Raw genomic sequence first — 121,896 nt, 5'->3', positions numbered from 1 at the left:
TTTTAAACAACTTGGGGGGTAGCGCCCACTTCTGGGGCACTGGTCCATGTCTCCGCTGCTGCTGCAGCTCTGCATCTGCCTGGGGCCTCGGTGCTCTCCCTCGCAGCCTCCCTCCATCCAGAGCCCCAGCTGAGCTGTGCAGCATCGCTGGCTTTTCCAGCTCGCTGATGGCAGAGCCCAACACCATTCACCTGGTGAATGGTGTCCCTGTCCCTCCGGGAGGAACATACGGTCCAATAGTATGGTGCAATATCAGGGTTTTCCTGCCTCATTTTGGAGGAGTTTATTACTCAGCAGTTAATCCAAAAGTCCCTTGCAGACCCATCTATTCCACAATATTTAGAGCTAAACAAAATTACGGCAGTCAGGATCAGGAAACAAACTGTTTGCAATGAAGGAAAAAGATGCATTTTTTGGATAATGCTTTAACCACTGGCTGGTTCAGCCAGCTCTAACCACCATTGCACCTTTCCACATCTATTTTCTGACTCTCATTTTTTTAATATAGAATAAATGTTCTCAATCTGCTATTACATTTAAGTTATTCTGTCTGAATATAATATTCTGCTTTTCTATCTGAGCAGGAACTGTGCCATCTGAATGGCAAAATGGACAGAGGATCATAGCAGTTAGAGAGGGAAGAGCCATATTAGATTGGAGTCCATCATCCTGCAAGAGCAGGATATAATATCGTGATGGAGGCCATATCAGATATTAAATTGCTATAACACACAAGTAGTTTATATTATCTGAAATGATAATGAGCGTGAGCAGTCCTGGAGTGGATCTTTCATTGGTACAATAGCTGGGTAATCCTAGGAGCAAGAGGTAATGCCCAGACTATTGCAAGAAGCAGACTGCCAGGTAAAGTTTAAGCATTCAAGTCTTATCCCGTGCTGGCCCCGCGTGCTTTGGGTTGCAAGCTCCCAAGCGGCATGCTCTTGCACAGCCGTATGCTGTGCTCCTGCCCACTCTCGCTAGCCAAGGGGCAAGGGGGCAGTCAGTCCTTAGGGCTTGATCTGAAAGCCATCGAAGTCAAATTTTACTTTGATTTTGGGGCAAGTTGATTCAAGCCTTGGAGCTCGCCGCCTCAGCAGGTGGCACTCTTGTCCCGGAGTCAGCCCTGGCTCCCTCCCCAGTGCCTGAGCAGGAGCGGGGAGGCTTTGCTTGGCACTTAAAGGCAACCCTGATGGCAGAATGAAAAAAAAATAAAAATCCCATGCCATGTTTGCAGAAGAAGGGATAGAAACCTTTTGCCATCCTGGCTGGATCCAAAATCAGATGGATATATTCTACTTAATTCGGATTGCACCTGCAGTTTTAACTGATGCCTTGCTTCTTCCAGGCTGAAGCAGGCTTTGAAACAGCCATTTAACTGTCTGCTGCCATTTGCAGGTCAGATAAAACATTGCATTTAACAGTGCTTGTTAAATTTGTACCACACATTAATGCTGTTGTGAAACCTGGCACTATAGAAATATCCACTTTCATAACTATTTTCTGTAGATTTTTTTCAGCAGCCTATAAAACTATGAAAAATAAATGCTTTTACACTTTTCCGCTGCTGAAGATGGAATTATGGGAAAAGGAGTATCTTTAGTGCACTGCTTTAGATGTTCACAACAGTTTATCTGCTCAAAATACTTGTAACATACATTACACCAGGTGGCCTGGTTTCATTTCTGCATGCTCTTTTCTCAGAGGTTTCACATAGATCAGAAATGGAAAGTCAGACTACACAGCATGTATTTGCAGCTGATGGGCATATATACAGGGGTAGACTAATAAAGATACCATATTTCTTCTTAGTATAGTGTACATTTTCATTGCTGAGTAAATACTAAACAGAATAGCTGAAATGTGTGATCACTAAGGCAACCAACCCCCATGTTATCTTTAAAGATATATATATATTTATATATATACACACACAAACGTATATTCCCAATGCTATTAAAAAAAAAGGGGCTAGGGACTCAGGCCTGGAAGTCCCTGTCAGGATTTTGTGGGCTGAGTTGTTGATGAAGTCTATGTTATAAAAGGCTAAAATGTTGTGGGCACATCAGACTGAACAGAGGAGGAACAGAAGCAATTGGAAGGGGTATAGGCTTTCAAGTTGCAGAGTACTGGCCAACTTGCACAAAACAGGTGTCAGGACAAAACTTTTCTAGGGACTACGTATTCAGTAAGTACCTTCACAGAATTCATACGATCTGTAAGTGCACTTCATAGTGCCTCCTTCTGAGACAGCTCTTCTTGCCCACTACATTAGATAGACCAATGAATTTCTCTAGTATGCTAATTCTTGTTACTGATGAGCACAAGCAAGGGAATCCCCAGCAGCCTGGAATATGATATGTAGTCTCTAACCTTGCTGTTAATACTTATTTCCATATACATATTTTCAATATTAGAATATATCATATAACATTTGAGTGTGTATAACTCAGTTCAGCTCTGAAAGAGTGGCGAATATAATTAAGACACAACTTACACATGAGTTCTCTTCTAGCTGTCTTGGCTATAACCCATTTTTTGTTATAAATGCTTATTTTGAGGGCCACTCAACTGTACTTTATACCCAATGAAAAAAGTAGAGTACTCTCAGTAGGAGTTTATTGTAGTCATACTTATGCTGGTGCAGAGTCACTTTAATTCAGGGTTGAAAATTAACTCAACTACAACATCCCAGCAGGGAGGACTTTTAAAAGCACAGTACTTCATGAGTTGATCTAAATCATCCCTGGAGGCAGTCTTTGATTTCATGGGAGATGTTCTGGGCACTGCGTACTCTAAGTGAATCTTCAACTGGACAAATCTGCTACTGCTTGTAATGCGCCATGCTTTCAGTTAAGTGCTACAGGTAATAAAAAGGGCCGCATTCAGGTTTTTAGGAGTAGCTTTTTTTCTAAAGAATACTTAAATAACTCCAGCTCAGTGCCTTAACCCAGCAGCTTGGGACACTAAATGAAGTTATCCCATAGGGTGTTATGCAGCTGTGCATATTTATTGGTAGAGCATGTCTCTGAAGAGCCCTTTACTGGCAGGCTTAAAAGGGGTCACAGAATAAGCTTAAGAAACAGTATAACACTATTAGGTCAGACTTCTTTCTCTGGGGGAAGTTTTAGTCCCAGTCCTTCTCTCATGGCCATGACTACTGAGGCAATTAGCAAATACTTTCTCCATCTCATCTGTTCTGCCTCACACCTAATTTATCCTCCAGAATTGGGGAAGTTCATCTGTGGGACAGAACTATCTCTCACTACCCTTTTTTTTCCTCCCATGAGAAGTGCCTATCCCTTCTCTCAGATCACCTAATGATGCTCGTTCTTATTTAGGGAGGTTCTTCCCCGTGTCCCTCAGCTAGGTTGCTCTGTCCCCATGGCTTGAGTCCAGGTAGTTTCAGGTCTTCTTGACATCTCAAAGGTGAAACCATTCTGTCCCCATTTATAGAAAATGCCAGTTTTATGCAGAGACTGCAAAAAATTCTGGCTCCTGAAGAAGCTGTTCTAGAAGAAACTTTTCTTGTCTCCGTCCTGTTCTTCTGGCTTTTTTCAGGGGCTTCCCTTCTGTGGTTGTAACATGCTTGTAATTAGAGTAACTCTTCATTCCAAGTACAATTGATACAGTCCTTTTGTCAATTATCCCTCAACAGGGATAATAGTATTTTATTACCCTTAAATCCAAAGGTTAAATGTGTTTTAACCAAAGTGCCCCAAAACGATACATAACTGCAATGTAAATGAGGTCTGGCCCATACAGTCATTCTCCTTGCTCACCAGCAGATGCTTGAAAAATGCACCCTCCCATTTGAGGCCTCCGTGTCTGTCTGGAGCTTCCAAGCAGCCCTAGGCTGCGCTTCTCCCTTTTCATCAAAAATAAGCTCCTTGCTCTCAAAACCTTCAGGGAATGTGTATTACACATGCATGGAAATAGGATTTTTAGTAACAAGTGGCCAAATCCTCAGGCATCTCCTCTAAAGACATTTGTGCTTCTAGTGAGAAAAAAAAAATGCCTGGTCCTGATAAGATATCTATTTCTAAATTAACAATCATTTAAAAAACCCTCAAGTCTGAGATACATTAAAAGACAAGGTGACATTTGAATATGTACTGTGGGTCAGAATCTGATGCTTTAAGGCACATTGAGTACTGTTTTACTTGCAAGTAGTTTCATTAGTTTCAGTGACCCAGTTATGGAGTAAGACACCACTCAGCAAGAGAAAATATGTTAAAAATCTGCCCACTGTATTTGATCATAATTTGATTTCTGTACTGTCTCCCAGACTCAGTCACCCCTCTCTGCTTTCACCACAGTGCAGCTTCTCTTTCACAGATGCTGACATCTCTAGACGGCTGTCAGCATTTGTGATGAGGATGTTAGAATAATGTTGTAGCTGTGTCAATAAAGCAGATGTGCATCCATTCATGAGGAAGATATTCTTTCAGTGATCCTTGCAAAATTCCCTGGATTTCTTTTTAAATTTGATACTCAGGTTTCTGTGACTATGGTAACTTGTGTGCATTTGCATACTGTAGGCTGTGCAGCCACAAAACTGCATTGGAGATAATTGATTTTCTCCCTGAAGTAATTTGGTGCTCTTCACTTCAGAGATCATCCTTTGGATTATCGACTCCTTATTATTAGTCATTTGCAAAATTATTGCTACGGCTATGAGGTTCACAGCTCTGTCAGACTTTTGGCTTCTTTTTCTCAGGGTTTGGTTCTTGACCAGGAAGGTTTTAATCCTCTTTCGCTTGTTAATAAAAAAGAAAAAAAGAAAAAGCTAGCTAGCTCTCCTGGCACCTTGTCCCATAAGGCTGATATTTCAAATCAGTTCTTTATCAACACATACCTCTTGCTTGCCATTACGTTTCCCTCAAAAAATGTTGCAGAGAGTTTGGTCAGTGACGATAACCTCTGCAGCGCACTGACCTACAGCAAGGAGAGGAGTGTTTCCAAATGACTACAGTATATTAGCAAATAAGTAGTTTGTGCTTGCACTTGACTACTCTGTCACCATTTCCAGTGCTTCACAGTTGGGTTAATACTTGGTTTATAATAGCTCCACCCCGGTTTTTTTTCTCTTTCAAATGAATTTATAGCTTCATCATAAAACCTTGCTCTAGGCTAGATGGTATATAAACTGTCTGCCTGAAATTAATTGTATTATTTAGTCCAAATTTCAAAATGATCAAAGTAACTTTCAAAGGTCTGGAGTGGGCTGGGTGTGTGAGGCTTTTGGGTTTGGGTTGGATGGTCTTTTATTGACAAAAGATGAAATTTATGTTTTAGAAAATTTTCACTAAACATACTGATAGCTGTTTAACTCCTCAAGCACATCTGTTGCTTTCTATGTTGATTTTTAAAGTGTTTAGGACTGCACAGAAGTGGTAGTGATAATACAAATATAACTGAGTATTTGACTTTAAGATACTCTGTTTTCATGCTTGCCAAGCAATAATGCTCAGGAGGGGGAAAAAACTCTTGTATAGCAGTGCAGATTACAGACAGTAGGAGGAGTGACCCAATGCTTCCACTAGCATCCGCACAGTCTACCCACTTCTGCCTTTGATGACTTCTGGCTTGCAGTTAAGGTAACATTTTGAGTAGAAAGGATCTCATTTTAGTTGTGTAGCTGCATCTGAACAAGGCAGAGGGGTGAATGTGATGGAGCTATTGTAGTATTGGTACCTTCCATGGTACCTTCCGTGTCACATGCTCTTTTGTTTGTAAATCAAGCTCTGTGAGCTTCATATTGAAGTTATCATCCTGTGATAAAATGAGGGCAGAATTGGGACACAAAAATTTGTATACAGTTTTATTGGTGTCCCTGTCATGGTCTCTATAGTGCTGATATGGAGACATGCTCTTTTGGGAGAAAACACAGGGATAACAGTAAGGACTGTGACTATAGAGAACCTTTCTTTCACTATATACTGTTACTTTCAGCAGTATTTATATACGTGTACACGCATATGCATATACACAAACCCCTCATTTTTCTCTGAATTAATGAGTTTCTGTTTATCATGAGTCATTGTCATCTGTCTATGAGGGGCTCAAGAACATCCCCATGCACTGGAGAAGGGTTTTGAACTTCATCACTCTTAAGCTAGCCCTGACAGATGAGTGCCTAATTTCAATCATATACTTCTCTGGTAATGGCAATTCTGCAGTCATCTCTGTAAACTTGTTCCATTGCCTAACTTTTCAAATAGTTATAACATTTTCCTAATACTAAATGTAAATTCCCCCTTGCTGCATCTTAAACCCATTTCTTCTTGTTCTGTCCTTGTTCTCTAATGAGAATAATTGGTCTATGTCCTTTCCATAACAACCCTTTATATATTTGTAGACAGTAATGCTTCCCCTCAGTCCTCTTTCCTCTAGACTGAGCAGGCCCTGTTCTCTTAACCTTTTCTCGGAGGTCTTATTTACTAACTCTTCAATCATTTTTGTTGCTCTCGTATGAACTATCTCCAATTTCTGTGTCTGTTTTAAAATGTGGTGCCTCCAAATGAAGGCCATTCTCCAAATGAGGCCTAGCCAATTCTAAGTAGAGCAGAATAATTATCTTGCTTGTTTAACATGAGATATTCCTCAACGTGCCACTCACCTCTTCTGCGAGAGCTCAGTGCTCCGGACTCTTCTTCTACTTATTACCTTTTACAACCCCACAGAAGACAGGACTTTTCTAATGTAACATTTTTAGTGCAAAGAAAAATAAGTCCCAACTTGTTCATGATCCCCCTTTCCAAAGGAGAGGCACCTCCCTCCCTCTTTGCTTATAACATTGACCAGCATACAGCAGCCCAGCTGTATGGTCTCCTAGAGATCTAAAAGGCTTTGAGGTCTCTTAGCCCGCAACACAGATGCTCCTCACCACAGGACTTCATGCTCCTGCCTCGCGCTCCTCCTCCCCACGATCACAAATCCTTGCTTGTTCCTGGGGCACCCATCCCTTGTGTGCAGCGCATGGCCTCGCTCAGCCGGCGCTTGCTGTTCACGGCAGCACCTGTAGGCAGGACACCTTTCCCATGTGCTGGTAACGGAGACCAGCTCCCCTCAACAGCGCAGCAGTGACCCAGGGCTGCAAGAGCTGCCAGGCCCCCATCGAGTCTTGCTTGGAGAGAGTTCAGCTTGACTTTCGGTCTCGTGTAATCACGAAGTTGGCAATTTCACCGTTGTCTCCCCACATCAGCACACCGTTCACCATTTCTGCTCAAGCAAAACCGAGTGTTGAGCCAAGGACAGCCGCTGCAAGCCCAAGTCACAGAGGCAGTACTGCTGAGGGCCCACTTTCAGGTGAGATAGGCCCCTACAATTTTAGGGAGGGTTCATCAGTATGTTCTGGCTGTTCTGTGCTCCATCAGGAATACAAAGCTGTCATAAATCCCATTTAGCTGGCTAGGAAATACCAGTGAATCAGGAGTGCTGTATTTAAAACAAGAAAACACATAAAAAAGTAAAAGAAAATAGCTTCAATAGTTCACGATGGTTTTGCTCTTTTTCTGACTGCAAGGTGGATTTGCACAGTAGTATATCTTAACACACACCTTTCATGTCCCTAACACTACAATATCATAATTAATATAGTTTTCACAGAATCATAGAATGGTTGAGGTTGGAAGGGACCTCTGAAGATCATCGAGTCCAACCCCCCTGCTCAAGCAGGGTCAAATCTTGCACTACATTTCCATATGTAGTGCAAGTTTTCAGCTGGGAAATCCCAGGTGCATGCCTTTGTGCTGTTGCCAGGCTTTTTTTCTGTGTTTTCTTTTGGGTTGTTTTGAGGTTTGATTTTTAAAAGGGTTCTGGTTTAGCTGTTCAAGGCTGTGAATGTGCTGCCTTTTGGCCTGCCAGAAGTCGAGCATTGCATCTGGGCCATCTATTTTCCCAAGTCTACTGCATCTGTGGAAACCTGCAAAGGGAGTCTAGAACAGAGGAGAAAGGTCTGCAGAGAGCTGCATAGCTGCAAACAGTATGCTAGTGACAGAAATAACAGAGTCAGAAGAGGAAGAACAGACTATTTTTTTCAGTCACACCCAATGAGCGGAAGACGTATTCATCTTAATTCAGAACCTGCTCTTAAGGCAAGAGATTTGTTGTGTTTTCCTATCTGCACCATGAATGCTTTGCTTGAGCATCACTCCTGATGTTTGACTGCATACTTAGTATGAAAAATTGGATGTGCGATGCTGTTTTGCAAGAGCTGCCTCGCAGAATTGGGACTGCTCTGGGCAGTGGGGCATCAGAGCTGGTGCATTCATTGCCGAGGGCAGGTGCCATTGCAAAGCTCCCCCAAGGAAAGCAGCAGCAAACAGGTTAATTCCAAATTGTGTCCTGGCTCACACCAGTGAAAGCTGAGGTGCTAATGCTCTCGAAGGTAAATGATCCAAGGACAATAAAAGGAAACCGGGACTGATTCTAATACCAGCCTTTGCCATTTTGCTTAGCAGCCTTTAGCAAAACTTGGTCTCCTTACATTACAATTTATGCACATAATACAGGGATAGTGATACTTTCCAAGGAGTGCCATGTGACAAACTTAAAATGTCTAACAGACTTTGGAGCTGGATCCAGAGCCCTCTCTTTCAAACATCCCCTTTGACTTTGTGAGCTTCGAATCAGACCTTGAGTTTCTGTGATTGAAAGCACTGCTGAAGATTACTTCTTTCAAAGAGCAAGACAATACATGCTGACACACCATTTTGCTTGCAAAGAATTAAAAACTCAGCGAATGAATTCTGCATAAATATTTCCAGTTTCAGACTTTGAGGGAGAATGCAAGCTGTAAAAATATACCCGCGTCCAGGGCTCCATATTCAGCAAAGGCGCTGGGCCAGAGCCTCAGCTCTGCTGAGTCTGTGTTTGTTGAAGCAGGACGAGGAACTGGTTATGGCTCCCTAACTCTTTACCTGGCTCCCAGCCCAAGTCCGCGTTAGAGCAGCCAGGGAGCTGCTCTGATGTGTAGCATTTAGCAATGTCTCCCAGACTTAGCCACAATGAATACAGACAGAAAATGATGAAATCTGGGTGCTTTCCCAATTCCCTTCTTTCTCCTCATCTCTGCCCCCACTGCTGATGTGCCCCCTAAAGCCAGGGTGGCAAGGAGCCAGCAGCTACCCTACTGAGGGTACCCTTCAGGGCTGATCAGTCATGCTCACACCTAACACAGCTTCTCCCTTTTACCTCGGCACCTCTCAAGCGATGCTAAGAGCATGCCCCACAATTTACAAGGCTCATGCTGAATGTAGCCAGCATCATTGACTGTTACATTTTTCCAGATCGGTGCACCAGTATGCTGCTTAATAGACCTTTAGCATAATGTGCGGCAGTACAGAGCTCTGTACCTTGGAGCTAAAACTGAGGAGACAGGAAGAGATGAACAGCACAGTTGTTTTTCATGCTGCACAAAGTGAAATTACACAGGAAGTAAGTCACCTCCTGAAAAGACTAGACACAGGAGGAGTTATCTTTCTCAGTTAAATTAAAAAAAGTGATTAAATGCCACGTTGTTAATTCATGTACAGCAGATGCTGCGCAAATGCTTTTCTTGTTAAGAAACTGACCACGTAAGTTACCTACTGACTTTAAAATGACTGAGAAAGTGAGTTATAAAGAATTTTAAGTTATAAAAATCCCTACTGCTAGCTTACTTTCTGACAGGAGCAGAAGGAACCAGCTTTGGCTGGGCATGTTACTTCATACAGGATTAAAATACTGTGGCTCATAACTAACGCCTGAACGTGTCCTGAGGACATGGTGTGTGAGTCACTCCAGGCTTGGCTGATGAACTTACATGACATATCTTGCCCTACCAAAGGCCTCGTGTTGAGCAAAGAACTGCAAAACACAAATGCAGCTGATTGCAGAGTCTGCTGTCTCCTTTGGCTTTGTAATTCTGTGCCATGGTTTGGGAAACTGGAGTCCCAGGGCCTGACCTAAACCAGGGGCAGACTGAGCAAGGTCTCCTCAAACCAGGCATCTCTTTGTCAATTCTTGTTAGCCAGGGTCAATACACCTGTCAGAGGAAATCCGTTTTTTCCAGAGAATTTCTCTTGCCATTCAAACACTAACCCAGTTCTGCATCAATTACGACAGAGAAACTAGACCAGAATATCTGATCCCTCTAAAGTGTCAAGGGTTTTCAGTGCTGCCTACACAGCAAATATCTCTAATCACATCTTGTACCCAGTGAAAGGTTTTCTTCATCTTTCTGATTTCTTCCCTTTTACTTCTTGCCAGATAGGAAGTGGCAAATTACTCATTTTTAAAGAATAAGTATAATTCACTTTAAAGATCATCCCACTCTTTATCAAAAACTTTCCATTCCTCTTGGCAGATGTAATCCTAAATTACTAAGAGACAGCCCTATGGAGAGATGGACTTGTGCTGTACACGTTCGTCCCATCTCCAAGCTCTCCTATTCTGGAGTTAAGCAATTTCCTCTTTGAGAAGACTTGCCCCCTCCAAAAATGCATGCGTGAATATTTTAATAGCTTGGGTCTTAATCAATACTAATCTACCCTACGTTAACTCCCTGTGCAACCCTGTTTTCTTAATAAGAGGCAAAAACTGGTGTATTATTAGCAGAATAAAATTGTCTGCACACAGATCTGGTGCAGCATTACTGCCCCTCATGAGCTATTATTTTGTGTAATCAAGCCCTAAGTTAGGACCCAACGCCCACCAGCCTTTCAGCTCCGCGTTCAGCAGGAAGTCTGGGGGAATTTCTTTGCAGGCTTTTGCTTTCCAGCTCCTCGAGTTATCACATTTCAAATTCTCTGACTCAGTGGAATAGTAGTTAAAAATAAAGCGTGTGTGTGCGTGTGTGTGTGAACTCATCTGGTGTTCTAGGCCAGAGAGGGAAATGGGGAAAACTTTAATGTCCAAATCAGTAGCATGTAAACTCAATTCTTCTGTTTATCTTGACGACAGTTCTTCTCTGACTGCTGTCTGAATCCAGCAGGGGAAGAAGAAACACCACAGCCTAGCATTTTTAGTTCATATCAAAAACTAACAAAGCCAGCTCAGCCTATCTCCCCCACCCCTGTAAATGATAGAGATGATCTTTATAAAATAGGAAGGGATCAAACAATTGCTCCTTTGAAATACATACTTTCAGTTGGTCATTTCTGCTTGATACTCAGGTCGTAACAACTTTATAGCTCTACATAACCTATTTTTAAAACCATTTTTAAAGCCTGAGTGGGACAGGAAGCACCTCTATCTTCTAGAGACCAGCCCCAAAAGCTACAGATTCCTCCTAAATCCAGCTATTCCAGTTAATAGGATTTGGCACAGGCACTATGTCTACTGTCCCAGACCTTAAAAGGTAATTTATAACAGAACTTTGAATGTTTCCTGGCTCACTGCATTTTGTAATATACTGGATCATTTGCATCAGTGTCTCTGTTCACCTTATATTTCATGAGTAAGTAAATTGTGGAAGGTTAACCTTTTCTGTAAAAAAATAGGACTTTATGTGGAACTCAGTATTGGCACAGCCTGTAGAAGAACTGTGTCTCAGCTGTCTGGGTGAATGTTTTATCTGGCCTTCCTTGCAATTTTTTTATTGTATTCGGCATTTCTTTTTTTTTCATCCTAAAGCTGAAAACAGAAATTTCATGAACTAACATTAGTATCAAATTCTCTAAATTGTCAAGTCATAATCTGGCTAGCTTTTCCCCTTCTATAGTGCTTTGCACCGTAGTGAACATTTATGCTTACGGCACCTCCGTCGTGGATAATTCATAGCATTTAAAAGCTCAGATGATCTTGTGGGCTTCTTGGTTCCTCCGTGCTTAAGTGGACTCTTGGCTCTGTAACAGCGATTCCAGATCGAGGAGGCAGCAGTGTGCCACTGCAGTGTGTGACTGCTCCCATACTCGTCCAAGGATGTAACTAGCAGTATGAAAGATTTCTCCAAAGACTGATGCGTGCAATTAACTGAATTACTTCAACAGGGTGTAGATAGGATAGATTTAAAATGGAACCTGTTACTGTGCCAGTGGCTGCATGACGATCCTGCTGTGCCAGTCGAGGGAGAAGAAAATCCTTCTCTGCCAGTTCTCATTGAAGAAGTTCCTGCTGTGACAGCAGATCTAGCTCGCACGCTTGATTTAGTGCCCTCAATTACCATATCTTTGTAATTATCGTCCACGTCTGATGAGTCTTGTGGAAACTATCTGGTCTTGAGGAGAGGATCAAGGAGGCTTGTAAGAATATAATGTCTGGAATTGATCTTTCTGTTTAATGTTTCATCACTCTGCAACCGATTGATCATTCTTTGAATAAAATGATAGCATAACTGTATGCCAGCACTTGTGATTCATTTTCACTTAGCTAATCAAAATGTTGTTTCACAAGACCCTGATGATGTTCAGGATGCCTTGTAGGAGGTATTACCTTACTCCAAGCTGGCTGACTCAGGTGGTCTATTTCTTATAACATTATCAGATCCCAAACCATGATTTATGAGGCGTGCTTGCCTCTGTCAAATACTTCTGATGGCAGGGGGGAGTACAGCACCGTTTCATTGCAAAGGTTTTCAACTAGTGAGAAAGGATAGCGAGTATTTTTCTGTTGAAGGAACCACAGCATCTCAGCATATCCTGGATCAATAACAGTACATTTTCTCTTTGTACATTAAACTAAGGCATTAGCAGAAGATTTCTAGCCTGGTCCATACAGAACAACCATTCAAAGTTAGCTAGCCAACCCAAGCATCTGTTTTCTCTCTATTGATGCTAAAACCATAAGGCCAAGATTCAAACATTGATTTTTTTTCTTTATATTATTTAGGAGGGCTTCTTTTAGCAATGTCAAAAAAATTTTTTTTTAATTTTACTCCTCCAGTAGTCATGAACTATATTGACATTTGTAGCTGAATTTTGAAAGCACATATCCATCAGCCAGGGATGTGACTCTAACTTTTTTATGAAGACTAGTTGCTCTTTTTTACTGATTTAATCGCAATAAGTAACAAAGTGTAATGGAGTCTGATGTTTGCTATAGCAATGAATAGTAAGTAAAGATCATCTTCTGGAAGGTTTAAGCAACCAAGTAGACAGGAGCAATGAGTCAGGATACTTTAATTTAGTTAAAAGACCTTGTATTTCTCAGACTGCAATAGTAACTGTTTCATAGGCCTCATGGATCTGGGTAAATTTTACCTAGATAACTAGGCATTTTGTTACAGTTTTATGTCTGGTATAATTATATTTTCAAGTTTTAGCATTTTTTTTGACATCCCATGAGACTCAGCAGCAGTAGCATCAGGAAAAATTGCATTGTAGTAACAAGTGCTGCCTCCCTACAGCAAAGCCAAAGTTCATGAAGGCACAGAGCCCTGTTAACCTTATGTGAATGAAGTTTTTTTGGTCCACTCTGTGAAAGCAATGGTTTTCCCCCTAGGTGTTTATACAATCGTATAAGTTTTCTTTTCTAAAGAGATAAGACACCTCTGTAGTCATTTTATTGGTATCATCAGCATCAGAAAGACTCTAGAGCAAGAAGCATCTGGTAAGGCCTGAATTGTGGTTCATGATGTCAGCCAACCTCTTTCACTTATCTTTTTTAAGAAGTGAGTTAAACTACGAGTCAAATGCTTACAGGTTGGACATAAACCTGACCCAGTGGTTGATGTGGTCAGTGACTTGAATGGCCGCTGGATCACGTTCTGGATCATGCAAAATGATCAAAATGATCAGTAATGGATATTGTGTTTTTTTTTTTTTTTTTTAATGAGCAATGTAATTATTTATCTGAGAAAATAGGATTTCCTCTTTAAGTCCACCAATGCAGCTTACAGTCACCTGTATTTCCTTGAGTGCAATTACAAATATTCTCATTTAAAGTGTTGCACATATGCGTTTTTCAGAGACTAATGTGTTGGACTTTTAACCACTTGCCTTTGCTCCTATTCTTTCAACAACATTGATGGTCCTTTCAGTTAGTGATGCTTGTATAATTCCAGATGAGAGCTTCCAGTAGTCACACGGTACCATTTCTTCCTGATTAAGCAGAACAAGTGAGCACCTGATTGACTTTTACCATAAATGCTGACATTCTGCAGCCAAAGGGGAAAGGGTGAAAAAAACCCTCTTTGATAGTGTTTAAGGCATGCAGCCATTTTCAGTAAGGATTTCCATTTCAAGAGATTCGTTAGTAAAGGCTTGGATTAATATATGTATCTAAAGCTTTACTAGGAAGATTTTCATCCTTTGAGGCACACACATGCTACAGCTCTTTGTTGTTCTGAATCTATACGATTATATGCTGAATAATGAATATTTTTCTAAATGCTTTATGCAGCCGCACTTTAAGTGATACCTAACCAATTTCAGCCAATCTCTCTCTCTCTCTCTCTCTCTCTTTTTTTTTTTGACATTCTTTTGTATAAAACTTTTAGCAAAGACCCCCAATTTAGAAATTCTTCAATCCCAGGCAACTGAATTGCTGAGATGCTGATTAAAAGAAAAAAAAAAAAGGTATCTTATGCTGATTTTGTTTTAAAACAAGCTGACTAACTGCAATTGAGGTTAATTGACCTTTATAATGGATACGCAGGACAGTACTAAAGCTATATACATAAACTGCAAGTTTATTTGAAAGCAAATTGTGTTAATTGACATTCATTGTGCATCTTTCTGTTGTTTATTGCTAGTTGCTCATGTGAATAGTCTGTTGATATTATAGATAGGACAAACATTTGTTTCAGATAAATAGGATTTTCAGTTGAATAGGTTTTAATTAGATGATCCCCTGTACTCAATTTTGAAATTGTGAAGCACTGTACAGTATGTAGCTAATCCTGTTATCTAGGCTTTTAAATTGTTGAATCACGTCTTGCACAAATTTGTTTGCTTTTTGGCAAATCATGTCTAAATTCTCTGCCAGTTGTGCAAGATTTAGGTATTTCTCCAGAGGATAGCATGGAATTACGGTGCTGTAAAGACTGAATTTATGCAAAAAATATAGGTGGTTTGTCTGTCACACAGGACAAAGCAGTTCTATATTAAACACATGTAGTCAGTGTTATATTAAAAGCACAAGTCACAGTAAATATGGCTTCTCTCACACGTGTGTCCTGTTCTTTTACACTCAGCCATTGTCCTTCTTTTCATAAGCCTCGCTAACCACCTGTAGGCCCTCACCAATATAGCCATAGTCTTTTAACACTTTTGACAACATAGTGTTTTGTGTTCCTTTGAGTAAATTCTGCATATGCCCACAAATTCACACAAAACCAGTTGATTTCCCCCCCTTTTTTTTTTCTCCTAATGAAGGGAAGCCATAGCCAGCAAAGGTAATCACAGAACTACTTCCATTAATAACAGTTTTCCCTTTGCTTGAAAACAAAATGAAAAAGCACCCCCTCCAAAGACCCAGGTAGAAGCCTTTTCTAGGTTACACAGCACATTTTGCTTAACAAAGTTAAAATGAGCAAAGATTTTTAATACAGTTTGTCTAAAAATAAAACAGAACTGTCCTGTAGGCATGTTCATAGCATTAATTCACTGGTGTGCAGCTATCAGTTACACTAATAATCTTCTAGCTCCTTCCGATGCTTCATCACTATCTTTAAATAGCTAGGTAGCTAGACAGACAGTAAAGGAAGTAAAATAAGTATTTATTGTATATTTTTGCCACAAAAGTATTTTAAGAGAAATCACCATTTGTCTGGTAAGTTACGTTTTGTTTTAACTTGCTGGTGCAAAGAGTGATGCTAGCTGTTCCTCTTATATTAGAGATATGAGCAAACTTAGGAGGAGGTAAAGTAGTGAGGTAATATGCAGAGAGATTTCTCTGAAAGCAGGCAAGCTCTTCTGTATTGTTGCATTAATTTTTCTGTAAAGCATATTTTCCCCACGAGTGGCTTGCTTTTACCATTTCTTTTACATTTGCACTCTGTAAAATATAAGGTTATTGCTGATAGTATTTTAGGAAGTGCTTCTCCTGCAAAATGTTTTTTTATAGCCAGCAAGGGACTGCTCTCAAATATGATGGCGAACATTTTAGAGAGCTTTGCAATACAATGTGTGTCACAAACACACCTGGGTGGTACCTCATTTCTTTTTACAGAAAAGTGGCAAAAGGCTGGGGGGCTGATTTTCAAGGCTGACTGAGATCCTGGCTAACCAACCGCAGAAGCAGTTGCTGAGAGACACGCTGAGTACCAGGCATCCAAGCAAGCAGGTCACTAGCATCTAGAGGAGGGTATTCAGAAAACCGAGACAGTAGGAGCAGCAGAGGATGTTTGTCACAACAGCTGAGTATATACTGCTGGGTCTCCAGTTCACACTCAAGCCCAAGTCCCTCAGTAACTCGTAACACTTGTGTGCGATTCACGCAGTTTGGCTCCTTTCGCAGAAAAGCTAGGGATTGGGGATGATTCACGTCGAAGTCTTCCCACTCCTTCCCTAGGCAATATGGACATGACTAGTAGCCAAACAGTGTCAGCCAGCTTACCCATGGTCTGCCAAAACTAACTATCCCATGCACCTTCCTGACCTGTCCCCATGACCTAATACCAAATTGTGCCACATGCTAGTTCTTTGGTGTTCCACCCAAAAAAGTCATGTATGGCACACAATAAGAGAGTTCTTTCATATATGAACACCTCTAGATACCATTGACTGAGGAAGAGGGACAGGTATTCTGGAAAAAAAGAGTTAGCCAGTGGATGCATAACTTCTCTGATGGGAAAATAATGAGACAGTATTAAGGGTTCATCTTACTATGAGCATGGAGGAGCCATAGAGGATCAGATTTTGAAATCTGAGATCTCTGAATGTGGACTGTCTGAGAAAACCCAAGGTTTCCCACAGCCCTGCATCAGAGCACCTGTGAACATGGGGCATTAGTGTAGCTGGCTGACATGGGACATGGGCCTTCAGAGGTGAGGACACATGGGGTCTGCCTGGGGAACACATGCATTATGGGACACTGGCCAGGTTCAAATCAGACAGCCAAGGTATGACAGCCAGTAAAACACACCACTTGCCCTCCACCCCTCTGGTCCCTCATTTGGACATGACTTTCTGGCCTAGGCAGATTTGCTGTACTCTTACTGTCACCAGGTAGCAGCGATAGCTAGACATGCCAGACCAAATTCTGCCTAGCTACAAAAGATGAAATGACCATCTAGGATCCCCTCAGCATATCATTGACCACCTCCCCCACTCAATTCCTCATTCTAGAGTATATGCATTTCCCAAGAAATTCATGCTCATTGCCATGACTACTGTTGATTATACCTACAAGACATGACCCTGTAGATTTACCGCTTGTGCTTCTATCCCCAATACCAGTTGTATTACTACCCCCATCCCTTTTGCCACTTCTCAGAATGAAATTTCTTGGCCTTTCCTACCCAGGAGGAAATGGAAGTTTTGATACCACTTTTGGTCTTCCAGTGAATAGACAATCCCTTCTCCTAGGGCTGGGTAAAATATAGAGCTTGACAGGATCACTGGCTGGCCATCAGTCCATGGCAAGGATGCCAGCTAGTGTCCCCCCTTTGGCCAGCCCTCAGGACTCCAGGATCAGACATGGAGCTCTAGGTTAATGGGTTCATCACATAAGATAAGCATGGGAGACAGGTGCAAATAAATGCACTACACAAAGGGCAGGCGCTGAAGGGGACACAACCTTCCACAACCCCTTCCATGTGTCCCCCCGCATTGTAGGGAACAGTTTGCTCATCACCTACCAGGCACCAAAGAGCAGGGACGTAAACAAACACCTTATGCAATAGGAACTCTTAGACCAAAAGAAGCAGCTTATAGTATCCTAAGGAACATATTCCCGGAACTGATCAAAGAGCATCATTGCACAAAGCAGTTGTACAACATACACGGCTGGCAGAGGTCAGAGCCTGACGCACAGACAGCTTCAGTAGCTAATATAACCCAAAATCTCAGCTTCAGGCTGTGAAAAGAGAGCAGAGCATTTTTTTTGCCATGCTGTTACTAAGTCTGATGGAACTATTTCTCACTAATGTTAAAGAAGGCTCAGCCATCCATGATGACATATGAACCAGTTGGGAAACTGCCATCGAATCCATTTTAGCACAGACACCATGCTGCTAACATGACCCAAGGCACTGAAACAGTCTATGGCACCTCTTCCATTGCATGTACACCTCACTGAGCTCTGTGTGTGTGTGTGTGTGTTTCTGTGGGCAGAAAGAGCTATACAACCTTGATCTAATGGATCGAGGATCTAATGGATATGCCCTTGTGGCAAAGAAGGCCAACAGCATCCTAGGCTGCATTAGGAAGAGTGCAGCCAGGAGGTCAAGGAGGGTGATGGGGGGTGGTCAAGAAAGGGCACATGTTGACCAGAGATGTTGTGGAATTTCTGTCCTTGGGGGAGATCAAGACTCGACTGGACACGGCCTTGAGCAATCACATCTAATTAGACCTGCTTTGAGCAGGTCTGGGGTTTGACTAGAGACCTCCAGAGGTCCCTTCCACCTTTAGTGATACTGTGATTCTGCGATGTGAATGAAGATATAGGCAATCTCTGTAGAGGAGCATTTGTGGCAGTAGTTAATCTCAAAGGTACATTAGAGACTGAGGGGTCACATTCATCTCTGTCCCCCAGTGCAAATTCCTTTTTGTCACGGGGGACCTTGTACAGCCCCATAGCAGCTGTAACAAGCAACATGCTGTTGGACAGCAAGACACTGTGTGCACAGCTACTTGTACAGGAAGTCCTGGAGGACCACAGGGCAAGTGATGCATGGAGGAGGAGTAGAAAATATGGGCTTATTGCAGCGGAGTGCAAGCATGCAGAGGATAGTTGGTTAGAGCAAGTTTTCTTCTAACAAAAACACAGTGGGAGCCAAGATGTAGTGTATATGCTTCTTGACACTGAAAACCTGGTTCAGGTTTCCATATGAACAACAAAGACAGTATTAGAAAAATGATTTGCTCAACATCACAAAGCGTGTCAGAGCAAGCTCTGGAAACAAAATCGGCCTTTAAGTCCAGTGCTCTGACAATACAGCAATGGCATCTGCCAATACACTCACTTTCTCTGCAGCCAGAAACTTTCTCAGCAGCTAGAAAAAGCAGGTGATGAACACAGAGCTTGGGCCAAACATGAATGACATTAATACAAGAGTACAGAATTGTTCTTACATTTGACCCAAGAGTTCAACTACAATAAAGCAGTCATCAACATTTATATGCATTTGTTTTCATGAATAATTACACTAAAGAAAGTCTTCTGTCATTTGTTTTTAAAATCAGTCTCCCCCCAGTCTTGAGCACCAACAAAATACAAACATTTATTCTGTATTTTATACATGGGGAGAGGAAGGTGCTGAATTGCAATCCAGTATGATTTATACAAGTGCATCATCTTATATTTCACCTAATTTCAAGTGCATTTCACTTAATTTCAAGCCTGAGAATAGCCTTAATCATTTCACAGTTCTTGGCCTTCCTTACTCCACCTTAGGAGTGAGCAGAAATATATCCATGAAGCTTCAAGTTTTCCTCTTCATCCTTTCTTTTTTTGTAGCTTATTTTCCTTTATGTGCTGCTGGCAGTGTTAAAAAGAAAAAAGGATAAAGGCAAAAAAAATCTCCTCCAGCTTTCCCACAGACATACCCATGTTCTGCCTTATACTTCCTGCACTCATTCATACCAAAGCAAAAGGAATGCTAAACCCTCCTGTTTCTAACCTCTATACCAATGCATTTATACCCACTGAATTTCAGAAGCTTTAAGACAAAACCTGGAGAACAGGATGCAGATTCCTGGTGTTTGCAGGCTAGTCCACATGGATCACAGACCCTCAGTCTGACATACTGCTCCCCACTTGCTGCTACCCTTTTACCAGAGGAGCCCTCTGCTAAAGTGATTCCAGCTGTGAGCGGCAGCCCACTGGGGCTGAGCATGAGGAGATGCTGCTAAAAGCAACACTAACTGCCCCCAGAGGTGGTTCTTCAAGGTGGACAAGGGGGCCTCTGCCACCATGTGAGCTTTACTGAGGGTCACTTTGGGTAAGCCTTTCTCAGTTACTAGCTTTCTGCTAAGCACTGCTGGCAGCACGCATGCCGGCAGTGAGCCCAGCACCCCAGGTGTGGAGGGGGAAGTATGCTGCACCTGCACTGCAGCCTTCAGTGGTGGAGGGAAATCCCCATTGACCAAAGCCCAGCAGAGCCACCGCTAGCTTCAGCAAGATTACTCATGTTAGTTTAGCCTCTACTGGGTGGTTTTGTGCCTTTTTATATACTTTATAACCATGGAGAATGGTGGACTTGCAGCTATCTCCCAGTCAGAGAATTACAAACCTTATGGCTCACCACCACCCTTATAGAGGAAGGTGATTAAAAATGAGAAGGGACATGACAGCATGGAACAAGTAGTAGAGAGGACCAAAACCTCTGCTGCTTGCTTCTCTTCCTTGCCTCTGGGACCTTTTGAGCTTCCTTACAGGCAGCTCGGTCCCCACCAGACTTTCTCTAAATTTCTAATAATTGCTATAAAAATTGCTTAAAAAGAGGAAAAAACAGTTACACCTCTTATTCAGATTAGCCAGCACTAAAGCCAGTCAGAGAACTGTTTATGCAGAGACAAACAGTTTGATCCATGAGCAGCGGGGTTAGCAAGACCACTGTGAGACGAAAGACAGTTGGGCATGCTTCTTGTAGGAAACCTGCATTTTTTACTCTTTGTGGTGTGAAATTTCCTCATTCTTTTCTCAGAATAGCTTGAGAGAACGGAAGTTTCTCAGTTTGAGATCTAATCTATGCTGCCTTCACAGGAAGTTACAAATGTCTTGAAGAAGCTTTCAGTTGACACATTTTTCTAAACAAGAAACCCTTTGGACAAAGCCTTACTGATTACAGGCAGAAGTGGGTAAACCACAGCTCACGGCCATAGTTACCAATTAGTTAATCTTACATGTTTATGCTCTTGCCATCTATCTAAGTTTGTGGGGGGGTTGATTCTTGTAAAATAGTAATAGCAGCTAGGTATTTTAGTCCACTGAAAGTCAGCCTTGACTGCCTGACTGTAACTAGTTAAGGAGACATATTTTCATTTCTAAATCTATGCAAATAAACATTTCTTAGTGTGTTTGTATCACGGCATATCTCTGGTCTTTGCGGTTGTTAGCCCTTGACACAGTTTCTTGACAGTCATAATCATATTTAAACTCACCTCAACATATTTTTCCATGTTCAGCATTTGCACAGATAGAAGTAACCCAAAGAGTAAGCACCTCTATTGCAAAAGCCAAAAAATAACCCACTCTTAGAGGAATTCAAGCAGACTTTAGTCATTCTCTAGAATGAGGAGATGATACATGCCAATCCAAGAGCATTACTTCAGAAAAGTTTACTAGAGTCAGTACTATGTGTGAGGACACATTACTGGTTAGGAATTCATTAAGAAACAAACATAGCTGCTTGGTACAAGTTTGCGTGTACTTCATCCCTTCAAGGGATTAAATTCTGGCGCTGCATCACCAGCACACCTGGCAATATGGGGTCATTGCTGTTAAATGATGATGATTGCTGCCAGCTGAAGCTTACAATGTAAGAAGTTAAAAAAACAGAAACAAATCTCAGCATCTCCCATGGTTATTTTCTAACCTGAGTATATTAATTTTTAATCAAGAACTTTGAAATTTAGTGTATGTAATTTTTTATAATTGTCACTTTCATACTATAACTTTCAAAGCAGATCTGTGAATTAGGAATCTGACAACAGCAGCCGTGTGAGGTGCCATGAAAACTACAGAAAGCATTTCCATCCAAAAGAAAAAAAAAAGAGAGAGAAGTTTTCCACTTGTTTATAGCTTCTTCAGAAATACATTTTTGGGTGAAACTTTCCGTGTTTGGGCCGTTCTGAAAGTGATTTTAAGTTAGCAATCTGTGGAAATTATTTAACATAAATACAAAATGCCTTAAATTATGAAAACTGTGTGACTAATTAGTGAACAGAAAGTTTCTATATTGATTTGATACACAGATGGTTATGCATGATAAAAATGTTCAGTGCATTTGCCATTTATTGTGTTAATGTTTGAACAGAGCGGTCTTTGAAATATAATGACCACATTAAAAATCAACTAGTTTTTAAAGGGCTCAAACACATGATTCTGTTTATTTTCAAAGGAAGTACTTTAAAAGAAGACAGGCAGATACAATGTGTATTCCAGTGCAAAATATGCTGAGAAATGACAATTAAATCTCATATGAAAGACAATAATGTACAATAACCTTATTAGCTTCTGAGATTTGTTCACAAACAAATATTTCTATTAACAAATTTCACATGACACGCGAAGGGCAAGAGCTTCACAAAAAATATCCTAAAAGCATAGCATTAATACTGGTCTTCTGCTCCAAGCTTGCATTATTTTTACAATGTTTGGAAAGTATGAGAAGTTGTGAAAATAACAGTACAGAAATTGCCAGAGTATAAGAAATTTGGATGGCTACGTACTCCTAAAAGATACTGAACACGTAGAGTTTGATTCAGATTCATGCTAAAGTTCTTTTGTACCTTTAGGACAAAGTGTAGAAGATTGTCTGCTTTAGAGCCCATTTTGGAGAAGAACAGTATGAAACAGCTTTAATATTAATGAGAATTAGCTTGGTACTTTTCAAAGTAGGACATGAATGTATCCATATTTTTATTATGATATTAATGAAAATATGTTCTGTACAAATAGCAGTGAAACATGTCTGAAAATAACGACAGTATGGTTTATCTTTATCTTTTTAAAATAATGAAGATGTACAATATTTACAACATTTTGGACTGGTTCAGAAATAAACATGTCCTGATTCTATACCACTACCTAAAACAATTCCCCATTATTATAAAAAATGCATTTGCTGTACAAATATAAATATATAGATAAAAAATGTTTGCAGTCAAACATCTGTGGATTCATTAAAAAGAAAAGCATGAGATATTCTTATTATCAACTAAGATTTAGCTATCTAATGTCCACATTTTAAACAGTCTAGAGCATCATACTTCAGAGGGAAGCAGTTTTCTGGTGTTGAGAATACTTTGTGCTCTGCTTCTGTGTTGTCATACCAGCACATTAACTTATCTGATCGTCCTTTCTGAAAATCTGCAGAAAAGCACCAGGATGGGATCAGTTTGACTCAGTGATCACTATTGACTGTACCATGTCAGACAGGGTTTCTGGATCTACTTCTTCTTTACCATTATCTGAATTTTCTGATGAGATGTAACAGCCAGAATCTCTTGGACAGTCATTTAACTGTGATTTGTCAAAACTGTGGTGAGGGCTTAAGCTCTGGGACTCTTGACCACCTTCACTTTCATGCTGTTGTTCAGCTATAAAGAACAAAAAGAGAAAGAAGTGTCAAAACAAGTACTCTGGGAAAGAGTTTGAGATAGCAGTGTAGCAGATCTTGAAGAACTGTAGAAACAAAGTTGGTAGTATACACATGACTAGATCATTAACTTTTGTCTATCAGAAACAGAAACCTCAGCATCGAAGAACTAAAAATATCATTACATGAGTATAATGACATCTAAGTTCCTGTTCAGACTGGCTTTGGTCCCGTGCTATGTTGTTCAGAGATGAATGCCTAAGACTTTGGCCTCATCCAGTGAAGTCCTTTAGACTGCGCATAAGTGCAACAGTTTGCATGGTCACAACGCCCAGAAACAACAGATTTAGGCAGCAGTCTTCCCCCTCCTACGCACATATATCCCAAGGACTTGTAAGACACCCTCAATGCTCATTCAGCATTGTAATTAATGATGTAGCCTTCTGTGCCTTCTTCATCCTATATTCGAGATGTTGTGTCTTTTGAATGTATCCCCCGCTATTTTATCTAATTCCTGCACTGCATAGCAACGTTTAGTTGGCTGATCCTCAGAAGTGCTCAGCATCAAAATGAAGTAATTAGATTTCCTAAAGCACTTGACTTTTCAGTGGGAGTTGCTGGCTGAATGAAACTTCCTAAACTTAGCTTGATACCCAAAAAGGAGATTTTCCAAAATGCCAAGGCCTCAGAGAGCTAGATGCCTAACTCCTGCTATACCTTTGAAAACCCCTCCACAATTACGTAGAAGCAAATTCTCTTGCTAATAATTTGTCCTTGTTTTGCTGTTATGTGACCAGTCTGTTCAAACTCAAAAATCTGCAGCTCAGAAAGAGTATCAACAGACCTCTCAAAAACATTAAACAGCCTGGTGTCTTGTAGATGGGACATACCTGTGTATCATGAATCTGATATATCTTGTAGATAAAATTCGTGTTTCTATTTTTTGGCCATGAAATACATGATTTTTACTCACAATAACTTTCTTCAGAAAACAAGCTATAAAATATAAAATCTTTCTCATTCATTTGTTCCTTTTTTCTTACTGCCTTCTTGTAACTGTATTTTTACTTCAAACTTTGGCTTGCTTTCCAAACAAAGCATGAGGAACAGGTCTCACAGAAAACAGATGCTTCTACCCCAGATTTTAATCCTTCAGAAAAATGGTGCCTTTCTTTTAGAGTGAATGTTCCATTATTTCACTTGTTTACTCCATTATTACTCCATAATTCACAGAATCACAGAATCGCTGAGGTTGGAAGGGACCTCTGGAGATCATCTAGTCCAACCCCCCTGATCAAGCAGGGTCACCTAGAGCACATTGCACAGGATTGCATCCAGGCGTGTTTTGAATATCTCCAGAGAAGGAGACTCCACCACCTCTCGGGGCAACCTGTTCCAGTGCTCTGTCACCCTCACAGTGAAAAAGTTTTTCCTCATGTTCAGATGGAAGCGTCTGTGTTTCAGTTTGTGCCCGTTGCCTCGCGTCCTGTCACTGGGCACCACTGAAAAGAGTCTGGTCCCATCCTCTCGACACCCTCCCTTCAGATACTTGTACACATTGATAAGATCTCCTCTCAGCCTTCTCTTCTCCAGGCTAAACAAAATTACGCTTATTGTTACTCCATTGTAAAATAGTGAGATTCAGATCTTCACTGTTGACTCTGATTTATATTGTCCCAACTCAAGTAAGGCAGAAGGGAAGTCCTAGTTCACAAAGAATTTTATTTTGAAATCTAGCTTAGTTCCAGGTGGAACCCCAAAATTATAAAATTTTCACAAGGAAATTTCCTACCAAAATTTTTTTCAGCTGTAAGCTTTGGCAACATGGGAAATATTTTCAATTTGGATTTGTTTCTACTCATGTAATGTTGTACAACTAAAAAGAATTTAGAAATGAAAAACTGAAATGTTTTACTCTGAAAATATTGAACTGGAAAAGTGTGATACTCAGGACCTTTTTCATTTTATAAATGGGATTTCAATACACTTATTTCACAGAGCATTTTGATAAATTTAGAAACATTTTTAGATTAGAAACAACCTTTTAGATTAGAAACAACCTAAACATTTTTAGGTCCTCATGGAAGTCTTGTAGATTTGCTTGGACTGATTAGTACTGTTTAATATTTTTGAACTTTTAATTAAGTTAATAAAATAATCTGATTTTTGAAGAAAAGAATCCAGGGTCTCAACTCAATGATTTCTGCATAAAGCCTGATGTTATAGGCATAACCTTCTGTATTTAGCAGGAGATCTAGGATTACTTTAAACATTCTTTTCTAAACTTCTATTCCAAGGAATAGAAGTCCCACCTTGTTCCTAGATAAATTAATGGTTAATTGCACTTGCATGAAAAAGTACACCTTTCAGCAGATTTAATTGATTCCTATAACTGTTTGATCTCCTTCTCACTTTACAGAACATAGTTTGCCATGTCAAATGTTATCTCTCCTTGCAGGGAAAATATTTGATCAGGAAGGGTCAAACTGATTTCTGATTTAAGTCAGAAAGGAATTACTGAAGGAATTACACCCAGTGAAGGTATTACTGCTGCTATCAGTAGCAGCAGAAGCAGTTTAGCACAAATAACAGCAGATGCCCAAGTAAAGCCTTGCCTAAACTGTCTCATTAGCTCATTGCGCCCATCCCGGCAGCGCCAGGACGCCCAGCGTCTGCCCAGTCACTGCGAGCCAACCAAGCTCAGCCTGCACCCGTACAAACACCTCCTTCTCTGCAGCATGCAGGTCTCCCACTTCCTCCCCCCTAATCCTCTGATCAGCCATAATACTGCTTGCTAGTACTTTTATCAGCTTCTGTGCAATCATCTGCTGTCCTGTCAAGCAATGACCTAAAAAGTGTTAATCCTGTTTACGTTTTCAAAGTCAGAGAGGAATCTCCATCCACTTTGTTTCTTTTACAGTGGGAAAGAAGACCAAGTAACTAGTGGATTTAAAAAAAAAGTCCAATTTTGGTCAATATATTAGAGCCCTAAAACTAGTTGCGATAATCCAGGTAGTTCCTATGTGACAAACATAGCTTATGTTCTTTCAGAGCAATGCCTTCCCACTGTGTGTTTCACTGTCAGAGATGCAAAAAAGCCAGGAACTGGGATTTTTTTTTAAAATCTGAATTTAGCTTTCAAATAGATCAGCTATTTTTAAATAGCTATAAACTCTGATATTCAGTAGCTATAGGCAAAACTATCTGTAACCTTCTGGAAGGAGGGTATCTTTGTGCAGATCTTTGTAACAAAGCTACCATATGTCCCTGCTAATTTAACTTGTAAGTGATATACAGCAAGGCTTTGAGCTCATGCAGCAAGTGACTTCACATAGTAACAGAAATATTTCAGATCCAGTAGAAAAATAACAAATTTTTATAATGAAAACATATATGGAAATGTAAAACTTCTACCTTCTCCCATAACATTAGGAGAATTTTTTACATGAAAATCTGAAAACCAAAAATGTTCAGATATTTGAGAAAATAAAAAATAGAAAATATAACATTTTCACTGTGAACAGAAAAAGTTGAGGAAAAAACATGTTTAAGAAGAAAAGATGGAAAGCAAACTTTTTTTTTTAAGGCATCCTTAAGTATTATGCAGTAACTACTAAACCACTTGAACAGGATACTGAGTATTAAAAATGTGTAGCATACAGCTTTGGCTGTTGCTTCACAGAAAAAGAAACTGCTTTTTTTTAGCTTTTGGTTTTTACATTCAGTTGTTGTTAATTCCTTCATCTAAAAAATACATGTTCAAGTTCTACGTTAGTAAAGGTAAATTTGCTGGTGTAATCTTTCAGCTTGAGCAGAAGAAAGATACAATTCACAGGAAACAGGAATTGATAAAATTAAACTGCCGTTAGATGTTGCAGAATCATCAGAAATCACTATCTTATCAACAAATGGAAGCCCTATCATTTTTCTATGGTAAAGCAGTTTCATATAAGATAAATAGCTTTCAGTCACTGTTGTCTACGATATAGCCAGAAGAGTCCAAGATATGCATTATTTTGACACGTATATTCTAATACTACTTTACACTGTAGGATTATATTCAGAGTACTGAAAAAAACGTTAGGCTTTTAGCCTTGGCAATAGCTGTGTGATACATATGCATTTTCCTCGTTATTTAGATCTTGGAAATGAACTTTTTTGATGCAGTGGCATAGATGTGCTCTGGCACATAAAGGGAGGGATCTCTTTTTTCTTCTCCAGTTTTCTTCTTCTTTTTCTTCTTCTTTAATCAGTTCAAAGTCCTCATTAGGAGAACACTTTAAGCTTAGGTTTAAAGCAATTCTGCTTGAGAACATACTGAGGTCACAGTGACACTGGTGCACTTATGGCAGTTTAAACCAGATGAGTGGTAGAAGGCTTAGTTATTGTCTTGAAAAAAAAAAAAAAATACCCAGCATTGAGCCATACTTCTTGAATGTGTTCTCTGAGTTTTGCCAGATCCCAGAAGGCAAAAGGGGCTGGGAGGTTATCTGTTACCGATCCTTTAGCTGAGCCACTTCTGTGCCTTCCTGAGAGGTGCTTTGGTATCATACTGATCAGCGTAATAGAGGGCCCAAATAGAACAAAATGCATCTTCAAGGCTGATGTTAGAGCTCCTAAGTAGATATGAAAGCTGCGTATCAACCTGTAGTGCTGGTACCAGTCAGACTTTCTAACCATTAAAATGAAACAAAACCTCATAAAGAATCATTTTAAAGCAGTAAATGGTGACACTCCTTGAAAAAGAAGCAGAGAAACCTGAAGTGGGTCTGTAGACGCATGCAATACTTTAGGGAATCAAAGGAGTAAGTCTTCTATGCATATTTACAGACATGCAAAATAAAAAAAAATTGCACTTGCTGAAGTCAGCTGCACAGCTTCTTATGATTTCAGTAGCAGAGGTTGCATTGACTTCAGTGGGGCCATCTCATCCCAATGGCAAAGATTCTCCAGCTCTCAGAGCAGATTACAAATGGTGGGATACTGAACTGATATGAGAGGAGCTCTATGGTGAAAATAGAGAGGTGAGAAGCTCCTTTTTTCTAAAACCAGGAAGCAAACAGATATACCTGAGAAAAGGTGAAAAATACTAATACTCAAGCAAGGAAGATTTGTTCATTAGCAGCACTCTTTTCCACTAGATGCATATCCCTCAGAAAAGTAACTTTTGGTGTAGGTTCCTGGGGAAATCTGAAAATATTACTTACAGATCAATGAATTGCAACTACCATAGTTCAGGAAGGGAGTGCTACTTTAAGTGCTATTTGATTTTGACATGATGTCTGTGTAATTCCACTTATTTAAAAGGATTGAACAGTGTAAATTGGTATGTTAATTTACACTTGGTGCTAGGTCCTTACATAAGGAATGCAACTAAAACTCAAAGCCATGTCCTTACAGCTATCTACTATCCTGCTGTCCAAGTGCAGTAAATAAAAAAACAACTTTCTGTGCTACCAGCAGTGGGGATTTAGGATCTGGCTCTTACTCAGATATGAAAAGTATGCTAAGGAAGGAATGGATTTGGGGGATATGGATAGAATGATTATCTCAAAGATTACACCAATGCACCTTTTTTTCTGTATAATTAACTATATGCACGTACTCAGTAAAGTCTAATTCTTCTTTCACTGTTTTTTCAGAAGCTTCAGAATAACGTAACCCATTAGACTTCAGGAATTAACCTCTTGACTTGCAGCATGTAAGTGAGAAGAGAATCAAGCCTATTTTATACATGTGCGCACACACACACACACGTATGTCCCAGGTAGCGGTCTGGAAAGAACTTACAAACTTCTTTTATTACTTTATTCATTAACCATCCAGCAACAGCTTCACTTTAAAAATAGCATCCTAGAAAGCACAGACATCCATCTCCTGTCTAGAAGCCATCTGGGAGAAGAATGGAAGGCTATTAAGAAATACTTTCTGAAAAGAGCTTTTTTTTTTTTTCCTCCCCAGCCATGAATTCATGGAACCCACTCATTCTGTGCCAAATATGTAGGTCTGATCAACTTATAGCAACTAAACCTCTAAAACAAAAGAGGTTTGTGGGGAAGGTTGTGAGAAGTTTACAAGACCTTCTCATTCTAGGATAATCTTGCTCCTCAAGTACTTTCACGTGGTGAATTTGAGCCTTCTCAGCTCCCAAAGGTAAAAGTGCAGTGCAGTTCCAGGAAGCAAAATTTGCTTAAAAAACACTTTGTGGTAGTATTTCCTAAGTAAAACTTAGTTTTTAATACCTGGCATGAGCTTTAAGGAACATATCATTTGGAGATGATTGCTGCAGGTCTTTTGGTGAGAAAACTCAATAACAGTTTTTTTCTGCAACATGAATTATATAGTCTCAAGTATACAGTATAGAGAAATCACTCAGCATAACATATAATATATGTCAAAAAAAATCCAAGAAAAGAGAAGAAAAGCCCAGTAAAAACATCTGGACATTTCACAGTGGCAGATTTCACATTAAAGAAATATTAAATCGTAAAATCAACTAAATAGAAGCTATGCTCCAGGATACTTGGCTATTATGAATAATATTAGAGTCACAAAAATTCAGAAGCTCCTGCTTTTTAACTCTGGACAGTACCTTAGACTCCATCCATGAATCAAACACATGCTTCACGGAAATATGAATATAATGCAAAAATGTGGAACTGTGCCAAGTTCTGTGAGAAAGATGGACTTAGAACAGTAAATGTGACCTATGGCATTAGTATTTTTTTTCTACGAATCTTATAAAAAGAATGAACTTTTAACTGGAAGAACGCTGACTTACATCTGGAATATGTCAGTGTATTCTTGGTCAGTAAACAGATTACCTTGTAGCTCTGGGTAATTTTGCTGCTCACTTCTAAGCAATGCAAAAAATCAATTTTAATTAAGAAATCATTTATGCTGGACTGAGTCATGCGTACTCAGGCGTGTGTGTGGGGGGGAATATTGACCTAGGAAAGTTCAGTTCAGATGCAGAATTCACTTATACAGTGGCACCCAATTCTTTCAACCCAATTTTCCAATTGGATTGACAGAAGCACATGGAGGTCAAATGATTGGGGCAAGGTCAGGCAAATGCTGAGCTTATCCCCAAGATCATCTTGACTCCCCATCTTTCATTATAACTGCTTAACAGATGGCTTCTATCAGTTTTAGTCTTTAATATCTTCCTTTTCAGAGCAGGTTGGTAAATCCTGTTCTTGCACTACCAGTCATGTGACAAACATGAACCTTTGGCAACTAGATAAGGCAAGGACTTAATTCAGCCCTGAATCAAGAGAGCATCCCAAACAAAGAAATTATTTGTGTGGCTTGCCTTAAGATATACATGAGTATTTTGAAACTCAATTACACTTAAATGACCGTGTATAGCTAGGACTGTATCTAAAGAGCTGTCTTAGATACTGGTCCCTGTGAGTATTCATCATTTCTAGGAACATTATTTTATTGAATTCAGATACTAGAAAAGTTGGCTATACCTATCTAAGTTGGATGTGAAGCAAATATTCATTACATTTCTTGATCTCAGAATGCAATATTGCTGGGTTTGATGCATGGACCACTTTATAGGATTTAATATTATTATTTCCAGAACTGTTAGAAGAATTTAAACTGTTAAACTACCATACAGATATCATTAGGAATACCGTTCTGCCTGGAGAAAAGTGGCTTGCCCGATGCTGCCAATCAGGAAAAACCCTATTTGGATAATTAGGATAAACTTGTTAATGTTCAGTATACAGGTCATGTATACTTCTCAGGTTTGCTCCTTGCACAGGAATATGTAGAGTATTAAGTGATTAAGACACCTTGAAAAAAAAATTCTTTGTGGTGTCATCTTAAATGGTTAAGAGTCTAAGGCTTCTTGCTATGCTTTTGATTACACAAGGAGCATAAATAGTAAACCATAGCTATACTATCTCAGAATAGTCTGACGCTTGCATGGCCTGTTAAAAACCACTATATTTTGGTCTTGTTCTTCACATTGATGCAAAACTCTGCAAGAACTATAATGTAGCATTTTCCATTAAAGTTTTTTCATGTTAAATATTGATATAGAAAAACAAATGCCATAAAATGTCCAGGAAATACAACAAGGCTAGTTACCAAGATATAGACACACAGATACTCAATTCAAGGGCAAAGCAAGGAAGCGAGCATATTTTCATGTGACTCCCAGCTAGATCTCTGCAGCACAATTCTTGGAGAATCTAACTCTTTCTTACCCATATTAACTCTTTCAATCACTACCTCTGTATAGAGTCCTTCAACAGTTCTCTTCTAGCCCTTCGCCTCACAAAGCTATAGACCAAAAAGAAGTAGTGATCCTGGTAGGCAAAGAAAATGATTTAAATGCTTCTCCAACATGTTTGCAAGGACCTTACCTTCTTTCTGGTATCTATTTAAGAGAACAGGAAAGACTGCATGTATAAATGCGGTCCAGAATCTGCAGCAAAAATTGAATGGATGAGGTAGCCAAAGATATGCTTATAAACTCAGAGAAATTTATGTACTGAAAGCCTATGTGTACAAGCAGGTATGTCTGTATGTATGTACATGTGTTGGAATAAGGAATAGAAATTCACCTATGTATTGAGGAGAGAAAAACTGGACAGCTGAAGATCAACTGATATTAAAATATCCCAGGAAGGCATTGCTTTTCTAAGTCTCTTTTTATATTTCAGATGCTTCACAATGGAGATACTTTTGATCAAGCAGCTACTCAGGATAGGGATGACTGTGCATGAATAGTAATGAAGAGGAAAATCTCTCCTGTTTAGATTGAATATCTAATTATATAGATGCTTAACTGAAGTTTCTAGGAACTTGACACAAATTGTTTCAAACTAGAAGCTAAGCTGGAAATATCATGAAAATATCAAGAGGACAGCATTTCCTGTTCTGTATTCTGGCACCCCCATTCCCAATAAAAGGGACAAGTGAAGAAAACATAATAGCAACCAATACACATCCATGTACACACACACACACAGAGTAAAATCAGTTTTCTGAAGCTCACAGGAAGCTTGAGTCTGTTTTTTCTGTTTGTTTGGTTTTTTTCCAACCCTTCCTACAAGTGACACTGATTGGGCTAGGGATTTAAGTGGGGGGGGTGATGCGCGAGAAGGAAGACTATTCTTCTGCAGACATAACTGCACAAAAATAAAGAAAAATCTTCACTGTACTTTTTGAAAATGGCTCTATTTTGGTTAAGATGCTAGCCCAGAGTTTGGGGCGTTTGAATATCTGCTCTGCCACAGACCTTGTGACTTTTGGCAAGTCACTCAACCTCTCTGGGTGTTGGTTACCCAACCATAAATAGGAGATAATGATGCTTAGTTGCTATTTGCCTGTAGTTTAGGATCTATAAATGAGAAATTTTAAAGCATTCAGGTGTAACTAGCACAGTAATCATGTACATAGCTAGAAGAGATGTATAGTTAGTCATCTAAAAAAATAAGAACACCACCTAACTCCCCATTTTGTATTTAAAAGAAGAATCATTTAATAAATCAATGTAGGAATCACTATTTCTTTAAACATGTTTCTTCAATTAAAATGTGCTCTTAAAGCTTAAACACTTACTGTCATAGTCCTGTAGATTTTCAATTGCTGATAATAATCTTGCCCTGTCTTCTGGGTCTGAAATATTTAATTCAATCAAATGGCTCTCTTGTAGATCCTTTAAGTCTTCTAGAGTTTCGTAGCCATTTAGCAAGAGAGTTGAGGCATAATCCTACAAAAAGAAGCAAGTAAATCCTCTTATAAACAAGCACTATGTTTAGTAAAGGAATAAACACAAATTCTATTTCTTTTTTTTTGTCAGATTAAGAAAGATGGGTTCCATTCTCCAGTCCAATTGATCTGCCTTTGGCATAAAACCAGAGACTGCAAGCATGAGGGGACAGAGGCAGAGATGCCCTGGAGTCTGTTTGGCCATCCCAGAGTCTGTGGCCCAGTTTTCAACCTAGAGTCTGGCAGCAAATTGGATCAGGACAGAGCTCTGCTGTAAATGATATAATCTGCCCAGCTTCTGAATGTTCTTGGGGTCATCTCATAGACTACTTTCCATGCTGGGTCCAGGAGGGCCTCTGAAACAAGGTCTGTTCTGCCTTTGCAAAGAAGGAGCCCTTTGATATATGAGGGAGTGAGAAGCTAGAGAGCCCTCAGCTGTGCTTCATTGCACACGGTCCTCCTTCAGCTGTGTATCGATGTGGTATGAAACTCTGTGTACTCCAGGAAAAGGAGTGTTCACCTCAGCACAAAAGCAATAACCATTATTAGGAATGTTGCTTGTAAATCATGATGTAAGAATGCTTTGAACACCAGTCAAGAACTAGGGTTCCAGAGAGGGAGAGAGGCACAACACAACCATAGTGCAGAAAGAATATTTCTCCCTAAAGATCATAAAAATTAGAAAAAAAAGAATTACAATGTTGGCAATGGAGTCAGACTGCAGTTCTGCCCCCAAGATTTCCATGTATTCACACACCTCCTACCCTTAGGCAGACAGTCACGTTCGAGTTATGGTGACTTGACAAGTCACCACTCCTCAGCTGAGTGCCTCTTTGCATGGACTCTTTTAGCTTAACCAGATCATGTGGTAAAATCCAGTTATACAGACCACTCACATAAGACAAAAGACAGAAATGAAGCTTCTTTACTTTACTGACTTCAAAACTGCTGAAACCTGCCTTTCTAGTTCTGTCTGTAAATTACATCCAAGCCCAAGTGCACTCAAATCAAATATTTCAAATATGACAGGGAAACATGTTTGCTGACCTGCAGATGGACACATTCCAAGAGTTCTTGCAAAGTTTTAGGCTTGGTCCTTTTGCTTCCTCTGTGCAGCTTTATCTTTCTGGGTGCGGTTTCCTCTTCCAAAATAATATCCACGTAAATGAACTTAAAGTTTCCTACTTTGTTGTTCAGCATGCCTGTCCAGATGCCCATGGGGGTTTTACAGATGATGTCTATAATATCTCCTTTCTAGAACAATAAAAAAGAACACCACTGCTTACACATCTGGTTTGTGATATGTGACTTTTCCTTTATGGAGCAAAAATAGCACAGACAGCACAGAATCATAACTAGCCAGAGCAAAGTAACTTTTTAAAATAACCCAGATCAAGGTCCTCTGCTTTTATAAAATCCCAGCAAACAGAATTACAGATAATGGTGTTAGTTCTTATCTCCAAACTTTGCAAAGGAGAGGTGAGGATGAACAGCACCTTCCACTGCTTGTATGCCCTACTTGGTCCTTGAAAGGGGGTAGGGTTACATCCAGCAAGCAACTATTGCCATGGATAGTAGGAATAGCTTTGCCAAAAAAGCAAGAGAGCACTGGGTATTTTCCAAATACATGCTTTATACAGGTTCTCAGCTGGCTCCTTCACCTGAAACCATTTACACAACAATCTTATGATCCAGCATCTCAAGGGTCTCCAAAGACTGATACTGAGCTATGTGAAAAGTGGAGTTTACCCATTTTACAGGAAGAAACACTGTTCTATATTTCTGAAAGGCACTAAAGGACATTTAACTCCCTTAATACCTTTCTGCTATCCCCTTCCCAAAGGGCTGACGAATAATAACTAATAATAGTTATTAACCCAAATGGCTGGGAAAATAGTGTCAGGCACCTCAGCAGAGAGAACTGAAGGCTATAGCTCCACACTTGTGCATGCACTCAAAGATGAGTGCCAAAAAAAGTGAGAACACAGCAACTTCAAGAAGGCTTTTTGGTAAAAATGTTCACAGCCAAGCTGTGGGAATCAAGGTCTTAGATCAGCACAACAGTCATTCTGAGTAATTCTGGTAGCAAAAAGACTCTTAAAATCACACCTCCTACACAATTTGCTCCCATGACAGTAGACTATTCAGCCCTTTTTTCTGGGCAGGAACTACATATATAATCTACACCTTAATGTTATGATAAAGTTATGATAAAGTTATGATATCTTTTTCTTTCCTAAAAGCAAAAAATTATACATTAAAAAAAGATTAAAGTCTTCTCTGAGTTATATAACAAATCCCCATGTACACATTTCATTTGGCATTCTGTTACAAACTTAAAATTCAGACTCATTTTTGTTAAAATATCTGTTATCAACTCAAAACTTTCAAATGTTTTCTGGCCAAGAAATTGCAAGTAAGTAAAGCCACCGCCCTACTTTGGTGCAAATCCAAGTATGAAATTCAGTGTTCAAGTTGCTTGATTTTGTTAGAATATGAAGCTTAAAGCTATGAAAATGTTTGAAATGGAAACTAAAACATTTTTTAAAGTTCTATAAGCACACATATTCTACGCACTTATGGTGAGCTCAAGACATTTAGATGTGGATGAAAATCAGGATTAGGCAATGGCTCCAAGCCAAGTTACAAATGCAGTTTGAATTCAGATTTGGGGTATTGAAATTTTGTGAGATATTCTTAGGGGATTTCAGTCCTAAGTATATTATCTTATAATTTTAAAAGACACCACCTATATGATCCAGCAGAAGTTTGCCATTTCTGGACTAGTTAAACGTTTTTGAAAGAAATGGCCCGTGTGTGGAAGTGGAGTGCAAGTGGTGAAGACTGCAAGTACTGGCAGAGCAATAGCTGTTATCCAGGCCAGAGAGGAGAGAGAGACTGCAATGAGATGTGGCTAAGGATTTTGACAAGAAAAGGCTATGAAGAAGAAAAGATGCTGAAGTATGGCTATAATCTGGATATGAAAGTGTTTAAAAAGAGGGAGGAGAATGAAGTTCAGCTTACAGATGTGACTGATCTGAAGGGCAGTGATATCACCAGTACCTGTGCAAGGAGGGAGAAGAAAAGGACTGGGCCTTTTTAGCACTGTTTAATTGGGCACCTCAGGAGTTCCTTTTTCTCACTGACACAGCCCAGACATCCCTGCCAAGATATCAGGGCCAGGGAATAATTCAAAAGTATGCTTACAGAGAGGCTTAAAGGAATGGCAAGCTTTTCCTTTAAGGACAATGAGTGCCACTGAGTTTCTGATATTCCCCACCTGAGACTGAAAAACTAGGGGGGTGACTTGCATGTCTCATGAGACTCACGTTATTCTTATTCCAGACCTCGCAGTGCGTAGGAAGCATCTTGTGTTTTACTCTGAAGAAAGCTGCATGATACACTGTGACGAGATACCTACTACACGGAGTCCATGACCTAAGAGCCTTTTGCAGCTGTTGGGTTAGTGGCACTGTCTGAACTAAGTCCTTACAGAAACATTGCTGAAACAGATCTGTGTTGCTTTTAAAGTGCACATCCTTAACACTTAAAAATGCTGTAAACATATTCTTCACATGCAAAAATACCCCTCCGGTATGCTTACTGGAAAAGATATCCTGATGGTTGTCTTACCTTAATTTTCAGAGAGTCGGTGTCATAGGGACTTGGTGTGAAGTCGGTGTGTACTTTGGCTCGGCCACAGAACGGCCCACTGTAAGGGACTTCGTCATCAAACCTCAGGCTATCCCTGTTGCTGGTTCCATCAGAGCAGCTGGTGACCCCACCTGACAGAGATTCAAGTGAAAATTTAGATCTCCTGCACTAGATGCCCAGATATCCAATTCTGCACAGCAGCAAAGAGAAAATGTACAAAAGCATAGAATTAAGAAAGAAAGAGTGTGTTCTATATGGTTTTGACATATCCCAGGAAAAATACATTCCACAAAAAACATACTACAAGAGACTGAGCAAAATAGGTTGGAGATCTTTCATTAACATCTTCCCTACAATAATCTTTTTCTGGTGGTGATACTAATAGACTACATATTTTACTTACAGACTTTTTGAAATATTACCTCTGCAGATTAATAATATGTACTCTAAAAGTGCAATTTAGGGAATTAATTCTGCTGAACTTCTCCTGTTTATTCAGAGAAATGAAAACAAGTACTGTAGAAATTGTTTTATTTCATTACAGAGCTAGCTAAAACATCAAAGGAACCTGCATTGCAGAGGGAGATTTTAATCTTATCAACATTTCTGCCTGTCATTTTATCCAAGTCGAGCAATAAAATATCGGCACAGTACTTCAAGCAAATTTGAGCAAGCTCTGCAATATCCCATCCAAATATGTTTTTAGATAACAGAAGCAGTGTGTTGGAAGTAAACTCCCATACACAATTTTCACAAATCACATCGTAGAAAATGATCATAAAAATGGTTTTGTTTGAGGTGATTGCTTAAGTGCACAGCTCCGTCTGAGGGCCAGATTAACGGCTACCTGCAAATGGCCTGCGCTGCAACTTGAGTCCCCAATTACGGCGCATGTGATGCCTGCAGTGACGGCACAGCAACGTCATCATGGACAGCTGTGACCTGCTGCCACAGCAGAGCAACTGATAGATATGTGAATACGAATGCCACTTCTCATCAGAGATTCATCTGCACTCCAAAGGAGACTACCTTGTTGGGTGAGGCTTTTTGGTGGGTTTACAGAGCTCCCCAGCCACCCAGCATTTCAGACAGGCTTCTCACATTGCCTGTCTGCAGAGTGAAGAACAAGCTCACGGCCACCATCCCCAGCTTGTGCAGCTGGACCCAGTAACCACAACTCCACAGGTGCCAGTGCCACAGCAGTGCTAGCCACAAAACACATGTATGGCATATATAGCAGCTACATTCCCCACAGTCCTTGGGGGGTTTGTTTGTTTTTAACTGCTGTTGATATCTCCACTCTTAAAAACACTCAGCTTATTTCTAGAGAGAGAGAAATCTAGTCTAGCTGCCACCCATTTGATCAAATTACACTTTTTTTCTGCCAGACTGCAGATCTCTCTACTATCACATTTTGGATCACCAGCTCTGACACCTCAGACTTAAACAAAAATAATATTGAACCAGTGACTGAATAGAAGTATGGATATCTTATACTTACTAGATGAGCTTTGGCCACTGTTCAGACTGTAGAGACTGTCCATAGAGTCACTGTTTTTTAGGGAGACCTTCTCTGTGTGTATTCCACCACCAGGATCACCGTCATCTTTTCCTTCTTCATTCTTTAATGCAAAATTCAGATGTTAACCACCATGAGATGTATATTATACAAACATTTGTGTGTGTGGGGGGGGTTATTATCATTGCCCTTGCAGTTTAAGTTGGGTTCCTTTATTAAGAACCAGTCTGAGACAGAAAGCATTTTAGAAGTTGATGCATGGCATTAAGGCTGCCCAACACCACCATTAACACACTGATCTTGGAGAAATCACTTGTCTCCTCTCTGCCCCACTCATTTCATTCTATTCTTGTTCAAGTAGCTAAACTGATTCTCCATCTTAAAAGATTGCAATAGTAAATATACCACAGCAGCAACAAAGGCTTAAAATGAGAATTTCAGAGGTAACCAGATAAGATGTTTTTTCTGGTTATCTCTGAGGAGGAAGCACAAAGTTTAATTCTCAAAGCACATGGTGAAGTACAAGCTGACACAGCTATGTTTTGCATTGAACTTCTGAAAAACATGGGCACTTAGAGGCACACTGGATCCCAAGTGAGAGCATTCCAGAGACAGCGTGCACACGTGAACAGCATCAATGCATTTTAGCACCATGCTCAGTAAGTTGCCCAACCCACAGAACATTAGCTTCAAAACCCAGTGCATTTCAGAATTAACAGAAGCCTGTCTCTCACAAAATCTAATGGTGTGGTGTATCGAATCAACCCACTGAGGTTATAACATTAAATCACACCACAGAAATCAAAGCTTATGACATAATAAATTCAAAACAATAAGATCCATACTTCAGTCACAGCTAAGTTAGAGATGATGTAATAGCTAAATGAATTACAATGAGCTTTCAAAGGAAGCAATTTCTTCAGCAAATTGCATCACATTGTCAATGTGCGTGATATCCTGATGCAATTGAGACGTCCTCTAGTACTTAGGATGTTACATTGGAACATCCGGTTCTATTCGGAACACGGTTACTATTCGGAAAAATGTTAATCATTCACCAGTCAAGTGATGAAGTCAAGCAAAGGTGACAGTGCATATATGAAGTCAAGACCCGTACAGGTACATATAAGGCATATCACCAAAATGAAAGATTAGATTGGTTTTCAACAAGGACAGTGCTAGTTACACCCATCAGGAGCACGACCCATTGATTAATCAGTGGACCAGTACTGATTGTCATCAGCTACTGCAGGAATGAAGATTGCACCATATGTGTGCCCAGCCAGATACTTCATTGAATTCCTGTCACGTGAATGGTTGCAGTAAATGTGCAGAATGTAAATGCTGAACTTTTGATTTTTCTCTCCAAAAATCATGGATTGCATCCTCCTGAATTTTAGCACAAAGTACAAACTAAGCTACTAACAGGGAAATATGGTAGCCTGTAAAACACTATATTACGGTTGCAAAGTTTCTTCTTCATTTTTCCTAATTATTTGATATTGACCCATGTATGAGATAGGATGCAGGCCTAGGTAATTTTTAGGCTAAGTCAGGATGACCAGTCCTTTTTCTTTATGTGTTTTAAAATTTGGAACTCATTGACCCAAGCCTTTGAGAAAACAGGGCTTGCAGGGTGTATAAAGGATTGGATGTTTTTATGTTTAATAAAGATAATACCTTGAAGATCACTTTGATTAGATAAGGTAAAAGCAGATAAGGCACAGGAGTTGTCATGCTCTAGGCTGCTGGCTACCCTCTACAGAATGGGCTTCGGAAAAAATTCATGTATTCAAAACATTTGATAAATTCTCCTAATAAAGCTTTTTGTATAGGTTGAGTATCAGACTAGACTGGCCCCTGGGTTCATCCAGCACTCCCGAGTGTTCACATCAAGAGGTTTTCTTGTAATGTTTGTACAGATGTGTAATTACTGATTTTGTAAGACACGCTTCCACTTATTGATGACAAAGCAAAATCTTCAATGATATAAAACTCTTATGTCTATCTTGGGCCTTTATGGTGTGATGTTGTAAGTGTATATGTGCATGTGCATATACACACAGGAAAGAAAGAGTGCATATTAAAAACCGTTTTAATTCAGTATATGTAACCATGTTTTTATGGATTCTCACAACTCATAGCTGCTTGAAACATGAAAAAGGAAAAAGCACATAACATTTTCACTTCACATGCATTATCATCAAATACGATATTCTTGAGCTGTATTTACCATCTCCTCAGAGAGTGCCTTGATGTACTTTTTACCCATCTTTTTCTTCATGGTTAGGGAAATGGCTCTCATCTTCTTACCCAAGCTTCCTCCACTACTTGCTGCTTTACTTTGTACTGTTTCTCCAGCATCACTTATAGTCTCCAGTTCAGATATCTGGTTTGAAATAGAAAAGTAAGCAACAGCTCGCCATGAAAATAAAATCTGGTGTCCTGTAGTAAGAATTACAGAAAAATACTTAGGACACCAATGCCATTAGGATGACTAAAGTCATAGCCATTTTTCTGGGGAATTGTGTACCTAAACAGTTTTGCAACAAACCACTGTGTGTGTGAATGAGAGAAAGAAAATAGGTATTATGCTAGAAAAAGTTGTTTCCCTTTGTCTATGGTCCTTAACCCAAACAAGAGTTGAGGGAATTTATGTAAGGTACTTGAAAACAAACAAGAAACATCTCTGGATTGCGTAAATATATAAGTTACTTTGGGAACATGCCAACCTGAGGTGTACTTTTGTCTTTTTGAAAAATTGTTTCTAATCTTCACATCAAAGTAACAAAATTTACATGCAGTTCTCTTGTTCATTTTCACAAGGACTCAATCACCCAAATAAGAGCCAGGTACATCACTGAAGTTTTCACCAGTGTAAAATTTACCCACAGGTTCTCTCATGTTTTTGCATAACTGTCATGGGAAAGAACTGAACAAAGTGAAGAAGTGGTGGTACAGACCTCAGCTGAATCATCTGCCTTTGATATCGAGTGATGTCTGAAACGGTCAAAGCTTCCAAAACTGCTTGTGCGCTGCAAAGAAACAAAAGACAAAACTTAACTTAGTGACGGTATTTTGTTACATTATGAAGACTTAAATACAACTGAAAGTCACCTGTTTCTGTTAAAAATTCCTTGCAGATTAGTAGACCATGAACAACTACAGTTAACTGGAAAAAAGCTAGGAGGTGACTAGAGGGACAGATTATGCCTGTACAGCTGGAAACACGAAAATGAGTAAGAGAAATAACACTGCTTCATATACGAATTAGATAATGGCTATGATCTGAGTTCTTCTGCATCAGCTCCACAGCAGTTACACACTGACATCAGTGAGTTACTTCTAGGTTACATTGCTCTCTGGGAGGGCAGGATAAAACTATTTGCGTAAGCAACAAGCGAGCTAGAGAGCTGGCTATGGCGCTGTAAACTGCTGCAATTCAGTTTTATACAGTTTTCTTTCTCAGCTGGGGACAGCTGCTGGAGACTGTTGAAGGTCTCTGTCAGCAGGAATTGGCTGGGACCTTTGAGAATTCTGAATATATTTTGTCTGAAATACCTAATTTGGGGAGGGAACTTTGGGTTATTATGTGAAATAAGCTATGTAACAGAATAATCCGGCAGGGCCTATGCTTTTTATCCAATCCTCCAATTTGAAAATCTGGGTACATAAAGGGTACAATTCTTTCCCCTGTGCCGCAGCTGTGCTTAACATAAGAAAGGCTGTACTACCTGAGCTGTGCATTAAGACCGTGAATGGATTGCTCTTATTTCCTTCTGATCTGGGCTCTTTCCGACGTGGACAATCGGCACGGTAAGGATGGCACAGCACATTTTTGCAACAGGGAGAGTTGTTTCTCACACAGAGCTACCTGCTGGGCATCCCCAGGCAGAATCCCCTGGCACTGCCCCCTGCCGGGTGGGCAAGCTGCACAAAGCTGGCATCGACGACGAGTCAGAAGTCCCTGGTGAACGTCTGGAACTAAACCACAGCCAAAATTCTGACGTTTATCAACAATACAGTATCTTTTAAGGGCTTGTTTTACATTTTCACTAGTACTCAATACTAAGTCAAGACCAACTCCTTCCTTTAATTTTCAGTCTTGTATAGTAAATGGAAGTCTTTTAATACAGTATCAGATTCCTTGAACGGGATTTATTATCTTATACTATGCAATATCATCTCAGTATATATCTCAGTATCCAAAATCCTCTCTGGAGGAAAGAACACTAAACTAAATGCATCTTGAATGATTTAATAAGCAATGATTCAAAACTACCTGGTTACAAGATTTCCCTGTATGGATTCTTCCATTTATCTCACCCATGTGATTTCAGCCAAAGTGCTTCCTTGCTCCATTGCTCTCTTCCCACCCAGCCGTACAAGCACTTTCCTCATCTGCCCCAGGTTTCTACAGTGTCCGGCATGCCCCTTTCCCCTGGCATCTCCGCTAACTCCTTCAGCTTTCCACCTGGGAATTAACTGCACAAGACTGAGAAGGGCCTGCTAGCTCTTTGGCCTGGTCACCTGTTTCAAGAAGCTTTTGAGTCTTCTCTGTCAGGTCAGAGCCTGAATATCTGACAGTTTTCATGAGTTAGTCCCAGATGTGACCGAGGTAGATCATCCTTTGGGAGACAGATGAGGAGGAGGAAAGGACTGGTTTCATAGCTGGTGCATTGCCCGAGTTCATGTCGTCAGATGTGTTTAACACTGGCATGAACCAGCTTCCAGTGACGCTAATGAGAAATCGCTCTGTGAACTCTAATTACACGAACACTGAGTGCTCCTGAAGACATCCCTTGCCACATCCATCCTCAGTTCCCCATTCAGTGACGGGGCATGCTGTGGAGCTGCCATGCTCTGAAAAGCTGCAAAACCAAATCCCTTCTAGAGCTGAGAGCTAAGTAACAATTTCAGCCTCTGGCAAATTTCTGATTGCTAATACGGTACCGCACCTGTTCTGCCCACGGTTACCTAGCTGTTCTTTCCTTACACTCTCCTTTTCTGGCTACAGTTAGTCCTCTGAGGGACTCATCAGTAAAACCGTTGTACTCCTGATGGTGCACAGGGTGAGAAGTTGGCATTCGGGCTTAGCACTTGTGGTGTTAAGGAAGGAGCTCATCAGAGTGATCCCAACTATGCAGAGTACACACACACCTCCCCCGGGTATTTCCGTCCCTGAAGGACCCCATCTTATTCTGTCCCTGCTCATAAATCACAGGGTTACTATACGTACTAGTTCCTTTAGCTCTTACATACAGTTGTCGTTAAACTAAAAATAGTTGGCAGAGAGGGCAAAAAATAAGACAAAGAAAAGCTGTGGGAAACCATATGAAAACATTTGGTCTTAAAGTCTCCATTTGAAAAGAAAAAAAATCAGCATCCCCTGAACAAAACTGAAAAGAAAAGCTCCCTGCTGTTTCTTTTCCCTGTTTTCCCCACACTTGTTTACTAACTAGCCCCACCCCCCCCCAAAAAAAATAATGTGGACACAGCAGTGGGAGAGACCTGAAATCAGAAAGAAAAGGAAGGTGTATCCACATTTGGGGTCCATGTTCTAACCATTGTAACTTAAGAGAGACTGAGATTACATTTTTTCCACTAACATTTCTGTGCATATCCAACCTGAAAAAATCTTTCCAGCCAAAGGTTATTTGGAGAAGCTGACCCAGATTTGTGAATATTTTTGGGCAAGTAAAATGACGTATACTATTCACTAGGGAGAAAAGAAAAAAGAAAAAAAAAAAAATCACACAGCTCTCCTCTTAATTGATTGTAATCTCTCAGAAAATCTCTGTTGGCTAAACACTGTGGTTTATTTGTTTGTTTTTTCATTATGAAATTGAAAAAGGACAATTTAGCCTGTACACTTTAATTTTATCTTAAATTCCCAGAAAGACCTTTGCTATTAACTAGCTGAACAATATCCTGTGACAGGGGGTTAGCTCAATAGTATGATATAAAAACATAGCCCTGAGGATTATGGTTCTATTAGACAGGATTAACACCTTTCCCTGGTTTGTCAACCCAGCCAAATGTGCCCTGAAGCACGGAGCAGGAGGGACAGACAGAGGGAGGCTGGGCTGGGATTCACAACAACATCGGGAAAGTATAAAATAGTTTCACGCAGCAATCTCTAAACATACACTGACCTTTCTATTTCATTGAATCATTTCAAGATGTCTAGTGGGAATAATTGTATATTAAAGTGCAGATATGCTGCAAATACTTTAGAAGGAATAAGAGGAAAAACACTGTTTATTGTTGGTCTTGCTCATGAACAGCTTGAGCACGGGGAAATCAGTTATTCTTTTTCAACCCTTGAAACAACCTTATATCCTGCATGGGCAGAAGCCTTGGGCTATTTTGTAGTGTACCTCAGTGTTGCTTCATACCTATTAAATATTGATAAGGGTTACAGGATGATTTCCACTATTCTAGATAATGGTCTTCTTGCACTAGAGAGCACTAAATAGGGCTGCTTCAGCAATTCCTTATACGAACTTTTTCCATTAAATAATCAATAGCTACCACCTTTTAAAAATGTATTCAACCCCATTATACTGATAACGAAAAGTAGATTTAGAAGCCATGGGCTACAAAGGGAACAGGACTATTACTTTCAGCAGTGTCAGTCACTGCATTAGTGTCAGGGAACACCTATTTTGTGAAGATAAGGCAGGCCTTACTCCCAGGTGAAGGGAAGCTTTTAAAGTAAATGCAAAACTACTAGGAGAAAATAATGCTATTGATTTTTGATACCAGTGTTCTATAAAATTAAGTGATTTTGCTAGCTAAATTCATGCAAGACCTACTGATGGACACATTAAGCAAATATGAATTTGCTCAGTAAAATCTAATGCAGGCATGGGAAAAAAAAACAAATCAAAAAACCACACATTTTTCAACAAAAGAACTGATCAAATGATGCCTACAAATCAATGCATTAACTTTCATCCTTTCCTTTCTGGTATTCCAAATTAGCATAATGGAAAATATCAAAGACATTTCAGTATTTTAACTCCTTCTTCCATCTTTTCTTGTATCTACAATTCCCTGAAAACCAGGAACTCTAAATAATCATTTTAAGGAGGTAAATGGCATGTAATTGTTGTTTATTTTAATTTGGATATTCTACCGTTTGTGATCTGGCTTGTCTGCAAATAGCCTATCATTTTCCTCAGAAAATGGCATAGTATACAAACAGAAAAGCAGCAACAACAAAAGGCTCTGCAATCCTTGCCTTGCTATTATAAAATATGCTTCCCTTGTAGAGCAAATCATAGGATAGTTCTTATGATAAACTAGTCAGAGCTTCTCCAGGTCTTTTAGCCAAAACTGACAGCAGTCATCCTGCTAAATAATCATATTTGGATAATTTACACTACTCACAAATCTGTTTCCCTGCTGTGAGAAATGCTGGCCCATTACATTTTGCTTCAGTCCTATTCAAAATAGTGTTTAAGTCCAGTGTGACACAATGGCTTCATACTGACCCTCTCACACTAGCGAATCTCCTGAAATTCCTCCATACATTTTTCATTTTTAGCTTCCATTCATCCCTCGACTGCCCAGACCATGTAAACTGTACAGGGGCAAATGCAAGAGCAATAATAAGGGAGCTCAGCAGGCTGCCCAGCTTCCTCGCCTGCCACAGACACTTTTACTCGTTCCTCTCTGCACAGAAGAAGCCCCAGCAGCTCCCAAGAGGACAAAGTGTGCCCACTACTCTGATCTACGGAGATAAGGGGAGGTAGGAAAGGCTCAGTATTTGATTCATTTCATCTATTCTCCGATATTTCTAGTCCCTTCAAAATGAGGGGACCATTCTGGGAATGAAATTAAGAGTTACCAAAGTATGCATGAATATTGTGACTCTGCTAGCTTATTTTACCTTTTGCATCAAAGAAAATTGTCTCCTACTTTCCCAGAAGGAAAGATAGCAAATTTTAAGTTTTGGGATGTACTGTGGGGAGAAAAAAAAAACCCTCACTTATGTATAAAGATTACTATTTGCATACACGATTCAGTAACTCTCAAAAGTGTAATGAAGAAGTGAGAAAAAAAAAAAGACATCATGACCCCCCTACCTTAGAGATTTTTCCTATTTACACATTAGTTACACATATAGACATCTGACCACTAAACAAGCTATTAATATTACTTTATAGCCCACACAAAATGTGGCCTAAACCTTGTACTTCACCAGTCAAAAGCAATAAAAAAGATACACCTTGTTCTTGCTAACTCAAATAGGGCAATCTACTGAAATGGCATTTTTAACTGGCTTAAAAATGACTCTATAAAAGACTCCAGTTGTTAACGTGGCCTGGTATTCAGTAACTGTATGGAGGTGGGGAGACAGAAGCAGAGAGGTCTTGGAACAAAACTGCCACCATGAAGCATCAGAGCAAATACCCTGATTTTAATGATGGAGAATGACAGGAAAATAGAAAGGTGAATAAAAAAAATGAGTTAATCATAGTTAACACTCCTCCAGGTCAACAAACACCACGCTTTGAAGTAAACACTGAGCAGCTGATTTATCAGACTCTCTATCTGTTACCAGCCGCAGCCTCCTCTCAAGCCATAACCGATGCTTGCATAAAACTCGTGGCTCCTGATAACTCACTCTGCATGTCACCATTTCCCCTAGAAATTCGGTTTCTCCAGCACTTTTGAAACTGTGGCCCCATCCTGAAGATGCTTTGTACAGGGGACTGGCTCAGCCGAGAGCGAGAGAGAAGCTGGAGTTTATAAAGGCAGACAGGGACACGACGGCTTGCAGGTGCTGAGCCTGTTTCTGTACATCACCCTCTTGAAGGCGCGAAGCCCATAGGAAGCTTGAGCAAAAACGGCAATTTCACCCAGCAAAAAATGCTTGTATTGGTTTAACGTAGTGGTGAGAAACTAAAAGAGGTAATTTAAAAAACAGTGATCTTACCACTAAGAATGGTTTTTACAACTGCATTTTACAAAATGTGGAAGCGGGGAGGGATTTGACTCCTCATTCTTTAAATGCACATTGACCCTGGATTTTAAACACCTGGCTGGTTACTGCAGAGCACTCGCAGCTCCCTGTGAGAAAAGGCACTGCAAGTGCTCTTTTGGCAATCTGTCCAATTCTGGGAGTGTGCACACAGGTATTTGCAATAATTATGTAATTAAGACTTTATTTATATGACATTTAATTAAAAGTGACTTTCAGTAGCACACAAAACCATGAAAAGAAAATGACTTTAAAAGAAGGTTAAGGATGTGTGACAAACTCCGAGGAGCTATGAAAGTGACAGTTAAGGACTTGGCATGATGTGCACTTCTACTGCACTGTTATCCTTTTTTACCCTTCATTTACACGTGGGCAGAAACAGCTAGGGACAAACCTTGAAATCCACCCTCCACAAAACCATGACTCAGTAAAGGGGAATGTTGTCTGAGTAAGGACTGATTAAACACTACATAAGAATTGCAGGCTTTGATCTTTAACCCCTTAAATACCAACATCTTTTCTCTCCTGAAATGTCCCCCTCCCTGAACCAGAGTAATTCACATGCAAATTCCCATATTTTAAATGAATCACCTTGTTTTAATTAAAGTCCTTCCACTACTTACTTATACAGCATGATTTTGTTAGTGCTGTGTGTTATCTAGGCCCTGATCTTGCAGAGTGCAATTGGATTTCTCATGTGAGAAAAATCGCTCACGTGCACGTTTGCGGGACAGGCTTCACAAAAAGAAGATGTGTATACCCAAGAGAAGCCAAGAAGATTGCACTCCCAAAGTACTCCATTTTAAAGGGAACCCAGGGCCTGTCCAGCACACACAGAGCAGGACAGGGTTTGTGCCCAATGCACTCTCCTAGCCAAGGCAGAAATCACTTATATGTGTTTGTTACTGAATACTCCCACACTAGAATAGAAGCAGCGATAAGGAACCTACCACCTTGTTGTGCTATAGCTAGACCGTACACAGAATAGTCCAGGGAAACACAGCATGTCAGAGGGCTTTGCTGTTCCCTTCTGCAAGGCTGAAAAGTGGCCGCAGCTGCCAATTGCGGTGTACTTGCCTGCCAACCCCGGAGCAAAGCAGCAAGGGATAGGCAGAAAATCCTCCTGCCTGGTATGACAGTGTTTTGATCAGCAGCTCTGAGGCTGTTTTACCACAGCCATACAAGACCCTTCACAGAGGTTATTTACATGGCAGGGTGAGCCTCCTTGCATATCTCATGCTCCATTCACACACAACATGGGAGCTGGTCCTGCTCCCAGGGAGGTCACTGAGAATGAAATGCAGCTTCTACATTCCTTGGTAGGGAGAGGCCCAGATACTCCTTTGAATGACCTTGCAAAGGGAACCAAGATTAAAAGGTAACCTCTAAGTCACCGTTAAAGCTGACCGTCCTGAAAGCTCGTTTGGTTTTTGAAGAGTAAGCAAACTTTGGAAAACCCTTACACAAGTTTTACTGCAGTCCTACAGACTTATCCTTGACAACAGGTAATGACCAACAATAAGCTAATTTTAAGAAAATTGGGGAGAGGGAGAGTTAGTTTTTATTACTTTTAAATGAGTATTTGATACATCATGTTGGTTCCCCTGATTAATGCTCACAGCAAACTCAGCCATTGGAGTTGTGATGTTTCTGCAAGCTTCCCTACACCAAAGCTTAGCCATTAATTCAGTGGCATATGTCAGCTCAGCAGAGCAAGGTCACTCTTCTCTTTCAAGGAGAACCTTTTTAGAAATAATAAAACTGACAGAAAGTTCTTTTTTGCATGCTTTATGTCACCTGAGGTCGAGTGCTGCAGTTAATATCGCAGAGCTTATAAACACTCCCATCTGCAGCAGTCTCCAACCCCACTGAGCTTTTGGAACCTAAATTCTTTTTTTTTTTTTTTTTTTTTTGGGGGGGGGGTAATATAATGACAGTTTTATCTGGGACAGATATACTGTATGTAATCCTAAATGAGTAAAAACAAAAGAACAAATCTTTTCTTAGGCTCTTTAGAGGAGAAATTTTGGAAGCCATTAAGATACTGCTGATACTGTAGTTTGCATTTAAGATGTTAGTGCTTAGGGAAGAAGATGTAGGATTAAGGACTTTGTCTCCATGCGTTTCCACCTTTGGCTAAAAGCTGTGAAAATTTACTTAAAATATTACTGGTTCATCTTGTTTTCGTTTTATTGTCAACTGATACTGGAGGCTGGAAATATGTATAAGCACATAATGTAAACAAGAACACAAAGTTAATTGAGGTATTTATAGAATCATTTTAAAATGTAAGTAAATAAAGATGTGTTAGTCATCTGTTATGATGGCTAATTGCAACTGGAACTTATTTATTGGAATACAAATATTGCAGAGCATGATAAACAAGAACTAACTGAAGAATAAGATCTAAACAATAGGCCAATTTTTCCCCCTCATTATCTCCCTTCAGACATCCTGACTACCTTTGATTAATGAATCTGTAGCGAGATTAGCTGAAATTGCCTTAATGGAGATGCACTATAGTGGAGAAGCAAAATTCAGAACACTATCTGCCATTAGTCACTGTGAATTTTAGCGTTTCATCAAATTTATATTGCCATTTATTTACATTATTTTTATCTTGGAGAACAATTAAAAAAAAACAAAAACAAAAGACTACTCTTATTACAGTGGGTTAATCCTTGACTCCTTTACAGTGATGACCAATGTCACTGTCTTTTTTTTTTCCTTCATCTATGCTCCCCTGTCAGAAAGGCTGACTTCCTGTGTTTGCTTATTGCCATCAATAGACCAAAGTTGTCCTCACCATCCCGTTGAAGGTACTGGCACACTTGTCACTTCATTGCAGCCTCCCAACTGCACATACATGCACAACATATGCCTGAGAATCTAAAACATGCTCACTGGAAATTTGAATTCATAAAATAAATTTGATAAGCTTTTGGCATTGGGACCACTAAGCTGAAAGAAGGCTTCCAGCTCAGACTTTCTTAGTGATTTAACAATGCCTAAAAATACTTCTTAGTACAGGAGATATGACAAGTTAAATTCTGGGTTTATTGCTTTTCTAACATAAGTTCCATAACTTCAGTTCCAGGAGAAAAAAATCTAGTCTTCTGAAGACAAGATAGCATCCTAATTCTGTTCAGGACATTTTTATACCAGAAATGAATGAATACAAGCAACAGCTCCCCAGGGGTGCTGGATACAGCAAATGGTATAAGTCTAGTACTGGCGCATCAGCTCCCCTCTCGCCATTCAATTATCTCTGTGGCAGTGGGGTTATTGTGATTGCAGCTCAGTGGAAAACTACAGTTTCATTTCATGGAAGACAAAAGAACCAGACACTTGAACTGCATTTTCATTGTGATGCAGGACAAAACTGAAACTAAGCTTTTCTTTCCCTCCTGCTCCTCCAGCCTCCATGAAAAACATGCGTAACTGAGAGAGCCACACAAATGAGATGATTCTACCAAGGCACAGACACCAGTAAGCACTTTTAGCTGATATGTGAAGTCCACACTCAAGGCCATACTCCAAACCCTACAGGGATTCAGATCAGGTCTGGGATTGCGAAGGTAGTTACACCAGCGACAAGGTTTTAAGCCTTTATAACCAGATAGGAACCTTTCCATTCTTCTCATACCCTCAGATGCTAACCAATATCCCATACACATGGTTTTCACATACTTTACCCACATAGACAAAAATATCCTCCAGCGCTACAAAAGGACATTCATCAAGCAAATGTAAGAGCCACTACAGAGAAGGGAAGAAAACCATGGAAATATCCCACCAGACAGTATCAAAACAGCCTTGCTTCATACTTATGATTACAACTGACTGCCTGCTCAACTGTCAACAGTCATTTTACACACCCACTTCACAGGCTCTGAGCTGTTCATCCATCAGTGAACCATATGCCCTCTTTGACTCTACAAAGCGCTTTCTGGGCTTCACATCTGACCTTGAAAAGGAGACAGACAGACAGAATAATGAGAGAAAAACAGCTCAGCTGTGGAGAGTGAAAGCAATTCATGAGTGGTAAAGCTCAACATCCGCTTTGCACAGGTGAAGACAGCAGAGAATTGAGCTTCGTGAGTTCTTTCAGCTGTCTCGGCCACCTCGTCATCTCATCTTCGCACATCTGCTTTTGGCTGTGCTGTTGCTAAGCAAAGCCGATTCCTTTATCTCACTGCTGCAGGCTATCTGCGATAAAGCTCGATCTCAGTCTCAAACATAATGAAAGAGGGAAAACAAGGGAAAACAAGACAATGCACCATCGTTTTTCCTTGCTTTCTGGTTGAACAACACTCCTGTGGTAATTCTTCTGCCTGAAGATGCCATGAGAAACCCTACAGAAAAACCCCAAACCAAGTACTCAGGTATTTCAGTAGCCCCAGATCTCACTTACCTTTCAACATACTAGAAGAGCAATCCCACAACACCCTTTGAATGAAGTCAGTATAACCAAGTAGAGGAACTTACTACTTTCTACAGTTCTCAAGCAAATAACTATTCAGCATCCAATGGAAATTGAGGTCAGGAGAGTGAGATTACATTGATTTTCTTGTGAAGAGATGATAAAAGAGATGAAGGCATAAAAGGGTAGAAAAGGGACTAAGAATTCATAAAGAAGACATAATGGTGCAGAACATCAGTTGCATCTCCAGATCTTTTTCCCAGAGGAGGGCTTTCTTGTCAGCCTCAATGCTGGATGATGGTTAAAGATGGCAAACTCTTCACTGTTGACATTCACCTTACCAAAAAGATGTCAGTGCTTGTTAGGACTGGCAACCAAGCACCCTAAAGACTGTGTATGGGTGAAGTCGTTATCCATCTTTCTGTATATCCATGGAATAAACCAAAGAGATACAAGGAAAAAAATGGCAGTATGGTGTGTATATGTATAGTCAAAGAAGAAGCTTGCTGAAGCAGTTCAAAATCTCCAGACTTTTCCCTAGGCTGGAATTTCAGCCTCAGATTTGGGAAGAGGAAAAAAAGTAAGAATACGCTCTTGGGCACACTGTAAGTGGAGGAAGATATAAAACCCTAGAAAGGTAACAGTAGGTGGATATACATGAGAGATTTCACTTGGAAAAAGTTTGTTGATGACTCATCTTTCTTTAGAATACCAACACACATGCACACCATCTCCTTCATCTGATGTGTGAAACACAGCTTTCCATTATAATTATTTAAATGGCACATGACTAAATATTCAGAGAGTATGTAATCTGCAGCCTCGTGCAAAGCAGCAAAATATCCAGAGCAAAAACACTGACATTGCTAATTTGTGGAAAACAGTGCAACTGTTCCTAATATCGAAAGTAACTCTGATGTCTCTGCTGCAAGCTTTCAGAAGATAAAGGTCAAGGGATATTGTGAGGACAGAGGCCCAGAATACTTTTGTTTTCTTTTCCCAGAATAGTTAACACCTGTGATTCCAGCCCACATCAAATGGGTGATTCTTCTGGCTAAAGTGTTTGCAGCCATCCACAAATTGCTTATACCTGCTGGACAACAATTACCTTATAATGACTTAAAGATGGATTTACACTCTGACATAGATTACTAGAAGAATGTTTAAAACCTACCAAGAACTGTAGGCCACATCCTCTGCCTTTCCTGTCCCTATACAGCTACTGCTGTTTTTCAAGCAATGATGGGTCTCCTGGCCAGTGTTTGATTTGGGGTCTTTCTGGTTTCCTAGAAAGATGATACTGAAGCAAGTCAAATGCTCTATAAAACTACTTAAAGAATTAGGAGATAAATAGGTTTCAGTGGATGCATGCTGATTTATTTCACCTTATTATGTGTTGCAGTATTTATCAGAGAGTGCAGTTACACGCTGGTGTGGTCGATAGTCCAGTTTTCAAAAATGGCCCTAGAAGGGAGTTCAGGCATGCTCCTTGAAATGCTTTTGCTTGCTTAGAGAAACAAACAACAAACTTAACTGGGATTGTTACTGTAAGCAAAAGTTATATTTCTGTGAAAATATTTCCTCCAGGAAATTTGCTTTCACTTGTTTTAAAATACTCAAATATCTAAGGATTTAAGCCTGGCTAGTGACGCAGAATCAAGGCAAGGAATTATTTTTTCCATAAAGTTGGTCAACATTTGGAAGGTGCTATAATCAAGGGAATTCTCTGCCACAAAAGAGGCAAGGACTGGACCAGGCCACAGGCTTTTTCCTCTGACAGGTGAGGTAGTCAATAGTTGTGTGGGCCCTCAATGTACCTACGTATCAATCTGAACACTAAAATGGGGAGTCTGGACATCCTCATCCACCTACTGGCAAGGGGCAGAAGACTGTTCTTTCCCCCCAAGACCACAAAAAACCTGGAATTTTAGAACCTTTTATAAGATATACATTAACATATATATTGAGACACAAATAGCCTGAAAAAGAAACTTTCTGAGCCTGCTGTTGACGAAAAAAACAAAAATTAATATATTTTGGCTGATGATCAATAGTTAGAAACAACATCCTAATACAAATGAAAAAAGAGATGTAAGAGGAGCAGTAGTATGATGTGAAGCCTTCCACTCACACAAGAAAAATAATCCAAGGTTAACTCTAACCTTGTTCTAGTTTTTTATGAAGCCTGAGGGAGACAGGAAACAGCTTCTGAAGAGTCACCTGCAATCCCTTTTTTCCCCATCTACACATACATGGTTATTTCTAGTATCACTTTTTTTCTTTCTCCAAATCTTTTCAGATAAAGGCCCACAGGTATTTCCACTATAAACCAGATTCTTAAAACTACTTCCCAGATGTTGTCATCTGTGTCTGGTTATTTTAACAGAGTTCAAATGTATTTTGACAAACAGTCTTTCTTCAAGAGGCAATGCAGTAAAGACCTTTGACAGAACTATGTGTGATCTTTGCCTATGAGCATAAATTTGCACAGCGGGCAGTACGGTGAAAACAGCTTATCATCAACTCATCACCTCTCATCATTGTTAGAATGAAATGCAAATGGAAGTGAACATCACTTCAGTCATGGTTGTGAAAATTAGCATCTGTGACATTAACAGTGGCTCATTTATTATGCACTCAAAATTTCAGGGGGAAAGAAAAGAATATAAAACTTGCTATTTTCAGAACTGTACCAGTCTATAACTTTGAAATAAAATTAAAACCTCAGCTTTCCCCACTCAAGGATAAATCCTATTTAATATTCATTAACACTGAGCAATCTCTTCAGTGCAGATCTTGTCCTACAGAAGATCTAATTATGTCATGAATTATTTTTGGTGTTTAGGTTTGCTGTACCTATTTTCTAGTTTCTTTTCTTTAATATGTATTCCCCATTAGAGAATGCTGCACAAACCACAATCTGAGAAAAAAGCAGCACCAGAAAACTTGCTTATAGAATCTGTCTGTGCTACAGGCTCCAAGCACTTAGGCAAGTGATAAACTTTACTCAGATGACAAATCCCATTGAAATCAATGGGATCACAGCTAATTTATTCATTTAAGTGTCTTCAGGATCAGGCCTTCTGTGAAGAATATATGCAAAGGGGAAATCCTGGCCTTATTACATCTATGGCAAAATGTGCAATGATTTCTATGGAGGCAGGTTTAATTTAAAGCTTATAAAAAGTAAAATTATTGGTATAAAATAGTACTAGGGAATAAAGCTGCACAGTAAAATATTTTCTTGCATCAGAATTGCCTCTTTATTCTCATAACCCTGAAAATAAACAATAGTTTAATACCTAAATAAACTAACATGGATGTAACTAGAAGCTTGAACATATTTTTGCCTCAACAAAATGCATTGACACTGACCCTGAATTGTTGAACACCCAAACTAAGCTGAGTGTCAAGCACTAAGCATATCTGGAAGCAGATTAAGAGAACCAAAACATCTCAAACCTTTAACATAAACATAGCTCAGCTGTCACGTAAAATAATGACACAAGACTTTCTTCAATCGAGCCGGGAAAAAATGGCATAAAGTTGTCTTTGCTTCAGCTTGAACTAAAGTTGAGAATCATCACGCAGTTCTCAAGTTTCAGAGAGAGAAAGAAAGGAATAGGTCCTGTTCAGCACATTACATTGTGTGAAGTGTGCAAGACCAATGCAGCGAATGTTTTACAGATTATTTGCACCTCCCACTGTCATTTACACCTGGTCAAAGGTGTAAAACAGTGCAAAGTGGAATGCAGAGTAGCTGCAAAGTGCTTTAACAAGAGGACTAACCTTTTTTGTTCTTGTGGTGCCAAGGTATGGTGCTACCCAAAGGATATAAAAGAGAGGACCTGATCCTGTACTGTTTCTTAGAATGGTTTTCTTACCGCCTTTCTAAATCCGCTTCATGCTGCTCCCCAGATAGATACATGGAAATCTGTAATGTCATAAGGACCAAAGGCTAAAATTCAGGTGATTTCAGAGGATGTTGTTTCCTTCTCTCAATCAACTGCTCTTCTCCTCCTCTACTCTCTAAGAAGCAGTGGGACAGACTGCACAAACCCATAGCTGAAATACATCTAGAAAAAGCATCCATCCCCCCACTTGCTATAACCATCTCCTACTCTGCAACTAAAGCTCCACATTTACAGGAGCCACAGGCTCTCTCTGCAGCGAGCTGCCGGGTCTGAAGCTGACTCGGGGAGATCGGTGTGACCACGAACCGTAGGGCTAGGTGCAAGACCTAGTTTGTTTGACCTCACCAACCCACAAATAATAGCACAGCTCAGAAGAACTACGCCAAGTAAACCAAGTCCTGTCCCATCTGACTGCAAAGAAAGGGGGGCCGGAGAGGAAGGAAAGGAAGTGCTGAAAGAGCTGCCTCTTGCTGGATGCATTGATGGGAGGTGCTCAGGCTCCATCAGGATAGAAAAGTCACTTATGGACCTGGACAGAGAGAGAGGTTAGATTAGAAAGAGGGCAGCCTTGAAAGAGACAGCTGAACCCTACAGTCAAATTGCATTTCTCCAATAACATGCATGGTATTTTTAAGCCTTAGGACTTTTCCTTTACATTTCAACTGTCTGGGTCCTCAGCTGATGTGTAAGGTACAAATGGATAATTCCACAGCAGGAAGTGCAGCTACAATGTTAAACATTAGCAAAAGGTCAGAATCCCTCCAGAACCTCTTTTGAAAACACATCTCGCACAACCTGGTAGTCAATTTAACCAGATGGATTAAAAAATAAAAAATTGTCACAACCCTCTCCCTGCAAACACACAATTTTTCTTTACATTTTATGAGACAGTATGCTTTTGGGATGACGCCATGTGTAGAAAATTTTTGCTCAAAAATGATTTTTTTTTAAATTTAGTTTTTATATAAAACATATACTAGTTCTATAATATATATCCCTGCATATGCATAAGCTGCCATAAATGTGAAATGGTTATTACTGAGGTACTATAGAAATACTCTATAAGGAATAATTACTCTATCAGTAATAACTATGAACATTGATATTTTATAGCAGTGGACAAGTATCAACCTTTCAATAGCAGAAACTGAGTTGCAAGATGCTACTTTTTATCTAACCAGCATCTAACACATCTGCAGAAGTCCCTTAAGCACTACAGAAATAAACAAGGTAAAGTAAATGCATTTCACACTGAGAACTGGCACCTAGATACTGAAAATCTATACTACTCCTGCACTGCCCATTGACTTGCCCACCACTACGAAAAACTTTATACAGACAAGGACAGCAGATTGCCTAAAGAGGGGTTTTGACACCAGCCTTGCATGGTTTTCCTTCATCCCCATCAAAGGGCATAACTGGATGCCAGACACTCTTCATGGACATCAGGTACATACACGGGACATCTAAATTTCACATTAGAAAGTAACACAAAAATAAAGGCTTAAAAAGAAAAACCTGGTGAAACACTTAAATTAATTCACAGAAGTTCATGCAATTATGGTAAACACAGCTGGTCACTGTGGGTAAGATTCAGTTGCCTAAAAAGATAGTTTGGGGGTCATCTTAGAGGGCCTAAGGTAGCAAACCTGACTTTCATCCAACACTCCAGACCATGGCTCTCCCACAGGTCTTCTGTCCTATCTGCCAGCCCCCTGTGGATGTCTTGGATACACTAGGGCGCCTAAGACGGCCACCTAAAGGCAAGGCAAGGCAAGATATCCCAAGGCCCCCACTGTGACAACAACATCCTGCCCTGGGAGTATAAGGAGATACCTGATTTTGCCTATGTAAAGGCAGGGTAGCCAGGAAATTACCTAAGGAAGTCACTTGTGAAATTCTGTAACTTCTGCCATGAGGTAAAGACCTGCACCCCATGTTACCCAATTCTACATTGAGTAAGTTAGGTATTTGCCTTGCTTAAATGATGCATGTTTCAAAACATGCTTCAATGAACTAAGATAACATATTTTATGCGATGGCGGGGGCTCCCTCCTCCCACACCTTTTTTGTGAATAGCACCTTCAGCAAAACATTCTCATTGTGGAAAGTTCACACAATTCTGTGCAAAAGTGGGCATACAGGAGGTGAAGTGTTTCAATCCTGAGCCACTTCACCGGGACCTTTCATGTTTTGTAAACATTTACAATAAGACAAAGTCAGCACAGCAAAGTCAGCAGGTTTGACAATCCAGCATTCTGTTTAGACACGTTTTATCCCTGCTTTACACATATGGTGAATCAAATCTGTGAACCTGATATATATATTTTTTGAGAAGCCACAATGCCAGCATTTTAATAGCATGGCATGCATTCATGAATGAATAACCAGCCGTGGGAAAAAAAATATCGGCTGTTTGTTAAGGAAAGTATTACTCTGGAATACGAGAATGACCAAATCTGGATTTTGCAAATATTTAACAGAAAAGAAAATAAAGCCCATCCACACAGTGTCTCATGCTCATTTCTTGCTTAACCTATAGTTTCATTAGCTAGTACTTATACTGCTTCCCCACTTATAAAATATAGCATGATAATTGAACAGAAGAAAATACATACCATATAAACAATTTAAATGCTTAAAAAACATACAAGAGAATAATCTAGAGCTGTTTCAAATCCATGGAAAAAAACATTAATTGTAATCATTAATGAATCATAGTCTAAAACTGCAAGTGTGATACATAAAAGCCAATGCTGGCTAAAATCAGAAAAGATTCTTGATGAAATAGTCTGCAGTAATCTTTCAGTACCCAGAAGTCAAAAAGTGAGGTGTATTCCCAGACAAGGAGAAGATAGGTCTATAAACTAGGCAACACTGAGTTACTAAAAGCAGAGAGATGCTGAAAGGGGCTTTCTAATCTTAGTTAAATTTTCAGCACTGGCAAATCAAAATAGAAATGAAAACTGAAGGGTTTGGATCTAGCAGTAGTCATTTCTCTCCATGCTCACAATACACTTTTAAAGGCCATTCTGCACCTAGTCCCAGGGATTTTGATAAATTCCCAAGGCAGGACACATCCTCATGCATCTTGGAAAACCCTTACTTTCTGTCTTGCAACCTTGGATTGTAGAAAGTGCCCACTGTAGCACATTATCAATTTATTCAGAGTATTTCTTTCAGGCTGAAAGTAGAAGCATTTCCAGAAAAGTGAAGATGACGAACACTGATTGCCAAGGGCCCTCTCCTCTTTTTGTTATGATGATGAAAAAGCAAATTTATTAAAATAAGGTACAAACTTAATAGTGTCTCTTATCCTTCACTAATTCTCACAAGCTTTCTTGGGACATCCTCAGTTTATCACAGGTGAAAAGGGAGATAGGGGATTTCTGTGAGCCTCTCTGTTAAAACACTGACGCAGAGCATATCGCAATGGACAAAGACCACTACCAGGACTCTTTAATACAACAATAGCAGCTTCATAAAAATAATTCCTTGAATTGGATCATTACATTTCTAAACAGAGTATATACAAATAGATTCTTGATATTATACCAGTGAGGCACTGTCCAGCATATCAGGAAATCCTGAAGTACTCATGGTCATACTTTCCAGCTCCACATTTCTGTAGAGGCTGCAAAATCTTCAGAGCTACTCCACTGCATTAAGACCAGTCTTGGACCCTTTCAAACACCTTTTAAACACTCCTCTTAATAACTGTGAAGAATTCCCTTTATTGTTAATATAACTCAAACGTTCCTACCTTTGGCTTTTGACTCTTCTCCTTATCAGACACGTTGGATGGTTTTCTTTTCAACATGTTTAATTCAGGTTTATCCAACTGATGGGCAACTGCCTCTAGATTGTAACCAAACTGAGTACGACAACACGTACTGCACAAGTGTACATCAGTTGCGGCAGTTCCTTATTCTGTCAGGATGTGACTTCACCAGCTGCTTTGCAGAACTGGTGAGCAAGCTGAAATGTTTGTTCGGGGAGGGAGTTAGGAAGGAAGTGACGAGGAAAAAGAAAAGTGCACTAAGGAGATTCGTTGAAAATGGAGACAGGGTTCAGAGTGAGAAATGCTCTAAGGGTATTCCCTTCTGTGTCACCAACAGGCCTCACTCAGACTTTGCACAATCTCAAGAAAATCCACCTTTTCTCCTCTCTCATTTTTTCCCCTCAGTGCCCTAACTGCAAAGAGATTAAAGGACACTATCTGGGAGAGAAAGGATGCTTTCTAAAGCCATCTTTTTTTTTTTTTTTTTCCCACAGTGGAATAATTTTTGGCCTTTTATCACAAAATTTGGACACCCTGAAATGGCACTTCTCAGTCCTCCACTGTCATCGATTTGATGGCAAAGTTAGAGGGAGAAGCAGGCAGTATTACAGAGCACTTACAACAAAGAGTCAGAGGAGAACAACAAATTTAAGTCCTTTATACTGCCTTTAAACACAGCCAAGAGGCTAAACAAAAAGTGGAGGTATTAAGATTTACTTAGCTTTGAATTCCTGCTTCATTTTGTTTGATATTATTTGCCAAAATCAAACAAACAAAAAAAGTCTTGAATATCCTAAATATAACTTATCTGATTGTGAACTGTTGCCCACAAAACCTGAAACCATCCAAAATTCCCTACATTTTGCTGAAAGAGGGAGATGAATTCTCAATTTCAAACCCAAAACTTTTGAGTCACACATACAGCTTCAGTTAAATATTAGTTAATGTTCTACAAATGGACGAAGAAAGTGATTTCAAAGTAAGCTGTAGAAAGAGCTACTGAAAAAAATAAAAGAAAATCTTTGGTAAACTTTCTTTTTTTTTTTCAAAATTCTGGTAACATTTTTCCAAAATGAAAATACATATTTTTTTCGACTAAATCTACTTTAAGCATCTTTTACTCATAAATTTCAGACAGGTAAAAACTCTTTATAAAAAGTCACGGTGGAGGTCTCTTGCACCGAATGAAGACTCACGAGCTGTTCTGAGTCCAAATACTCAGTGCACGTATCTTAGTAAAACTCATCTGCATGTCATCCTTTTAATATTAGATCTGGGTGAGATCAAACTTCAAGGGAAGCTAAAACAAAAAACCATATGAACTGAAAACCAAAAGAATTGATAGTTGAAAGATGGTGAGAAATGCACAGATCTTATTTCTTAAAGTTGCCTTTCTCAGTCCCATAAACACTTTTAACTTTTTGAAACATGAATGAAGGTGACAATGCTAGATAGGCAGATAGTCCCTCTGCTGAAAAGTTCTCTTCCTCTGCCATATGAATAGTCTAGGGAAAAGACACTACTCATCAGATGAATTCCCATACCAATTTGCTATTTGGACTACTATTTATATGTTTAAGCAAAGTTTTGGAGGCCTTCTTAGATTCTGATGGATGGGCAACTGAATGGACTGAGACCGACTAATGAAAAAATAATTATTATGAGGTTTTCTTTCCCAGACCTTCTAAGAACTGCGTGGGTAGTAAGGGGAGGAGAAACTGGGGTTAAGGAAAAAGACTGCCAAATATAATGCAAGATTATTCTTTGGGTTAGCTGGATTGCAATGGAGTGCATGTTGAAGCTTAACCCTTCAACCAAGACGTTTCATTTCACATTTTAATCAGAGCTATAGTCATTTAAAACAGAGTTGGTTTATTATTATTATTATTACTAATAATAAATTATTACTAATAATAATAATAATAAAAATCAGCTCTGTTAATAATAATAATAATAATAATAAAACTGTGAGGGGTATGTTTCTTTCATGTATCTGATAATAACATTTGAAAAGTCCATTTAAATTTCATACCATAAGGAGGTTTTACCATGGATATTTAATCAACCTTGGTAATTCAGCAGGGCCATATGTTGTTGTAAAAGCTGTATGTATGTTTATAGTAATTAAACCTGATTATTTATCTACATAGATGTACAATGCAGTATATTGCTTTTCTTTATAATCTGATCCAAACATCGGGATTATATCAGACTGTGCTGATCATTAGACTGTGATTTCCTGTCTCAGGCCACTGTTAAAATCTTCATGGTTAATAAAATGGGAACTCATCTGAAGAGTAATATATGAGCTTCCTTTCTGTAGAATATTTATTGTTAAACAGGAGGAAAGAGGCCATTTCAAGAGATATAGTACCCACCCATATCTATTTCCTTTCCTCATCCACATATCAGAAAAATTATAGCAGCTTGAAAGCTGACCTGATTATGTTCTTGCCCTTGAAAAGCTGACCCACACACTAGTTTTAAAAAGTAACAAAGTGAAGAAAAATCAAACATATATAACACTAAGTTCACTTAATTTAGTTAACCAACACATTTCAAAGATGGCTCTTCTGAATTAAAAATTAATAATAAGCTTGGTGCTTATATCCTCTGTATTTCAAGCTGATTTTCAAAGAAGAATGAATGTCTGTGTAAAATTAAAATAAAAATTCTCATATTCTGTTTTCTGTTGAACATGATTACATGGAACTTGCTCCTTTTCCTTGCTGCTCTTTGAGCCTGATCCAAATCCCAGTGAAATCAACAGAAGCTTTTCAGCTGAATTTGATGGGGCTTGAATTCCATCCTAAAATACCCAGACAATGCTACTCTTCACTCGGGAAAGTCTTATGGGGAAAAAGGTTTTCCACTTAAAAATAATTAAGAAGAACCCATGAGAATTATTCTCACTGTCAATAGATTTATAAGAGGCAACATATATTATAATTTATTATCATGTATTCTGTTTTAAAAGATGGTGCATGGATGGCCCTGGACACTTGAGTGCTTTATGTGTCTCCCACATAATATCAAATGCAGCAACAGTGTCATATCGCCTCAGTGGCTCCATCCAGTTACCTTGCCTTGAATGGAGAGGCCACTTCCAGGAATGAAAGTGTAAACTTATCAACTTGTAAACTTATATACTCAAAAGGATATTCTGATAAAACTAAAAGTAGAATGCAAAGTAAAAGGAATGATTTAGCACAGTGCTCACCTGTCAAAAAGCAAATGAAATGAGACTCTTTTCATATTAGCAACTCATTTTTTTCATAGCCCATCACACAAATCTGGCCCATAGTTTAAACAGATACTCAGAGATACCTTGGGGCTGCACATTGCTTTCCTTTATGTTAGGCAGTCCCAAACTGTGTTGCTCTATTTTTTTCTTTAGCTAAGTAAGAATTGCATTTTGTAGTGGAGAAGGAATCACTACTTTTACAGCCATGCCTCTCACTGTGTGATCTAGCTTGCTTAGATATTGCAGAAGTCTCAGAACAGCAAGTACAGCTAAGTGAATAATTTGCAGTGAATAATTTACTCAACAAATTCAGTCCTTATTTCCTCAAGGAATGATCATGAGCAGAACACAATTTTCTCAAATGTATTAATTATGGGTCAGAACATAGCTAGATACTTCCCTCTCCTGGTCTAATCTGTGCAAGGGTCAGCCACAGTTACAGTCGCTGTTACTTGCCAGCACAGATTCTGTTCTCTCCACAAATGACCATTGCAAAGACACTGCAGAAACTAAAAGGAACAAGTGTGAAAAAGTGAAGTTAAGCCCTTCCTCCCCTGCAGCAGCCCATGAAAGAAGCAGATATTGCAGGCTGGGCTGTCCTTATAACTACTTAGACTAAACATTGACTCTTCTCTTTCAACTCCAGAGACTGAGGCTGTGATTTTCCATGAAGCTTCTGGGGAACAGAGCTGGATGCTTAAGGTCCCATCTTTCAAACTCACTGCAAACGGTAAGCATTCAGTACTTAGCACTTCAGATTGGTCTGTAATGCTTAGGGGCTTTTTTTCATGCACCAAAGTGTGTAATTTCCTATTGAATAGGCACCCATATACTTTTTATCAGAAGAAAAAATGAAGAAGCTACAGAAACTCAGAATCTTTGAGAGGCAAGACTGGATTAAAGAATATTTTAAGCCTACACCCTTGATTTAGTTGAGAGTTGAAAATCATCTTTGTCTGCACCCTATATCAAGAAGACTCCTTTCTTGTACAAAGTATAATTCTTACAAAGCCTGCAGAAACCGGCTATTCAGCAAAGCTAATAACTAAATATCTCAAGTTTGCATCAAAAATTTGACCTTCTCTAAATAATTTAAAATCATGTCATACATTCACTGAAACATCATCAGGGAACAACAACAGAGTAGAGTCTAAGCTTGTTTAGGCCACAGTCAGGGCACAGAGTGGCAGGAATACCCTCATTGTGCAGAGTCCCTGGAATTCTGGATTCAGCCTCTCAGAGACTCTCAGTCTTCCTTCTCTTCCTGAAAAAATAATTTTGTGTTTCTTTCTTCTTTTATGCTAATCCTTTGCCACTAAGGTCAACGGAATTGCAGTGAAATATAGCAGGGACAGGCTACTGAGCAGTACTACCAAAGCTCCCACTGAATTAAAAGGCATGTCTGGTACAAACAGCAGTTGCTACTGGGTGAGTAAGAAAAAGTGTCTCTTTGCCAGGCCCTCAGAATATGTCCTTGGCATGCTTCCAACATCTCCTGGCCTAAAGGGGAAATGAAGTACCAAAAAGTTATCTCAAACTTTGATCCCAACTCATTCTCTTGTATTAACTTTAGATGAACAGATCAGTCATGCCTACACTATGTCAGGTTAGCACTAACACTAATAAAAATCTATATTATTGTGACAGAAGGATTCTCAAGGAGATTGGCTTTCACCTATTGAACAAATCCCTTTCTTATTACCTTGAAGAGTAAGAGCCAAAGTTGTATTTATATCTTCTAGATATTCCTGTTGGGAAAACTCAAAGTCAGCAAGGTTGGTGTCCTGTAAAACACAGCCACAGGCTTATCCAGCATCTGTGTTATAATTTCCAACAGATATACGTGCGTCACTGGTGGTTTTCCTGTACAATTTATTGTAAGCAGAACACATTTTACTGTCTGTGACGAATAACAGAAAGTAACTGGCAGGATGAATCTGCTGTGGGTTCAGGTATGTATGTGAACAGCACTCTTTCTCTGACTGAATGTTAAAACGTAGTTAAAAGCTGCATTGCAATGTTCATGCCTAGAACATCTCACTGGATTCTGTTAGTGAGCACTGGGATTACTAATCAGCAACAAGAGCATTTTATCCATTTAATTTGCAGGTTTATACAGCTGCAGCTCAGCCTCCCTGAAATGCATTTACAAATAAAGAGTGATTGCTGCCTTGCACATCTATTCAGAAAGCCCAAATATGAGATTTTCAATAAAGGGAACTCATATAAAAACATATTTAGGCTCTCTGTGTTAATCTTACATGCAAAACATGACATGCTTCATTTGACATTTTGAAGATCGCACAAGCACTGGCAACACAGCAAGGGATTTTTTTCTACATGATGTCTGCCTGCCTATCTCTGATTAGAATCAAGATCAACATAACTAAATTTTGATTAACTCTAATGCACAGCCTGCTGTCAGGAAACTCTTTTTAGTTTGAGCCATCTTTTACCAGTAAACATCTCCTGCTGAATTTCTTCATTGATGTCAGAATGTCAAGTTGCTGCACCACTGTAGCATTAGAACTGCTGTTTAAAGGCTAACTTGAAAAGGAATAAAGGGTAGTACACTCTGTATTCACTTGCAGGGCTCCAAAATTTCATTTTGCGTATAGTGGAAAAGGCTATTCTTCCTTTCTCCTTCAACATGGTTTCAAGTGGGTAAAAATCAAAATTGGGAAGTGACAGAGGGGGGACAGGATGCCTTTATTTGTAGTTGTTTATTTTCTTTCTACCCATCTAGTTGATGTGATTGTCGATTGATAGCCAGCAGAAACACAAAAATGCTTCATTGACAAACACACGTGATTAGCTTCAATCTTACATTTGATTTTCTTTTTCTTGAAATGCTCTGTATAGAAGCTTTGGGCTCACCAGCTGCAACACTTGATTCAGGTACTAACATTAATGACAGTATCTTCAAAATCAAGCAATAATGTGAATCAAACTAGTTCCATCAACAGACCTGCCAAATTGCACACACTGAGAACGGGACTCACGCATTTGAACTGCATCTCACACTTGCGCATTTCTAGGCCTGAATCTCACTGTATGAAGGTCTCTCTCCTGAGCTGAGTCCGCTTGGCACATGTAGCTGGTTGGCCCAACCTGTGATCTGCCGGGGAATGAGGCCGCAGAGGATGGACAGACTGCAGGTGGTGCTGAGCTCCCTCATGTAGAAGGGGAGGCGCATTGCCCACCAGAGTGCAGCACCCAGTCCTCCCCTGACTCTGCTCCCCGCACGTGACGTGCCAGGAGGGGGGACGCCTGCCCAGCCTGCAGGAAGGCAGCGTTGGGGCCCTGATGTTTGGGTTTGGATCTGGCTGCCTGGGCTCAGGGTGGTGCAGGCATCTGGATGCAAGAGAGCTCAGCAGCAGCCTGCCCCTCCTTCACTCAGGAGCTGTTTTTAAGCTCAGGCTCTCACCCTTGGCCTTTGCCTGAGCTACTTGGCAGCTCTACCTGTGCTAGTCTTGCACCTTGCTGGTCCTGGTCCTCTGACTTGACTTCTCAGTTTGATCATGCAGCAGCCTAGCTGTCATGGGCTGGCCCGGCAGTCACTGCACCCATCGCTGATCATGGGTCCTGCCCCTGTTCGTGCCCTGCTCGGTGAGGATGCTGCCCTGCTGGCCTCGCTATCACTTTTTTCTCCCAGCTGGCCTCCCCTTTTGGGGCAGCCTGTCTTTGCTGCTCCCCGACATGGAAGCTAGCTGGGAGCAGCTCTTTGGTTCAGGGGATTTGGAAGAATCAAGATAGATCCAGGCCTGAAAAAAAAGCCCTTAGGGTTAGCTATGCTCAAAGGAAGCATTTACCTTGACGGTAACAGGCTCCTTGGGCTTCACTGGGATGCTTCAGGCTCAGGCTGACTAATCAGAATTGAATAAATTGCCTCAAGTCAGCTGTGCCTCACTAACTGACTGGGAACATGCCCTTAGTCCATCACAAAGATGAAGTAAAACACATTCAAATAAATTTATTTCATTAAGGATTTAAGATAACGTGTTTTATCTCAGGCTCACTGTGGGCTAAAAGCACTCACAGGGACAGTCACAGTACTTAATAGGTTTAAGATAATTAACCATGTTTCAGTAACCTGTCTTGGGGGGCAGAGAGGGTAGAATGGGAAGGGCCTCCCCTATATCCAAAATCTGCATTGTGTGGAAGGACAGATGCATGCTTTGCCTCTTCACAAACACTCTACTTTTGTCTTAAATCCCCTCTGCCAATCTTGATTACTTGCAATGTATTATCTAACTCTTTTCCCTTTCTTTTCCCCACAAAGTATATGAGCGTTTTGGCTCAGTCCTTGCATACCACTTCTCTAGAGAATTTTTTATTACCTTACTCTTACGTATCTAATCCTTGTTACTTCTTTCGCACACATTATCTTGTGTTTCTTCTAGGTCCTTGCCTTGCTGCTGCCAAGGAAAGCAGAGGTAGATGAAAAAGCTGCAAAGCTTTTCCCTCCAACTGCTCCATGATCTTCTACTGAGCTACAGACTGGAAGAGCAAACTGGAGAACACAGTCTCACATCAAGGAGTAGCAAAACTCTGAAAGTTAGCTTTAGATCTGTTAGTTTACAGCAAATAAAAATGTTTATATGCATAAAAACAAGTAAAGACTGGTAAATCTGTGAGGTAGCTCCTCTAGTTTGTGAGGTCAAGGTTCACAAAAATCTTTGAACCATCTTTGGGATCAAACACCCCTGTAAACTCAAATGATAAAATAAAATCACTCTCAGGCAGCATACACACACAAACTCATTAGATTAAAAAAAAAAAAAGTTTTAAAACCAAGGATCGAGGACTTAGGGAAAGCAGAATTAATGTTATCTATCTGTGCAACCTGAATCTCACCCCTTTGCATGTATGTTTTATGATGCAGTTTTAATTATGTGATTATTTACTACATTTTATCCACTGAATCTCTGATTCATTCAATGTGAAGGATGAATCTGAATGGAGGCATCAGAGCCTGCAAATAAGCTGTTTGAACTCCTGCTCTCCTGTGGCACAAACGGGAACGTGTGTTCTTGTTCTTGCAACAACCATCTGATGTGCAAAATAACACACTATCCCCATCTTGCAAATGGGGCCTGAGGCAGACAAGTTAAGTGATTTGTCTAGTATCACATAGGAGGTCTACAAAAGTGTAGGGAATTGAATCTGCATTATCTACATCCTTAATCACTGGTTCATGATTCGCAGTGTTAAGATAGCAGATTGCTGCTACGGAGTATGGGAATAAGGATGTATTTCTTCGTTATGGTCAATGCACACTAAGAAAGTGTGTTTAAACATATTTGCTTTGCAGCTGACCACTGACTGCAGGTATTCCTCAGTTTTTGACCCCATGGTTAGATGTGCAGAAAATTTGAGTGCATGTAGCTGCAAGTGAAGTTTGGGGAGCTGGACTCTAAACATTTTCAAGGCTTTCAGACTAAAAAAGAACATCCTGCCTACTTTAAAATGGTCATCCAAAATGAATTGATTTTGACCTTTTCCACTTGTACATTTCCAGCTGTAGGACATAAGCTGTATGTATCTGGGGACAAGAACTGTCACAGCTGGCATAGCAGCTAATGCCCTAGTCTCCTGTCATAACTGAGGGCACATGTACTGCTGCATTGCTATGCTGATTAATTTTTAGGTGGGTCATGTGAAAGCAAGGATGATCTGTGAGAAAGGAAATCCATGTATTATTAAAACACCTACACAATCCAGAACTAAATATAGAAGACACAAAAATATCCGCAATAAAGTCTGTCTCATGATCTTAAACTATCTGAACTTTCGATTTTCCCACTTCCCACGCACTGTTTGTCGTCATTTCTTGTAGTATACTTTTAACTGCAAGTTGTAAGTGGAAGTGAACAAGAAGTTTCATGTCATTTAACCTAATTAATTTGGTTCCTTCATGAAAAATATTCAGCCAGACTTCTTCAAATGGATTACAGTGTAAGCACTTCCAACAAGAATTACATTCAGGTTTCCAATTTGCTTTGATCATGTATTAGGGAAGGTGAATTTTTTCAATCAGTTAAATGTCTACAGAAAGTCAGTCCAGAAATTTCATTACCATAGGTGAATTTTTTTCAAAACAAAAGGGAATAAGGCACAAGTCATTGCCCAGTTCTTACTGAAAAGCCCTGGTCTCTGACTTCTAATGATCTGTTCATGTACTTGAAAGTATTTAACTAGCAGAATTAGGGTGTGCGTCCATTGTTTCACTTATAACCTTATTTTTCAAGCACTATTCTTGTTCATTTTGTCTACAATTCTTCTTTCAAAGCTGGATGAAAACCCACTATTCAAATTAAATTTCCAATTTCTAAAAACAAGTTTGAAATTATGCAAAACATGCCCACCCACTTCTAGCTTAAAATATATTTGCCCTGTTTTTGGAGAATGTCATAACAGAAGTACTTCTTTTACTGGACTTTAAAACACATTGATTATAATAATGTTCCAGCGCTGAAAATCTTAATGTCTTTCTGGCACTGAAAATCCACACTCTTCCATTTATGTCATTGCTGAGCACTGATACGATGTGACTTTTCCTACATTTCTATGTGAGGGAGAGGAAAACAACACTACTTTAATTTCTTCTGATTTATGAAAGACTTAGTTCACGAACAGGCTTTACAGGAAAACTTTAAAGCATACAGAAATGACTTACCAGAGAGAATAGTTAGCCCAATCTACACTCACAAAACAAGCAAGCACACACGGCTCCTGAGCCAACTCAGAAGCTCAAGAAAATGAATGTTCCTTCAATGAAAAGTAATTTAAATTACTTGGAGAAGACAAGGAATATAAGGCTTCGATGTATGCCCTGCTACCTACCACCTATATATTCCTGTAAATTAAGAGGGTTGGCAATAAGGATCCTTGAGTCATTTTAGGCTGTGGCTTCCTTAACCCTACATTCAATCAAATCCTTACTGAATTAGTAATGTAGGTAGCACTTCAATTTCAGCATCATCAGGGACACTGAAGAAATCTGAAGCTGGGCTTAATTATATTCCTGAATAAAGATGAGCACGCATAAAAGGTATACTGAGCTAACGCAAGCGAAATGAAGATTAAACATTTTGACTATAAATGGAAAGCTTGTCACCGACTCAACAAGCATAAGATGAGGCCAAAATTTAAGTTTCAAAAGTGAATCTATAGAGAAGAAAAACTGCATTACTCTGTGTACAGAGATAAATTGCACTTAAAATGTTGCAGTCCCAGATAGGCAGATCTCAAGCCATTGATGATGGCTTAATTGGTCAAAACTTTCCTGGCAGCACCAGGAGCTAACATGCTAGTGCCACACAGCATCAAAACACAGCTGTGTTACAGTTGAATCATTCATTGGGATCACTGCTCAACCAAAGTTACAGATACTTCATGTTGCTTTCCATGATGTATGGGAAGAAACAATATATATTTATAAATTTTATAAATTTGTTAATATTAAAAACAAAGAAGAAAAATGTCAATTATAAAATACTGGACTGACAACAGATTCCCCTGAAGGGTAGCATTTTCAAAGCATTAGGTATCTAAAGTAGCAGACAGACAATACAATTTAATATTCTTTTGGTATGCAAAAGTGCATCATCTTGGCAATTCTAAAGGATGCTAACAGGAAGTCATCCTTCCATTAGACAGCTTGTTATCAACAACTGCACTTAGTTTAATTATATTTTGACTCTTAGTCAAGTTTTGTGAAGCAGGTAGATTCCTTTTTTCTATTACAAATTCACATGCCATTTACAAAGAGTAAGTATATGAAATGCACAGTTCTCTCTGTGCTTTCAACAGTTGCATCCCTTCATACTGCATTCACAACAGCAATGCAAAATAACCATTCATTTCTCTTTCCATCTGTAGCTCAGCAGTACCAAACAACTATGTCAGAAACAAAACCATGAAATCTTCTTAGAGGAACTGAAATGTCCTTCTACAGCTATCTGAAATCATATTAATGCTGCTGCTGCATTTTAAAATATCTTGTACTGTAAATAAATTCCCTTAAATATTGTTCTTCCTTATATATACTAGCAAATACTAGCAATCCAACTGTATAGAACAGTCCTGCAATGTTTGGAAGGAAAAGTTTGGAATTGTTAAGCTGTTTAGTAGAGTTCAGTATGTGTGCCACTAAGATTAACAGAAAATGTGATACCACTCCCTAGACAGCTATAAAAATTCCAATGAGGTGTTAAAATACACTATAGGGCAAGAGTTAGCATGGTGAAGAATAGCGGCATCACATAAATTTTTGTGGAGATATGTAAACCCAGCCCACAAGATGCCAGAAGGCAGCTAAAATCATTGCATGATACAGAAGGGCAGTGGTGGGAATTCCGTATCAACACAGTTCAACAGTGCAACAACAGCGAGGTTGGAAGAGTGGAGATTGAATCAGACCCTCCCAGGTGCCTCTCTTCCAAGCATTAAACTTGAGGGATGAGGGCTTGTGCTTTAAGAGGTGGTTTTTACTCGTTTCATGTACTCAACTGCAGCAAGCCACACAACAGTCAGCAACTTCCTTCTATAATAGTTTCTTAAATAAAGGTCCCAGTGACAGGAGACAAAGTAAGACTCTACAGACACTGAAGCATCAGGAAAATGAGAGCTCTGTAGCTTAAGTTCACTAGTTTTCATATGTGTCTGGCTGAGTTCATACCTTGCTTGGTATTTCAAGGGAGAGTAAACTCTGAACGTTCAGTCATGGCTCTTGGCTTTTCACCCGTTTGAGAACCAAAGCCATTCAAATTTCAACAGCATTTGTCTGCAACAGACAATGCTTATGAATTTATCTCAATCCCCATCCCCTCACAGGGCTTAAAATTCTTAATAAGCTTTCACAAGATCTAGGACAGGGTTTGAACTGGGAAATAGTGAGTGCCTTTGAATTTAACTTTATGTTAGATTTAACTACACTGCTGATCCTTCTTGCCTATCCATCCATGTAGCTTCACACTCTGCAGTCTGGGGAACAATCAAGGGGTTTATAGTGATCTCCTTGCACTCAGGAGAGGTGGTCAGTCTGCAAGGTGAAAGACTGAGCTGGTGGACTCATGGGGAGATCCAACCAACAGGTGAACTTAGCTAGAATATTATAAAAAGCAACAGGAAACCCTTTTGGGGCTTGTAAATCAAGATATGATGAGACAGAGGGGCAGCTGGGGATGCTTTCATTTCTTAGAAAACAAATCCTGTCTTCATGTCTCAGCCACAGCTTATCACCTGAATACCCATCATCATGGTCCTGACTACTTTGTTTACTGCCATCCTTTCAGCTGCTCTTCCCCTCACATCGGATGTTTTTCAGACTTTTGCTTCTGTGGGGAAAGACTTTGGGCCTCAGCTTGGGTATGGGTGAGCAGGGCTTCCTTAACACCAGTAGAACAAGAGTTTTATACAAGGTGAGGATCCAGCTCCCTATCCTGTCACTGAAATAGGAATAACTAACAGCTACAGCTTTGAAAAGCACCACTTATTACTGAAACTCTGCTAGAGTGATTAGAGCATTTGAAAATTGGTGTTTCAGAAAACCAATCTGGGGATTTCCAAACTTTCTTATTAGTGCTATATTTGTGCCAAATAAGAATTCTACATATAATTGGCAAAGCTCTTTTAAAGCATGTGCATGGTTCTCTCAACAGAAAGACATAGGCTGAGGAAAGAAAAAAAATGCAGAAAACAGTCAAACAGCTTAAGAAAACTGAGCAGCCAGAAAGCCCATTAAACCCCACAGTGTATTCTAGTGTGCACGAGCAACTGCCATCTGAAATGATGTAGAAATCTTCCCTTAACCATTCTCTGGGCTGAGCAAAAAGCAGAACTGGACAAATGCAGCTTTCAGTTTTGCAGTACCTTTTGCTGAAGAAGAGCATTCTCCATCCTGTTTGTTCATTACAGGCTTCCATCCCCACTCCGCTAACCTAGAGAACAGTGACTGATCACTGGTGCCACAATAGCTTCAATAACCCACACAAACCTCTAGGCGATATACAGCACTTAAACTGAGAACCAAGATGATCAGGAACAGCAAGTGGCAATATAGAGTGTAGGATATAAGCAATCATAGCAATCAAACAAGACTGTTGTGGGGCAGCTGGGAAGCAGAACCTATTATATAGAGTATGTCTGGAAAAGCTGGGACAAAAAAATGTCCATAAAAAGAGCTGAGGGGAAGAGCATTTTGACAAAGAACTAAGTGTCAAACTACATGCATCTACTAAGCGGTCAAAGGCAGACACTGAGAGATGGCTTGTCCAGCAAGAAAGTAAGTGAGTCCAGGAGGAGAGCAAAATGTCCCATGGTCACTGAAACTGCAGAGAACCATAGCCATAATAGCAGGGCTCATGTAACCATCAGAGGACCATAATATATTCTTTACAGGAACATAGGGCAAATGAACACAGGCTTTGGCATAGATAGTCACCTGCAATTTTCTCAACTTTTTGTCCATTCCACTACTATGTAATTCATTCATATAGGATTCAGATCAATCTTTTGAAGCTTTCTACTCTCCTCTTACCTGCAAATGGGAGAAAAAAGGTACCTTGATCTGCAGCACCCTAAGACCTTTCTTCCTCCTCATCAAAATCCCAAATCTCCTCTAATTCTGGGAAATGACACTCAGCTTTTCATTCTCACTGAATACCAAACACAGGCTGCAACAGCTAGACATTCTTATGGTATTAATGACTAAATCCTTCTTCTGTTAAACCTAACCATGCTTCTAAGATACTGTGAGAAGAGAGAAACCTACTTCCTATAGATCTCTGCCTATCTGTCTCCAACAGGAAAGTGTTTCCCAAGTCCTCTCTTCCTCCCTCCCTTTAAAGGATGATTGTGGCATCCTACAATCACAACTTCCATATTACACAGTTATAGGGAGAGTGGATGGATCAGCTAGTGAAGTAACATGTTCCTAAATGTTTAAAATATTAAGGGAGAGGAGTAAGGGCTAATTAGCTTCGTCTCAAGCCTGTCCAAGATAGTGTGGAAATCCTTTCTTTGAGGAGAAACCCTCAGCTGGGACCCCCACTGTGTGCTCCACTGTGTGCCTCTTTCAGGGTCAGGCAAGCCCAGTCAAGCTCCTGTACTTTCCAAGTGTCCAACCCTAGATTTCAATGCCTTACATAAGGATGCAAAAGTCTTATTCATCGCAGAGACTGAGAAAAGCAACAGAAGGCTGAAATGGCTTGTATAAAAGTCAAATGGATGTGGCATTTCTAAGTATACTACTTTGTTAGAGTAGTGATGCTCTTAGCATACGATTAACAAAACAGCAGCTTCTAGTAACCACAATTAAAAAAAAAAAAGGAAATCTGAGACATAGACAACTGACCTATTTTCTGCAGGGCATAGCTTGAGGAATAAAAGAAGTATAAAAACCAATAACCTTTCACATTATAGTCAAGTGCTTGTCAAAGCGGTGTCTGGACAGTTTTTTCATGCATCCCCTGCCCGACTTTCAGCTGATTCATAACATTACAAACACCTGGATCACTCATTTCTCTCCCCAGTGTTCTTTGTGGTAATATGCAGCTATATGCATCAGAGTAGTTTCTTTATCCAGGAGCAATTGTTTTGGGTTTTTTTTTGCTAAAGTAGTCAGTATTTCCTTACACATATTATTCCATTTTCTAAGGAAAAACTATCTACAAATTACATCTCCTTAGGAAGAATATCAGTAACAATAATTTCACATGGCAATCTTGACGGACCAAAAAAAAAAAAAGCAATGCTTTGTGTTGCCCCTAGCAAAGCTTTGGCCAACCACTAATCATATTGTAAACAGCTGAGCAATGCAGAAAAGTATGACCTATGTCTAAGTTAACTTTGCACAGAGCTGCTAACAGTGGCACAGTGGCTATAAAATGGTAACGCAGCACATTCAGTTCTGTATTTAATTACAGGACAGAAATATGGAATTGTAAAATGTTTCTAATACAAGCAGGGGGGCAGGATGGGTAAGATTCTAATTGCCCCTAATGTCCTTTTCCCAGAGACAGTCTGAATAACACAGATGCCTGACATGTACTTAACTGGGGGGGGGGTCGGGTTGGAGGAAGGCTAGCTGGAGGAATTTGGTCAGTCTGTTGTAGCTGAAGACGGGTGGCTTTTGTCATCTATTCTCAGTTCTTGCTTGGTGACCAGCTTGAACGCTGTCAGGCTTTTTATTCATTTAGGTATGATAAATAATGGCAATATGAAATGCCATAAGGGAAGCCATGTAAAGTGCTGAGGAGGAAGAAAGGAAGAAGGGAAAGAAGTCAGGGGAAGAAACTGGGAGAAGGGAATTAGGATCATTCGTTTTTCTCTCTCTAAACAGTAAGCTATGACAAAGAGATCCAGGTTTTTTTCTTTGTGATTAATGGGAGAGCACTACTTAATTAACTATCTGCAATTCGAGCTTTAATTAAGGCTACATTCAGCTTTGCATATGTTGCTGAGATGAGTCTGAATAATACGCATCCAAACTAGAGATTTCTCTGTCCCCCAAACCAGATCAGCTCCAGTTTGTTTATTGATGGAATGGGAAAGTCTTGGACCTTAGTCTTACATACACCAGTTTTGCCCATTTGCCTCAGTTCATGAGATATCTACTAACATTTCAATACTATATCTACTTCAGGCTATCTCCACATCATGTTGCAGCAAAGACAATAGAAAGCAGCCAAGCGAAGATCAGCCAAGAAAATGAAATCACGCTTTAGTTATAGAATCAGAAAGAGTATTATGGAATAGACTGTTTTTTCTCTAATAAGTGAATCAACATCAGAATGAACATCTGCATCATCCTCTATGCCTGATCCCCTCACAGCAAAACCAGCAGTGTTGGCTTTCGTTGATTCTTAAAAAGCAAAACTGAAAATCCAGTCTTTGTAATCTTCAATTGAGCCATTCAGTAGAATGCAAATACAAAGAATGAGATGTCTTGCCATTGCCTATAATCTACATCTAAAGAGACTAAGCCCACAGAGATAAATTAAAGTCAGGAAGCAAACTGCCCGCCAGGAAAGCAGATGGCAAAATAAACAATAATGCAGGAAAAAAAAGCACTAAAGCTCTTGCTGGCACTTAATACTAACATGGGTAGGACAAATCTCACCAGGGTAGAGAACGTTAACAGACTGTTTGTGACAAAATGAAATAAAATTATTTGAATTGACACTTATGTTCCTCTAAATCTGACCCACAAATCCATATTATTACTATTTTGCCCTGGGGTTTCAGCCTTTGTTTGGGATGCTAAAAGTTGCTTTCATTAGGAGCAGGCTTGTGACAGAGCTCAGTTGTTCCCAGCACAATCCTGTTTCTATAGAGAATCCTATCTACTGGAGACAGGAGGATTCAGCCAACAGAGCACAGCCTTTTTGTTCATGGCTCCCAACTTCTTTCTGCCAACGCTCTGCCCCAAAGGTCTCTCTCCAAGGACGACTTCTCAGTGTCTGCAGTGCTGTGGCTCTCCAGGGTTTCACTGCTGCACCCTTCTCAAGTTTTCTTAAGGGTAGTTCACTTTTTCTCTTTCCTCAGTTACAGTTCCACCAGTCAATGCTTTAGCCTTTCTGTTTTCTATATCCACTCCTGGGAAAATCTGCTGGGCTATATTCAGCTAGCCAAATCCCATGTTTCAGGTATTGCCTTCTGCTATGCCAGCTACCTAGTCATTTAATAAGGCTGAATGACTACCTCCATGTATTCAAAAATGTGGTTGCTATATTGACTCTCTTCATCGCAACAATGCTCCAGGTGTGTGTACCTTTCCTAATGAACGCATATATTAGAGAAAACGTGAAAAAACTGCCCTGTTTTCAGCATATACCAAAACAGGACAGGAGAATCTTTGCTCTAACGTTCCGGTTACTCAGGTTTCCTTCTGCTGGCAGATGTCTGCAGATTTCTCTCCTCCTGTGATTTATATTCACTTTTCTGGGACTTGGGCTTTTTGTTCAGTGAGAACCAGCTTTGTCCCTTATCAGAGTATGAGGGAACAGGTGTAAAGGGAAAAGAGGCTAATATTTACCTCTTTTCTGGTTTTCTTCAGTCAGTCAGTCACTCTCCATGTGGATACCACTATGTGGAGTGCCAGAAGACCTGCTGTGTCCAGTGAGGAGAGTCTCATCACAGTGTTCATTCTTTGTGTCTCTCTCCAACTAAGGCTTTTCTTGTTTTTGCTTTTCTAGTTTTAATTAGCCCTTTAAAAAAGCCAGCAATTAAAACAGAAAAGCCTTCTCCAGATAGCTATCCAGAAAAATAACTTCAGATCGAGACTGAACTCTGCCCCTTTGCACGTGGCCCCAAGAACTTCTTGCTGCCACAAAGATAATTGCAAAAATAGGCTCTACCAGCTGAGCTGATTCAAGAAGGCAGAAACATCAATACCTCTTCAACCTCTGACATTTCTCTAAATAACTCTAGTGTCCTTTATTAGCATTGCAGTGACCTCTAGGGGCCTGTTCAAAGTCCACTGGTTTCATCGACCTTTACCGACTTCACCTTATCCCAGACTTTCAGAAAGTTTTCTAAGACCGGAAGGCTTAAAAAGTATTTAATGAGTATTTAATGTACAGATTAAAAAATTCAGTGCATCTGACGAGAAACAGAATGGTGTAAAGTCTTCCAGCTCCATGCTGTTGGCATCTACATGGTTGAAAATGAACTGTCTAGGACTATATGTTAGTCCTTGTGTTAGCCTGTACAACAGTCACATCCATTCACCTGAAATCTAAATTTGGTTTATTGCATTTCCTAACCACTTGGAAAATGACAGCATCTCTTTAATGCTAAATCAGAGCAAAAAAAGTTTCCAGTTTTTAGTCATTTGAGCACAAAAGAAACCACTTACCCAGGAGTACTGTAGATTCATATCAGTTAAGGAGTATGTAAGATGTGGGTGACGAGAAGAACAAGTACAGTTTTCCCATTCTTCTATTTTTGAAATCAAGAAATCACAAGGACAGAGCTGGTTATCTGGAAATGGCTTCCAGTCACTCCACAAGTGAAATTCAGTTTCTGAATGGATTGAAATCATTCCTAAATTGTTCAGTCTAGAAGTGTAAGATCGGCCCAAAGAAGCAGAAATAAAATCTGACCTAGTCTCAGTCTCTTCTTTTCTCCTCACGTTGTCTTTCCAGATCTTTTTTTCCTGAGGCTTTGTCAGTTTCATGCAAGAAGTTAGTGCTTCCTCATCCTCTTCAGGAAGATAAGCATCTTCCAATGTATCTTTAAAAATGCAAATACTTCTGTTATAATATGGTGCAATTCATACAAAAATAGCTGAATTTTTTTTCTTAAATGTAGTCTGTTGCATTCTAAACAATGAAACAGTCAAGGACTTCATAAAAAACAAATAATAATCATAATCAGGGAGATGGAAAGAATTTTGTATTGGATCAGATACCTGAGCCAAAAGCAAGATTTATTCTCTATTTGGTAAATTTGTGTTGTTCCTGCAAAAGCCTGGAAGACTGCATTGGTTCTGCAATGAACATGAAATTTTGCTAAGTAAATGTCATACTCCTGCAATATTTGCAGAGAGCATGAGTTTGGTTTAAATACCGGAAAAGTTTAGGAAGTTTTTCTGAATAATTCCTCCCCCTTCCCAATCTGTATGTGGAAGTTTTAAAGCAGTTGCTGAACTCTGAATTTCCTCATGTTTCAGCTCCAACAATGATTTGGCTGGAGTAGCAGTTCATTAGGCAGTCTAAACTCATTTTGTGGGTATTAGTTTAAAAATACTCATATACACAAATACATTGTACATCAAACGCATGCACTGCTAAATTAATGTTGGCAAAATGAGTTCAGAAGAAGAACTGCTGCACAGTCAGATCAGTGATCTATAGGAGATTCATGAAAATAACCTGAGTTCAGCATCAGTTAAAAATACCTGTGTCTTATGGCCTGAGGCAGTCAGGTATGATGAAAGGCTGACTTGCTTATCATACCACAGACCTTCTTGCACTCCCAGCTGCTACTGACTCAATGATTAATACTGAATGTTATCTTTGCATTTGTGAGTTTTGCCTTCCTCATATGAAATGTGATACAAAACTGGGAGTCACTCTAAAAACAAATTGTCCACAGCACATAGGCCCCACTGTTATACAATTCTATTTAGCTAAAATCCCCACTTGCAAGATATACTATTACAAAACTCAAGCTAGCGTGACAGGAAACAGGTTTTCACACTATGAGGAAGTCAGCACTGAAGTGGTATCACAGTAACATCTCGATCGGGGTTTGGAGCTCGTAGGTGGTGAATGACAGACCAGGACAGGATTGTTTATAGTTATGTTCAATACAGTGCCATTTGCCAAATGTTGGAAAGAATGCTAATACAGTGCTTCACTTACTGAGGGGGATCAAAACATGTTTGACATCCTCCAGACTATGTGTACTAGTTTTTTTGGTTCGGACCAATTTCTGCAATCGTTTTAATGTTCCCATGGACTCTGCTTTATCATCTGGTTCTGTACCCTGGCAAAAAACAGAGACACAAAAAGTAAGTATTAAAAACTCATAAATAAAAAACAAGGGTAACATGCTGCTTATTTTGAGAAGTAGAAAAGCTCAGCGTCAAAGACAAGCAGTTCGGATTAGTGATTGAGAGATGATGAGAATCAATCATCTCTATAATTCTTTAAAAGTTAGGGACTTGCTTGCTTGTGACCAATAGATATGAAAAAGGAAAAAGGCAAGTCACAAGAAGCATCAGATTTAGATCAGTGTTTGCATTGTGGTTTACGTATTACTTTACTTTAATACCCCAATATTACTTAATGCCAGACTTAATCCCCCCAAAACATTTAAATATATGCATACATCACACTAATCAGGAGCATTTTAAGTATGCACAGAAGTCCCAGATGTGGTGAGGTATATGGGACTGTGTTCTGAAATAATGACGCTTTCCTTAAATCAAGGCCTTATTTTCTTTCCTAGATTGAATGACAGTAATGTGAATGATAATTCAAAACTGTTATTATACATTCCAGTAATAGCCTATTAGAGAAACTCAAGGCTTGGGTTTTGTCTCCTAGAGCTAAGAACTTCATGAATATGCAGCCATCTCCCACACATTGAATTACATCAAACCAGTAGTAGTTATATTGCAAACCAGTCCAGAAATTCTTGAGTTCTCTTTCAGTCTGACTCTGAATTTCCCTGTGAACATCAGAGAGACATTTCAAACTTCAACAGCTATCTCCATAGTAATGTGCTGTGTTTTACATAGGATAACTGATTTTCATTAAAAACCAACAGAGGTAAATATCTGAGATGAGTAAAACCATCATTCACTCTGTTTCACGATGGCTACTTTTTGCCACAATACTGTCTGGCTTTGATGGATGTTCACCTGTTTACACCAGTAAAGAATTTGGCCTATTGTGGCAATGCATCTTTGGTGATATTAAAAGTGATTAAGGGGTAGTGAAGGTAGAAGTGCAAAGACCTTCATTGCACTCTCCCCAACAACTAGATCACACATCATAGATCTTCCCTGCTTCCTCATATGCATAATCCTTTGAAACAAAGTCACCAGGAAGGTTTGCCAGCACAGCCTAATGTATGCTGGGTAGGTTACTCAGGGCTTGATCTCAAGAGATTCTGAACTCCTCAGCTAGTTGGGTTAAAGGCTTTTCACAAAGTCTTAGCATGAAGCACTTCTGAAGCCCCAGCATTCATGTACTGCAAGTTACATACATCCCAGTCACAATGATAAGGGAGAGGGGGCATACTAAAGGTTCAGATATTTTTCTATAAAGACACAAGAGCTCTGTAAGCAGAAACAGAGGTCCAGGAGAAAGGCAAAGGGCATTTTTATATGTATTTAGTTAGCTTTACATTGCTAGACAATTGTGTAAGTTGTTGAAACTGTAGTAAGTGAAGCAGAGTTATAGTGAAAGATAAGGAAGAATAGGTGAGATGTCCCCCCGCATAATCAGATGTTTGATTTCAAAACTTGTAAGGATTTGTAACAAAGTATTTGCACGACCAAAACTTCTTGGTCCAGCTATAAACTGGTCTCAGGATTTAACAGCCTACAGATTTTGGTATGTCTTCCTCATGTAAGACCAATGTACCATTTATACTCAGTTAAATTTTGGACTTTTTGACAACAGAGGATCATCTGCATGCTTAAACAGAGCTCTTACACTGCAAACCAGTATGGAGTTTATAGGTAATGGACAGGGTAGAAGAGTGAAAAGAAGACAGCAGAACAAAGATTACAAGGTAGAAAGGATATTGAGGTGTAACAGAATATGAGAAATTATGTTGAACCAAGCATGGCCTTGTGAAATAAATATATACACATACCCATATCTCTATAATTTCATACAAAAAATTTGAAGTTATTTTTATTTTTCAGGCCCTGTTCTGATGAAATGTTCTTAGCTTTGTAAAATCTTATTTTTAATCTATCTCTAGATACACCATTACTGGCCTCCTTCATGGCTGAAATAAATTAGCATTATTCCATTGATTTTGATGGAGTTATTCTGGATTCCTTCCTTAGCTAAAGATAGGACCTTAGAAATCCTCCCCATGATAAATACAGTGAATGATCCAGAAGCTCACACAGCGTGTAGCACTTGGGCTTACGCTCTCCTGTTCTCAGCAGCATGTTACGTTCCTTTAAGAAGAGCAGATGGGATATAACCCTCTCAAGAGGGGCTGCTGAGCCTGCTCTCCATAGGTGCTGTGGGCAGTAAAAGCAGACAAGGGAGTCCCGGGAAGCAGCTGGCAGCCTGCAACTCAGCAGAGGGACAGTGACTGCAGTAAGGAGTGGCGAACACCAGCAATGCTAGGAGAGTAGACTTTCCTAGGGGCCAGAAAAGACAGCCTGCAGACTCTCCTGGAAACAAGGACTCTCCCACAGTGAAATAGCAGGAAGTGGGAGAGTTGTATGTAAACACCTTTATACATCTCTGCTGTCCTTCATAAGTTATAGCAATGTTAGTATTTTAGTTTCTATCATCAGGAGTGTGTATTTGAAGTAAATCTCACAGTCATCCCCATACAGTGCAATTTGGTTTCAAAATGCCACGAACTGGATTCCTTTCAGAAGAAATTAAGATGAAAGATGCTCTCCAGAAGTCAACTGATCATCAACTGATGAGCTCCAGCTACTAATGTGTGCTTAGTACAGAGGACTTGAACACAGGTAGACCTCCCATAACGCACCAAGCATTCTGCTGTGCAGATCCTCACATATTATTCTGCACTAGTTACTAGTGCAGACAAAAATAGGTGCTTTCAGTTTTTGCCATTTGGAGAGTTAAATATTTTGATTTATAAACCAATAAGATATAGCTTTTTTGAGTTTAAAACCCTTTCAGTCTTCTTGGGGAGCTTACTGCAGGCTAAGGTCTAAGCAGATCCACCTTATAACTCTAGTCAGCTTAGGGTCCTTTCACAGCTTGTACCTGACTGCTCAACATCAACTGTGGGCCAAATCCAAATGTCCGTAAATTAGGCATGTTCTGATTGAAATTTCAGGCTCGTCCTCCTCCCCTCCAAACTGAGGATAGTAAGACTGCAGAGTTTTGGCTTATCTAAAGACAGAAATGGAGGTGTAATTTTTTCAGTCTCCTGTTGTGATATGCCATTGCAAAATGAATCACAGTGGGTGAAAAATGCTAACATTGCTCTGTTAGATGAGAACTCTTGTAGTAATAATCATTTGTTCATTTATAAGTAACTACACAAAGGCAACAGGAGGACTTTGAGCTATAATCTGGATTTCCATCATGGAGACATCAAGATGAAACAGAAGATAATCTATTCAGATAATTTTTATTAATGGTAAACTCTAATCCTCTTTGCTTTAAAAGCACTCATTGGGGAGAATCTATTGTTAGTTAAATGTCATATGTGCCTAAATAATAAATACAGTAACCATCTTTTATGGAGAAAAAAAGCTCATGCAATATCAATTAGTGATGGGACAGCTTTTAAATTTACAGCATTTTATTTTGGTTTACCTAAATATTCAAATCCAGAAGTTTAGCTGCATATCCAAACAGAGGTAAAACATTCTTTGGTGTAGAAATCAGATAGATTGTATTGTACTTGCAACCCTTAGCCACAACTACTGAAAGCATGCATAAAAGTGAGAAAAACTGTTAGATGTTATGCTCTAGTTTCAAGCAATTTTCTACTTGCTGCTTCTGTTACCTGGGAGCTAGTACCTCTAGTTGCCACGGTCCAGAATATGACAGAAGGAAGTGTGGTACACTTGTGTATGAACGAGGTACACATAGAAGGTGCACGGTGCTACTGTTTGGAATAGTAATGTGCACTAATTTGGAGTATGCTACTGTCCAGTATCTTTCCTCTCTGTGGAACAGGAATGTTACTGAACAAGCAGCACTGTGGAAATACTAAAAACCAGTGCACAGAGCAATATGTCTCCACTCATACAACTGTTCATTTCAAGCACATTTAAAGACTTTTTTATCTCTATGTTTCAGGGAATGAGAATTTGCTCACTTTAACATTACAGGTATGATTCTGTTTTACTATCAATGAGCAAAGAATTCCTTCACAAACAGGAGTATTCTTTGTTTCCCTGCTTTAAGGGGTCATAGTCATGCAAAATGGTGACACACCACAAATAAAAAATGAATTGTGTAAGAAAATAAATCACAGGCTGTCCATTAGCTGCAAATAATTTGCACGAAGACTTTGAATACTTATGGGCAAAAAAATACACATTTAAGAAATGTGCTTACAAAAATGCATGAACAGAAAAAGAGAGTTAAATCATGTCTGATGATCTGTTTCCAGTTTATTCTAAGATATTCCAAATACCTTAGAAGTCTTGCTCACTGAGATACTGCAAAGATTAATCTGGTGACAGAAAGACAAGAATTCAAAAAATAAGTGTAAAACACTGTTGGCCAGCTTCCAGCAATCTCACTCCTGTTGAGCACTCCCTTTCCTGGGTGTAGCTGCATTAATTTCAACAGAAGTACTTGCACAGCATGTCACTTCTCAGCATAAAGAATTCAGTCATGGCAGAGTCTAATCTCTGTGATTTTCCCTGAACTGGTTTGCCTGTCCCAAAGAACTGCAATGATTTTATCATGATTAGCTATGCAGTTAAGTTCAGACTACAGTGTATACTGAGAAGACAAAAATTACTGTATGTTTACTGGGTCTATAGTGCTATTATGATTGCACCACATAAATATTTAGAAAGTTTCAGTAATATTCTTGCACACTGTGAATATATTAAAATAGTATAGGACAGAGAACTTTCTGCTCTATTTATACTGAGAGTTAGTTCTGTAAAATGCACTGAATTTGAATAAATTTTATGTTAAAAATGTCACTACAGCCACAGTCAACCAGTGTGTAGACAAGTACTGTGCAAACTTCTTTCACATGCTCCTGCCCATATATATTAGTCTGACCTTCCACTGTTGCCATTATTTTAGTCTGGTAGTCCATCTACTCAAAAATGACTCCAGAGCCAAACTAACCAGGGTAAGATTATAAGAAGATTTGCTCCTGGGAATCCCACAGCAAATAATAAGACATTCTACAAGAGATAAAGAAATATCATGATGAATACCTCGATATGGACCTCGATAGAGACCAGTTTTTGGGGAAGTAACATATAGTAAAGGAAATGCTATTAAAACTGTGTGTTCTTCCAGGCTGCTAGCCACTGATGAAAAAAATGAAGTTTTCATGGCAACATACCATTTCACCATTACCAGCCACACTTGGATTCTGAACTTGTGGTGGAATACACTGCTCATAATTTATCACCTAGATGGCAAGAAAAGTAAGCAAAACCCAACATAAGCATGATGAATAAATATAATTAGCAGCATGTCATTGAATACAGTTTGAGAGCTCAGCAATCTTTCAACACAGAACTGTGTGTATATAAAAGCAATGGCTGTCGTATACTAGCTGACACCCATTGATATATCAGAAATCAGTTTGATATCATGCTGTGTTAATTACTTTGGTTGTGTGGGACTTGGTCACATCCTGAAGGCATCACAGCATACATAGTGTAGTGGCAGAACCATATATGGGGGGATACTTGGGTCTCATCCTGGATCTTGAAAGACAGAGGTTTTCATCTCTCTGTGAGCAGGAAAGCCACAGAAGTCTTTCCCCAGCAGTGACTGCCCAGCTGAGGAGCAAGTGTCACTAATGGATTGCTAAAGAGGCCCTTGTTCAGTTCACCTCATTTTGCTTGGGATGTTGAGCCCCGAGGGTGAGAGTTTGAATTGGATTAACAATGCAGAGAAAATGGGAGGATCCTCAAAACTAAGCAAAGACAAGGCTATATACACTTTCATCATTTGCCCACAATCCATTTCTTGGTCACAATGTCCTCGTGGTAGGAACACCATGAGAATCCCTGCGGCACTGATGCAGTCTCTGGTGGGCAAGCCTGACAAGTGCTTATAGCTTACCAATGAAAGTAATGAACACCAGCCTTTTTTCTTCATGAATATGAATGACACTTGGAAGGCTGAATGCAACCTAAGAATTTATGTGAGAAATGAGGCATGAAACATTTTTGAAAATATATTAGCCCAAAGACTGTATTACTTCATATTTTATGTCCTTCCCAATATGTTACAAAGGGTTTGAGCCATCAAGAGAGCCCTGCTAGAGATGAACAAACAAGAACAAGGATATGAAAATAAGTGCGGAAAGTAAAGCTATTTTTTTATGATAACATACAATTATTACAGTTTGCTTATGCTGTGTCCCTCAAACTATACTTCCGTTCCAATGCTATACTTCCAATCCAAGCCCCTGTTTTCAAGTACTTATAGGCTGAATGGAATGAAATGAGCATCTGGTTAGGAAATGGAGGGGGATTAAAATTTTCTTGAAGGATTCAAAGAAGCTTATTTACATATTTTTATTTTGAGAGAGAAAAAAAACCCAAATTTTCATTTATTCTATTGACTTTTTCTTGGAGATTGGCTCTTCCATGTCTCAGAAGCATAGAACAGTTGAGGTTGGAAAGCACTTCTGGAGGTCATCTAGTTCAATCCCCCTTCTCAGAGCATGGTCAGCTAGAGTAGGTGCTCAGGGTTTTGAGCATCTCCAAGAATGGAAACTCCATAACCTCTCTGGGCAACCTGTTCCAGGGATTGACCACCCTCACAGTAAAAAAGTGTTTTCTGATGTTTAAAAAGGAGTCCCTGTGTTTCAGTTTGTGCCTATTGCCTCTCATCCTGTCACTGGGCACCACTGAGAAGAGTCTGGCTCCATCTCCTTCACCCTCCCCATCAAGTATTTACACACATTGATAAGATCCCCCTGAGCCTTCTGTGCTTGAGGCTGAGCAGTCCCAGCTCTCCCAGTTGCTCCTCATATCAGAGATGTTTCAGTCTCTTCATCACCTCCATGATCCTTTGCTGGACTCACTCCAGTATGTCCAGCTCCAGCTGCCCTATCACCCAGCTCATTAATGTTAAACAGTATTGGCCATTGGATTGACCCCCAGCGTGAACCACTGGTGACTGGCCTCCAGCTGGACTTTGTGCTGCTAATCACAACCCTCTGAGTCTCAACAGTTCTGCCAGTTTACAATCCACCTCACTATCCATTATCTAAGCTGAACTTCATCAGTTTGTTTACGAGGATGTCATGTGAGACTGTGTGAAAAGTCTTGCTAAAGGCAAGATAATCAACATCCACTCCTCTTCCCTGCTCCACTGAGCTAGTCGTTTCATCATAGAAGGCTATGAGGTTGGTCAGGCAGGACTTCGCCTTCATAAATCCACCCTGACTACTCCCAATCACATTCTTGTCCTTCATATGTTTGGAAATGGTTTCCAGGAGGGTTTGTTCCATCACCTTCCCAGGGATAAGTGTGAGGCCGGTCAACCTGTAGTTCCCCTCTCACCTAGGGGTGACATTTGTTTTCTTCTAGTTCTCAAGAACCTCCCTGATTGCCACCATCTTTCAGAAATATTGACAGTGTCTTCACAAAAACATCATCCAACTCCCACAGCACTCGTGGGTGCATCCCGTCAGGTCTCATGGATTTGTATATGTCCAGGTTGTTTAAATGTTCCCTAACCTGATCCTCCTCCACCGAGGCTAAGTCTTCTTTGCTCCAGACTTTCCCCACAGGTCTCAGGGGCCTGGGATTCCTGAGGGCAAATCCATCCAGTAAAGACTAAGGTGAAGAAAGCATCGAGTACCTCGACCTTTCCCATGTCCTTTGTCACCTGCCCCATTCAGCCATGGGTCCACATTTTCTCTAGCCTTCTTTTTGCTGCTGACGTACCTGTGGAAGTCCTTCTTGCTGCCCTTCATGTCACCCTCACCAGATTCAATGCCAGGTGGGCTTTGGCTTTCCTAAACCCATCCTCGCACTCTTGGACAACATCTCTATATTTCTCCCAGCCCACCTGTCCCACCTGCTTCCACCTCTTGTATACTTTTTTTTTTTAATGTTTGAATTCCATCAGGAACTCCTTGTTTATCCATGTAGGACTCCTACCACCTTTGCTTGATTCCTGCATGTGGAGATGAACTGTTCTTGAGTTTGGTGATCTTTGAAAAATCAACCACCTCTCCTGCACCCCGTTTTCTCCAGGCCTGTATCCCACGGGATCCTTCCAAACAAGTTCCCGAACAGGCCAAAGTCTGCTATCCTGAAGTCCAGGGTTGTGATCCTGCTTTTTGTCTTGTTCCCTTCTCTCAGGCTCCTGACTGCCACCTTCTCATGGTCACTACAGCCTAGGCTGCCCCTGACATTAACAACCCTGATCAGTCCTTCCTTGTTTGTAAGCATCAGGCCCAGTGGAGTATCTCCCCTCGTCAGTTCCTCGATCATCTGTGTCAGGAGGTTGTCATCAACACACTCCCAAAACCTCCTGGGTTGCTTGTGCCCTGCTGTGTTGTCCTGCCAGCAGATACCAGGGTGGTTCCCTATGAGGACCAGGTCCTGCAAATGTGAGGCTTCTTCCAGTTGTCTGAAGAAGGCCTCATCTACTACATCTTCCTGAACAGGTGGGTCTGTAGCAGACACTCACCACAAGTCTCCCATCTTGGTCTGCCCACCAATCCTGACCCAGGACCTCTCAACTGGCTCGTCATCCACCCCTAGGCAGAACTCTGTGCATTCCCGCTGCTCTCTTGCATAAAGGGCAACTTCCTCCCTTGCCTTCCCAGCCCGTCCTTCCTAAAGAGACTGTATTCATCCATGGCTACAATTTGGTCATGTGAGCTAGCCCATCATGTCCCTGTGATCTCTGTGAGATTGTAGCTCTGCAGTGGAGACCTCTAATTTCTCCTCTTTGTTACCCATGCTGTGTGCATTAGTGTACAAGCGGTTTATAGGGGCATCCAGTCATGCTGATTTCTCAGAAAAGGTATGAAAGCTTCCTCCACCACGCTGTGCTGTAGGCACTTCCTTATTTCTGTGCATAATGCAGTAGAGCAAGTGAAAATAATCAGAATATTTTGTAAGCTTAAAAGGCCATTTTATCAATGTTACCTTGATTATGACAAAAGCCAAAGACAATAATTGCCAAAAGCCAAAATAGTATCATAAAGAAATGACATTTCTAAAAAGAAAGCTGTAAGAATTAGGCTCAGTAAGTCCTAAACTGGTACCAAAGCTCAGAGGTATCAAAGTCTCTACAGATTCTTAGTGATGTGGCCCAAAAGAAAGTCTTTGAATAATTAGGGAAGTTGAAAATAGAATTTTGCTTTTAAAGTTGGGCCAACAGTTACTGGGGAAATGCTTTAAGAGGTTTTAAAGAAATCCCTTCACATCCCTTCAATAATGGGCCTTATTCCTTACTATACCCTCCTCCTTTTCCCCCCTTGTTCTGCCCTGCCTAGGAAGAACCTTCAGAACCTTGACCAAGAGTCATCCCAAAGGCTGCTGTGGCAGAACGGGGCATTCCCAGAGATCACTTAAATTAAAGGAAGCACATGGAACAGGGGAAAATCATGGAACAAAGACAAAATCCTTCTCCACTGCTGTGGGAAATCAGATAAAAATGTGACTTCTTGATACTTAGCAGGAAAGGAAGAGAACAGAGAAAGAAAAAGAGAGGCAGAAGAGAAAAGAGGTCTTTCCTCTTCTTCTCTCTCCCCACCTACTTTTTGAGGGCAGGGAGAGGAGGCACTAATGGGAATAAATTAACAAGACAAAAATCAATAAAACCCTGAAGGAAAGCAGAAGCCAGGAACATACTGGTTTTCCAGTCACCAGTTTCCCATATTGTTGTCCGCTCTCAAAACACAAATGCTTTGACATGTTTTCTCTTTAATGCCAGATTGCATCTGTGGCCTACACTGGAGTTGAGCACAGCCTAAAGCCTGGGCCTACACAGCTCTGTCTCATCTCAGATGCCTTCAGTACAATGCGTGTACAATTGTTCTTGCTTTTAACCTGGACATCCAAAGGGCTTCCTGACGTTGTACAAAAAGAGCATAGGAAGCTCAGCTTGGAGCCTTTTATAAAGTTTAATATTCACCTTGAATATAATATACTTCTATAAAGCAATATTTACCAGATTTACAGCTTTTAAATAATTTATTCTATTAATTCCTCATTTAGGCACCCCCCTCACACACACACATAGGTGTTGGTTATGCATGTTTAATCAGACTCCCAAACTGGGTAAATTGCTGTATCATGCCACCAAAATCAGCAGAGCTAAGCTGATTTGCAACAGATAAGAGCTGGCCCTTTAAGTAACATATTACCAGGACAAACGTTGGACTGGAAGTGAAAAGAAAATGCCAGTCACTCCAGATCCTCAGCTACAACTGTCTTTCTCCTCTGCCTCTCTGTTGCTCAGTGCTCACCAGCTGATGGGATCTTAAATACTTTGATGTTATTATTATTATGCAAACCCAAGGGTCAGAATTCCTTAATTGCTCATACTAGTGGGATAATTAATGTAGTCTTATGAAGAGGAGTGTCAGGAGACACAGTAAATGTTTATATAAATTCAGAAAGCATTAGAATCCATTGGCCAATGTGTATCATGCAAAACTGATCTAAACAGCACAGATATGCTGGAATTTTATCTAGCAAGATTAACTGCATTTGCTCATGAAAATAAAAAGGTTTCTAAGTATTAAAATCCACATGGTTTGCATAATGAAAATGATGTACACCCAGGTAGTCACCAGAGTCTTCTTTCAAACTTAGCTTCTCAAATATATAGGCAAGTTGAGTGTGAAGTCAAGCCTTGGCAAATCCACACTGAATGGAAACAAGAAATACACTGTCTATTTGAATGTCATTTTAGATTATGAAGAGAAGAGCAGTTCTTTCACCTGGCATGTGGTTTCTTCTATCTTTTTTCCTCGCAGCAAATGTATTCCATCACCAATAATATTATCTTCTGTGAATTCTGACAAAAAGAAAAAAGAAAACATGCTTAAAAATGTCCCGTTTTAAGTTTTTCTGAGGAATATCATTCGAATTTCACTCCATGCTTTGAGGTGGCTTTTTGATTCTCTGAAGTTAATCTTACATCATTTAAACATGCATTTTATCTCAAACTGCTTTGAACAAAGACTGCAAAGCAAATTGGCAAACTGGCTCATACAAATAAAACTCATTCATTTTTACTTCTTCATCTGCACTTGGTCCTCAATTTACTAATCCAGAATCCCTGCCAAGCAATTCCTCTTGCCCTGCTATTTTACAGTGGCAGAATGTGGAATATTTACACAAAAAGAAGGCCCTGAGCAAAAAAGATCTTTGTGATTGAGATCTGTTTAACTTCAGAATATAAACTGCTTTCAAAGGATGAACTTCCTCCCACTTCTTCCAAAAAATTAATGCTTTGCATGGGAGAATAATAGCCTTCATTAGAACAATGAACAATAATAGGTCAAATGACTCTTTGAAAAGTCTACTTTTTAGCAGGTCTACTCTGAAGGACCTACTCTTACACCCACGTTTCAGTCAAGACAAACTTTCCACCACTTTACTACTGAAGAAAGGCCCTTGAGATTAGATTCCATCAATGCAAATATCAGAGGCACTCAGTTATCCTACAGAAAAAAAAGAAAAACAATCTGGTAATCACAGCAAAAGTGCTACCCTGTTTTTCCAAAGTTGATAGAAACCAGTAGGATTTTTTTTTCTTCTCATGAATCGTAACTGGGCATTCTTATTGCTGCTGAGGAATACCTTACAACATCAGTAATTCTCCTGCTTTCAGAAGTACAACTAACTTAACATATGTACTCACAAAGGCTAACTGTATTCAGGTGAGACTGCACTGTTTTCTCTACAATCAACAGAAAAAGAAAGATTCATTCAGTTAATAATTCAAAGTGGCTAACAGAGATTCCTGAAGCTGTCATATGAAGACAAGTGTTTGAATATGACCACGAAAATTTATTCAAAAAGCTAAATAGAGCCCAGTCCCGTAAATGCCTATGCTTATGTGGGAATTAAATGAGACCACAATGTGTGTAAAGCTATTCAAAATACATTCCATACTCACATGAGTGAAACAGTTAAGGCGCCACTGTACAGGCAAGTTAGCACCTACCTTTTTTAAATGCTATTTTTTAAGCAAATTCTGAATCAAGAGACATTTTTATGATTGTTATTTTTCTTAAAAGAAAATCCTTTGCAAACAAAAATTGTAACACTGCAACAAATAATCTTCCCTGTAATTTTGGAGGGCATATTGTAACGCTGGGTGAAAACTCATGAGTTAAAATTTGTTCATTGGACATAAAAAGGAGCAACACTTGCTTCGCATCCTAGTTCCGCCTTTAAACCTTAGGTCAGCTGCATAGAAAGCCCCATCAAACAATTTCCTTTATTTGCCATGTGAGTCAACAGGAAGAGGAAAAATGAGTCACAGAAAATTTTATTTCACAAGTTTGCCACTAGAAACTTCTGCAAGAGCTTATACGTGTTTATAGGACAGTGTCTTTCTCCTGCAGACCTGATAATTATAGTAACGTAAACAGCTTTTCCAAATAGTATGTTAGATTCCAAAATCTAACAACACGAGTGACCAGATTTTAGAATGTTGCAAGCATCACAAATCTCCTCAAAGTCACTGAGGGCTATGCATCTGATAATCCTTCTGTTAGATTACACACAGAGCTATATGGACTTCTAGAAGTGACATAACTGAAGCTGAGCAGTGCTTATGCATTGCCAGATTAACATAACTGGACTGTTTTGGATCCTCAAGGTAACTTGTTTTGATCTCCTGCAGGCATCTCTGCATGCTGCAGCACTGTGCTCTGTAGGCTTACTCTAAAAGTTAAGTCTTGCAGTGTTCAGTGCTGTGGCCCACAAGTCCTCTTATGATATAGGCCAAAAGGCTATTACTTGGTGTCTGTTCACAGTTGACTCATAAAGAACCATGGGGCGATATATAATGGCCTTAGCCCAAAAGACTTGATATGGTGACACTGCTTTTAACATAATTTTGTTCAAAATCAAATGAACAGCAGCAAGTTGATAAAAACAAACCTTAGCTAGTGATCTGCCCCCATCCCCAACCACGATCTCTTTTGCTACCCCTGACATACATCAGCAGTACCCTCAGATCTTGCTTGTACACCCTGCCTGAGCTCTCCAATCCACTGTTGTGCAGAATAGGATATTTGGGGAAAATAGCATTCAAAAGATATGAGTTTGAGCTGCAAAGTTCTTTTCTTCCTGATTTAGCAATGGGTTTCACTCACTTTACTGTGGAGTAAAGATGGAGAAAAGGAGAATTATGCTCTTGAACTCTGAGAGATGCCAGTTCTTCTCTGTCTCATTAATAGTTTTTCATGGAAGCCCAGTGACTGTGACTTGCATGGTCAACTTTTTCAACGATGTTACTTTTAGAAGTTGCTAGTAAATCTGGTACTGAGGATTTGGCTTGAGATCATGAGCAAAGACAGGTATTCCCACTATTCTGTCTGTGGGATATGTGTTTTTGCTGCCTTATCAGTCTGAAAAGCTGATTTTTGTAAAAGTTACACAAACAGCTGCATTAGGACCTAATCCAAAGCCTGGCAAAGACAGTGGATGTCTTGACTTCAGTGAGATTTGAATCAGGTCCGTGAATACAGATCTGAAGTAAGCAGAGGAGCCTATGCTGGCCACCATGCACGGCTTATTACACCTAACAGGAATTCATATTATGCAATAGACCTGCAGACCTTGAAGGATTATCTCTGTTAGGAGAAAGGTTTGATCAATAGTGACAAATTATCTTGATCAATAGTGATACACTGTAAATCTCCTTGTAATAGTTTTCACCACTGTGTGAAGGGGACTTCCCTTGAAATAATTCTACTGCAGTGGGGGAAAGGGAGATTTTTATTTAGCTGCCAGCCGTGCTTCCTGTTCCCTCTGGGCCCCTGCCCTTCAATTACAACACTTGTCAGCTTTTAAAATGTGCACTGCTTCTTTTGCATGCTTTGGATATTTAAAAGGGTAAAAAAAAAAAAAAAAAAAAAAAAAAAAACTCCAGTAGAAAAGACACTGGAGGAAGGTCAAAAAGTTCTGTTCTCTGATTCAGCCTTTTTCCACCTCCAAACAGACAACTTCTGAAGTAGTCTGAAGAATCATTCCGAAACACTTTTGGCTTGTTAAAAATAAGACTTGTCTGGAGATCTTTACAACCTTTTCCTTGCAAACCAATGAGACCCACTGAAGGCCATTTTTTCCCTCGTCAGTTTATTGCAGGAGAGGAGTTCCTTTAAATTTTCCTCTCACTTCTTCTTTCTGGTTCAGGTTCCTAAAAGCCCAGTTTGCCCATACATTGGAGGAGTATCAAAAGTTGGGTTGGCTGCATGCACATAGTATCACATACTCAAATGTACAACCTTGAGGTCAATTCACAAGACTGCTGCAGCCAACAAAGACTCCTCCCTCCCCTACTGGCCTCATAGCACTCTAGATTAGACCAATTTCAGAGATGTTTTCTAGTCATGTAAAATTTATCTTCAAGTGGTGAAGCAAATGAAATCCAGAGGAAAACCTGATGCTCTGTCCTCTGCTTACTTTAGCAAAACCAGGTGACAGTGGAATCTCCAAACAGTGAATGATTTCTAGACCACTTGTACAGAAAATACTAAAGGTGAAGGCAGTGGCCATCTTTCCCCTGTCTAATGCTTTGTTGACCTAAGGAGAGAACAAAGGTGCAGCCACTTTAATCTCACATATCTTGGTTTCTGTTTCTGCTAATACATGTGCTGAACTTTGTCTGCTTTGGTCTGACAAGGCAATTAGAATGGCTCAACATTGACCTTTAAAAGTATAAATACAAACTTCATTCCTGGGAGCAATGTTAAGTAGATTTTCAAAGCATTTTTATTTTCAAAAGTCCAGTTTATGTTTAAACATTCATGGTGATTGCTTACTTCTTATTTCTCATAGATACTTTGATGAATTTATACAGGTCAACACTTAAACAATGCCAATGGCAACTGCCCATATACTAGTTACAAGGTTATTTCAATATGGTTGGTCAAAATGGGCTCTAGAAACAAAATCAGAAAAAATAGTTGCATGAAAAATTTTGCCAAATCTCTTTTGCACCTGCCGTAAGAATATCTTCTACTTTGAAACAAGATTTTTTGTTCTGGGAAAATGTACACTAGTTCCCTGTTACTTACATAGGATAGAATTCCTTCCACATGATCATATTACAGTTGGCAAGCCCTATACAACACCACTGTGACAATTCACTGTAGTGGAAGTCGTCTTTGGCCCATGGACTGCACAGTGAATTGTTCGTAGACTGTGTTCTTAGCTTCCCAGTTTTAAGGAAAGCTTTATTTAAACTACTTTTTTCTTCCCCTTGAGGAAAAGGTAGATCTCAAAAGGACTTGACAAATTATTTACCTAGATTATTGGTGAAAAATGAGAAATTTTCCTAGGTGCCCTTTAAAATACTTTGAGGAAAATGCAAAATCAGCTGAAATACATTTAGCAATTACCTTCAAGCTGACAGTGCCTTCTGATGTACGAATCATTCTCTGGCTCCCTGGAACCCTGCCAAAGTGTGCCATTCACATTTTTCCTGTCTAAAGTAAAAGCACAGAGAGCAGTCACCTGAATTCATAGCATACCTGTGAAATAACAGGAAAATCTATAAAAATAGCATCAGAATGCAAATCAAACAGGCCAACAGAACACTGTAGCATCTGCTCAAACACAAAAATGAATAGATGATTTTGCCATATAGGAAATCTGATGGATGGATGGAATTTATTGTGGGAAGACTTCAACTTCTATGATCTTTTGCCGCCATCTAATACCTCATTTAACACTGTTAAAACACAATCAGAATGATTGTTATCTTAACCCTGGTTTCAAGACATAGCAGTTCACAGAACACCAGTGCCTTTATTTTGCTTCTAGGAAGTATATAAATAGTATTTAATTTTATAACACAGCTAGCCAGCTAGTGTGTTAGCACAAGTAAGAAACAGCATTAAAGATGCCCAGATCCACATCACACACACTCTAAGGCTGATATTGTCTCAGCTCGAGCAGAAGAAGATAGGTAGTCTTTGAGAACAAGATAACCATTCTTCTGTTCCCTCAGTGAACTTCAAAGTAGTCATGCTTCGCAGCATATTGATAACTATAAAGCTTTTGTGCTTTTTTTTTTTTAAATGTTGGGTCTCACTCTAACAATTTTTTTTTTTTTTTTATGACAGCACTTGTTGACTCTGTTAAGTGCTGGGAATTCATTACAGACTGGGTGCTATAGCCCAATGATATTGTTTTTCATGAAACTTCTTCCCAGTGGAGGGCTTCAGAATTACATCTTAACGTAAGGAAACTTTCAGATATCTGAGACACATTGTTATGGTATATATCTGCATCGATGCAGACAGATATAATAACCTCTTTACTCAGTAAGGATTAGATACAACAACTAAAACAATCCTCCCAAAGAATAAAAAGTAGAATGTTAAAACAAAAGTCTCACTGAAAAAAATTAGTATTTTTAACGTTTTAAGAAATTGATGATTATTTTCTACAGAGGGTTTACAGAATAGAACCCACTGAATCACAAGTGTAGAATATAAAATATTGTGTCAGGATGGGTAGATAAAAACACTGAATTTCTTCCTCTGCAAACTTGGTTGTGAAAGCTGAAACAAACCAATTTAACACAGGAAATGGCAGGGAACTTGATTTGATTAGAGCAGAGGGATTTCAACTTTTTATTTTAATGATTAAAAGAAATTCTGGGCATTCTGAATCTCTCTCTCCTTCTGTCCCCTAATAGGTTCATTAAATCTCAGTTTGGTTTCTACATTCAACTAGTTTGGTTTATATCTAACTACAAATGTGTGTGCAGGATGAGGGGGGAATATACTGGTAGCTTAACTGTAGAGCTAGGGACTTATATTTTCCCTTTACTTTGTATTTGCTCCAACAGCTCTAAAGTAAATCAGATCCTTAATTAAAGTTGACTCTGTGAGATTAGCAAGTACATAGTAAATGATTTAAACAGTTACTAACCAAATGCTTCATTTTCAGACATGGACTTCTGGATGGATCTGAAAGAAATTGAAAGAATTTACCATTAGCTGAAAGTCAGAATGAAAAAGGAAAGTGCATTTAATCAAATATGGATACTTTCAACCCAATTCTTCAAAGCAGGGCACAGAGACTTAGCTGTGCAGTTCTCACTGGCTTTAACTGGAGTTAATTGGCTTTTCTTGTTCACCCAGTCATCCACTCCCACATGCCATACAAAGCTCTGAAAGCTTCTGTTTTCATTCTGTACAACTAGTTATTCAAGTTTCTTTTTGGAATGAAGAACTCATGACCACAGAGAGGAGCGCATCAGAAAGAACAAGATACAATACGTTTCTTCAGATGTGATCTTTAGTGTCGTGTCCTACAATCGTTAGAAATTTGTCTGAAATTTGGTGATGAAATAATGGATTAAAACAAAGACCTACATATGAAAACACAGTCACCGCAACCTACCGGGACATTTTAATGCTCCAATACACTTTGAGTTCTTTGCACGTTTACACAGAGAAACAGTGCTAACTCATGCTTCCATCTGTGGTCAATGGCTTATAGATTATGAGCTAAAGAATACACTAAGTTAAACTTCAGAAGAAAAAGAAATCTCTGAATGAACAAAGATTTAGCTTGTGAATTAATTTGTTTCCTTTTATTCATAAAAAAACACTAATTGTAGTAGTAATTTATGAGTTATAGGATGTGGCCAGAAGATTATACAAGATGAGACCAGAGACTCCCTAGTCTGTGACAATGATCAGTAGAAGGGAAAGAGCACAAAAATTGAGATCCACCTCCCAGCTTCAGGCAATTAGGTGCTGGAGGGTTTCCTGACGTGGCGGCTACAAATGAACCATTATTTTTAATGGAATTGGTTCCATTAACACCAGCTCCTTTTTGAAACCACTGATATTTTTTGGCTTCAAGAGCAATCAGTTTCACAATTTAATTTTTATTGTCAAAGAAATAAATACTTCTGTTCATTTTATTTTTGTTACTCTACTTCATTGGGTACTTCCTTGTTGCTCTGTTGTAAGAAAAAGAGAAGGATCATTCCCTATTCACTTTCTCCATATCTATGGAAAAGACTAATAAAATGATTATAATTTCTACATCATCAATGGAGGTATCATGCCAGGGTAGCAATGGCTGGAAATTCACTTTGAAATAATATTAATTATAAAATCTTTTCAAGTTGAGTGAAATTCTTTTCCTCCAACTTTATGCATTCTTTATAGTTACTAGACAAATGATCTAGACAACTTATCTAAATGCCGGTTAATAACTTAGAATTTTCATAGTTTTATTTACATTGTAAGATTTGACACTGGAACTATAGATTACATGCCTGGGGCAGACTAAGTTCTGATCTAAACAGGACACCTTTAGGGACAGGGTCTGCGTCCAGATGATTGCATCATATTTGGTAGAGCTATTTCAAATGAAGCCCTTGGCTAAACCCATGCCAGCCTATGCAGTGGTCTGGATTCTTAAAAAGTACTAAAGAACAATGAAAAAAGCTGGAATAATAGAGTGACCCTGGTTGGTCACAAACTACTAAGATCTCATTGCTCTGAGTGCATAGACCTCTGTGTTTGCAGTTGATAAATTACTAGTGTTTTTATCATTTGATCAGAAACAGATTAAAACTGTTTATTAAGACAAAAGAGCTCTTGGTTTTCTTTAAACTCATTGTTATCTGTTCTGAAATTTCTCAGCGATAGACATTAATAACATTGATGTTTTGAATTTAGTGGGGACCACCTAAAAATGAAAAAAAATATATGATTCACAGAGATTTTCATGTCTGGCACAGTCAGCCAGAAAGAATCTGTGTCTATCATCCCATTAGGCAGGATTTCATTTGAAGGGGACAACTTCAGTAGTGCAATAACCTTCAATCTCCAGCCAAAAAAAATTTTCAGAATAATTTCTTCTGCTTACTAATATATATCGATCATTAGCCCAAACCATAACGTTGTCTTCTACAGAATGGATGTGAAGCGTGCTGCTGTCACAAACATACTTCATAACCTGAATCGTTTTGCAAACTGATTTTTATTTGGACTAAAAACACAAACAAAAAACTCTTCAGAAGATTATCAGGTCAATGGTACAAACATGCTATAAAATAGGTTACCACCAATCTTTCAGAAAAGCAGACATATGGTTAAACCAAGCTCAGATTAACTGCATTTGATTTTAACTGTCCTGGTTCCATTATTTTTGAAGAAGGCTTTATGTATATGAAAAAAACATGGCAAAAGAGCTTTAGCAATGCATTACAAGCTTGTTATTTGCTTTCCAACTGCAACATTAATACATCTACTCTGAGAGAATTAATGCAACATTGGCAAACATATTAATAAAACAACAGGGGTGAAAGGTACAGACAAACATAGGGACACTGTGTGGACCTTGAACTGGTTTCAACTTACTTTCTTTTTTTGGTCACAGCGTTCTCAAAGTCAGGAAATTCCTTTTGGAAAGATAGAGAAAAAAAGTCTATGAGAATCAAAAATGTTTAATCCAACTATAATATTTTCCCTGTTGGAAGGACACTGAAAGATGCTTCCATGTGCTTTTGATCTGTGTTTTTAATACCCACTAACATTTCCATTTTTTTCATTTTTTTTCCAACAGCTGAAGCTGTGGGGGAAACAGTGCAGAGAACATATGTTGTTAGGTATCCTGATTTTCAGAGGTTTCAATGACAAGGGTTCCCAAGAGGTTGACATTGACATCTGTAACACCCCTGAAAAATCAGAGCACACTACCCTCACCCAAGGACTAATACCATATTACTTCCATAATATGATTCTTTAAAATATTGCCTCTGAAACGCAAAACTTTATGAAGATAAAATACCCACATGTTACAATGGAATGTGGCTTTACACGGGACACAAAAGGATGCAAAGTTTATAACTTTGGAGTGGAGGTTATAACTCCATTGCATGCAGAGGAAGTCCATATGAGGAAGAGAACAGGAAACTCTGCAGGTAAAACTGAAAGCTGTTTAAGTCAGCCTGACAAAGCTCTGAGAGGCAGAAGCAAGCACTGGGCTGGAGGCAAGATCACAACCTTCAGGGTGCCAAACAACACCGCCAGATTATATGTCCACACCTGTCTGTGCTTCGGGAAGCGCACCCTGGTTGGATTGTGCTTGCACACAGATGCTTAATCCTTCTTTCACCACCTGCTTCCTGTGCATCCTCCATACCGCTGGGAAATCCCCAGGACCCAGTTATCTGGATCATGAAGGATTTTCTTGTCCTTCTTCAGAAGTTGAGCATTATGGGCTGGAAAGCACAGAGTTTGGGACCTTCTTTGAATAAAGTCCATAAAGAGAGGAAAGAGGTGCCAAAATGTGGGAAGGAAGAGAGGGGTTAAGCATGTGCTGAAAGATTGAACAAAAGGATGCCTCACTGCTATTGGTGCCAAAACATCTCACTGCATATTTGCTGTCACAGTCACCCTGGAACTCGAAGTTAATTTTAACTTTAAGAAAAGCTGAGGATCTCAAGCTAGGACAGAAGAGATCTCTGATCCCAACACTATTTTGATACCTCCTTAGACAGAATGTCAAAGTACTGTATCACTTTCATATCTACTGCTTCCAGCCTTGGAAGGAGAAACTGGGGTAAAAATGTCCATGATGAATGCCTTTTCAGTCCGGTGTACAACAAGACATAGTTACAAAACTTATAGCCATTCATTATTTTCTAAATATGAAAACTTTAGTGTATAGACCTATTTCTCAAATTCTTATATTTAATTTATTTTCTTCATGCAATATCATCTACATCTATGTGGCTCTGACCACAGTAATTTAAAAATGACATCCAGATTGCATGATGAAAAGCCAAAACATGTAATATATAAAATGATGTAAGTACATAATTGAGCATTTTTCCCCTCTCCCCCATCAGAATTTTTTTTTTTAAGCCTCTTCAGAAGAGTCCATTAAGGAAGGGCCATTTTACTGTACTGAGATCATTTTGGCTGAAGATAGAAGGTCCTGCTAGCACCTGGACATTTGTGAATGCTAATAATTGTATGTAGTTTCCACAGAATTTTTTGGCATGTATAGATTTGTTCACAGATGCAGTGTACAGATCAAAAGAGTAAACAGAGTTTATGCTTTGCTTTGAAACACTGCAAGCTATTTAAGATTAATTTCTTGTTGATAAGAAGCCCAGCATTTCAGTTTTGGGACAAATCTTTTCAATAGCTCTAAAGAAATGGCTAGATGAGGTTAAAAATCTGCATTTGAGGCTAAAGTCTCAACACACACAAGTCCGCATCACTAAAACCAGATTTCAATAATATAATTTCGAGTAGTTACAGAATTTAGTCCATATAGAAAATTATTTTTGTAACGTTTCAAACTTGTCTTGTCATACTTTCCATCAGGCAACTGTATTGCATGAGAACCTAGAAAATTTGTTGGTGTTAACTGCAAGCCTTTTAAGGAATGGCTTCTGGTAAAGCTACAGATACAACTCTTGGAAGGATTTGAGTTTCCTTCCATCAGTTTCCAGAGTGCACACAGAGAAGCTGAAAAATGTTCAAAAAGTGATTTTAAGGCTCTTTAGGAAAGGTAGTGTCAACACCTCATTTAAAAAAGGTTAACGTTTTGATTTCAAAAAGGGTCATTAAAAGAAATATTGTGCAAGGAGGTCAAACACCAAAGGACATTATAAGTCAGAATTTGTATATGATCCAGGGCAAAATCTGAGACATGATCCTCTTTAAACCTCAGTATGGTCATATACCAGGAAAGACTATCTTTGCATGCCAAACACCTGGTGTGGGACGTGAAACACGAAATTGTAGGTTTAGCTTTTTGTTTCATGATTTGAGACCAATGACTCAGCACAGTTTTTTAGAATCTACCAAAAGATGCATGTATGTCACTATGTGATATTGAGGTGAGCTCACTACAGATCATGAGATGCAGTGTCATAGTGAAATATGACAGTGGATTTAAATAGCCATTTAAAAATGGCACCTTTTATTCAACACACCTGTTCCTGCCATATCTGAATCAGTTGGCTAACTTGGAGTGCAAGAATAAATAACTCTGGTTCATACTTCTTTCTTTTTAAGTCTCTTTTCAGTATTTGATTACACTTTAAATCCTTTATAACTTTAATCTGAAATTGGGAAGTAAGTATTTTTACAAATACGTTTTAACTTAGAAGGTACATTAAATATTATCTAGAATCTACTGTCTGCATTCTCTCAAGTGAAGAATTACCTTGCTTATGGGAATAATTCACCCCTTCCCTACACCAAATATGAATTATCTGGTTTTTTTGTGTGTCCTAAAAATAAACTGTGTATATGGAAACTCAGCATTATGAAATTATTAATAAAGCCCTTTCCTTCCTGCTTTTACTGAATAATTCTGAATTTAAAAATTGAATGGGCTCCTCTGGTGTTTACAAGCTGGCTGAAACAGCTAGAGCTTATGTGTCTGTTAGACTTGAAAACCAGGATGTGATCATTTCAGATAACCAGCCCTTTTTTTCCCTCGCTGGAATCAAATGCCAATTATAACACTGAAGATTAAAGCAGGTATCATGACTGATTGTGATTTTCTGGCAATAACTTAGAAAGACTGATAAACTGTTTGGCACTTTTCTGACATACTGGGTAGTCGATCATATCATGGTCAGCAGTTGGAAAATATGTGGATCTCATGACATTTGATGATTGCAATCTAATAGGAAATATATGAAAGTAGTTTCGATATTGGAGACTTTCATCTTGAGAAGTTTAAAACAGCTCACGAGGTAGAAGACTGGACACCAGGCTGCAAGATGTAGCAAGATGAAGGAATTCAGTTCCCCATTTAGTAAAATAGCTACAGACAATGAATACCCATATGATCTTCATGTACTCTTGGCTACCAATTGTTTCTGAGGAAGATCCAATTTATCTTTACTTTTCATAAGGTTCAAAACCAACTCTGTACATCTATTTTTTCCTCATTGCCTGCAAATACAACTGAAGCTGAGTGGCAGGCAAAGTAACCAAACAGTTAACAGGCCGATTCCCTGAGGGGATTATAATGAAAGAGTTAGTGTGTAAAACAGGTACACCACAGTACCACAGGAACCCAGAGTGGGAACATCCTATGCAAAACATTTCATATACTAAGCGGGTCTTCCGAGTTACGTGAAGGAGAAACAGTGTGTACATGAAAGAGAGAGTATTCTTCATCCAGGATGTATCATTTGGGCGGATATTTGACGAGGAACATAAATAACCACAGTTCAAAAGGGTGTCCAAAGAGTATGTTCACTGAAATATGTCCTGCACAGCTTCAGTTATCAAAGTACTCCGTATTTTCCATGTTTCTGGTGAAATGCCACAGCCCAGCCACAATTAGGACATATTACAACAGACAAGATAACTGCAAGAAAATACTTTGCTGCAGTATAAGGAAAATGTTCCTCTACCACTAGCCTCTGTCTTTCAAGTTGAGGGGTATGGACGTTGAATACTTGCCCTGATGATTTCTCAAGTTGTAGGAAGGGGACAAAGTCTCATATGAGGGAACTGAATACTTCCAGGCTGCTCAGCCCTAAGGAGATTTAACAGTTATGTGGAATCTGCATGGCAATGGTTCAGCCAAACATTTAAACACACACTCAAGCCCATACCTATTTAGTAATGCACTTAAGTATGTGCATTACTGAATAATGATAGATGACTGAATCAGGGCCTGAGGGAGCCAATAATGTTCAGAATTTATCACGCTATGGGGTCCGCCTTGCAGTGTGGAATCAAGTGACAGAATTAAAAATGGGAAAGAAGTACAAATGGGCTCAGTTAATAAGCTTAACGGCTTCATCTAAGGTGTATGTCTAATAACTCACATGCTAGAAATAGCAGATAAGATTACACATAATGCTTTGGCCCTAACAGCAGTTTTCCATAGGTCTTACTGCTGACACGTCATCACTAATCTTGTTTTCCATTTCTAGAGAGTATTTTATAAATAACCATGTTGATTCTACAGCCAGCACAGTGACACAGCATCCAGCCGTTATTTTTAGTTAAGTGCTGAACTGAATATTCTCACGAAACAGAACAAAATAAAACCCACCGCCAGTCTTATGAAGCTTCTTGTTAGTATCTAGTGAACCAACAGTTTGCTTACCAATTTACCCTTACTTTTACTGATGATAGATTTTAAATTTAGTGAAGAAAATATGCACTGTCATTAAAATATCCCCTTTAGGAAAACCAAAACGTATGCTAAGAGTTAGCAGAAACCAAAGAGCTGGGTTCTTCTATTCACTGCTGTACATGTATCTTTATGGACTATGCATTGCCATCTGACAGAAACAGCACTAAACAATGTCAAAAATGTTTCGATGCAATTTGTTCAGATTAACATCCTGGATTTTCTAGTGCACGTTGGCAGCAAATCTGCTTCTCTAGGCTGGCCCAGTGAAAATAAACAGTTTTATATTGGACAGGTTGATTAGTTTTGTTTAGCCAAAAAATTTCTGAAGCCTAACTCTGCATTAAAATCATAAAGAGCTTGAAATAATCTTGCTGAATAAGAAAACTGAACAAAACGGGAAAAGCAAGAAATAAAAAACATGAGGTAAACTATCATGTCACCTTTAGTTCTGTGTCTTACACGTAACATCCTGGTGCAGAGCACAGTGTTATGGATCTGTCTCTACCACAGCTTAACTAGGTAAAGGACAATTTCTAGTAGCTATCTACTACAAAGTGTCACTTATATTAGGAGGTCATATTCCACATGCTACAATATTGTAGCTGGGCACCAACCAATAAACTCATCTGCTTTTAATTTTCAGTTTACTTTGTCTAAAGCCAATTCCTAGCAGATAAGCATCTACCTGACAAACAAATAAGAGCATAGTTGTCATTAACTGGTAACCTGGTTAGCAGTCACAGCAAAGGAGAAAAAGACTGAATGGACGTAGGAGCTGAACCAAAATGTCCCACCTTCATTAGAAGAATAGCATGTTTCTATATGTTGTGTAACACGGCCATAGCCTAATAGCTGGAGCTTCTCACAACTGAAATACTGCAAGCATCCTAGGATCAGGTTATAGTCATATTTCCTTATGTGGCTCATTTTTATGGTAATAAGATCACAACCTGATAATGGAGAGAAAACCTGTCATGCAGGAGAGCATCTCCCACCTACTGAGGTAAAATTATAATGCGGGCACACCTCAGAGCCCAGGCTAATCAATCTGTCCTAATGCTACGAGGAATCATCTTGAGATCTCTGCACTGTTACACTCTCAAAACCAGGACCATTATACAAAGCTTCCAGGTAATTATCTGGAAGAGAAAGACATGCAAGGAGTGAGACGGTTGCAGCAACAAGGTCTGAGAAGAACAAGTTATTTTCATTCCTTTAGGAATTCAAAAAAGTGCACGCCACAACTCCCCAGCCATCCTCCTATTTCTCCAGCTCCAACACTTTCTCCATACAAGTCCTGTCTGCAAACCTGCTGCACGACATTGCAACATCATAGGCCCAGCATACATGCATGTACATGGTACCCAAGCTAGAGTGCACATGCGTAAAACCTGGCATAGTTTCTGAAGGGAAGACAGTCTTTCTTCCTTGTATAATGAACATCCTGGTTTCTCTTTATTTCTTCACCAGACTATATCATATGTCACTATTTTACAAAGATAGAGATAATAACTATAAATGAAGCAGCACTGTTAAGCAGAGAAAAGAGATTATGAAATGAAAGAAAAGAGATTATGAAATTTAATATACTATATTAAAGTATTTGTCAAAGCCTCAATGATATATTATGCCAATAACATACCAGTAGTAAAGGATTAAGTAGGGTAACATTATTTAGGAAGAAAAAAAAAAAAAAACAGAAGACAACTCTCTTCACATGTTTACCTAATGGGGTGTCACAAAATGTAAAGGCAATTCCACATAGGCCATCAGTTACAAAATTCATATAATTCACTCTTTAGAAAGGCATTTTTTGTTAATAAAAAAGAAAAGCAAAGACACTGATAGTATATCCCATCGAGAAAAACTCTGCTAATAGATGTATCCAGCATTTTCCAGTTGCAAAGAGAAATTCCCTTGCACAGTGAAGCCGCGCTAATCTCAGTTTCCTGCTAGCTGTATAGAGACTCATGACCTGTTTCTAAAGTGTACTTGCTAAGACTGGACAGAATTCAATTCATTGGATACAGAGGTGAGATTTGATTTGTGGCTCTAAAGAGCTTAAAGATTTCAAACTAGCAGTTAAACCAGCTGAGCACACATACCCCTACATACACATGTGCAGAGCGTACAGAGTAACAGTTTTGTGCAAAAGAGATTGCATACTTTGCAGCTGAGTTTTACTTACCAAGGACTTAGACTTATCGGATGGTCCACAGTTGACATACGTGCTTGTTGGAGTGCTAGCCCGGCTGCTGATACTAATTGTATCCGTAGGTCCTTGATGTTCTGGGACAGGCTCATACAAGCTGTCCACAGAACCTTCCTAAAACAGATTTAAATGTTATTAGATATACACTTGTAAACTTGTAAACACATTAAAAAAAAAAGCAAGACTTTTCTATGATTTATAGTAGAGCAATTACAATTAGAGGGATTTTCCTCGCCTATCTTTTGAAACTCTTCCCCCCCCAAATAGCATATAGTAACTGCTAATAATAAGTGCCAGAATGCTAGAGTTTGCAGTATCACAGCATAGATTCCACAGATTGGCAGGAGCAAAGCCGAGGGTACAGTAAAAACAAACAATAACTGCTCAGAAGGAGTAAAATCAGGCATATATCTCCTCCCGCATATTATGTGAAAATTTCAGTATACATCTATAGATAATACTTTTTCTTGATGGGAAAAAGTTAACCTGGTGCAAACAAGTTAACTCTTATCTCTTAAAAGTAGAGAGAAAGAGTGCTGCCAGTTCCTAGAATCTAATAGTCATGATTTAGGCCCCAAAATCATGAGAATGGCTAAAAATGCATTTAAAATATATTCCATTTGCATTCAAATTTTTGAACTCTATGTTATATTATATATAAAGGTTCTTTTCTCCAACCACCAGGAATATAAACATTTTAACGGAAACTGAGATTCTCACATTAATCCTACAACTCCAAGAGCCAAAGATTTCAGATACACACCACCATTCCACAGTTCAAGAGGTAAATGAAAACAGATGGCAAAACCAAAGACACTAAGTAATTTTCCTAGATTCTAGATGTTGCCACTTTGACTTACATTGAATAGTCATTTTCCCAGTGAATCCTGATCACTGATTTTAACTGCCTTAATTAAGGAATAGATCAAATTTATAGCAGTACCACTTACAGCAGAACAACACCCATGAAATTAACAGGGCATATTATATAATAGCATTTATCCTTCTAGTACAGGAGATAAACATACACATATATTCGAAGCGATACAGTTAACATGTTAAAGTTTTACTGGCTAGAAAGCACTCTGAGATTGGATAAAGTCTGTCTGGGATTAGAGAAGCAATATTATTTGCTGGTGAAACAGTAGTTCAAAGACATGACTGACTGTTTTAACCGTGCTCTTTAGCTACTGAGCTTCACTTGCTTCAGTCTACTACAGTCTTAATAAGCCCAGATAAATGTTGTGGGAGAAATGTTGTAAGTTAAAGCTCTCGATAACACTTGGGTTATATACCAGAATTTATTCTAAGAACTAATGATTTAATACTTGCTGGGAAAGTAGAATCTGCCTTATAAAGGCCACCGTGTACTGCTGGTGCTCCTAACAGCCAGCTAAGCCTGGGGTCTGACCTTGCAACTGCGCTTATTGCCGCATGACCCTGCCTGAATATTAGGAGGGTTTTGTTGTCCCGCACCTCCATTTTCTAAAAAAGAGTGCCCACTAAAAAGAACTGTTTGCAAAGAAAGCACTGGTTAGGTAGTTCTTTTAAAAGCCCACATTAGAAGGAAAGGTGAACCTTTGGGTTATGGAAATGTGATACTGGCATATACAGCAGTCAATCATACTCAGCCTGTATTCAGATCAAAAACCTTTAAGAGCTTCTCATATCTGAGAGAGACATTTTTCCTCTGTACATCAGCCATGCAGTAGAGCCTGCATAGTTCGGGCTAAAGTGGCTGGCATGCTACCTGAGACACAGACTTTCCAGGACTAGATGGCAGGAAATGCTGCGTGTCTCAATATGCAACATTTTTTCCTATCTCATTCCCGCTAAAAAGAATTTGTAGAGTACCTATAATAAAGATGCATGTATATCTTGTCTTAATCTTTAGCAAGAGGCCAGGTAGGAGAAATGCTGCAGAGAAGCTTTCCAAAAAATACTTTTTTCCTTACTATAACTGTCTGGCCATGTAGCAACAGCAGTTCAGGCCCCAGGTTTGAAGTTGTGGAGTGAGCATTTCTGCACTTGACTGATGAGTTTAAGACCTTGTTACCCAGGCAGTTCCTAGTTTCTACCATGTAAAATTAATCAAATACTTCTACTTGCTCAGGGAAGAATTCAGGAGCTTGGTGAAGAAAGTTTTTAATTCTGAGACTGAACTATAAAAGAGAGAAAGAGTGAAAGAGAGGGAAAGCAAAAGAGTGAAAGCAAGAAAGGAGAGCCTTCAGTATGCAGAAGAAAGGATTTGTTTGCTGGCTGGTGTTTTATTTTTTGGGGAAGCGGGGAGGGAAACACTGAAAGAAATACTTGCTTTAAGGGCAATCCAAAGTATTTCACTTAACTTGAAAATTTCCTGCTTCCTCTTTTTTTTTAATCTGACATCTGTTTTTATGCCCCCAAATTTAATGTCAATAAATATATTCATTTCACATTGAAAAGACTAAAAGTCTAGTTTAAAAACTATCAATATGAAAAACCTCCGAAAACACTACCCTTTTTTTAGTCATAATGCTCATCATTTGAGAGCACCACTACCCTGTTAACTTCCTAAAACCTAGCTTTTCACTACTGTTTCACCCGTAAGTCACACACAAAACAGAAGTTGCTTGGGGATATTGGGAACTCTTTGGATACACAGAGATACAAGTTTCTTTTTCTGGCAAAATAAGGCAAATATCTATCTATGCTGAAAAAGGGAATTAGGAAGCATATTGGTGAGCAAAGGATATAGCTAGTCTGTGGAGGGCTTGGTAGGGGCACAAAGCTCATTCACAAACCATCTTCCAACCCCCCTCCCAAACATCAAATAACGAAAGAAAATACTATACAGACCTGAGCTGCTGTAGATTTAGCATTTAATCTTAACTCCTTTTGTAGTCCTGAGCACACTAAATAGCACAGGGTAATATAAGAGATAGTAGAAGAAAACATTAACCTAATTCTGGAAGAGTTAGTACTTTTGCTTTCTCCTACATGGGATGAGAAAGACTTTTTAAGCCCTTTGCACCAGGAGTTTTATGACAGAAAAGATCCCAGTTCAGAGGTAGAGGACAATAATTGTAGTTCCTTTTTTTGTGAAACATCATTATCATGGTGTGCAGAGACTACATCGATCGGGGTGGGGGGGAGGAACATTTAGTAAGGCAATCAGGTCATTCTCCAACTCACAGATTAAATGTGAACTCTGTGTATGGCGAGGTGACCACAGTTCAGCTAAGAAGAGCAAGGAGCGTATGAAGATGATTACATGGAAAGTACCACAGCTCGAGCACTCAGAACTCTTCTACTCAACAGTACACTTCCAAGGATGTTGTTCACACATTCAAGTAATCCTTCTTAGTTAAAACATATATTTCCAAGTCAAATCCATTTCTAAATAACATCATATCCCACTAGCCATAAGAGCATTAGGATCTTTCTGTTTGCTCTAAGATTTCTTTAACATATGGAGGCTTTGTCTAATTAATAATATACCAATTATACTACTTTTATTAGTAATTATTTTCTCTGCATCTTTCATAGTAGAAGCCTTAGTTTATTGCCAAGGGCTATTTCAGTTTATAACATTAGATGTAAAATATTTTACACTGTGTTGTCAGCAATACACATTTTTACACCAACTATCAAGATAAAACACATAAATAACTAGTTCTATGCTACTGAAAATTGCTAAGACGAATAGACTTCCTCTCAGTACTTAACTTTACGTTGTACTAGTAAAACCGGTAGTTAGAAAGCTACTGTATGGAAGAGAAATGGGAAAATGAAAGGGATCTTATTTGGCTTAAACTGTTAGATCAGTGCTCAACTTGAATAATCGGAGCATCCCTGTGATTAGGCACGTTGTATCCTTTCCATACTGCACTTCTCTCACTGATTTCTGACACACAGGATGTTGGCAACTCTTAAGCATCTGAAATTCTTCCCGTCTTCCTCAACTCCATTGTTAACATCACTGTCTATTGGGAAAAAAAGTAGCATCTAGCCTTGTATAAGGACATTTTTCATGCCCCTCACATCCACTTTCTTATGGAAACTTTACTGGAATTCAGTTTTCCTTTGAAACAGAAATACATCTGGCTACACCTCTCTTAGTAAATTAAATGATGGACAACAATGATCCAGACTGCTGTAATGTGATCATCCATACTGCTAGCCCGCCAAAACAGTCCCTGGCCCACACTTGCCTCATGCCAACTGTTATGGCTTCCAAACTACTCTGTAGCACAGTTGTTAAAACATCAACCTCTACAGGCAGGTTGCATGCAATCACCCTGTTTTGGAGTGCAACACAGTTTACTAGAACAGACACAGGTTCTTCTGTGCCAATGGTCCTCAGTGCCTGGAAACTCTTCTGGACACGCTTTATTAACAGAGTTCTAGCCTCTGTGCTCTGTGTGCATCCAAAAGTAGAGAAATATCTAAAAAGCCTGTAACCTGGGCTAAGTTTACACCCTTGTTCAAAGATAGTCCCATCAAAGGAGACCCTTCTGCTGCTTCTGGGGTAATGGTACAAAATTAATAAAAGTATATCCTCTCAGAAGAAGAAGAACCCAGAGCAGGATTAATTGGTAATGTTGCAGGTGAATGGGTGCTAACCCCAATGTATATATCCTGGATATTAGAGACATGATCCAGGAAAATAATGTAGGAAATATTTCTACCTTGATTAAAGGACCGGACAATTTAATAATATATTTTATCTCTTAGACTTGTAGGATTCTGCCATTTATTAGGCAGGCTATCAAATTAGGTGTTCTGAAGACAAAAATTCCTGCAACTAATACAGAAGTAGTGCTTGATTTGGACACCTCTCTGTATATTGTGCATCACGCAGTGTTGTTCTGATTTAATCCTCTGACATGCTAAGCACCATAAGATGGGCAAGACATTGCAAGTTTGGGAACTAAGATTAACATTTCATCATAGGATGCTTGTGCATTAGACCCTTTTATAAATGAAACAGGGACACAAGGTTTTGAAGGAGAATCTAATTTGTCTGGAAATCTCTTGAGACCAAGGCAATGAGTCTAATGCAAAATTAATCTCAGTTGAGAAGCCAAATCATTCTGAAGTTAACTTGGGACACAAAGTGCTGCTAGGGAACCACCCCATGCTGGACTGCTCTTACTAGGAGATCACAGGGCTTGCAGGCTGCAACAGGCTGGAATAATTTCTATCTGCCTCTCTGGGAAGAATAGAGTCCAGTCCAGGCTGCCAGAACCTTTACAACCATCTTCTGACTCTTGGGTGTCTTCAGCCTCCTTGTCATCACTTGCTGGACAGGCCCATAACGCTGCGTCTGTCATGCTGAAAATCTGTCTTAGGTTTAGGGACAGGTACAACAGCAAGCCCACAGAAAGACAAATCTCCTAGCACAAATTAATGCCATTCCTTTAATAACCACAGTATTCCACCACTTTGTATTAGCCAGAAGTCTGGTCCAGCCCTGTTTTTAAATAGGATATTCTTGGCATTCCCTCAAACTATAGCTTACTTCACCCAGCATACTCAGAAAGATAGAAAATTATTGTCTAACATTTAAAACAAAGTATTTTTAAAATATATGCATATGTACACATACACACACACACACACACACTTGTTGCAGTATAAAGTCCTATCAGTCAATCTCTATGTGGGGAAAATACTTTCCATGCAAATACTGTTTTTTTGGAAAGCTCTTTTTTTTCTATGTCTGCTGATAGTCTAAGGTTCTCTTCTGAGGTTCCAGGTTCAGTAGTTCCTCCAGATGTTCACTTGGTATAAATCAGCAATGATTTCAATTCATCAGTGACCATTTACATCTACTAAGGAATTGATTCCTATAGTGTCTCTAAAAGATATTTTTGAAGCCTAACTATTTTGCTGCTGTGCATAATTTTTAATGTGCCTCTCTTGAAGAGAAAAATATCCTCATAGCTTTTTGATATTTTAACCACTTTGTTGCCAGACTTTGCACAGTCAATTGATTGATGGAGTAAAAGTGGCTAGGGACCAGCCCCAGTACATACTGGGACCAGCTCATTTCCAAGGTAGACAATCTAATTACAGAAAACAACTGCACTGTGTCACGTGCATAGGGATGAGTGCATGCACAGAGCTCTGAGTTTTATGAAATACAGATCTACGTTAATGATTTATGAGTTATCTTAAGACAGTTTTTGATAACATGTGAGATGTTTTGCCAGGTGCTCAAAAGATTACTACAGTGATCAGGGTGGCTCACAGGAAAGCTTATAAAGATAGAGGTTATCTTCTTAGCATCAATCTTTAAACAGAACTAATTATTTCATTACAGAAACTACCATGACACTAGCTGTCACTTGTCTGAACCATCCATTATTACTGCAGTCATTAGGTCTTTCACAAAACCTCCAGTTGCTGCACATCCAGTTTAAGAAAAAATCTGCATCTTGACCCACTCTCACCTACACAATCTATCCCTCATTTTGTTTAAATGCTGATTCCTCAACTGAAGGCTCAGAAACTTCTTAAAACCTGAACCACATAGAAAACAAGAAGCTGCCCCAATGGAACAATAAAACACTGATTGAACAGTTCTGTCCTAAAGAACTGCAGAAATGAATATTTTCAAACTGTTATAGTGGGCACCACAGAACCACTGTTAACTTTGATCAAATTAACAGGTATTCACATTAAACTGCGATCAAAAGTATCATTGAATTCCCAGATAATTACTTTTTATAATGGGACTTGTATAATAAAATCCTAAAATACTACTGTGTTTTACTTTAAGTACTCTAAAACAGCTTTTAATCCTTACTGTCTGGAGAACACCAACACTCTGTGCTAAGATAGCATTAGCAATCAGGAACAACAGTTTACACAGAGCAGTTCCCCCAGTACTTGAATTTTTATCAGTGCAGTTTGAATATTGATTTTTATTTTTCTTTCCAAACATATGGAGAAGATATTCTAAACATCTGGGCAAAAGATGAAAAATGGGCAAACAGATCTACTGTGCTCTGCAAATACAGCAAATATACTCACCTAACAGTCACTACTAATACTGAGCATTGTAATAATAGTTGGCAGGTGGTTAAGCTTTGAAAACAGAAGCAGTTTCCATGGATTTCCTACCCTGATTATACTTGTTCATTCTGACCCATTGTCTTGGGATAAGAGGAAGAAAGAAAAACAATAAACTAAAGAGATCAACTCCTCTGTCCTTAAGTGAATATAACCATATGACTGGATTAGCCCAGATGACTGCGTATTCATGCTTGGCTAATAGAAAACTAACGCTAGAAAAGTTCTAATAGCTCTCCCAAACTACTTAGCAAAGAAAATAGAGATAGTAGTACCTCAAACAAAACAGCTTAAAGCAAATTTTAGCATACACATATTCAGTCATTTTGACATGCACATGAGACTTTTTACTGTGTTGAGGTCAAAAGCCTCTTGTTAAAATCTGCAAATTTTTGCAGTTGTCACAGCGCACAGCACATTTTCAAACCTAGAGGTATCTTTTTTTTTAAAACTTTATTTTATGTGGTTTACTTCATTGTATTTTTACTGAATCATATTTTGCTCTGTATAAAGTCTTATACTCTTTCCTATATGCTAGAGAGACTCACTGCCATTACACAACCCTTGATATAACACCTTAAATTTTTTTTTTCCTTCTAAACACACCCACTAATTCAGTTTATCAACTCAGCCACCCAGTTAAGGAAAACACATGCATGTAGACTTACCAGAGAAAAACAGAAAAGATTCATGTTGTTACTGAGATCCACTCCAGCACCCCAAAATTCTGCTCCAGAGAATTTTGCCCACACACTGCAGCTCCTCCTTGCCCTCCCAGCTGTTTGTACATTTCTCCCCAGAGATTACTGCAAGATAAAATCCCTGCTATAATCCACTGGATTCAGAGCCCATTATCAAATGAGGCAGGCTTGCCAACGCCAGTACAAACTGTTTTCTGAATTAAAGAACAATGTTTACCAACAAAATGAAAGCGTGGTCTGAATGATTATGATGGACTCAGGAAATAGCCTCTTACAGATTGTTGTTCCCGTTTCGTTCATCATCTAATAGACTAAGATGACTGGAACGTATAGCTAACTCTAAGACAAACCTGCTCGACTTTCTCATATTTTCCAAAAATAAACAGAAATCCTTGGGAAATGCTAAATTTCTATACAGAGGAATTAATTTATAAAATACAGTAGCTATTGCTGACTACATTTTGAATTGATATCTTACACAGGGACCTAAAAAGACAGACATCTACATGCCAAGATCAAATTAAAAAGAAAAAGAAAACACTCACTCTTTGGAGTTGCACACTAATATCACCAAATCAGTAATTGATATGCTGACTGCTTGATATTGCAGATTAGGACTAAACCAATTTTGCTATTAGAAAATAGGGCAAATCCAGAAATTAAAAAATTGGGTGTATTCAAAGATGACCCACAGGTTACAATGAAAGGTATTATACTGTACAGAGACAGACAGATGAAGGATAAACAATTGTAAAGAAAACCAGTAGCCTATGTCACTAACTGGTATAAATCAGCAAAATTCCATCAGCCCAAGGAATTCACAGTTATTCACCTGTAATGGAGTAGAAGTACAGTCTGAGAAAGTTATAATGACATTAGTACTGTGAGACACAAATTGTTTCAGATTATGAAACACCTAAAACTAGACTGATTTTGGAATAACATTCCCTTCCAAATCACCAATTAATTTCCCACACCTCTTACGCGAATACTATGACATTTGGAATACGAATAAGCAGTAGTCGGTACCAAAGAGACAAGCTGAAATTTACTATAAATGAAAAGGTGCTCTCATTTTTTGACTGAGATCTTGATTTCCTTTCTCTGGGCCCAGAGCTTCACATTTGTAAATGTCAAGCATCTCTTTATTGCTCACACTTCTGACTACTTCAGTTTCTTCAAGTCATTTTGCAGTCTGATCCTGCACCCTAGTGATTTTGAAACTTCCAGTTTTTGCCAGGATGAACACTTTTTACTACAACTTAGTTTCTACCTGGAACAGAACCCCAAAAATGCACATACAAAGGCACACACACACATGCACACACACACACAGAAGACAGATACCATTCAAGATTTAAAAAATATATATCTTTAGCATGTGCTTTACTTATTTACTGTGATGTATATAAAAGTCTTCCCAGGCCTCCTTTTCAGTTGTTATTTCAGGTTGGTTTCACATATTGAAAAAGTAGGACTTGGCTATGAAGAGCTTCATGAAAACTGTTATACATAAGAAGCCAGTTACATGGGAGGCTTCTCATTTGCTCCTCCTACAAACCCAAGGAAAACTAACACATTTTGTCAACTACCACCTAGTGACACTTTCCTAACATGATTATACAAAAATAGACATATAAGAGACCTAGTTTACAACAGATGGGCTTGCATTTGCTTTGTGGCTTGCTCACTAGTTTCCTCTTGAGGGGGCACTTTCTTATCCTTCCTGCGTCTCAGGTTCTCCAGCTGGAAATACTGAAATAACAGCACAAATCTCATTTGCAAAATACTGTGAAAGTGCACCCTATCCCAGCTAGGGAGAATTACTTCCCCCCCATGCATATTAATAGTAATAGCTATCTGGAAAATTCTAGGATGACTGGAGAACTAGTAAGATGACAAGAGATATTAAGGAACCAAAAACTAAGTAACTCGGGAGAATGTTTTTCATTCAGACCGTTTTAATCTCTGGATTTGGGGGTTGTGGTTTGTGTTGTTTTTTTATTTGTTTGTTTGCTTTGCATATTTATCTGAAAACCTTAGAAGGAAGCTCCTTTTATGCCACAGCTCCTGAAGATAAGAGTAGCTGAGAAAGCATAGCTCTTATACTGAGTTATTCAATTCTCATTTTGCTTATATTTGCAGACAAAAGAATGAGGATAATTTAAAAAGCAAACAAATTAAAAGGTAAAAAAAAAAAAAATCCATACTTTCAGACACACACATATGTAGCAAGGTGAAAATGTAGAGTTGTACATGGGAACTTTTTGAGAAGAGGGATGATCATCTGGAAACTTTCTAGGGCATTTGACCAACTCTCACTTCAGTTGTTCTTGCTTCACCATTTGGACAGAAGCAGTTCAGCACATCAAGTTTGAAATCTGTTAAGCTAGGGCACTATTCCACTGAAGTCAAATGTAAAAAATAGGGCTTTTCTCAAATGCAGAGCTGGAGACTGAAACTGTGAATCATATTAGGTTTAGTCTCTGCAGTAGTGCCTCCTGAGTGCATGCGCCAGACGGCTTGTTTGGTTCCTTCATTCCCCGAAGGGTGGACCTCCAGAGTTCAGCTGCTCTCATTTCATATCCTGGGGCAATAGTCCTTTTGTTTCCAGACACATCAGCTTTCTGGATATATCTACACTGAAGGGATAACACTGACAGTGCTGGATGAAAGTTATTCAAGTCAGCTTTAAAATATTCAGTTCAAATATCCTTCCTGAGAAGCAGAGAAAGTTAAACCACTCTGATTTCCACTCTGCTGGTGTAATAGCCTTACGAGTTCAACAAAGCCTTCAAGCTGGATCCCAAAGCAATGTCACAGATACTCTAGATGCAAGCCACTAAGGCCCTAAGACTAAAGACCTCAAATTTGTTATTACAGGGTTTTGAATACTTAAAGTAGTAAGACTCCTCTTATGAAGAGGTAACATTTTAGACCTCTGTTAATTCACTGATATAACCATCTCTAAGGGCCAAGTCTGTTCATAGGTCTAAACTATGGGTGAGACAATCTATAGGGTTCCTGTCCTAGACTAATGGAAAAAATTGTCAACTGTGAAGAACTACCTACTATAATAATTAAAACAAGATGCAACAGCTAACAATTGTTTTTTTTAGGATGAACAACATAAGTGGAATATTCAACAGAAGTTCTTAATGCCATTTGATATCACAGCTATCTGTGGAAAGAATTTGAGTTTAAAAAAAAAAATTACTGAATAGAACAAATTCGAAGGTAAAGTCAGCGTTGTGACATCTATGTACATTTTATCTGGCATAAATAGAACAACTGCAGCAGCAGCAGCATACCAGAACAGCAACACTACACTACAAAGTGTTAGACAAACCAGTTCTACCAAACAGGAAACATTTGAACCTTCACTTCCTAGCTCCAAAACTTGTATTACTGTTAGCATTTAATTCTCTTTGTCCATTGCTACGCAATTTCTACATGGTTGGGCTCTACATACATGCAAGTAGTTCAAACACCTTAAAAAAGAAAAAATGCCCACAAATCCAGGCTTTCATATATTTAGGTTTCTATTCCTGCACAATGAAAAGACTGCACAGCTGAGATCTCCAGGCATCCTTGGCCTTTTCAAGAGGCTGGATCTCAGCTATGTATTCAGAGTAAGTACAACATATAATCTAGCCTGGTATATACAAGCAGTCAAGGTCAAGCCATGATTCAGGTACTCACAATTCAGTCTTGGCTCCAGACCCTCAGTTCTATGCAGCCATTGGTGCAGCTTCCATCTGTCACAGCAGAGCTGTGTGACTTGTAGATTTCTGCGGTTTGCTGAACAAAAAATAGTATATTCAGTAGTATTTAACCTAGCACATTTCAGTCAACCTGGAACTAATATTTACCCCTCTTTTCTTCCACCTCTTTTTTTTCCCCATAGCACATCTACCCTCAATGAAAAAGTGCATCTACTTATCCTCTGATCATCATCTATTTATCACCTGAGCATCTGCAGACAAATTTAAAATTAAGAGAGACAATGCTACTGTCTCATAAAGTATTAGTGTTTAATATATAACCAAATTGCCATATGATAAGTGACATTCTTCTATTTGCTGCACATAAAAAGCTGAATTATTTTTTTATCATAAGCTCAAGGTAAATGTAGTGTATTGCTACTATGCTCCATGGGCTATCCTGGTACAAATTGGGGGATCCAGAAATTATAAGTCAGTTATAGGCTTCTTTTGGCTCTCCCATTTCTGTGGAGAGAAAATGTGTATCTGCTTTCAGCAGGTGTGTACCCAATACACTACATATTCCCTAACATTTGAGGGCAACTATGTAGGGTGCACATTGGATAAAGCCCCTGCCTCATTTCACCTCCTTCTGTTCATTTATAAAAAGCAGATGACAGCAGTTCTGTGCAGAACACTTTCCGTATTGACCCACTACCCATGACCAGTGCTGTATGATGAGCCACTATTTGATCCTAGGAAACTGCAGTCAGAAAACAAGTTTAACGCTTTCTATCACAAACATCCCTTGAAGATACCCTAAACGTTAGAAAGTTCCATTTCAGACCACACGCACAATAGTAACTTTAAGACAGGAGTGTAATTTTCCAGAATGAAATGTTCCAATCACTGACTCTAAATTACATCACTTAATGGTTTGGAAAGGACCCATGAAGTACTAACTAAAAATCTGATTCTTTAAACATTATTGATTTTTTTTCTTTTAGAATCCCCTTCAATTTAGAAACAGCTTCTTCATTTCCTCCTTTCACATTCAGCAGCTAATTAAAAATTGGTAGGGAAAGAGCGTCGTAACTCCCCCCACTAAACTGCAGTATTCCCCTCCTCCTTTGTAAAGACAATTTTACAGATGCAACAGTCCATCCAGTATGGCAGCTTTCACACCTTTGCAACAAAGACCTGCAACAGAGTTTAGTTAAACAGTGGAAAATTATTTTAGGCTCACTCAGAACAAATAGCCTTAACATTTACTCCAGACCAGAAAACGAAGCAAATAAATACATGAAGAGCCAACATGGTATAGCTCAAAATCAAACAGACGAATAAGATGCTTTCACAACTTCCAGAATCCTAGTGAAGGCCTATTAAAGTCAATGGCAAAATTCCCATCAAATTCAGTGGAATCAAAACTTCATGCACCTTCTCTGACTAACTAATCATATTTAATCACGACATCATAAAAGCACATGTTGTTTCCCATGCAATTCATTGTCACCTCCAGCCATGCCTTGAAGCTAACATTCCTTCTAGGAACAATAATCACATTTTTCTTTCCCCCATTCGAGAAGATTTACATCTTTTACAGCAGTTATATTTTAATCAAAGGAAAAACCGTATCTCTGTTGCCTGTTCTAGAGAGGAAATGTGTATTTCCTAAGAGTGAGGGCCAAATCCTCTGCTGTATAATTTTACTGAAACTCAAAGAATCTGGCCTATACAAATCTTTATTGTTATCTAACACTAGTTTGCAATACAGAGTGAAAACTGCTAACTTTTATCGTCAGGCCAATTTATATATTACCAGACAAAACTGATGTCTACAGTGAATTATGGGTATAGGAATCATTATCTTCCAGGAGCACCTTGAAAACGAGATGTCTAATCTCAATAATGTAAGTTTTCTGGTTAAATAAATCCCCTGTGCTTAGTAATTCTGTGCATTTATAGAAGAGATGTCAACCCCCCACCTCCTTAGACCTTAAAAAACATTTTAAAGCCTCAAGGGGATTTGAATCCTCACTAAACAGAATTGATTTCTGTACTTACTACTTAGTATTCTTAATCACACAGTTCATGCATTTTTGTTATGTAATGAATTGGGAAATTCAAAGAACCAGCCTGTTTTGCAAACATTTGGTTTCCCATCACCCCACTCTTCTTCTACTTTTGATGGCATTTTTTTTAATAGCGAGATGAGAGTCTTATTAAGCACACGCCACTTGAAACAGCTCCAGACAACCGACACTGCCCTCTAAGTCTGTAGCCACCCAGGTCTTGTGCAAGCATTTAAGAGCAGAGCTTTGAAAGGCCAGCAGAGGTTTTCCAATCCACTCTGCAAGAAAGATTGCCTCTCTGCTTTTGCCTATGAGGATTTAGGCTAAGGACGTCAGGCATCTGTTTCTTTATTAAGAGCCTGATCCAAAGCTAAATGAAGCCAAAAGGAATCCATCTACTGATTTGAGCACTTTTGGCAAGTTAATTCAGGATTCCTCTACCAGTTCTTAGGTACGTGCTATGTTCTTCAGTTGGATACAGTCTGAGGACAGTCTTTCTAACCCAACTTGCACCTGCTCCTTGCTGCCATAGCCCCAGTCCCACACACCTGCCTACCTCTTGGAGACTAAGTACTTAAGTAGGCTAAGTAGATGGCTGCTGACAGCCCCACACTCCAAGTGAAACAGAAAAAAGGCAGCTGGCTCATACTGCCAGGCAACTGCGGAAGCAGAAAGACAACCTAGATAAAGAGCCTCTGAGCAGAATGTACTATTTCATCCATACTGCCATCCTATCTGCAGTCTTCTGAGCAGGAGCTGGTGCATAGCCAGCCAACTCAAAACTTGCATCTGCCTATATTTGTAGACGTAGTCCCAGATTAAAAGTCCCCTTCTGTACTTCAGGAGTCTACACTGAGACTCTGGGGTCCTCTCTCTGCTCTCACCCTTGTACAAATCAGGAGAAATTCACTGGAAGCCAGGGAAGCCACACTAGCATATACAAGAGAAAAACTAAAGCCTAACAATTTCATTTGTAAGCTTCTAGCTTATGTTTCTCATCAAGTTTGTGTGAGTCTCACCTTTTTGGAAATCAAAATTAGGGACTCAGAAATTCCTCATCAGATTTTTTTCAAATATCTCATGGATCCTTACCTGATTTATAATGTGCCTGCTATCAGTAGTCTGTTCTCTTATGAATTATTCCAGATAAATTCTGCTGCACAAGCACCGCATTTTGATCACTCTAAGTTAGACTCAACAGCTTTTCAAAAACATTCTCCTGATAAAAAAGGTAACTCTTCTTTTATACAACCAGAAAAGATCAGGAATCCATCCCAGTTGTACATTAAAGGCTACACAGTTGTTATTGTGTCAAATAAAGCTTTTCTCTAATACTCTGTAACTTAAGTTTCAATCCCCACTTAGTAAAATACAGCAAAAAAGACTAATGATCTAGACCAGTTCTGGAGTGTGAGTATAAATGAGCCTGGGAAGGAAAAAATTTGCTTAAATCACAGTGGTCTAGGGCTTAGGACTGTAAATATACCTATGATCTGGAATTGACCAGCAGGGAATACATACTGCTATACAGCATATATTTATGTCTTTAATGCACTTTTCCCCACCTTACTCTTTTTACATAGCATAACAGCTCAATACTGTTTGGACAGACCCATTATATACTTTAGAAGTTACTCTGGATAGACCCTTAGTTGGTAGATATTAGCAGAGCTCCATATTTTTCATCTGAGTTATGCCAGTTTATCCAATGTCACCAAACAGTTACAACTGTGCAGTTAATTTTTACGACTGCTATTTTTCAGAGGCAAGGATACATCAACTGACGCAGTGGCAATTTGAGCTGTTTGCATCCATGTGCATGTGATTCGCAGAGCCTCCAGCTTGGAGTGTTCTCATTTCTGACTAGCCATGACCCTGCTATACTGTCTTATTGCCTCTCCATGTGTTGTAGCACTTTCTTTCACTTTTACAAACATACCCTGCCATGTGACAGTCAAGCTGTATTTGGCTCTTAGATCCCCTTTAAAAAAAAGTGCAGTCCCCATTCCCTTTGGTGACCCACACTCTATGTACCTGCAAAATTTGCCCCTTTTGTACTCACAGGTGGAGAAATTACTGGCTTTTATTAAGATAATTGAATATGTAGAACAGACTGATGTTAAGGGGAAGCAATCTCTACATTGCTGTCAGGACACATTACAGGAACAACACATAGGATATCAGTGCATTCTAAAATACCCTGGGAAAACAAAAATTTAAATTTGATTACCACATACCAGTAAAAAATTGCATCAGCTACTCACTGTCTGCAACACTCACATTAAACCCAGGCTTATACAGTGGGAACTGCCAATGCCATCTGCAGCCCTAGAATAACCTTGGCAGTATACCAGCACATATTCATCTCTATGGAGAACAGCCTTCGAAGCTGTAGCTGAGTCCTCATGGTACACCAGACTGCCAAATTGTCTCAGAGCTAGTAACTGGATATTATCACTCATTTTAAATCCATCCTAGTTAAACAAGGTGCTTAGAGTTGGCAATTCCTGAAACTTTATTACAGGTTGAGTAGGTGCCTTTTTGTCTCCCCCAAATTTAGCAGAACACCAGCCAAGTCACCAAAAGTCTACGATAGATAGCTTGAAAACTGGAACATAAAAGAAAAAAATATTATAGAAAAAAAACTATTGTTGAAATTTCAGTGTTGTTCTGCTTTAGATAGAATAGGGTCTTTCTGCAGAATTACTATTGTCTTAGTGAATTATAGATGGATTGAGAGGGGAGAGAGAGGGGAAATTGTACAAAGCCATTTCTAAGTTTGCCTAGGAACTTGTACCTGGGTAGCCTAACCTTTTATACCT

The 121,896-nt window shown here is 39.2% G+C and overlaps 1 protein-coding gene and 1 long non-coding RNA gene across 2 annotated transcripts; one reads left to right on the top strand and one right to left on the bottom strand.

The window, feature by feature from the left end:
* Positions 1-22,262: 22,262 nt before the first annotated feature.
* On the bottom strand, positions 22,263-59,495 carry SAMSN1 (SAM domain, SH3 domain and nuclear localization signals 1). Its single transcript, XM_013948592.2, has 8 exons — positions 59,348-59,495; positions 41,219-41,290; positions 40,489-40,644; positions 38,238-38,358; positions 36,716-36,867; positions 34,130-34,336; positions 32,933-33,083; positions 22,263-23,348 (listed from the first exon to the last, which is right to left on the bottom strand). The coding sequence occupies exons 1-8, from the start codon at positions 59,402-59,404 to the stop codon at positions 23,143-23,145; spliced, it is 1,122 nt and encodes a 373-aa protein (XP_013804046.1). The 5' UTR covers positions 59,405-59,495; the 3' UTR covers positions 22,263-23,142.
* LOC106489401 (uncharacterized) lies at positions 48,667-67,183 on the top strand. The gene is made up of 5 exons (XR_001293389.2): positions 48,667-48,752; positions 63,256-63,339; positions 63,930-64,037; positions 64,447-64,561; positions 67,013-67,183. It is a non-coding gene; the product is annotated as an uncharacterized lncRNA (long non-coding RNA).
* Positions 67,184-121,896: the final 54,713 nt, after the last annotated feature.

The sequence above is a fragment of the Apteryx mantelli genome, chromosome 1 (genome assembly GCF_036417845.1).
Source record: "Apteryx mantelli isolate bAptMan1 chromosome 1, bAptMan1.hap1, whole genome shotgun sequence".
In the NCBI taxonomy this organism is placed as follows: domain Eukaryota; kingdom Metazoa; phylum Chordata; class Aves; order Apterygiformes; family Apterygidae; genus Apteryx; species Apteryx mantelli.
Note: the sequence above shows the minus strand (reverse complement) of the source record. Positions and strands in the feature narration are given on the sequence as shown.

What these genes read in the sequence shown, in the direction of transcription:
- SAMSN1 (XM_013948592.2), bottom strand. Translation starts at nt 59,404, where the DNA reads ATGTTGAAAAGAAAACCATCCAACGTGTCTGATAAGGAGAAGAGTCAA. An exon ending in AGGCAGATGATTCAGCTGAG is followed by an intron (nt 40,645 to 41,218) that starts GTCTGTACCACC and finishes ATTTCAAACCAG; the next exon opens with ATATCTGAACTGGAGACTAT. An exon ending in CAGTGGCCAAAGCTCATCTA is followed by an intron (nt 36,868 to 38,237) that starts GTAAGTATAAGA and finishes AATCTCTGTCAG; the next exon opens with GTGGGGTCACCAGCTGCTCT.